This window comes from Dendrobates tinctorius, unplaced genomic scaffold (genome assembly GCF_039654945.1).
Source record: "Dendrobates tinctorius isolate UK_male_01 unplaced genomic scaffold, ASM3965494v1 ptg000003l, whole genome shotgun sequence".
Lineage (NCBI taxonomy): Eukaryota > Metazoa > Chordata > Amphibia > Anura > Dendrobatidae > Dendrobates > Dendrobates tinctorius.
The window spans coordinates 75,491,722-75,635,900 of NW_027361671.1; the positions used below are offsets into that span (position 1 = coordinate 75,491,722).

The 144,179-nt window shown below is 43.1% G+C and overlaps 1 protein-coding gene across 3 annotated transcripts; it reads left to right on the forward strand.

Moving 5' to 3' along the window:
- Positions 1-54,974: 54,974 nt before the first annotated feature.
- GRAMD2B (GRAM domain containing 2B) lies at positions 54,975-116,570 on the forward strand. Of its 3 annotated transcripts, none has more exons than XM_073557233.1 (14): positions 54,975-55,198; positions 94,641-94,757; positions 96,718-96,799; positions 97,235-97,304; positions 98,321-98,424; positions 98,523-98,618; positions 98,890-98,961; positions 102,960-103,037; positions 106,478-106,589; positions 107,949-108,050; positions 108,140-108,218; positions 109,328-109,432; positions 111,446-111,536; positions 114,632-116,570. In XM_073557233.1, exons 1-14 carry the CDS (start codon positions 55,119-55,121, stop codon positions 114,671-114,673), a joined length of 1,230 nt encoding a protein of 409 aa, XP_073413334.1. In that variant the 5' UTR covers positions 54,975-55,118; the 3' UTR covers positions 114,674-116,570. The 3 variants fall into 3 exon arrangements, with proteins under 3 accessions (XP_073413334.1, XP_073413335.1, XP_073413336.1); XM_073557235.1 differs by lacking the exon at positions 54,975-55,198 and adding an exon at positions 94,977-95,057; XM_073557234.1 differs by lacking the exon at positions 109,328-109,432.
- The last annotated feature ends 27,609 nt before the right edge of the window (positions 116,571-144,179 follow it).

Here is a 144,179-nt window from a genome sequence, read left to right on the forward strand (position 1 = left end):
GTCGCCGAGCATGGACAGCCCGCTTCAAATCATCCCACAGATGTTCAATGATAGTCAGGTCTGGGGACTGGGATAGCCATTCCAGAACATTGTAATTGTTCCTCTGCATGAATGCCTGAGTAGATTTGGAGCGGTGTTTTGGATCATTGTCTTGCTGAAATATCCATCCCCTGCGTAACTTCAACTTCGTCACTGATACTTGCACATTATTGTCAAGAATCTGCTGATACTGATTTGAATCCATGCGACCCTCAACTTTAACAAGATTCCCGGTGCCGGCATTGGCCACACAGCCCCAAAGCATGATGGAACCTCCACCAAATTTTACTGTGGGTAGCAAGTGTTTTTCTTGGAACGCTGTGTTTTTTAGCCTCCATGCATAACGCCTTTTTGTATGACCAAACAACTCAATCTTTGTTTCATCAGTCCACAGGACCTTCTTCCAAAATGTAACTGGCTTGTCCAAATGTGCTTTTGCATACCTCAGGCGACTCTGTTTGTGGCGTGCTTGCAGAAACGGCTTCTTTTGCATCACTCTCCCATACAGCTTCTCCTTGTGCAAAGTGCGCTGTATTGTTGACCGATGCACAGTGACACCATCTGCAGCAAGATGATGCTGCAGGTCTTTGGAGGTGGTCTGTGGATTGTCCTTGACTGTTCTCACCATTCTTCTTCTCTGCCTTTCTGATATTTTTCTTGGCCTGCCAATTATGGGCTTAACAAGAACTGTACCTGTGTTCTTCCATTTCCTTACTATGTTCCTCACAGTGGAAACTGACAGGTTAAATCTCTGAGACAACTTTTTGTATCCTTCCCCTGAAAAGCTATGTTGAATAATCTTTGCTTTCAGATCATTTGAGAGTTGTTTTGAGGAGCCCATGATGCCACTCTTCATAGGAGAATCAAATAGGAGAACTACTTGCAAGTGGCCACCTTAAATACCTTTTCTCATGATTTGATACACCTGGCTATGAAGTTCAAAGCTCAATGAGGTTACAAAACCAATTTAGTGCTTCAGGAAGTCAGTAAAAAGTAGTTAGGAGTGTTCAAATCAAGAAAATGATAAGGGTGCCCATACTTTTGCACCGGTCAAATTTTGTTTAAATGCAGATTGCACATTTTCTGTTAGTACAATAAACCTCATTTGAATCCAGAAATATAACTGAGTCCATCAGTTATTAGATATATGAAACTGAAATAGCTGTTGCAAAAACCAAAATTGTTATAAAGAAAAAAGATTAACATTAATAGGGGTGCCCAAACTTTAACATATGACTGTATATTATATAGAGTCATTACAGTTCCTTTTGGATAAATTATTTAGGCTTACTGTGCGCTGCTGAGATCAGGATAAAGTCACCACATGAGAAACTTTTTAACTCTTTATTCCCAACGCGTTTCGAAATGAAAAACCATTTCTTCCTCAGGGGATGACAAGTAGTGAATAGATACAGCCTTCTCTGGTTAAATACATAAAATGTTTGAATTTAGGCGCCAAAAACCACATGGGATGAGAGGACAGATGTCAGAGTTCAGGGGTTAATGGAGCGTAAAAACCTTTTACAATTGTTCATATTATTTACAATTATACTTTCTTGATTTTTATTACCAGATAATTAAAAAATATATGGAAAGAAAAAGAAGCTTTATTACATATACTGAAAAAAGGAAAGAAAAAAAAAAAAAAAAAAGGAGAAAAACTGGAACGAACCCATTGAAAAATTATATGTATATATCTCATGGTCCAGAGCCTATACCACTCGGATAGAGCGGAATTCGTTTGGTAAAGAAGGCTGCAAACGTCGGATGAGGGAAAAAGTGAAAGAATATTAAAACTGTGTATATAATAAAATATCATTAAAATTCCTTTTATTAAAAATGTAAATGTGTTTAAAATATGTATAAAAAATGTATAAAAATTATGTATAATAAAATTGCGTTGTATCGATAATTGTTTAAGAGAATTTCTTTCTATATTGGTTTAGGAATAAATTTCTAGTGAAAATGTCAAAATGATTGATGGGTACATGACAACAGAAGCGGACCTACAAAAAAGAACTCAAGAGTTACCACACGAGAACGAGTTCGTATCCTGAAGGGGAAACACACTTGAAACAATAAAAATTCCTTAAAAGAAAAAGGAGAATAATTAAAATTCGATTAATAATTTAGTAAATTATTAGATTAATTTATTAATCGAATTTTAATTATTCTCCTTTTTCTTTTAAGGAATTTTTATTGTTTCAAGTGTGTTTCCCCTTCAGGATACGAACTCGTTCTCGTGTGGTAACTCTTGAGTTCTTTTTTGTAGGTCCGCTTCTGTTGTCATGTACCCATCAATCATTTTGACATTTTCACTAGAAATTTATTCCTAAACCAATATAGAAAGAAATTCTCTTAAACAATTATCGATCCAACGCAATTTTATTATACATAATTTTTATACATTTTTTATACATATTTTGAACACATTTACATTTTTAATAAAAGGAATTTTAATGATATTTTATTATATACACAGTTTTAATATTCTTTCACTTTTTCCCTCATCTGACGTTTGCAGCCTTCTTTTCCAAACGAATTCCGCTCTATCCGAGTGGTATAGGCTCTGGACCATGAGATATATACATATAATTTTTCAATGGGTTCGTTCCAGTTTTTCTCCTTTTTTTTTTTTTTCTTTCCTTTTTTCAGTATATGTAATAAAGCTTCTTTTTCTTTCCATATATTTTTTAATTATCTGGTAATAAAAATCAAGAAAGTATAATTGTAAATAATATGAACAATTGTAAAAGGTTTTTACGCTCCATTAACCCCTGAACTCTGACATCTGTCCTCTCATCCCATGTGGTTTTTGGCACCTAAATTCAAACATTTTATGTATTTAACCAGAGAAGGCTGTATCTATTCACTACTTGTCATCCCCTGAGGAAGAAATGGTTTTTCATTTCGAAACGCGTTGGGAATAAAGAGTTAAAAAGTTTCTCATGTGGTGACTTTATCCTGATCTCAGCAGCGCACAGTAAGCCTAAATAATTTATCCAAAAGGAACTATATTGACGGTCACGGTTGTGAACCTCGGGCGTGCAGCAGGCTGACATTGATTTACATGCTTTTATTCATTCTGGGAAAGGTGAGTAGATTCCATCTGAATTTATTTCATCTTTTACTCAGATAAGACCCTATTGCGCTTTTTCTTTCCTTAGTTTTATAGAGTCATTACAAACACAGTGATCTATTTCAAGTGTTTATTTCTGTTAATGTTGATGATTATGGCTTACAGCAAATGAAAAAGTCATTATCTCAGTAAATTAGAACACTTTATAACATCAGCTTGAAAAATGATTTTAAAATCCAAAATGTTGGCCTACTGATATGTATGTTCAGTAAATACACTCAATACTTGGTCGGGGTTCCTTTTGCATCAATTATTGCATCAATTCGGCGTGGCATGGAGGTGATCAGCCTGTGGCACTGCTGAGGTGTTATGGAAGCCCAGGTTGCTTTGATAGCGGCCTTCAGCTTGTCTAAATTGTTGGGTCTGGTGTCTCATCTTCCTCTTGACAATACCCCATAGATTCCCTATGGGGTTAAGGTCAGGCGAGTTTGCTGGTTAATTAAGCACAGTGATACTGTTGTTTTTTAAACGAGTATTGGTTTAGGCAGTGTGGACAGGTGCCAAGTCCTGCTGGAGACTGAAACTTCAATCTCCAAAAAGTTTGCTGGCAGAGGGAAGCTTGAAGTGCTCTAAAATTTCCTGGTAGACGACTGCGCTGACTTTGGTCTTGATAAAACACAGTGGACCTACACCAACAGATGACATAGCTTCCCAAACCATTACTGATTGTGGAAAACACACTAGACCTCAAGCAGCTTGGTTTGTGTGTCTCTCCACTCTTCCTCCATACCCTGGGACCTTTATTTCCAAATGAAGTGCAAAATTTACCTTGATCTGAAAACAACACCTTGGACCACTGGGCAACAGTCCAGTTCTTTTTCTCCTTGGCCCAGGAAAGATGCTTCTGGCATTGTCTATTGGTCATAGGTGGCTTGATACAAGCAATGTGACACTTGTAGCCCATGTCCTGGATACAGTCTGTGTGTGGTGGCTCTTGAAGCAATGACTTCAGCAGCAGTCCCCCACTTGTGAATCTCCCCCAAATTTTTGAATAGCCTTTTCTTAACAATCTTTTCAAGGCTGCGGTTATCCCGGTTGCTTGTGCACCTTTTTCTACCACACTTTTTCCTTCCCTCAACTTGCTATTAATATGCTTGGATACAGCATTCTGTGAACAGCCAGCTTCTTTAGCAATTACCTTTTGTGGCGTGTGCCAATGTCTGTTTTCTGGACATCTGTCAAGTCAGCAATCTTCCTCTTGATTGTGGACAAGAATTAAAAACAAGGGGGAGGGGTAAACGCGAAAATGAAATGCACATGTGGGTAGTATACAATTGTAATAAGAGTATGAAGATAGAAGAGAATATCCTCTATTGACACCATTTGTGTATTTATGGATCTATTGTGAACATACATGCAAAAGAAGAAGGAAGAACCAAAGATACAACTCCAAATATGTAATTAAAATTATACAGCTTTATTAGTCAAATACATTAAAAATATATGGGGTGGGGGGAGAAAGGAACTGGTAGTAAAATGGACGCAATTCCAAGACAACACCTACAGACAAATGTATAATTGAGGACATATACTTAATAAATAATTGCTATAAATAATAAACATAAGTGTAAAAATATAAATCCAAATAAAGGAAGAAATTTGTTAAAGTGCAGGTGTGCTATGGTTTACATTAATATAATGGTTATACACTGTTTATTAACCATTGGGATGTATCACTGCATGCAGGTGGTTATATAAGCAGCATAAGTGCTTGAAAAAAGTGCATGTGCCTGTCACAGAGTGACTGGCCCAGTGTGACACGACCCACCAATCGGTTGGTCACTAAACGGCAAAACAAAAACACACCAGGAAACACTAGGGAAAACTTTAATAACGGTGGGCCCTGCGATAGAGAACTGGGGAATGGACACCTCCTGCACTCACCTGAGGCTGTGCCCTGCTCTTACTACCATCCCTATATGGGTTTTTTCAACCTGTCGCCGAGCAGGATACCTAAACCCTCACTTACCCTGCTCCTATCCCTAAGTAGGGAATTGGCAAGTGAGGACACTGGTCCCACCGTTGCACTAAGACAACACAAGGTAAGGTAAGACAAACACCACAGGGAATAGGAAACACAAAAACAACACTTAGTTTTCTCTGCTGCAATGCACCTCACATCAGAGTAAGGGACCAAATCACAGCATTCAGCTGAAGCACCACTGCACCAGCCACCTCCAGTCTTCAGCACAGTTGGTAGGAGTGGTCACCACAGGTATCAGCAAACCCAGCAGCAAGTATACACCAAGTATAACAAGGTGGCACGGGGTGGTAGTCATGGGCGAGTCCACTAAGGCACAGTCAGTGAGCACCCCGGCCCCTTGCATATGAATAGACAGAAAAACATATATGTGACATGCACAAGTGTGAACAAGTCGGTAAGACAATGCCCACACCACCCAATGGCTGAACCACAACAAGAGAGCACAAAATGACAAATTTGAAAAAATACTTTGCAGTAAAAAACATATAAAAGTAATCAGCAAGTGCTGTATAACAAATACAGGGTATTTAGTCGACACATTTTTTGCAAAAACTACATACCAAGCTGCTTCACCACTTCACGGTAACCCTTCACGAAGCAGTCCCTATCTAATGTATTTGAATTTGTTGTCTTAGTGCAAAAATACCCTGTATTTGTGAGGCTGGTTTCACATTAGCGCTTTTTAAGCGCACGCACGGCCGGGGGTAGCTCCGCCCCCGAGCCGGCTCTCTGCCCGGCGTGCCCGCCCCTTGCTTGTAGCGCCGCCTCCTAGCGGACAGCGGCGCCTGCGATCGGCGCACCCTATCTTTAGCATAGGGTGCGCAGATCGTGCGCAGACCGTGCGCTAGTTGTGCTTTGACCTGCGCTGCACACTCTTGACGGTGCGCCGTGCGCGCCAAAATCGAACTTTTTGGATTTTGGCGCGCACGGCGCACCATCAAAAGTGCGCAGCGCAGGTCAAAGCGCAACTAGCGCATGGCCTGCGCACGATCTGCGCACCCTATGCTAAAGATAGGGTGCGCCGATCGCAGGCACCGCTGTCCGCTAGGAGGCGGCGCTACAAGCAAGGGGCGGGCACGCCGGGCAGAGAGCCGGCTCGGGGGCGGAGCTACCCCCGGCCGTGCGTGCGCTTAAAAAGCGCTAATGTGAAACCAGCCTTATACAGCACTTGCTGATTACTTTTATATGTTTTTTACTGCAAAATATTTTTTCAAATTTGTCATTTTGTGCTCTCTTGTTGTGGTACATGAATAGACAGTTCTAGTCCCAGCCCTGAATCACAGTGGGTTACCTCAGATATACAGCTGCTCTCCATGCTGGAACAGATGCACCAAACGTCACACTCTTTAGGGCCCAACAGTGGCAACTTGCTTAATAAAGGTGAGGTAGAGAAGGAAGATAACAATTCCAGAAGTGTCCCTATTCACAGCAAATGTTGCAGCAGTAAAGCCAATGGCTCTCAGCTGGCTTCCAGGAGTCAAGAGTCTCTTGTGGTGCATACACACAGTCCTTGTGCCTGTTGCCTGACAGGCCACTGACAGCTCTGGTCCTTCCAGGGGGTATGGTATGCTCCCAACAGAGAGCCTGCAGACAGGAACTTTCTGTCCCTTTGAAGGCTGCTGGGCCAGCCTCCTGGAGTAACCCCTTACTATCCCAAAGCTACAGACATATATATCATACAATAGCAAAACATTGGGACAAGACATACTCAGCACAGCATAACCATAACACATTACATTAATACATATAGTGATCATTGCAAGACAATACACATTTATGCATAACCCACAGTCGGGGCACAGCATGAGGGACCACATACAGGAAAGGAGAGAGGGAGCAACCAAGGGTCCCAGCCACCTCCTTACACAAAAACTTTGGATTGCTTCAAATTGTGTCCTTTTCATGGCCATATGGAATAGAGGTGTGCTGTATAGTACATCAGTACTTCAGTGTTGCCAAAGCTCTGTCTTTTTTCACTATGCCTATATGAAGCACAATGCCCCAAAAGGTCATAATTTCTGCTGCATTTATATCCATCTGGCATATGATGATGATGGATTTTGGCTGAAAAATTGATGGGCATGCAAATTTGTCTGGGCTACAGTAAGATTTATTATAGCCTCACTGAAGAAGACTGTGAAAAAGTCAATTCCAATTAGGCCTGCAGCATCAAATTGGATTCCTCAGCTGCCCCTGAAATCAGGAATAAGAGGCTGATAATTTTCGCGTGGTGGAGTCCATAAGGGATTAATTGCTGAAGGGGATGCCTCAGTCTTAGGACACCTTGCTGGGGGTCCCTCCTTATCTAGAAGAAGAAAAATGGAGGAATGTGCATTATTCCTCAATGCCTGAATCCGTGTTAGAGGCAAGGACAGCGTATGCCGCCTCTGGTCAATAGCGTCTTCTTGACGGGCCATTTTTAATTTATTCTTCTAACTAGTGGAGATGTGTGTGTAAAGGGTGCTTTTACACGTGTATTGTGTGGGGCGTATATAAAGGATACTATTTATTATTAAATTTACTACAATAAGAAAAGAGAAAATAAAGAAGAGAGAAAAAGTAGAGAAGAAAGGATTAGGAAAAATTTAAAGAAACAGAAGAAAAAATTTAGAAGAAAAATGAAAAGAAAAATCAGTAGAATTAAAATAAATTTTGTATGAAACAATTACAGTGATGTTCACTACACTAATGTGCTAGATATGAAGTTACTCAGCGCTAACCATTCTTTTTTTTGCACAAAAGAAAAACCGATGTCAGTAACACTGCGACGTACACTCCCCTAATAGGCTAGCTAAGAAGTTACTTGGCGTTAGCAATTGTTTTTTGTGCAAAAGAAAAACAGATGTCACTAACACTGCGGCGTAAACTCCCCCAATGTACTCGCTAAAAAGTTACTCAGCACTAACCTTTACTGTGCAAAAGTAAAACGGACGTCACTAACACTGCAACATTCGCGAACCCAATGCGCTACCTTTCTACCTATAAAGTTACTCAGTACTAACTACTATTATTTTTTTTCTACAAGAAAATCAGACTCCTCTAACACTGCAACCTCCCCTATTTTACTGAAAACAAAAAAAAAAGAAAAACTCCCTTGGCATAGACTCTGATCGGCAGCAATACCGATCAGAGCACAGCAACAGCAGGAAGTGCACACAAGCGTTGCAAAAAAAAATTGTGCCAAAAATTGAGCAGGAATGCTCAGCGCAAAAGGCAATTGGAGTGTGGAAGCAGGACGCACACACGTAAAAGACACCCAAAACCAGTGCAACAAAAACACAATCTGGGAGTGGGGAGACAGGGGTTGGGGAATGGAAGGGGAGTGGAGCTGGAACAGAGATTTAGGAATAAATAAACTGCTGCTGCTATGATCACAGATTGTTCAGTAGCACAGCAGCCAGCACACAGACAGTACAGCAAAGGAGATGCAAGAGGATCACCGAAGACAAGGAGGATCACAGCAGGATCGCACTGGCTACCAATGATTTTTCTTTCTCTTAGGTACACAGAAGATCTTCACAAACACTCTGCATGCCAGATCTCAGGAAAGATAGCGTGCAGAGTGGAGATTGTGATTGTTAATCAACCCTTTTGGTGCCAATTGTTCAGCGACTATTGTCCAGTCAATCAGTGCCAAATGGGTTAACAAACAGCGATGATGTTGCGATCACCCCATCCATTTTGACTGCTGTGATTGGTGCAGTTTCGGACAGCACCAACTAGAGCATGTAATATTGTTTTTTCTTTTTTTTAAAAAACTTTATTGTTAAAATGCGATAATTGGCTGATGATAATTGATCGTCCAATCACAGCAATCAACGACGTGGGGGAGGGCAGTATGGCTCTCCCGGGGCAATGTGCAAGGATAGGCTGCTTAAATCAGTCAGCGTCAATTCTGCTTGGTGTACGGAAATTGTGGATGTCAAAAAAAGGTTAAATAATGGCAGCTGTGTACAATTAGTGATGCATAAAGCAATGCCTAACACAGAGACATCAGTGAAAATAATAAAAAAAAAAAAAAGTTATGGCTGCTGAAAACTGAAGAGTCAAAAAAAAAAAATGGCCAGTTATCAAGGCAATTTTAAGCCTGGTGAAAACTACACAACCACCCTTTCTTTCTCTGTATTTTGCGTGCGAGACAGCAAGACAGTCGGAAATGTGGAACATTTAATAGTTTTGATCCAGTTATTCTCCTGTGGAGGAGGAAGTGGTTGCATTAACACGCAGCAGATGAGGCTTTCCTTTGATCTTGACAATGGAGATCCCTTTCTATACTTGGACGGATGGGAAATCACACATAGTAAATGGTTAGCTCTGGATCACTGGGTAACTTCTGTACAGTCAGTTTGTCCATGCCTGATAATACTGCAGTTCAATTACAGCTACTATATACGTTGGTCAGAAATTGCATAAGATGTAAAGTGGTATTTACAACGTTAATGCTGTCCAGAAGCAAAAACTGAATTGAATTCCAGCAAAATAAACTGATGACTAAAACAAGATAATTATTCAAATAATAACTATGAATAGATTAACCAAAAGGCTACAAAGCAAATTCTGAATACACATGCAAATGAATAGGTAAATATCATTTACACGTTAAATGCCTACATCCCAACGCCTACACAGCAACAAGAAAATATCATCTTTCAGGGTATGTTTACTTAAGTTTTGTTTGAGCAATTTCTTTGGGCAGCACAATTTTGCAAGTTAAAGTAGAGACATAGCTGTAATGGGGCTAATATGCAGATTTCATCTATATCTTTGGTGAAGAAATTCTCTTTATGGTTCTATTTTAACTCCTTTACCCCCCAAGCCTGTTGTCACCTTCATGTTCATGACCAGGCCAAATTTTACAGTACTGACCATTGTGCCTTTATGTGGTAACTATTCTGGGTCACTTCAACGGATACCACTGATTCTGAGATTGTTTTCAAAGACACATTGTACTTCATTATAGTGGGAACATTTGTTTGATATAACTTGTGTTTATTTGTGACACTATCGGAAATTTGGCGAAAAGTTTGCAATTTTCAAACTTTTAATTTCTAAGCTCTTTAATGAGTTATATCACATTAGTTAATAAACATTTACCACATGTCTACTTTACATCTGCATCATTTTTTAAACATTTTTTTTTTTGTTAGGAAATTAGAAGAGTTCAACATTGACCAATAATTTCTAACTTTTCCAACAAGATTTACACAACTATTTTTTTAGTGGTCACATTATATTTGAAGTGACTTTGGGGGGTCTATGCGACAGAAAATACCCAAAAGTGACACCATTCTAAAAACTGCACCCCTCAAAGTCCTCAAAACCACATTCAAGAATTAATTCAATGCAGAAAGAAAAAATTAACATTTTACTTTTTTCAGAAAAAAATTGGGGCTAAAACATCATTTTTGTGAGAAAAATTAGAGTTTTTATTTATGTTGTTTTAGCCCATAATGTTTTATTTGCACAAGGGTAACAAGAGAAAATGGACCCCAAAATTTGTTGTGCAATTTCTCCTGAGTATACGATATCCAGATGTAGAGGAAAACTGCTGTTTGGGCATATGGCAGAGCGCAGAAGGGAAGAAGCGCCATTTCACTTTTTGAACGCAAATTGGCTGGAATTATTAGCGAACACCAAGTCACATTTGAAGAGCCACAGATATGCCTAAACAGTGGAAACCCCCAAAAAATGACCACATTTTGGAAACTAAACCCCTAAAGGAATGTATATAGAGGTGTGGTGAGAGCTGCATAGACACTTATAGCATAGAGCCGTAAAAATAAAAAATCTAATTTTTCTCACAAAAATGATGTTTTAGCCCCAATTTTTTTTATTTCCACAAAGGTAATTGGAGAAACTGGATACCAGTTGTTGTTGTGCAATTTCTCCTGAATATTCCATATGTGGTGGAAAACTACTGTTTGGACACACAGCAGGAATCAGAAAGGAAGGAGTGATGTTTTGGAACACAGATTTTGACGGAATAGCCTCCAGGTGTCATGTAGCATCCAGAGAGCCCCTGCTCTGCCTAAACAGTGGAAACCACCCCCATAAGTGACCCCATTTTACAAATTACACCTCTCAATGCATTCATCTAGGAGTGCAGTGATCATATTAACATCAGTGTTACAGAGTTTTATATCATTGGGCAATGAAGACAAAATTACATTTTTACTATAAAATGTTGTTTTGGGACCAGATTTTACATTTTCAAAATGGAAATGGGTAAAAAGGACACCAAAATGTGTCCCACAATTTCTGCTAAACGTGGCGTGGAAATACCTCATATGTGTCTGTACACTACTGCTTAACCCACGGCGAGACTTGGTAGGGACAATGCGTTATTAGCCTCCTGGAGCACAGATTTTCCTAGAATAGTTTGTGGACTCTATATACAGAGCCCCTAAGAGCTAGAAGAGCAGAACAACACACTTAAAAACCCCATTTTGGAAATTATACCGCTTTGGGAATTTATCTACAGGTGTATTGGTGATTTGACTCAATGGGTGCCATTGTAGTGCCCAGTACGTTGTAGTGCCGAGTACATTATGCATAGCTCAAACATTTTGGATCACATTTATCCTGAGCTCTATGCTCAGCACTTACTTTGGGGTTTCCATCTTAATCTCCTATGAAAATTGTCTCTTCCGAGAGAAAGAGTACTTGAACTCTAGTGCCATCTATTGGAAGTAGCAATCCTACAAGTCAATATTGACCCTTTAATCAGCCTTGCAATATGACTTAGAATAAAAGCCAAATCAGAATCTCAATGTGCAGACAGTGTTTCGGAGTATTGCCCCTCATCAATGCAAAGTATGATATCTGATCTGGCTAAGTGAGAGGCTAAGATTGAGATCTAAGGAGAAAACATACCCCTAAGATCCCAAGGGTCGATATTGACTTGAAGGATTGTTACTTCCAATACGTGGCACTAGAGTTCAAGTCCTTTTCCTCTCTGAAGATACAATTTACATATTTAATTTCACAGAAGAGCATTCAAGGTGTTTAAGTATCCTCATACTGGCATGCCAGACTAGGCATATCAATCTCCACAAGGAGAAAATTTACATCTAAATCTCCAAATGACGTGATTCATTTGAAACCCCTGAGGGATCCATTCACTACAATGAGGTAGCAGAGATACTCTGGACTCTGTCTGGCCTCTGTTCAGCAGTGTCCTTTTTTTTAGACCTGCACAAAACTGTAGTCGATTACGCTTTATGCATGCCTAAATAGGCGTACACGGCATTTTTGGGCACATAACATGTCTTCATTGCTTTCTATTCTAGAGTTGAGCGAAACGGGTCAGCCAATTTCAGAATCCGCCGACTTTTACTAAAGCCGGGTTTTGCCGATCGAAACCCGACCATAGCGTGAGGTCGGCCATGAGGTTGCCGACTTGAGCGCCAAAGTCGCGTTTCAAATAATGCTTCCAGCGCCTTTTCTCTGCCAATCATCAAGGACGCACAGTGTGGGCAACGCGATTACGTCGGCAGCGGCCCCCACCATGTTAGAGTAGGGCATGCAAGTGATTGGCTGGCTTTGTGTGGCGTCACAGTGCCTATAAAAGGCCGTGAACGCTGACCGCCATCTTACTTCTGCCGATCTTAGAATAGGGAGAGGTGCTGCTGCTGAATAGGGAGAGCGTTAGGCAGGGAAGAAGAAAAAAAATAGCTTCTGCTGCTAGCGCTTTTCACTGTACAGTTAGTGTGCAGTGAAAGGGGAGGATTTTTGTTGTATGCAGCAGCGCTGGTGGTGATTAGGCTGCCTTTTAAGGCTACATGATCGCTGCATTGGTGTGTGCACACTGTTGTTCAAACTGCTTTTTTCAAAGCACTCCAACTTTTATTATTTTGTTCTGCTCAGTGACCGAGCGTTCATTTTTTCACACACCATATAGCTGTGTACTCTCCTCATACCGGCTGGTATCACGGATAAATACAAGCTGTGTGTGACTCTGGAAAAACAAACCGAGGAGATTTTCCATTTTTCCAGACCTACACCGTATAGAGCTGTCCGCCTTTCAAACAGTGAAGCTATCTGTGTGTGACTCTGGAAAAACAAACCGAGATTTTCCATTTTTCCAGACCTACAGCGTATAGAGCTGTCCGCTTTTCAAACAGTATCGTATATCTGCTGTTTGATTACAGTCAAATCGATACAGAGACAGCGTGTGTCACTCCGTATAAAAATAGACGGAGATTTATAATTTTCCATACAGACACCATATAGAGCTGTCCGATTCTCAAACGGTATTGTATATCTGCCGTTCGCATTACGGTCACATCTATACAGAGTCAGCATGTGTGTGTGTGACCCTCCGTAAATACATATACGGACATTTCCATTTCTCCATACACCATATTGAGCTGTCCAATTCGCAAACAGTATTGTATATCTGCTGTTCGCATTACAGTCACATCTATACAGAGTCAGCGTGTGTGTGTGTGACACTCTGTAAATACATATACGGAGATTGTTAGTTTCACTAAAAATGTATACAGCTGTACACTTCTGATACAGTACCATATATCTGCTTGTTGGATTACGGTCAAATACATACTGTTAGAGGGTATGTGACTAACAAAATATGTACGGAGATTTATTTTTTTTAATACACCTTACACAGCTGTACGCTTCTCATACAGTACCATCTCTCTTCTGGTATTTTTGGTACATTTTCCCAAACATGAGGAAGTATGGTGGAAGAGGCCGTGGACGTGGGCAGGAGGGCGCAGCTGGTACTGATGGTGGTGGTGCATTGGCTGGTTCTGGCAAAAGCACAATAGCAGCTAAGGCAGGAGGTGTTGAGCCTGCGTCATCGTCTGGCACAAGAAGGCCTTTAAGGTTCCCTTTTCTGGGAGTAGGTAAACTGCTTTTAAAGCCGGAGTATCAGGAACAGGTTTTGACTTACATTGCCGAAACAGCCACCAGCTCTATTGCCTCATCTTCTGAAGTTACAAAAACTGCAAGCACAGAGTCGTCAGTGCAGGCCTCTGGTCAGGAACAACACCTTTCATTGTGTCCTTCACCCACACCAAAAGAGAAGGATGCTGCAGCACACACTTCAGCTTACTCCATGCAGCTCTTTTCACATACCATTCCTGGGTTATCAAGTCAAATCCTGAATTCCTCAGTCCAAGATGAATCTGACATGGAGTGCACTGATGCACAGCCACTGCTAGATGAATCTGCAGGTACATTCTCCCACAGCACTACATTGCCCTCGCAGTCTACTGAGCCTGAAGCAGACCCTGATGAAACTCAGGTGCCCCTTCCCACATACTATACCACCTTACACGGTGACACAGAGGAAGGTACAGAGGAAGGTGCAGATGACATTGAAGACGAGGTCATGGATGACCCAGTTGTTGACCCAGATTGGCATCCATTAGGGGAAGAGGGTGCTGGTGACAATAGTTCAGAACAGGAGAAGGATCCGCAGCAGGCATCGTCATCGCAGCAGCGGTTATCCAGCAGGCCCGTAGCTGTCAAAAAACTTGGCAAGAAAACTAAAAGAGTTGCAGGACAGCTTGGCCAGACGGTCAAATTAGCGCAGCGTGCAAGCCCGGAAAATTTGCACCATAGTAGGCAGAGTGCAGCATGGCACTTTTTTGAACAAAATCCTACTGATGACGCAAAGGTTATCTGTAAGACGTGACGAAGGACCTTTAGCAGAGGGAAAAAATCTAAGAAATTTGAATACCAGTTGCATGCTTAGACATTTAACCAACATGCACTTGCAAGCGTGGACGGACTACAAAAGCTCAGGTAGCACATGTGCACCTGCTCCGACTGAAGTTAGCCAGCAACGCTCCATCGCTTCCCCCACTGTATGGCCACCGCTAAGCACACCACCGTCAAGAAATGTTGAGGTGTCGTCGCTAGGCCAAACCAGTCAGGCAATCACAATATTTTCACGAGGAAACACTGAATCGAGGCCATCAACACCCTCACCATCACCAACCCCTTCTCAGTCCGTCATGTCCAATGCTAGTTCCCCCATATGCAGCTCTCAAGTCCAGCTCACCCTACCAGACACTCTGAGTAGGACAAGAAAGTACTCATCCTCTCATCCGCGTACACTGGCTTTGAATGCCTACATTGCCAAACTGATCTCATTAGAGATGATGCCCTTTCGTTTGGTAGAAAGTGAAGCTTTCCGAGAGCTCATGGCCTACGCTGTCCCACGCTATGACCTACCCAGTCGGCACTTCTTTTCTTGAAAAGCCATCCCTGCCCTCCACCGGTATGTGAAAGACCGCATTGTCCATGCACTAAAAAAATCAGTGAGTGGAAAGGTGCACCTCACTACAGATGCATGGACCAGTAGCCATGGCCAGGGCTGTTATGTGTCCATCACTGCGCACTGGGTTAATGTGGTGGATGCAGGCTCCACAGGGGAAAGCGGCGGTGGAACAGTGCTGCCTAGCCCACGGTATAGGAAACAGTTGGCTGTAGGCGTTGAAACCTCCTCCTCCTCCAGAAGCGAAAGCTCGTCAACAGAGCGCAGTCGCATGAGCACTCCATGCACATCTATCAGTGTTGCACACGAGGTGTCCCACTATCGAACAGCTAGTGGTAGCGGCAGTAGGCTGTTTTAAAAATGATGTCTTTGGGTGACAGTAGACACACTGCGGAGGTACTGGCTGACTAAATGCATCGGCAAACTGAGTCATGGCTGGGCAGTCTACATCTTGAGCTAGGCAAGGTAGTCAGTGATAATGGGCGGAATTTTGTGGCAGCCATAGCCCTTTCAAAACTCGCACACATACCTTGCCTGGCTCACACCTTGAACCTGGTGGTGCAGTGCTTCTGAAATAATTATCCTGAGTTAACAGTCCTGCTCCATTAGGTGCGAAGACTGTGCTCTCACATCCACCGCTCAAACGTCCACTCCAGTCGTATGCAGAAGCTTCAGCGATCACTCAACCTACCCAAGCATCGCCTGATCATAGACATTGCTACAAGATGGAACTCCACCATGCACATGGTTGAGAGGTTGTGCGAACAGAGGCAGGCTGTAATGTATTTGTGGGAGGATACACGGGCAGGCAGTTTGAGGGCAGACATGGAATTATTGGGTGTGCAGTGGTCAAAGCTGAAAAACCTCTGTAAAGTCCTTCAGTGTTTTGAGGAATGCACACGGCTGGTAAGCGCAGACGACGCCATCATAAGCATGAGCATATCACTTATGCGTCTGCTCATGCAAACTTTGACGCACATCAAGGATCTGGCGTCTGCAGCTGAGGAGCAACAGGAGGAGGAGGAGGGAAGCCTTGATGACAGTCAGCCATTGTCTGGTCAGGGAACTGGCTTGGACGAGGTGGAGGAAGAAGAGGAAGACGAGGAGCATGAGGGGGATGATTATTTTGGGGAGTAGGATGCTTCTCAGGGGGCAAGAGAACACGTGGGCGTGTGAAGGTCAGGTACAGGGTTTGTGCGTGACTGGAGGGATGTGGATTTGCCAGAAAGTGCTCCTCCACCCACCATTGGCAGTGCAGCATTGACACCTGGAACATTGGCCCACATGTGTGACTATGCCTTGCGAATCTTAAAAAGGGACCCCCGCATTGCCAAAATGATGAGGGATGACGACTACTGGTTGGCCAGCATCCTCGATCCATGCTATAAAGGAAAATTACACAACATCATGCTACAGGAGAACCTAGAGCTAATATTGGCTAACAAACAAGCAACTCTGGTAAACAGGTTGTTTGAGGCATTCCAAGCACACAGCAGCAGAGCTGGTTCTCCCTCGAGCCGTACTGGGCAAAATGGAAGAGGTGTTCGTGGTGCACACAGCCGAACTGGCGTTGGAGACAGGGGTTTCATGACCATGTTGTGGTCTGATTTCTCAAGTCCCGCACACATGACAGCTAATACAGAATCGATTGCAAGTGACAGGAGACAGCAGTTGTCAAATATGGTTACAAACTACTTCGCCTCCCATATAGAGGTTCTCCCTCACAGGTCATTCCCCTTTGATTATTGAGCCTCAAACTGGACACATGTCCTGAATTGGCACAATATGCCTTACAGGAGCTCGCTTGCCCTGCTGGTAGTGTGCTATCTGAAAGAGTCTTCAGTGCTGCTGGATCAATCCTGACAGAAAAAAGGACCCGTCTGTCGACCCAAAATGTTGAGGCTCTAACCTTCATTAAAATGAACCATGCATGGGTTTCAAAAGATTTTCATAGAATCATAGAATCATAGAATCGTAGAGTTGGAAGGGACCTCCTGGGCCATCTGGTCCAACCCCCTGCTCAAAGCAGGATTCGCTAAATCATCCCAGTCAGATGTCTGTCCAGCCTCTGTTTGAAGACTTCCATTGAAGGAGAACTCACCACTTCTCGTGGCAGCCTGTTCCACTCATTGATCACTCTAACTGTCAAAAAGTTTTTTCTAATATCTAATCTGTGTCTCCTCCCATTCAGTTTCATCCCATTGCTTCTAGTCTTTCCTTGTGCAAATGAGAATAAAGTTGATCCTTCTACAATGTGACAGCCCTTTAGATATTTGTAGACAGCTATTAAGTCTCCTCTCAGTCTTCTCTTTTGCAAACTAAACATTCCCAAATCCTGCAACCTTTCCTCATAAGACAGGGTTTGCAGACCGGTCACCATTCTGGTCGCTCTTTTCTGAACTTGCTCCAGTTTGTTGATGTCTTTTTTAAAATGTGGTGCCCAAAACTGGACACAATATTCCAGATGAGGTCTGACCAAAGAGGAGTAGAGGGAAATAATGACTTCACGTGATCTAGACTGTATGCTTCTGTTAATACATCCTAGAATTGCATTTGCCTTTTTTGCTGCTGCATCACACTGTTGACTCATATTCAGTCTGTGATCTATTAGTATACCCAAGTCTTTTTCACATGTGCTGTCACTTAGCCCTATTCCTCCCATTCTATATATGCTTTTTCCATTTTTATTGCCCAGATGTAGTACTTTGCATTTCTCCCTGTTAAAAACCATTCTGTTAGTTGCTGCCCACTTCTCCAGTTTATTTAAATCTTTTTGAATCCTCTCTCTCTCTTCTCTAGTATTAGCTATCCCTCCTAGCTTTGTGTCATCAGCAAATTTAATCAGTTTACCCTCAATTCCTTCATCTAAATCGTTGATAAAGATGTTGAACAATACAGGGCCCAGGACAGAGCCCTGTGGTACCCCACTTGAGACATTCTTCCAACTGGATGTGCAGCCATTTACGACCACTCTTTGGGTCCGATCACTAAGCCAGTTATGAATCCACCTAACAGTTGCCTTGTCCATTCCATACTTAATCATTTTTTCAATAAGGATTGTATGAGAGACTTTGTCAAATGCTTTGCTGAAGTCAAGATATACTATATCTACAGCATTTACTTGATCCAACCAATCAGTGATACCGTCATAGAAGGAAATTAAGTTAGTCTGACATGACTTATTGGTTACAAACCCATGCTGACTCTGTTTAATCACTTCATTCTTATCCAGGTATTGACATACATGTTGTTTAATAATTTGTTCAAAGATCTTTCCTGGTATAGAAGTCAGACTCACCGGCCTATAGTTACCTGGGTCCACCTTCTTCCCCTTTTTGAAGATAGGAACAACATTTGCTCTTCTCCAGTCTTCTGGCACTTCTCCTGTTCTCCAAGAATTTTCAAAGATTATAGAGAGGGGTTCAAAAATTTCTTCTGCTATCTCCTTCAGTACTCTGGGGTGTAATTCATCTGGACCTGGAGACTTGAATTCATTTAGGCTAGCTAAGTGTTTCCTCACTATCTTTCTGTTTATAGATATCCTGGATTCTTCTATTCCCTTAATAGGACAGTGAATAACAGTTGATGTTACATTTCCTTTCTGAGAGAAAACAGATGCAAAATAGGAATTTAAAAGTTCAGCCTTCTCAACATCCTGTCTTACCATTTCATCATTTTCATCCTGTAAAAATCCTATAGCATCTTTGACTTTTCTTTTACTTTTGACATATCCCCAAAATCCTTTATTATTGCTTTTGACATCTCTTGCAAGCCTCAATTCATTTTCAGCTTTAGATAATCTGATTTGTGCCCTGCAGGTTCTGCAGACAGCATTATATTCTTCTTTAGATATGCCTCCCTCTTTCCATTTTATAAACATTTTTTTCTTCCTTTTTAGCATGTGCTTAAGTTCTGTGTTCATCCATCCTGGTTTCCTTAACTGCTTCCTATTCTTCCCTCTTTTCGGAATTGTTAACAACTGTGCTTTGAGAATTTCATTTTTCAAGATTTCCCATCCTTCCTGGACATTTTTGTCTTTAAGGATATCCAGCCATTGGATCCCTCCAATTCTCTTTCTGAATCCCTTAAAATCTGCCTTTCTGAAATCTAACCTTGACGTCTGAGTCTTCACAGGTCTTCCGCCTCTAGTTATCCAAAATTCTAAAATAGCATGGTCGCTACCTCCTAGGGTCCCAGCCACTTTTACCTCCTCAACCATTTCCTCCCTGTTTATAAGGATTAGATCCAAGGTAGCAGTTCCCCTTGTTTTCTCCCTTACCTTTTGGAAGATAAAGTTGTCAGCAAGAGAGGATAAGAATTTCCTTGACCTGTTAGTTTTGCCTGAGAGAGATTCCCAACAAATGTCTGGATAGTTGAAATCTCCCATGACAACTATGTCATATTTTTTGGAGAACTTGGCCATTTGATGCATAAAGAGTTCATCCATAGCTTCAGCTTGCACAGGCGGCCTGTAGTAAATGCCTACAATGGTGTCCTTTCCATTGTTCTGTCCTTGTATTCTTACCCAAACAGTTTCCACAGAACTCCCAGTCTCTGAAGCTTCAATCTCTGTGCAGATATACGCGTTTCTAACATACAATGCGACACCCCCTCCTCGTTTATCAAGTCTGTTTCTTGCAAATAAGTTGTATCCTTCTAGTCTTGTATTCCAATCATGTGTATTGTCCCACCAAGTTTCAGTGATTCCAATGACATCATATTTCTTTTCCTGTGTTAGTAGTTCCAATTCTCCTTGTTTGTTGCCCATGCTTTGTGCATTAGTATAGAAACATTTTAGTTTGTGATTGGTTTCTCTTTCTCCAATATTTTTATTAATTAGATTCTTTCGTCTTTGTTCTTCCTTTCCACTTCTAATAGCAGAGTTCTCAATAGCATTTGTCAGGTGTATGGCTTTTTCTGGTCTTTTGCTTCCCTTCCCATGTTGTTCTAGTTTAAAGCTCTCCTTACAAGTGTAGCAAGGCGACTTCCAAATACATGCTTACCAGTCTTCGTAAGGTGCACCCCATCTCTAGCAAGTAGTCCATCGTATAAGTAGTTCACTCCGTGATCCAGAAATCCAAATCGTTGCTGACGGCACCATCGACGTAGCCAGTTGTTCACCTGCAGAATCTTATTCCACCTCCTTGTTCCATGGCCATCCACTGGGAGGATGGAAGAGAAGACCACCTGCGCTCCCAGTTCTTTCACTTTCTTGCCTAAGTCTTCAAAGTCTCTGCAGATGGTTTCCAGGTCGTTTCTTGCAGTGTCATTTGTCCCCACATGTAGTAGCAGGAATGGGTAGTCATCTGTAGGTCTGAAGAGTCCTGATATCCTGTCAGACACATCTTTAATTTTTGCACCTGGAAGACAGCACATTTCTCTTGAAGTTATATCCGGTCTGCAGATTTGCGCCACCTTCCCCTGATAGCACATAGGTTGGCAGAAAAAAGGCTCGCTTTTGTCCTCCTCTTCCTCTGACTTCTCTAATTCCTCCATTTGCAGCAGCTGAAAGTCCAGCCTACACATCAACATATGCCATTTTTTAAACCACCCGAAATGGGCTGCCCCCCCCCAGGCCCAGGGTCAACACCTGCCGCACCCGGGCAAGTGCTGTTGCCCTGAACAGGTGTATGGCCCCACTCTTGGGTGATGGGACAATAAAGTGTCTCTGACGATGAGGGGGCCCACTCGCCGTCAGACACACTGGCGTACTATGAGGGGCCCTGTGACAGTACTGGCGCCCACGAGTGGGTCCCCTCTGCTTGCTCAGGGACACAGCACTTGCAATACTTACCTCTCCATGCTCCACCGCTGTGTAGTCTGGCCAGATAAATGCGTCACAGGGACGGCCACTATAAATTTGGTGTACTGATCGATGATGGTTAAGATGTAGCTACAGTGGGGAAAAAAAGTATTTAGTCAGTCAGCAATAGTGCAAGTTCCACCACTTAAAAAGATGAGAGGCGTCTGTAATTTACATCATAGGTAGACCTCAACTATGGGAGACAAACTGAGAAAAAAAAATCCAGAAAATCACATTGTCTGTTTTTTTTTCATTTTATTTGCATATTATGGTGGAAAATAAGTATTTGGTCAGAAATAAAATTTCATCTCAATACTTTGTGATATATCCTTTGTTGGCAATGACAGAGGTCAAACGTTTTCTGTAAGTCTTCACAAGGTTGCCACACACTGTTGTTGGTATGTTGGCCCATTCCTCCATGCAGATCTCCTCTAGAGCAGTGATGTTTTTGGCTTTTCGCTTGGCAACACGGACTTTCAACTCCCTCCAAATGTTTTCTATAGGGTTGAGATCTGGAGACTGGCTAGGCCACTCCAGGACCTTGAAATGCTTCTTACGAAGCCACTCCTTCGTTGCCCTGGTGGTGTGCTTTGGATCATTGTCATGTTGAAAGACCCAGCCACGTTTCATCTTCAATGCCCTTGCTGATGGAAGGAGGTTTGCACTCAAAATCTCACGATACATGGCCCCATTCATTCTTTCATGTACCCGGATCAGTCGTCCTGGCCCCTTTGCAGAAAAACAGCCCCAAAGCATGATGTTTCCACCACCATGCTTTACAGTAGGTATAGTGTTTGATGGATGCAACTCAGTATTCTTTTTCCTCCAAACACGACAAGTTGTGTTTCTACCAAACAGTTCCAGTTTGGTTTCATCAGACCATAGGACATTCTCCCAAAACTCCTCTGGATCATCCAAATGCTCTCTAGCAAACTTCAGATGGGTCCGGACATGTACAGGCTTAAGCAGTGGGACACGTCTGGCACTGCAGGATCTGAGTCCATGGTGGCGTAGTGTGTTACTTATGGTAGGCCTTGTTACATTGGTCCCAGCTCTCTGCAGTTCACTCACTAGGTCCCCCCGCGTGGTTCTGGGATTTTTGCTCACCATTCTTGTGATCATTCTGACCCCACGGGGTGGGATTTTGCGTGGAGCACCAGATCGAGGGAGATTATCAGTGGTCTTGTATGTCTTCCATTTTCTAATTATTGCTCCCACAGTTGATTTCTTCACTCCAAGCTGGTTGGCTATTGCAGATTCAGTCTTCCCAGCCTGGTGCAGGGCTACAATTTTGTTTCTGGTGTCCTTTGACAGCTCTTTGGTCTTCACCATAGTGGAGTTTGGAGTCAGACTGTTTGAGGGTGTGCACAGGTGTCTTTTTATACTGATAACAAGTTTAAACAGGTGCCATTACTACAGGTAATGAGTGGAGGAAAGATGAGACTCTTAAAGAAGAAGTTACAGGTCTGTGAGAGCCAGAAATCTTGATTGCTTGTTTCTGACCAAATACTTATTTTCCACCATAATATGCAAATAAAATGAAAAAAAAACAGACAATGTGATTTTCTGGATTTTTTTTTTCTCAGTTTGTCTCCCATAGTTGAGGTCTACCTATGATGTAAATTACAGACGCCTCTCATCTTTTTAAGTGGTGGAACTTGCACTATTGCTGACTGACTAAATACTTTTTTTCCCCACTGTATGTCCTGTGCTGCTGGCCTCTACCTTCAGATTACCAATGGCTACCATTTATAATGGACATCAACTCCCAATCGGATGCAGTGGTGCTTTATGAGCACCTTTCACATTTTTCATAGTCACAGATGTGTGACATTCCTGCCACCATTTTTCAATGTCTCCTCTCATGGCAATCTCATATAATCCCCTACGGCCTGTGGCTTGTGTGTTTTGTACTCCAAAGTGACCAGACAGATCATGATAGGCAGTGAGGAGCATGTCTACATCTCTCCCTGTGATCACAATTTGATGGAGACGAGTTACTGTCATGGGATCGACGCTACTGCAATATAGCAACCCTTTGTTCACTAATTTGCGTTTTAGCTGAATCCACAGTTAACGTTATTGAGGGTCAGCATCGCCTCTGCGAATTCTCCCGGGAGGTTTTCCCATGATTAATAATTCAAAAACATCTAAAATCACTCGACTTTACGTCTGTACTTTTATCCATCTACCTTCCTTTAGCGGAGAAACATTGCCGAAACAGCCTCCAGCTCGATTGCCTCCTCTTCTGAAGTTACATAAACTGCAAGCACAGAGTCGTCAGTGCAGGCTTCTGGTCAGGAACCACCCCTTTCCTTGTCTCCTTCACTCCCACTAAAAGTGAAGGATGCGGCAGCCCACACTTCAGATTACTCCATGGAGCTCTTTTCACAGGCCATGCCTGTGCTATCAAGTGAAATTCTGAATTCCCCAGTCCAACATGAATCGGAGATGGAGTGCACTGATGCACAGCCACTTCTAGATGATTCCGCTAGTACATTCATCCACAGCACTACATTCCTCTCGCACTCTATAGAGCCAGAATGTGACACTGATGAAACTCAGGTGCCCCTTCCCGCATACTATTCCACCTTACACAGTGACACAGAGGAAGGTGCAGATGAAAGTGACGGTTCCCTGAGCAGGTGGGGGGGTCCTACTCGTGGGCGACGGCAGTGGCACAGGGCCCCTCATAGTACGCAAAAGTGACTCTGCCGCTGGGAGGGCCCACTCGCCGTCAGACATACCGTCGTACTATGAGGGGCCCTGTGCCAGAGCCGTCGCCCAAGTGTGGGCCCCCCATGCTTGCTCAGGGCCACAGCACTTGCAATACTTATCTCTCCCTGCTCCACCACCGTGAACGTCATCCGCCTTTCCTGACAGTGATATTCAGGTTACAGACCGCGATGACATCACGTCTGTATGCCCTCTACCGAAACAGTACAAGTGCAGAGAGCTTTAAAATGGCAATGCTGAGGAGTCCAGAGTAGAGCAGTGCCCAGCGAGGAGAGGTATTTAACTTTTTTAAGATGTTGGGAGCATTTTTGGGGAGCAATATACACATCATACACTGGAGCATCATCCATTTGGGCCCATAACACACTGGAGCATCGTCCATGGGGACCAACATATGCTGGAGCATTCCAAATGGGGGACATCAGACACTGGAGCAGCATTTACGGGGCCCATTATACACTGGAGGATTAGAAATGGGGTCCATTATATATGGAGCATTATTTGGGCCCATAACACACTGGAGCATCATCCATGGGGACCAACATATACTGGAGCATTCCAAATGGGGGACATCAGACACTGGAGCAGCATTTATGGGGCCCATTATACACTGGAGCATTAGAAATGGGGCCCATTATATATGGAGCATTATTTGGGCCCATAAGACAGTGGAGCATCATCCAAGGGCACCACCATATACTGTAGCATTATGTGGAGCTCATCATATACTGTATGGAACATTATATGGGACCAATTATTCTGTATGGAGAAATATATGGGGCTCACTGTCCGTTTTTGGCGCTATTGTAGAATTTAAAATAGATAATATCAGTCATGTCATGTAAGCAGTGAAGTATTTTTTATTGTACCTATATACCTATATTTCTGTGGGGTATCGGAGCATTATGAATTGTGGTATGTGTTAAAAGGGTGCACTGACACTCTTTGGCCCAGAGCACACGAAAACCTGGCGCCAGCCCTACCCCCCCCACAACTTTAGCCAAATAACCCCGTTTTCAATGCGTAACTATTATTATAAAGTAAATTAAGGTTGCCAAGCTTAAGTAATAAGAATTGATGTCGTTGGCATTGAAATGGGCACTGTAGGTGTGTTTACTGTCCTCCACTCCCTGCCGACTTTGCTTCCCCATTGACTTGCATTGAGTTTTGTGTTTCAGTCGGACCCCGACTTTTCCCTATTGTCAGCCGATTTAGTTCGACCCGACTTTTTAGAAAGTCAGGTTTCATGAAACCCGACTCGACCCGAAAAAAGGCAAAGTCGCTCATGTCTATTCTATTCCATTCTGTGTTGGGAGGCAGAATGAACAAAACCCAGCAATTCAGGATTTGTTTTTTAGTTTTTTTTTATACAATTCCACGTGTGGTAAAATTGATAATACAGCTTTTTTCTTTGGGTAAATACAATTACAGCAATACCACATTTATATTGTTTTTTATGTTTTGGCACCTTTACATAATGAAAACTATTTTATAGGAAGAATAATTATTTTTTCATTCCTTTATTCTGAGAGCTACAATTTTATTAATTTTCCACTCATGGAGATGTATGGTGGCTTGTATTTTGCAGGACAAGATGTGATTTTCAGAGAAACCATTTTTATTTTCACTTGTCTTTTTGATTGAATTTTATTCCACTTTTTGTTCGGTAGTATGATGAAAAAGTATGTTTTTTCTACATGACAACTTTTCTGACAACTCAGCTGCAGAGTTTACAACAAAGTCACATTTGACTTCTCACATTTCCAGCACTGTTCCCATCTATTCCCAACCTGGACAAACGCATCTCGTTGTCAACCCGTTGCTGAGCCATTGCTACCATATATTTCCCTATAACTACACCTGCTGTGTGGTACAAAAACAGGGTTCCACTTAAGGCCAAGTCACACATACAGATGCACCAGCGATCCTGGCAACGATACAACCTTGTCAGGATCGCTGGTGCATCGCTACATGATCGCTGTTGAGCTGCCAAACAGGCAGCTTCACCAGCGATCAGCACCAGCGAGGGCGCTGGTCTCTAAGGTAAATATTGGGTTACTAAGCGGCGCTCGTCACTTAGTTACCCGATGTGTACCTTAGAAACCTGAGTGCTCTCGCCGGGAGCTGCTCTCTATATGGTAAAATTGCCCCCTAGAAGATATTAGTGCCCTGTACAAGTGTCCTAGAAAACAGTGTCCACATTTAGCCCCTAGAATGTAACAATGCCGCATGTAGACCTTAGATGGTCACAGTACTCGGAGTATCCCTATAACAATCATGCTTAAGTCCCCACTTAACATTTAATAATGTCCTGAGTCCCCCATGTACAATTCCCCCATACACAATATCACGGACCCACAGCTCCCCTATACGCCGTGTAATGGTCCCACAGCTTTCCGATATGCAGTATAATGGGCTCACTGCTTCCCTATACACAGTATAATGGGCCCACAGCTCCCTTACATGCAGTATGATGGTCCCTCAGCTCTCCTACATGCAGTAGGATGGGCTCACCGCTCCCCTATTTGTACTATGATGGGCCCTTAGCACAGCTTCCCTACATGCAGTTTGATGGGTTCACAGCTCCCCTATACCTAGTATAATGCCCTCACTGCTCCCCCAAACAGAGGATAATACTTATCACAGTAGTCCTCATACTGTATAATGGCCCCGAAACTGTATAATAGACCTCACACTATATGATGGCCTACTCTGTAGTCCCTACACTTTATGATGGCCCTCACAGTAGTCCCCACTGTAAGGGCCCCCACATTAGCTCCCATACTGTATGTTAGCCTTAAACAATAGTCCCCCAATATATGATGGCACACACATACTGTACATACAGTATAATGGCCCCCACATTAGTCTCTACACTATATGATTGCCTGAAAATAAGCCCCCATACTGTATGATGGCGTCCACATTAGCTCCGGTGCTGTATAATGGCCCCCACACATTGAGTGCCCCCACAGTAGCCCTTAAAATGTATGAGAGTGCCCCACACTGTATGATGCCCGCACTGTCACACCAAAAGTTTTAAGTAAAATAAAAACATCATATACTTGCCTAATCCTGACAAGCCCACCAGGCAGACCAAAGCGTTGATGTTCCTGCACTACCGCTCTAAGCCACAACAGGATGATAAAATGGCCAAGGCGACGTAGCTGATAGCGGTAATACATGGAGATCGTGTCTCCCTGCTCTATCACTGATCGTAACCTTAGCATTCTGTGCATACTGATACAGTTCAGGATAGCTTATCTCTGAGTGAGCCCTTCTGAGTGCAGGACCTGGGGCTACCGTATCCTCTGCCCCCCCCGGTAGCTATGCAACTGCTCTTTAGATCTAATATGTAGGCACCACAATCCTTTTGTAATATGATATACAACGTAATTGCAATATAGGCAACCAGGTGGTATCTCCACTATAGTCAACAGTAACCCATAACATACTAAAAGGGATAGATCATCTTGGACAATTTAACACCATAGTAGATGGCATCATTCCTTAACCCTTTCATGACGGAGCCCTTTTTCGTTTTTGCGTTTCTATTTTTACTCCCCTTCTTCTCAGAGACAGAACTTTTCTATTTTTTCATCAATATGGCCATGTGAGGGCTTTTTTTTTGCGGGACGAGTTGTACTTTTGAAAGACACTATTGGTTTTACTATCTTGTGTACTCAAAAACGGGGAAAAAATTCCAAGTGTGGTGAAGTTGCAAAAAAAGTGAAATCCCACACTTTGTTTTTTTTGTTTTGCTTTTTTACTAGGTTACTAAATGTTAAACTGACCAGCCATTATAGTTCTCCAGGTTATTACATGTTCATAGACACCAAACATTTCTAAGCTCATTTTTATCTAAGTGGTGAAAAAAATTCCAAACTTTGTTTAAAAAACACGCCATTTTCCAATACCCGTAGCGTTTCCATTTTTTGTGAGCTTGGGTTGGATGAGGGATTACTTTTTGCACGCCGAGCTGACGTTTTTAAAGATACCATTTTGGTGCGGATATGATCTTTTGATCGCCCGTTATTGCATTTTAATGCAATGTCGCGGCGACCAAAAGAACATAATTCTGGCGTTTTGACTTTTTTCTCGCTACGCCGTTTAGCGATCGGGTTAATCCTTTTTTTATTGATGAATCAGGTGATTCTGAACGTGGCGATACCTAATATGTGTATGTATTTTTTTTGTTTTATTTTGAATGAGGCGAAAGGGGGGTGATTTGAACTTTTATATATTTTTTATTTTCTTATATTTTTAAAACTTTTTTTTTACTTTTGGCATGCTTCAATAGTTTCCATGGAAGACTAGAAGCTGCCATAACCCAATTGGCTCTGCTACATACAGGGAATGATCAGATCACCTGTACATAGTAAAATTGCTGACTTGCTATAACCGCCGACCACCAGGCGGCGCTCACAGCAATCCGGCAGTGACAACCATAGAGGTCTCTGGTCGTCTTGCCAACCCACCGATAACCCGTCATTACGCGACGGGGGTCACCGGTAGGCGGATTTCCGGCCTGATGGCAAAAAGTGTGCATTAAATGCCGCTGTCAGAGTTCTTTTGTGAAGTACTTTTGTGAATACCTGTTGCTGCCATATGTGCCTGTGTGCGGCGCTATCACTGCTCGCTCAGTCCGCATCATGCAACCCCAGCTGCATCCACTGCTGATATCCCCTGATGTCACGTCAACTTTCAGATTTCCTGGATTCACCCAGTCGTGACCCAGTCGCGAGTGACTGGGCTGTGGGTGGTGTTTCATCGCATGTCACAGCCCTGTATCCAGCACGCGCTTTCCCTTTTTCCTCTGCTATCATTGGCAGCAAGCGTGTGCTGGATACTGGGCTGTGATATGCGATGAAATGCCACCCACAGCCTAGTCAGAAGATATTTACAAAAAACCTTAGTTAAAAGATATAAATCGATGGGTGCATTATACAATGTAGTGGACAACCTCTTTAATTTTGCTAGGAGTGTGTGTAAAAGGACCAATTTTCATCCTTCTTTCACACATTGAAATCAGCAGGTTGGGATGACCTTAGTCAAATATGTATAGGCAACATTAGCAACACAACATGCATGCTTTTTTCAATGCCCTCTTGCAGCAAGAACTGGAAATGTTGAAATTCAACATGCATGATTCTTCTTTCCCCAATTTCCCCGATAAACATTAGTATAGATAGACAAATAGTCCTGAAATCAGTGAATTCAGATGACAATTACCTATTATGTATTGACACGTTACTTTGTCCATGTTCTAATAATCATTTCCTATTAAAGACAACTCTATTTTTGCATAATATAGAGTGCAATAACAGCTTCCAATCTAGCCTTTTTCTATGCTAAATATATTCCTCACATGTGGCTCCCAGCACATATAGTAATACACTAACTCAGCATATTATGCAAATTTTAGCTATTAAAACTTTTCAAAATGTAACGTGTGCATTGGATATTGGGAAAGCAAAGATTTGTAAAACAATTAAATGTATATGGTTTTTCCATTCTTTATTTTCAGCAGATCATGCTTCTGCTTACTTTTGTTAAATGACAGCGATCCTCTAACAAACAAGGCATACGGAGAGGGGTAGTTCAAGAACAGCAGGAAGCGTAGAGTACATTCATACAGTGCAATATAGTTAAATATTGCATCCATTACCATAAACCCAGCTATAAAATCAAATTAAACTGTAACAGAACATTTACAGTATGAACCTTTAGACAACCTTAGCTTATGTGCTGTTGCCACGAACTCCAGAGTTCAAACAGTGTCCCAGATCACGAGCATGATGGAATAGGCTTGTGTCATAAGACATGTAACATATGTTAAGCCCACACACGAACCAGTGTGTAAATATATCATAATAATCTCCTTTGCTAAACAGATGAGCCACGCATGTACATGGTCTAGTTATTTTTAACAAAAAAAAATATAGGGTCTATCATTGGTGTGGTTGATTAGGTTGTGCTTTTAGCTCCATTATAGGTATACAGGTATTTTTATTTTACTCATTTATATAGCGCCATTAATTTCACAACACTGGGGCTCACAATCTAGATTTCCTATCAGTATGTCTTTGGCATGTGGGAGGAAACCGGAGAACCTGGAGGAAACGCACGCAAACACTGGGAGAACGTGCAAACTTCTTGCAGATGTTATCCTTGGTGGGATTTGAACCCAGGACCCCAGCGCTGCAAGGCTTCAGTTGCTAACCACTGAGCCACCATGCCACCCTTTTCTAGAAGTTTTACCAGAACCCGCTGATGGCAAATTAAAGAAACTGAAATAGAGATAAAAAGATTTTTAGAAAACAAATAGTTCTACATGGATATCTTCTAATGATGCTGTTGCTTAATCTTAGAAAGATGGTGGAAAGATTAAAGGTAGTCAATAAGTCCCTTCTGTTTCCATTTTCATCTATTATGGAACTATCCAAATTCCACATTAGTTAAGTTTGCGAAAACAACATTATTATTATTATTTATTGTTATAGCGCCATTTATTCCATGGCGCTTTACATGTAAGGAGGGGTATACATAATAAAAACAAGTACAATAATGTTAAACAAGTCATAACTGGTACCGGAGGAGAGAGGACCCTGCCCGCGAAGGCTCACAATCTACAAGGGATGGGTGAGAATACAGTAGGCGAGGGTAGAGCTGGTCATCCAGCGGTTTGGTCGATCAGTGGTTACTGCAGGTTATAGGCTTGTCTGAAGAGGTGGGTCTTCAGGCTCTTTTTGAAGGTTTCGATGGTAGGTGAAAGTCTAATATGTTGTGGTAGAGAGTTCCAGAGTAGGGGTGATGCGCAAGAGAAATCTTGTATGTGATTGTGGGAAGAGGAGATAAGAGGGGAGTAGAGAAGGAGATCTTGTGAGGATCGGAGGTTGCGTGCAGGAAAGTACCGGAAGACGAGGTCACAGATGTATGGAGGAGACAGGTTGTGGATGGCTTTGTATGTCATGGTTAGGGTTTTGTACTGGAGTCTCTGGGCAATGGGGAGCCAGTGAAGGGATTGACAGAGGGGAGAAGCTGGGGAATAGCGGGGGGACAGGTGGATTAGTCGGGCAGCAGAGTTTAGAATAGATTGGAGGGGTGCGAGAGTGTTCGAGGGGAGGCCACAGAGCAGGAGGTTGCAGTAGTCAAAGCGAGAGATGATGAGGGCATGGACTAGGGTTTTTGCAGATTTTTGGTTGAGGAATGAAAGGATTCGTGAAATATTTTTGAGTTGAAGTCGGCAGGAAGTGGAAAGGGCTTGGATATGTGGTTTGAAGGAGAGATCAGCGTCAAGGATTACCCCGAGGCAGCGAGCTTGTGGGACTGGGGAGAGTGGGCAGCCATTTACTGTAATGGATAGGTTCGTTGGGGGGGTCACGTGAGATGGGGAAAGATGATGAATTCTGTTTTGTCCATGTTAAGTTTCAGAAATCTAGTGGAGAAGAAGGATGAAATAGTGGACAGACATTGAGGGATTCTGGTTAGTAGGGAGGTGATATCTGGTCCAGAGATGTAGATCTGTGTGTCATCAGCATAGAGATGATACTGAAAGCCATGAGATTCTATGAGCTGTCCCAGGCTAAAGGTGTAAATGGAGAAGAGCAGGGGTCCTAGGACTGAACCTTGTGGGACTCCGACAGATAGGGGACGAGTTGAGGAGGTGGTGTGTGAGTGGGAGATGCTGAATGTCCGGTCTGTTAGGTATGATGAGATCCAGGATAGCGCCAAGTCTGTGATGCCAAGGGATGAGAGGGTCTGTAATAATAGGGAATGGTCCACTGTGTCAAAGGCAGCCGATAGGTCCAGGAGGAGGAGGAGGACAGAGTAGTGTCGCTTGCTCTTGGCGGTTAAGAGGTCATTGGTGACCTTAGTAAGGGCAGCTTCAGTGGAGTGGTGTGACTGGAAGCCAGATTGTAAGCGGTCGAAGAGGGAGCAAGAAGAGAGATGGGAGGACAGTTCAAGGTAGACGTGTTGTTCCAGTAGCTTGGAGGCATAGGGGAGAAGTGATATAGGGCGATAGCTAGATACAGAGGATGGGTCAAGAGAGGGCTTTTTGAGCATAGGTGTGATGGAGGCATGTTTAAAGCTTGAGGGGAAAACACCAGTTGTTAGTGATAGGTTGAAGAGATGGGTTAGGGTTGGGATGAAGACTGTGGTGAGGTTTGGGATGAAGCGGGAAGGGATCAGGTCAAGTGCACAGGTGGTGAGATGTGATCTTGAGAGTAGAGTGGAGAGTCAATCTTCTTTAATGGTGGAGAAGTTGGTTTTGGAGGTGGAGGGCTGGGAAGTTGGGAGGAGGGGCTCCGGGGGTTGTTGACCAAAAAACTGTCTCTGATGTTATCAATCTTCTGCTTGAAAAATGAGGCAAAGTCTTCAGCTGAGATGAGTGGGGAGGGAGGAGGTGCTGGGGGACGGAGGAGAGAATTGAAGGTGTTAAATGACTGTTTAGGGTTGTGAGACAGGGAGGATATGAGAGATGAGAAGTAGGTTTGTTTAGCTGTGGCGAGTGTGGTTTTGAAAGTAGTGAGGGACTGTTTGAATGCGATGAAGTGCTCGTTGGAGTGGGATCTTTTCCATCTGCGCTCAGCAGCCCTGGAAGCTCACCTCCGTTCTTTGGTCAGGCTGGTGTGCCAGGGCTGTCTGTTGATTTTGCGAGCTTTGGTATGTGTAAGTGGGGCAGCAGATTCCAAAGCTACAGCTATTGTGGTGTTATATAGAGCAGCAGCGTCATCCGCATTGTGTAAGGAACTTATATCTGTGAGAGGGAGGAGGGATTAAGAGAATGAGTGTAGGTCAAGGTGTTTAAGATTTCTGCGAGGGTGTGAATCATTTTAAGGATGCCTTAGATTTTTCTTTTTGGAGCACTTTACATGAAACTTATTCACTCACTTCGGTCATTACCAAATGGGCATTATAATGAAGTGAGGCCGCCTGCTCTCACATACTAGGACCATTATTATAGAATGCCAGATAGCCTATAAAGACAGTCAGTTGACTATTGTATGAAAGGGGTCGTTCAGTTAAAAAAAAAAAAGTTATAACCTACCTCAGGATAGGTGAGAACTTGCTGATCAGTAGGTGTTGACTGCAGGGACATGCACTAGTTGGCAGAATGAGGAATATTTATCCCCGATGGGGAACTTTAATCTCTTCACAATCACAGACGTATCCATACGTCCTGGTTGGTAAACACTTCCCAAATTTTACGTATGGATACTAATTGGAAATTTTGCACACATAGAAGCTGTACACACACAAACGCTGCTGGGTGTTCAACAAATCTGACACACGGCTCTCACTGCCAGGAGCGACGCCCACACTGCTCCTGGCAGTTTAACCCTCTAAGCGTTACGATTGCTACTCATAGAAGGTGGAGAGAGAGGGGGCGATTGTTGACATGGTGACCAGATGTCATCATAATATCCTGGTGACCAGGGCTAGCAAGCTAATTAGACCATGCACAGTTTTTGCGGAAAAAAAAAGTTTCTTTTAGTGTGTGACATCAGCTAAATATCAAAAACTGATATGAATGTGCTATCGCTGTAATCGTACCGACCCAAAGAATAAAGTTGTCTAATCATTTATATTACATGAGGAATGGTGTAAAAAATAAATAAAACCAATTCTTGACTGCTGTTGATTTGTTTAGTCTGCCTCCCAAAGATCGCAGTAAGGCTCAGCGCACAGTATTCTTGCGCCCTGCGCTGAATGCTTGCTCCGGGGTTTACACCTGTGTCCTTTTCCCTCCTGCAGCTTGCTGTGAGTTGGTTTGACCTAGAAGCAGGAAGTGTCTGTTCAGGAAGTGTAGAGACAGACTCATGCCTGGTTGAGAGAGACAGGACAATAAGTGTGCCCTGACACTGAGAGACTGGCAAATGAACTAATGGCTTCAAGGGAGAAGTTAGTGCCCAGTTCCCACAGGAACGATCATTAGGACAGCGTCAGAAGGAACGAGTCGCATTGCACAGCCAAAGTGGTTCTCCACATGTAACCTGAGAGAGAAAACAACGCTGTGGTACCAGTAATACCTCATATTTGAAAGTGGGAACGAGACTTGCCCGGACCCATACCAAGATGGATCAGTTAACCTGAAGGAAGAGCTCAACACAACAAACTCGGCACATCGGGACCAAGTAGAAGCTATCAGACTTTCTCGTAAGTGCTACAGAACTATAAGTATGACACTGGTACTTAACTGTGTTAGGGTTTAGAGCAGGGGTTTTTTAGCTAGGGCAATATAGCAGCGCGGTCCGATAAGCCAGGTAAGAGATTAAAAGATAAAAGAGAGTAGTTTGTAGAAATTGTTTATACTGTTTGTATTGAACTTTGCATTGCCATAGCTGGAGCACAGCTTATGTGACACCCTCCAGCTATCTCTCCTTGTATCTATTATTGCTATTATTATTGCAAGAACCGTTAGTTTTATTTTCCAGCATATACAACCCCTGGCAAAAATTATGGAATCACCGGCCTTGGAGGTTGTTCATTCAGTTGTTTAATTTTGTAGAAAAAAAGCAGATCACAGACAAGGCACAAAACTAAAGTCAATTCAAATGGCAACTTTCTGGCTTTAAGAAACACTAAAAGAAATCAAAAACAAAAAATGTGGTAGTCAGTAATGGTTACTTTTTTAAACCAAGCATAGGGAAAAAATTATGAAATCACTCAATTCTGAGGTGTCAACATGCTCACTGCACCCCTAGATAAATTCATTGAGAGATACAGTTTGTAAATTGACATCACTTTCTGCTGTTCTGGTACCTCAAGGGCTCCCCCAATGTGACATGGCACCCTCAAACCATTCCAGCAAAATCTGAACTTCAAAATGATGCTTCTTTCCTCCTGAGCTTTGCACTGTGCCTCAAAGGTAATTTTAGATCAAATATGGAGTATCGATGTACTCAGAGGAAATTGGCCTACAAATTTTATGGTGCAAATTATCCTTTAACCCTTGTGAAAATGAAAAAAAATCTGTGGCTAAAAGAACAATTTTGTGGGAAAACTTTGATCTTTATTTTCACGTTATAAACTTCTGTGAAGCACCTGGTAGTTCAAGATGCTCACCACGCAGCTATATACATTCCGTGAGGGGTCTAGTTTCCAAAACACGGTAACTTATGGAGGGGTTTCCACTTCTTAAGCACATCAGAGACTTTCTAAACGTGACATGGCACCCACTCTTAATTCAAGCCATTTTTGTGTTCAAATAGTCATACAGTGCTCCTTCCCTTCTGAGCCCTGTAAAGCACTCAGCATTGGCATACACAGGAGAAATTGCACAACACATTTTGGGGTCCATTTTCTCCTGTTATCCTACTGAATATAAAAAATTTGGGGCTAAAGTAAAATTTTTGTGGAAAAAAGTTCATTTTTTACTTCCATATTGAATTCATTCTTGTGAAGCACTTGAAGGGTTAGTTAAAATGTTAAATGTGGCTTTGAGGATTGCATTTTTGTAGAGTGATGCCACTTTTAGGTACTTTCTATCATATAGGCGCCAAAAGTCACTTCAAACGTGGTCCCTAACAAAATGGTTTTGCAAATTTTGATGGAAAAATGAGAAACTGCTGATCAACTTTTAGTCCTTCTAACAAAAAAAAAATGTTTAAAAAATTATGCTGATGTAAAAGTAGACATGTGGGAAATGTTATTTATTATCTATTTGTGTGACATAACTCTCATGTAAAGACATAAAAATTAAAAGTTTGAAAATTGCTAAATTTTCAAAATTTGTCAAATTACCATTTTTTTCCATAAATAAACGCAAGTCATATCGAAAGAATTTTACCACCATCATAAAGTACAATATGTCACAAAAATCAGTCTCAGAATCAGTGGGATCCGTCGATGTAAAGACATAAAAATTAAAAGTTTGAAAATTGCTAAATTTTCAAAATTTGTCAAATTACCATTTTTTTCCACAAATAAACGCAAGTCATATCGAAAGAATTTTACCACCATCATAAAGTACAATATGTCACAAAAAACAGTCTCAGAATCAGTGGGATCCGTCGAAGTGTTCCAGAGTTATAACCTCATAAAGTGACAGTGTTAAGAATTGTAAAATTTGGCATGGTTATTAAGGTCAAAATTGGCTTGGTCATTAAGGGGTTAATGCTCATCTTTTGGCTCTACTCAAACATATTCACCAAGTCATATATCTATTGCTTTAAGAAATTATGATAGGAAATTGATGGGCACATTAAAGGGAATCTGTCACCTATTTTTTCGACTATAAGATGTGGCCACCGCCATCAGGTGCTTATCTACAGCATTCTGTAATGCTGTAGATAAGCCCCCCATGTAACCTAAAAGAGAAGAAAAACGAGTTACATTATACTCATCCAGGGGCAGTCCGGGTTCGGTCTAGGTCCGATAGGTGTTGCGGTCCGGTCCGGCACCTCCCATCTTCTAATAATAATAACAATAATCTTTATTTTTATATAGTGCTAACATACACATCATCATCACTGTCCCCGATGGGGCTCACAATCTAAATTCCCAATTAGTATGTCTTTAGAATGTGGGAGGAAACCGGAGTGCCAGGAGGAAACCCACGCAAACACGGGGAGAACATACAAACTCCTTGCAGATGTTGTACTTGGTGGGATTCGAACCCAGGACCCCAGCGCTGCAAGGCTGCAGCGCTAACCACAGAGCCACCGTGCCGCCCCTAGGTTCGGTCCGGGTTCAGTGGGTGTCGCAGTCCGGTCTGGCACCTCCCATCTTCTAGAGATGACATCCTCTTCTTTGCTTCCCAACGCGGCTCTGGCACAGGCGCACTGCTCTGCCCTCAGAGTCCTGCATTGCGCAGGCGCCGGACCTCTCTGACCTTTCCCGGCACCTGCGCACTGCAGTACTCTGCCCTGCCCTCAACAAGGCAGAAGAGTGCTCCTGCGCCGGAGCCACGACGGGAAGCAAAGAAGAGGACGTCATCTCTAGAAGATGGGAGGTGCCAGACCGGACTGCGACACCCACTGAACCCGGACCGAACCTGGACCGCTCCTGGATGAGTATAATATAACTCGTTTTTCTTCTTTCAGGTTATATCGGGGGCTTATCTACAGCATTACAGAATGCTGTAGATAAGCCCCTGATAGCGGTGGCCGCATCTTATATGTGAAAAAATAGGTGACAGATTCTCTTTAAAAGTAGAGCCTTACCTTATGAATATATCCATTTACTTCTTAAATTATAGGCTCATGAAATGTTCCGCCCTGGGAGAGGTAAAGAACAATTGTGTACTGCATTTGCTTCTTTTTTCCAGAAGTAGAATAAAGTTATTGGAAAAAAATGAGAATTGGAATTTTCTGCAATAAATTAAAGTAAAAAGTGAAGGGCTTTCCCTGGTTAAACATACTTGGCTGCCATGTTGATGTTGTTGCTGATAGTCACATAATAAATGAATAATAGTTATATGTTCTTAATGTTTATATTACAGTAAAATTTATTTTACAGCACATTATTTTGTTACAGGAATTACTGTTGATATTCCATTAGATCAATATTTTCCAAACTCTGACCTCACAGCCCCCTAACAGATCATGTTTTCAGGATCTCCTTAGTATTGCACAGGCGAGATGAGAGAACCTGCGGCAGTTTCTGATGCCTTGATAATAATTCCGTCACCTGTGTAATACTAAGGAAATCCTGAAAACAAAACTTGTGGGTGCCAGGAGGACTGGAGTTTGGGAAACACTGCATTAGATGTATATGGTTTATTTCTATGACCACTTTTGAACAACAGTAAGTACTTGTCACATTTGTCCTGTAGGGGGAATTAAATGATCTTTTAAGTTGTATATCATGCTTTAACTACTACTCTGTCATATTAGGGTATGTGCACACGATCAGTAAACGCTGCGGGTTGGAATCTGCGTACATCTGTAGCGTCCAACCCACAACGTCCAGCTGTTACAGCATAGTGGATGGGATATCAAGAAATTTCATGCCCACTATGTGTCTAGGGATGCCCGCAGCTCGCCCGTGGAGATGGACATGCGGCACGTCTCTCCAGACTGCAGCATGTCTTTATCTTGCGGAGAGGAAAGTAGTAACCCTATGTCTGGGCTGCACTGGAGCAGAAGCGATCCTCTATGATCTCCCTGTATTGTACATTCAGACATCATTGGTGCACTATACTTGAGCCAGAGATGCCAATTCGGTGGAAGTGTAACCTATACACAGATCTACTTTTGTCTAGTATGGCCAGGAGCAGAAATCCTGAAATTACTCCCTCCCCTCATTGCTTCACCACTGAAGTGCTGTCCCGACAAACGAAAGAGACAACCTGGCCACTATAGCCAACTTGTATATGATCTCAAGTTCTAGTGTGTGCGCAACATTAAGCATGATACCCTCCTGTGATATGCTCATCAAGCAGTACATAAGTATGAGTTGGCGCTGTACTCGTGGTTTCTGAATTTGATGTTGGCGCCACAACTCTGAGGTGCAGGAGCACAACCCCAAATTGCTACTCGCTGCCGGGCTTACACAAACTAACCAAAGAAGCAACACATCATCTAAGTATAACTACTTGTATGTAAACAGTTTTGTGTATAGTTTGCTATATAGCAAAGCTGTAAATGATTGATTTCAAGTACATTGTAAACATGTACTCTACATTGGGATGGACAAGTATAAAATATGATAAAAGGAAGTGAAAAGGTTTGTGGTTGTGAACTTATCTGTATGCAATAAGTGACTGCTTTTTGCAGAAATCTCTATCAATTTGAGTTTTTTTTAATTTTTGCAAACTGGAAGTCCAATAGAAGTGAACAACAAAGTTATCGAGGGACAGCGTTATAAGCAATTACAGTTCTCAAAAAGGTGTAGATTACATATGTTATACATCAGACTATGACACCTAATTTTCTGAGATGGAAATAACTCTTTAAGCAGAGAAATGAGCCACTGCCAAAAAAGTATTCCTATCTCCACTGAAATACATCTGTAGATCTATGGGGATTTCAAGGAATGTGGTTGTCTCTTTGGCATAAGCAGTTTGTAACCTCAGCTTTTATTCTATTTCCAGACAATTAATCAATGTAGTTCTATCAGCAGTATTCTTGATGGATACGTTTTCTAGGACTTCAAGCAAAGGTGCCGCAACATAAAGCAATTGTACTATAAAAAAAAAAATCTTTGATAACAATATTCAGGACTATGGGTACCGTTACACTTAGCGATGCACCAGCGATCCCGACAACGATATGGATCGCTGGTGCATCACTAAGTGGTCGCTAGTGAGCTGCCAAACAAGCAGATCTCACCAGCGACATAGCAGCAATCGGGGGTCCCTACTTACCTGTCAGAAGAGGTGATCCTGATGTCCTCCCGCCCGCGTCCACGCGTCGCTCGTCGGCGCCACAGGAAGCCCAGCAGGAAGCGCCCGACAAGAAATGGTCCAGGACGTTCTCGCGCGATCAGCAATAATCAGCGGGGGAGCCGGTCGGAGGTAAGTATCACACATAGCAATATCGCTAGCAATATCGCTGCTACGTCACAAAACCAGTGATGTTACAGCGATATTGCTAGCGATATCGTTATGTGTAATGGACCCTTATTAGACTAAGTGGCAGAAAAAATATGGTCTCATTAGTTAACAGCACCTAAGGTTCCATAACTTTTCATAGCATAAATAGTGCATGCACTGGTATTGTTATTATCAATATGAAAGAGACCCTTCATTGTAAGTCAATCTGGTCCATCAGTCAACATTTGGATCTGTCATATAATGACATCAGTTTGAACACAGCATAAAAAGAGTGTATCATTCATAGTAAGTGGTCCCCAATATGAAGGAAGCGCTACTCCATCCCTTCTCTGTTCGCTGAAGGCGGCTATTATAGATTGTATTATGGATGAGCTAAATAAAAGTCTGATATCACTGGACATCCAATACCTAAAAGAAGAAAGGCGTTGAGGTCATCATGTGGACAGCTAACTTATTTTTGACACATGTATTTTCTTTCTGTTGAAAGAAAAGGATTGTCTCTTGAACATGTAGATTTTTCTTATTCATGGGACATTTGTTAAATACAGTTTGGTTAAAGTTAGGGCAGGGCTCATTAGAGTCAGCCACCGTTGAGCGGAGGAGCCATTTGTCGTATACTTAAGGTGGCAACCTCCACAGCTTAGGTAGGGATTATTTTCAGGGAAAGAATCGGGTACTAATTTTGATAAACTTGGGCCTGTTGTCATATGCTCCCAATGTATGTGGCCCATCCAATGGTTTTTAGATTATCCTCATTATATGTATCATCTATTTAGGATAATAATTAGTTTAGCACTTAGAGAATAATGGGTGTTAGTATTTGCAGGTATTTTTTTTTTAATATTTAACCCCTTCGCGCCGGAGCCCATTTTTGTTTTTGCGTTTCTATTTTTCGTTCCCCTTGTTCCCAAAGCCACAATTTCTTTATTATTCCTTCAATATGGCCATGTGAGGGCTTTTTTTGCAGGAAAAGTTGCACTTTTGAATGAAACCAAAAAAGTGCAATTCCACAACTTTAGATTTTTTTTTTAGCCATATTCACCTAATGCTAAAACTGACCTGCCATTATGATTCGCCAGGTCATTTCGAGTTCACAGACACCAAACACGTTCTTTTATATTTAAAGTGGTGAAAAAAAATCCAAAGTTTGTTAAAAAAAATATAAAATTTGAGCCATTTTCTGATACCCGTTTCGTCTCTATTTTTCTTGATCTCAGGTTGGGTGAGGGCTTATTTTTTGCATGCCTAGATGACGTTTTTATTGATACCATTTTGGTGCAGATACGATCTTTTGATCGCCCATTATTGCATTTTAATGCAATGTAGCGGCGACAAAAAAAACATAATTCTGGCTTTTTGACTTTTTTTTCTTGCTACGCCATTTAGCGATCAGGTTAATCCTTTTTTTATAGATAGATCGGGCAATTCTGAATGCGGCAATACCAAATATGTGTATGTTTGATTTTTTTGTATTGATTTATTTCAGGGCGAAAGAGGGTGATTTAAACTTTTATTTTTTTTACAATATTTTGAAAAACTTTTTTTTTTACTTTTGGCATGCTTCAATAGTCTCCATGGGAGACTTGGAGCTGCCATAACCTACTCGGCTCTGCTACATACAGGTGATGATCAGATCACCTGTATGTAGCAGAATGCCTAACTTGCTATGAGCAAGCCAGCAGTGACAACCATAGAGGTCTCCAGGAGACCTCTAGTTGTCATGCAAACCCATCGGTGACCCGGGATCATGAGACGGGGGTCACCGATGGGCAGATTTCCGGCCCGATGGCTGGAAGTGCACGTTAAATGCCGCTGTCAGAGTTTGACAGCGGCATTTAACGGGTTAATAGCCGCTGGTGGATCGCAATTCCACCCGCGGCTGTTTAAGGCACATGTCAGCTGTTCAAAACAGCTAACATGTGCCAGGAAAGGTGTGGGCTCACTGCCAGAGCCCTCATCAAAAGGAGAGAAGCAACATGCACAGTACTAGTATAGCGCATGTTGCAAAGGGGTTAAATAATAAAAGTTGTTTTTAGGGAAATTTATGGAAGTAAATATATTAAGAAGATAAACATTTTCATGGGAGTGTGCATTTAAATGTGCCTAGAGCTTGTGAGAAAGAAGTTACAGACATTTACATTAGATGCAGTATGAAATTCTACATAGGAACGAGCTTATGGTCGTGAGCACTGGTCAAGGCCATCAAAGTTTTTTCTTCTAGGCACTATACACTGTTTTACAGATGTAGGTGTCATTATCACTTTATAGCATAATTTGAATATTTACTTTACGCTGATAGCTGTCACATGCCTGTGGTTATCACTCAAGTTATCTGTCAACCGAAGTGCTAAGCTTGTGTATGTCATTGTTCTTCCCTTTTTGCTCACTTCTGACAATGGAATCTCTTTTGAAGCTAGTTGGGAAATCGGGTCATCTGCAAGAGTTAAAAGACTGTGAAGGATAAGATAGTTAATGACCAAACTCAGAAGCAAGACATACTTTCTCTGATATACATCATGCAAAATATGAATCAATTGATGTATTACAAAGCTTCATATTTCCTGCAATATATCCTACTTGTAAAAGTAACATCTGTAGTTCCCCGTTGTCTGCATGCTTTCCGCAAATGATCAGTAATAGTCTTTAAAAATAGATAAATTTCTAGTGTAAAAGAGTAAGCAGATAAATGGTGGGTGGCAATTTACTTACAGTGGACCGACCACACACATTACTGGGGCCATCCCCAATGATTTGGACGTTCAGGTAATGTGTATAGAACCTCTCGACTGTGCCCCAATGCCAGATTTTGATGGAAAGAATTGGTTAAGTTTCACCCAAGGAGTACATTGCTGCAAGATTCTTTGTTCTCAAGTGGGCCAAGTCACTTCGAAGCGTCTGTAATTGTCTTGTAGAGACATACTCTTCTTTTTAAGAAGACTTGAACCCTTTAGCATAGGAAATTGAAAAACATCCGAAATACAGATCAGCATACGCATGTATTAGAAATTAAATTGCACCACTATATTAGTACTATCTTTTTAACTGTTCAGTATTACTGATAGTTCAATTTCCAGCCAGAAAGCCAGTCTAAGGGTGGTTTCACATTAGCGCTTTTTAAGCGCACGCACGGCCGGGGGTAGCTCCGCCCCCGAGCCGGCTCTCTGCCCAGCATGCCCGCCCCTTGCTTGTAGCGCCGCCTCCTAGCGCACAGCGCCACCTGCGATCGGCGCACCCTATCTTTAGCATAGGGTGCGCAGATCGTGCGCAGGCCGTGCGCTAGTTGCGCTTTGACCTGCGCTGCGCACTTTTGACGGTGCGCCGTGCGCGCCAAAATCAAACGCAAGGGGCGGGCACGCCGGGCAAAGAGCCGGCTCGGGGACGGAGCTACCCCCGGCCGTGCGTGCGCTTAAAAAGCGCTAATGTGAAACCACCCTAAGACAGACACTTTATAAAACACGCAATACGAAAGAAATACTGATAGAGGTGGAGACACCAAGCGCAATTGAGTCTTATGTGGTGGAGAATCTGGTCTAGGAGAGAGGTATAGGAATTTCTCACATTTTGGGTTTGTTTAATCCACAACTGAGGAATCAAGGTATGACAGCTGAAACCCTCAGGTCGGGAGATCGCGCCGTATAGAACAATTGGTCGGAGGATAGGACTAGTAGTCTACAGTGTCCTAGATTAAAGAATTGCGGAGGACGTAGTAAGGGTTTAGATCATGCGGTTTATTCTCAACACGTTTCGAAGTTGAGCCAACGTCTTCATCAGGAAAACTACATCCCTTACTATGTCTCAGGAATTCTTGAAACTAGCACAGTAGTGCAAACTAATTGTCATGGTCCGTATGGAAGTTCTTGTCTAGTGCTTCAGGGGTTAATGCTGTTGGCCTCTCTCTGGCTGTGGGAGGGCTTTAAATAGCCTCTTTTGGGCTCTGTCCGTTGTCAGTGATACTTTTGACCTCGGCTGAGTTCCTGATCCCCGTGTATCTGAGGTACTGTCTGCCTGTGTGTGATTGCTTGTGTATGACCTGGTCTGTTCCTGTTTCTGAGTTTGCTACCCGAATCTGTACTCTCGGTTTTGACTGCCGCATGTCCCTGACCTTCTGCTTTGTGGTTCCCATCTGATACCACGCTGCTATCTCCGGCTTTCTGACCCTGGATTGTAATTGACCACTTCTCTGTCTGTGACCACGTTTCTGTTTCCGTCTGTACTGTATCATCTCCTTGTTGACCCTCATCTGTCTGGCAGCCCCTGGGCTTCTCTAGCCCGAGCCCTGGTGTCCGGGGCTTGTCTCTGCCCCCTGACACTCCCCATGCGGTCATGTGCTTCAGGTCCTCTTTACCTGCAGCACGCTTCTCCACCGCGGCCGTCCCGTTCCTCTGGAATCTCTGGGCACCATCCGCTCAACTCAGGACACGCGCACTGACTCGGTAAGCAAGGGCAGTGCGGTGTCCTTTACAGTAGTACACCTACTCTGCTACCAAATTAAATACTGATGACGTACTGAAGTAATGTAGATCACATATAGGTGCATAGGTATTTTAATCACTTTCCATAGATTTCAATCGAAGTACATTTTTAGATATCTGTGTCAATAAATACATAGAATATTTGCTCTGTATTTGGGTACATTCACACAAGCTTATAAATAAAAAAAAGGTGATTTTTCATCCATATGCAAGCTCTATAATATCGGTATTAATACACCAGTAGTCAATAAAATTTACATTTGCAGCCTTTGACTTGGCAATGAAATTGATTTGATGAGGATTCCGTATTACAGAAGTGGCAAGTCACTTTTTTTCTTCCCACGGTGAGGTTGTCAGAACTTGTTAACATCACAATTGGGACCCTGACATACACGTTAGGGAGAGATATTTCTGTTTCAAAGCACATACGGTAATTTATCTCACTGTTGCACTTGGTTTATGTGATCACCTATTGTACCACTTTTTCTTCGTATACAGTATGTATCAACTCTGCATCTGGCCAAACTAGCCGGCTTCACTTCACTCGTCATCACACCACTTGACAACAATTCAAAATGGCTCTTTAGAAACTTTTCACTCCCTCCTGAGCCCTAAAGCACGAGTCTCTATCACCAACCTCAGTGTTGACGATCTGGCCACCTATCTCCAAGGGAGAAAAAAAAAATAAACCATATCAGTCAGGACATTATCATATAATCCCCACACAACTTGGATTCCCTTCCCTCCCTCACATCAGTTTCCCTTTCCACCTTTGAACTTGTCACAGAACTAAAATATTTCATCTTTCTCTTCCTTCCATTATCTTTCCCTCCTCATTCAAACATTTCCCCTTTACTAAAAAAAAAACAAAAAAAAAAAAAACACCACACTGGGGTGGTGCTTTGAACAAACAAGAAATGTTTATGTTCATCAAGGTAAGCCTGCTCCTTTATTCCTTTCAATCATTTGCATATAAAGCTCCTTAATGTTTAGACTACATAGAGTAGGTAGATGTTTTCGCATTGGTGTTAGTCTTGATTGTCTGCATATGAAAGACCTCCCCATATTATATATGAATAATCAAAATGTTTAAAAACAACAAACACACAACTCCCTGGTTGTATTAATCTATTCTTATTTTACACTATGCGCGAGGGAAAATGCTACTATTTACATCTGTTGTGCAAGTAAAGTTCGCTAGGCCGCTAGGTGTCGCTGGTATACTGCAGTGCCATACTAGTGAATGGGGTCTCAATGCGAACCCGAGGGTAGTGCAACCAAGCAAGTCACAACAAGTACAACAGCGTCAGATTTATTGCAACTTGCTTATACCTTCAGGTTCATAAGACCCTATTCATTTGCAATGCACTTTGATGACGCAGTGCCACCTAGCAAAAATGGTTGTACAACTGGTGTCAGTGCCAAGTCACAAGGTAGCTCTAACTCACTGGCAGCACTATGCAAACGCTAATTGGTGCTCATTTAATAGCCTGTTTAAAGGGAACCTGTCAGCAGTTTTGGCCGATATATGATGCGGCCACTGCCTTTCAGGGCTTATCTACAGCATCCTATAATGCTGGGGCTAGGCCCCTGATCCGACCAGAGAAATAAGAAAAATAAGTTTTATTATACTCACCCGGGGGGGGCGGTCTGGTTCGATGGGTGTCGCAGGTTCTCAGCTCGTGACTTGAGGTTGCGCCTGCAAGGGTTAATCTAACTCCTATCACTCAGTCCAGAATTCAACCGCAGTCCTATGCTGCAGTAGGAGCATAAATCACACCCCAACACAGACCACGCACCCAGCTTCATACACGCTGCTACCACTCACCGAACATATGGGCGATGAGTCCCGGAAGTACTACTGCTAGTGTCTGCCAATCAGCATGATCACACACTCTAAGGCTATGGATTATTTTAGAACATACAAGGTTCAAACTTATTAAAGTTTTAGGCTATGTGCACATGTGCGGAATTGCTGCGGAAATTTCCGCTGCAATTCCACAACTCCCTGCCATGGGAAATACACGAGAAATCGATCTGTAGCATCGCTTGGAAAACTGATTGACAGGTTGGTCACACTTGTGAAACATAGTGCTTTACAAGTGTGACCAACTTTTTACTATTGAGGCTGCCTATGTAGCATCAGTAGTAAAAATATATAATGTTAAAAATAAAAAAATCATGATATTCTCACCTTCCGGTGTCCCCCGCAGCATCCCCAGGCCTCAGCGATGCTCCCGGCAAGTCCCGTTCCCAGCGATGCCTTGCGACAATGACCCCAGATGCCGTAGCATCTCGCGAGACCGCTACGGCATCTGGGGTCATCTGGGGAACGGGACTTGCCGGGAGCATCGCTGAGGCTGGGGATGCTGCGGGGGACACCGGAAGGTGAGAATATCACGATTTTTTATTTTAATTCTATTTTTTACAGGGATATGGTACCCAGGGCTTGGATGACAGTCTCATCTCCTCCAGACCGTGGGTACCATCCGCGCATTTTCCACTTACTTCGCGCATGGTGGGCATAACCACATGCGGAAAGTAAGTGGAACAATGCATTCCTATGTGTGCGGAATTCTCGCGATTCCACAAAAGAATGAGCATGCTGCGTACTTTTCTGTGATGCGATTCCGCCGCGGAAAAATAGGCAGCATTAGCACAGCTTGTGCGGAATGTCATTGAATACAATGGGTTGCTTATTTTATGCGTTTTTGCAGAGAAAAAATGCGGCAAAAGTGCATAAAATTCACGGGAATTCCGAACGTGTGCACATAGCCTTAATCTTTAGTAGAAACGGTACAGTGCTTACAATAAAAGAATATAAAAATATGAAAACAACAAGTGATATACAATTATCAAAACGGTTATAAAAAATAAAAGGAGAAACTTACAGAAATATCTAAACTTTGCAGTCTGGTATTCTGTTCCCTGAGGAATATGAAATGGATCACATCAGCTAGGCTGTCCCTCAACTGTGAACAACTTTCTTTGTGTAAGGCCTAATTTAGAGATTTAACCTGCAGATCAGATTTCTAGACCCTTGCTGATTTTGAAAATATGCCCACTGACAGACGTGAACAGTCTATAATTTTAAGGGTAGATTAATTTTAACATTGAGAGATAGATGTTAGGCGTCAGGTTTCTGCGTCTGCTCTGCAGGAAACCAGAGCCTCACATTCTGTGGTCTCCTGCTGTTTATCTACTGCAGAGAAGATTACTTTGCAGCAGACCGCTCCAGAGACTAAGTTCCTCTGTATTCCTACTGGGCATGCTCACGAGACGTTCTCCCATTGGAGATCGGGAGTCATGTGCCCAGGTCCTGCTCCAGATCTCATTGGTCCATCTCGGAGATCTGAAAGGTCCCGCACGGCTATAAAAAGCGCGCATGACCGCTCGGCCATGCGCTAGTATAGACTTTTCAAGCTAAATGTGTGAATGGTGACGGATGTATGACTCTGGTGACTGACTTATTTGAAACCCCTTTCCTCTGATATTACGCATGTGGATACGGAATTAGTGCAGCAGTCAGTGCCAGTCAGTGGCAAGCCTTAGGCCACTGTGCACACCACACCTCTACTCTAGCATCCGACATTGCGCCTGCTTCCTAGCATTGTCGACTAGCGGCTGTGTCCTACGCCACGCTGCAGTTGCAGCCCTCCTTGGCGTCCACAGTAGCGACGCTGCACACATGGCAGGTCTAGTCGGATGCAGCTCCTCTGACTTGGGTCCTGCTACTGTGACCAGATACCGTGTGTGCATTTCCCTGTGGTCTGTGACACTAACAGGCTCAGCGTTTTTGTATGTTTATGTTGCGGCGCCTCTGTGTGTGAACAGAGCCCGCTTTGCGCACTTCAGGTGAAGTTGAACCCGTGCGCATTATACTGCCATATTGCTTGTCTGTCATTTCCTAGCAGCGGTGTAACACCTACTGCACGGTGGACCCTGAGCAGCGAACGCACTTTATTATTTATTTTTATTTAGTGCGTTCCGCCGTTCCTAACAGATAGAATATTAAAAATATAATACAGAAAATCACATTGTATAAATAATATAAATGTATTTGCATTTTGCAATAAGAAATAAGTATTTTATCCCTCTGGCAAACAAGACTTAATATTTGGTGGCAAAACCATTGTTAGCAAGCACAGCAGACTTTTTTTGTAGTTGATGATGAGGTTTGCGCACATGTCAGGAGCAATTTTGGTCCACTCTCCTTTGCAAATCATCTCTAAATCGTTTACATTTTGGGATTAAGGTCTGGAGACTTCCTAGTCCACTCCGTAGCCTTAAAGTGCTTCTTTTTGAGCCACTCCTTTGTTGCCTTGGCTGTATATTTTGGGTCATTGTCTTGCTGGAAGACCCAGCTATGACCCATTTTTAATGTCCTGGAGGAGGGAAGGAGGTAAGGAGGTTGTCACTCAGGATTTTACGGTACATGAATCCATCCATTCTCCCATTGATGCGGTGAAGCAGTCCTGTACCCTTTGCAGAGAAACACCCCCAAAACATGTTTTCACCGCCATGCTTGACAGTAGGGATGGTGTTCTTTGGGTCATACGCAGCATTTCTCTTCCTCCAAACACGGCGAGTTGCGTTAATGCCAAAGACCTCAATTTTTGTCTCATCTGACCACAGCACCTTCTCCTAATTACACACAGAATCATCTAGGTGTTCATTGGCAAACTTCTGATGGGCCTGCACATGTGCTTTCTTGAGCAGGGGGACCATACGGGCAGTGCAAGATTTTAAACCTTTACAGCGCAATGTGTTACCAACGGTTTTCTTGGTAACTGTGGTCCCATCTGCCTTGAGATCATTAGCAAGTTCCTCACATTTAGGCTGATCTCTCACCTTCCTCATGATCATGGATACCCCACGAGGTGAGATTTTGCATGGCGCCCCAGATCTTTTGTCGATTGACAGTCATTTTGTATTTCTTCCATTTTCTTACTATTGCACCAACTGTTGTCTCCTTCTCACCCAGCGTCCCCATTCAGGTCCCCATATTGTAGATATGTCTCCATCCAGGTTCTTATATTGTAGTTATGTCTCCATATTGTAGTTATGGCCCCACTCACGTCTCCATATTTAGATGTGTCCCGATTTAGGTCCTCATATTGTAGATATTTCCCCATATTCATGTCCCCACTTCCAGGTCCCCATATTTTAGTTATGTCCCCATCCTGATTCTCATATTGTAGTCATGTCACTATATCCAGGTCCCCATGTTTAGACATGTCCCATCCAGGTCCTCATATTGTAGTTATGTCCCCATATTGTAGTTATGGCCCCATTCAGGTCCCCATATTGTAGATGTGTCCCCATCCAGGTCCCCATATTGCAGTTATGGCCCCAATCAGGTCCCCATAGTTTAGATATGCCCCCATCCAGGTCTCAATATTTAGATCTGTCCCTATCCAGGTCCTCATATTTTAGATATGTCCCCATCCAGTCCCCATATTGTAGATATGTCCCCATCCATATCCTCATATTGTAGTTATGTCCCCATCCAGGTCTCCATATTGTCGATATGTCCCAATCCCCCACTGTGCCGTTCTTCATATACACATACTCTTTTATAATGTTGTGATGAAGTATTATAATATGGAATAGATTTTTATGCTGTATTTATAGATCACTATCTGTACCACAAAGTATGCACTTGTTAGGCACAATTTACATTATTTCGGTGTAATATACACTTTAACATATATAACTGCATTATATGCCACTATTTGCACTCTTTGTTCCCTTCATCCGGTCGTATTGCAGGAATTTAGGCTCCAGTGCGCATGTCTGCGGTCTGTGCCCTTGGTGCATTGATTAGGCGCGGTTTGTGAGACGCTTGCGTGCCAGTGACGTCACTGCGACGTTCTCTGACACGTGGTGCCATATTGGTCGCCGGAAGCAATGCAACTTCCGAGGCATGGGACCAGACACATGCGCCAATCAAGTGGGGCACCTGCGGACAGGGTATTTAACCATAGCCCCTCACACAACACATCACCGCACCTTGAAAAAGAGGCAAAACGGGCGTCGGTGACGGCGCTGCAGTGTCCTGACGGAGTTTAAAATGGGTAAGCACTATTGCATGGGATAAATAGGGGTATGTTTTCAGGATGCGTACCTGTTTATGATCTCCCTTCACTGTTGAGTCCCTATTTTATGGCCCATTATTAACAAAAGCACTAAGCTTTCTATACATAGTTATTTCTTTTTCAGGACTAAAGCAGCCTATATTACCTGATCCTGTAACTATACATGTAATAAATTTGATATCTATTTTCAATATTGGACTTGTACTCCATTTTTTCATGTTGAATATGCTATTTAGGAGTGTCCATTTTCGCCCCTCTTTCAGTCATTACTACAGGGTGTTTGACTCCATTGGGGTTAAAACTTTTGTGTTCCAAGTGGTTTTGTTTTATATACCAATCAGAGGCCAGCAGCTGACATCTACATGCTGGTGCATGACAGTGATATCATACGCCGCCACGCTGCCGATAGGCCAGCGGCAGGCATAGGTATTGCTGTGTAGAGTCTCTGCGCTGCAATACATTTCAATTGAATGGGTGTCTAAGGATGCACAGCTGAAATAAAACTCTGCTGTTGGAGGCTCCTGGACTGGATAGGATTCGCCAAGGGGTCTACAATGCCTGCGGACCACATGAAGCAACCTCAGGGGCCGGATGTGGCCAGCGGAGCATGTTTGAGACCCCTGGTGTAGAGCCACCCCATGACATACCAGCAGGGGGAGAGGCACAGGCATGGATGTGACACTAGCAAAGCAAGATCTGATTATGGACAGGTATCCAAGACAACACCCACTTGTCATGATAACATCACAAAAGAGTCATGGCGACACTGGAAGAGGTTTTGCAATTTGCCAACACCTTGGTAAATTTTCCATGGATACAAACTGAGGCACACTTGTGCAAGGTTGGGATTTTCCCACAGCAGTCAGTCTTAAGAAATGCAATAAAATGTATGTTAGCTATCAGGCTAGGTTACTGATTTGTGGCCTTTTTTGTAATTCTATTTGTTACAACCTCACTTTGATAGCCAAAATAACCGCCTCATTTTTCTTCACAAAAAAAAAAAAAAACTATTTTCTCAGCAGGGTACTTAAATAGTCTGATCGCTCATATGATACACTGTTCAGTATGGCAATGTAATTATATCTGTTTCTGTAAAGGTACTGTCACTTAGCGATGCACCAGCGATCCCAACAACGATATGACCTGGTCAGGATCGCTGGTGCATCGCTAGTGAGCTGCCAAACAGGCAGATCTCACCAGTGACATCGCTGGGGATGGGGGTCGCTACTTACCTGTCACACTAGGCGATATCGCTAGCAATATCGCTGCTGCGTCACAAAACCGGTGACGTTATAGCGATATTGCTAGCGATCTCGCTTAGTGTGACGGGCCTTAAGATTCACAGCCAGCCTATTAGGGGTCTAAAATACTTCCATACGTGGTGGGCCATTGCAAGCAATAGTAAATTATAGTTCATGGGGGTGGGGTTGAGAGAGATATCTGTCTTGCTTCATAAAAACTTCAATTATTATTGTGGTATCTCAAAAAGTAAATTAAGAGGATTGTACTTATGGCACACTGGGAAGAAGTGGAGCTAAAAAGATGGAAACCTCTGACCAATTTCTTCCTCTCCTTTATCTTTTTTTTTTATTTGCGAGACAGTGAAAATTTACAAACCTATCAAAATAAAGATAGTTTACATTGTTTTAACCAATTAACCCTATTAAATATAGCTTATTTCGGCCTTCAGGAAGCATCTAATCTTTTCACCTCCGCACGCCAGAAGCCATTTTATTTCTGCAGCTGTGTGACAGTTTCATTATGTATTTTAGCTGTTAAAAAATTAGATTCTCACCCGGTCAAATTTTTTTTTCCAGGTTATAACAATTAAAATAATGTATATTACGGCTAAGATCCCACAAGGAGTATTAGTGCATTTTTTACATGGCAGATTTTCTGCACCTATTAAGTAATGGAGGTACAAAAAATGGATGGATCCTGCGATCTCTGTATTAAGTAATGGAGTGTCATCAGTGACCTTAGTTTCAGTGGCTGTGCTATTCCCTGCGCACTGTGCACAATGACAGTGCTCTCTCTGTTGCCAGCTCAGATCTTCAGTAACAAGCCAGCAACATAGTACATTGTCAGAATACACGGTGTGCTGAGACCAGCGCCGTCTCCGCAAGTGACGTCACTTGCAGAGGCATTGCTGGTCTCTGCACGCTGGGTATTCTGACACCACGCTGTCATTGTGCACAGTGCACATTAAGCAAAGAATAGCACAACCCCTGAAACAAAGGTCACTGATAATGCTTTGTTTCAGGGAGGGAACGGGGGCTGCACCAGTGACCACAGTCTCTTCCCCTGATGATGCTGTGTTTGAATATTCTATTATGCATAAAAAAGGAAATGAAAAAAAAAAAAAAATAGAAAAGCAGTTAGTAGTATAGTGGGATTTGTGACATGCTTCCAGCTGGCGCATGGTAAATCCCGCTGTCAGTGATTGTCAGTGGGATTTTACAGGTGAACAGCTGTGTGCGCTAAAGAAAGCCGATAACCGGTAGGTAAAGCTGGCAAATGCTCACTACAGTACTTTGCTCTACCCTTGGCAAGGCACACAGAAATGCTCCTGCACATGAGCGCAATGGGGGGCATAGGACGCATCAGCCACATGAAGCAGGAAAAGAAGATGGTGATCATAAAAGGAGAGGAGGCACCGGATGAAGACTAGTAACTAGAGATGAGCAACTTTGCCTTTTTTAGGGTCGAGTCGGGTTTCATGAAACCAGACTTTCTTAAAAGTGGAGTCGAACGAAATCGGCCGACTACAGGGAAAAGTCGTGAAACACGAAACCCAATGCAAGTCATTGGGGAGAAAAGTCGGCAGTGAGTGGAGGACTGTAAACACACCTGGCATGAATTTTAACCCCAGAGGCGGCAACATCTCTCTCTCTCTTCTCCCTCTCCCACTCCAGCTACGCTTCTCTCATTGGCTGAAAAAAGTCACGTGCAAGCATTCGGCAAAACCTGACTTTGACGCTGGGGTCGCCGACTGCATGGCTAACTTCACACTGTGGTCGGGTTTCGTTTCATGAAACCCGACTTTGGCGAAATTCGGCGACTTTTGAATCTGACCGACCTGTTTCGCTCAACTCTACCAGTGACCCCTAACCGACCAGACCAGCTGCGCGTATAATGAAAGGTCTTTTTTTGTGTCTTGCATAGGGAACAGCATTTTAGTATGCAAGAGAGGGCTTACAAGTAGAGTTGAGCGACTTTGGTCGGATCGGGTTTCATGAAACAAAATTTGAGTCGGATGAAACTGGTCCGACTAGGGCAGTAAAAGTCGGAGTTTTGTCCGAAACCCGACCCCAATGCAAGTCAATGGGAAATAAAAGTCGGCATTGAGTGGATGAATGTCATCCGCTCAATGCCGACTTATTTCCCATTGACTTGCATTGGGGTCGGGTTTCGGACAAAACTCCGACATTTTTTTGCCCTAGTCGGACCAGTTTCATCTGAAACAAATTTTGTTTCATGAAACCCGATCCGACCAAAGTTGCTCAACTCTACTTACAGGTGTTTGCTGAACTTTACAATGGGAAAAGCCTGATAACAGGTTCCTATTAACTTAAATCTACATGATATACACCTGGTCTAGCATTGAATTAATGACTTTTGGTTGATTCCACACCAAAAAAACCCACGCACCAAAACCACCTTTTAGGCTCATACTCACATGCGAGAAACTCAGACAAGTTTCGCACGTCAATATCCGGCACTCGGGAGCGGAGCGTTCAGCTACATGTGTTTCTACGCAGCTGAGTGCTTCACTCCCGAGTGCCAGCGGCAGTGCCGGGTATTGACGTGAGACTCTTCTGAGTTTCTCGTATGCGAGTATGAGCCCTATGTGTGACCCCTTCCTCACAATGAAGACTCACCCCCTAAATCACAGTAAATTGTGATTGTATTGTATTAACAGGCAAAATATAAAATAGTGATATCATTTACAATATTGCAGTATAATAAAGACACATAGCACCAAAGCAGCTAAGGGCATGTGCACACAACGACTTTTTCAGGCAGGCAAACTCGCCAAATTTTTAGAGAAGAAGCAGCTTCAGGCATCACCAGCTATTATTATTTTTGGTAATTTCCGGAGTGCTTTTTCAACTACCTGCACCTTTTTTTTTTTGAATGGCATTTCCCAGACTATTTTTACGCCATTCAACAAGGAAGAAACAGCGAAGTGTTTTTTCAAGTCAAATAACACTGGCAGAACCCTCAGCCGTCCGGGATCTTTTCACTTCTCGCATTGATAGTAAAGTACAGAGCAGAAGGACGGTCTCAAGTCTTTTACCAGCTTGGCATCACTGGAATCCTGAAGACGGCCAAAAGCCTGAACATGTGAACAGCAGGTCATTTTTACATAGAAATTAGTGATGAGCGGAGATGCTTGGATCGTTATCAGGGCACGCTCAGGTGCAAACAGAGGGACCGACAGCCGCAACACCAGGGATTCCCCAACGAACAGGCCGCCAGATGTTGGGCCGGCGAAGAGCCGCGGGACTCAGATCATTCGAGCACGCGGAAGACACTCGGTTAGCACCTGAGCATGCTGAGATAACACCTTATCCGACCATGTTCGCTCCTCACTAATAGAAGTAGGGCCATCTATACGTTTGAGCATTTTGGGCGCTTTCCTTGCGGGTTTTGGAGCAGACCAACCTAAACATGCGCCCTAAATGGTCCCCACCACTTCCCCAGGCGGCTCTGAGCCCTGTAACCCATCCTCAGGGTCACAGGTAAAACTAGGATCTGCTCCTGAAACCTTACATGGCTCCATTGTGTTCCCCTCAGCTTCCTGGTGAATAATTCACCCCGGTGCCCGCACACGTGGCTGTGGCCGCTGGACCGCGCTTTGCCTCCTATACAGCGGCTGTTTGTTTGTTTTGGTAAATTAAAATCAGCTGCTTTACATAGGAAGAAGCCAATGTCGGCAGCTGACAATTATTAGCTGCCGCGGAGACCGGTCCGACCAGTTCACCTCAGCGGCCGGCCGGGTGTTACTGCTGGATGTGGGGCTGTGTGTGCGCCGAAGCCCCGGATCTGTGCAGCTCAGCGAGGGGGAAACCGAGGAGGAGCGGCCCGCCGGGGAAATGGTGGTCGTGACCGAGCCCTTGTGTGAGCCAGAAGAGGCCAAGAAGCAGAAGAACGAGCCCAAGGTGCCGTCATTGCTGTAAGTGCAGTACTCGGTATGACTTGTGCCCAGGACTGGCGCTCTGTGCGGTGCAGGCTGCGACTTGTGCCCAGGACTGGCGCTCTGTGCGGCGCAGGCTGCGACTTGTGCCCAGGTCTGGCGCTCTGTGCGGCGCAGGCTGCGACTTGTGCCCAGGTCTGGCGCTCTGTGCGGCGCAGGCTGCGACTTGTGCCCAGGACTGGCGCTCTGTGCGGCGCAGGCTGCGACTTGTGCCCAGGTCTGGCGCTCTGTGCGGCGCAGGCTGCGACTTGTGCCCAGGTCTGGCGCTCTGTGCGGCGCAGGCTGCGACTTGTGCCCAGGACTGGCGCTCTGTGCGGCGCAGGCTGCGACTTGTGCCCAGGACTGGCGCTCTGTGCGGCGCAGGCTGCGACTTGTGCCCAGGACTGGCGCTCTGTGCGGCGCAGGCTGCGACTTGTGCCCAGGTCTGGCGCTCTGTGCGGCGCAGGCTGCGACTTGTGCCCAGGTCTGGCGCTCTGTGCGGCGCAGGCTGCGACTTGTGCCCAGGTCTGGCGCTCTGTGCGGCGCACGCTGCGACTTGTGCCCAGGACTGGCGCTCTGTGCGGCGCACGCTGCGACTTGTGCCCAGGACTGGCGCTCTGTGCGGCGCAGGCTGCGACTTGTGCCCAGGTCTGGCGCTCTGTGCGGCGCAGGCTGCGACTTGTGCCCAGGTCTGGCGCTCTGTGCGGCGCAGGCTGCGACTTGTGCCCAGGTCTGGCGCTCTGTGCGGCGCAGGCTGCGACTTGTGCCCAGGTCTGGCGCTCTGTGCGGCGCAGGCTGCGACTTGTGCCCAGGTCTGGCGCTCTGTGCGGCGCAGGCTGCGACTTGTGCCCAGGTCTGGCGCTCTGTGCGGCGCAGGCTGCGACTTGTGCCCAGGTCTGGCGCTCTGTGCGGCGCAGGCTGCGACTTGTGCCCAGGACGGGCGCTCTGTGCGGCGCAGGCTGCGACTTGTGCCCAGGACGGGCGCTCTGTGCGGCGCAGGCTGCGACTTGTGCCCAGGACGGGCGCTCTGTGCGGCGCAGGCTGCGACTTGTGCCCAGGACGGGCGCTCTGTGCGGCGCAGGCTGCGACTTGTGCCCAGGACGGGCGCTCTGTGCGGCGCAGGCTGCGACTTGTGCCCAGGACGGGCGCTCTGTGCGGCGCAGGCTGCGACTTGTTCCCACACTGCCCAGGACTGGCACTATGTCAGTGATGGAGGTGTCACTTTCAGCTCCGGCAGCTTCTTCTCTTCTGACTTTGTAATGTGCATTTATAATTTGTTTTATTTTGTTTGTGGGGGGTAAGTTATTTTATTACTCTGATCTTCTTGTAGGCAGTCATCCAGGTAACTGACCTGACTGCCCAATCTGGCAAGTGATATCGCCTGGTCCATAGTCTTCAGGGATACACCCAGGAATATGGACCCATAGGGTCCCTGTGATACTTGCTGGGTAGCAGCGGAGGTTACCACCTCTATGACTAACTTTTGCATTTACCACAATTTCTTATTTTTATGGATTGACAGTCTGACCTTCCAGGGGAAATCTTCCAGAAGAGCCAGCTAATTTCCTGGGTGACACGACCCGGACTTTTCCCTGTATCTTCTCTTTCCTCCAATCTCTGGGGGATTTCTGAGGATGAACCCAGAGAAGCCTGTGTATGAGGGCTGTGAGTGGGTAGTGTGGAATCCAGTCTGGAGCTGTATACATTTATTTTTTATTGCTGATCCCTGTTTTTGGGAGTGGGATATAAGAGGGCCTGGAGTCTCTTGGGGTCCCGTGAGAATATTGAATTATGGGTCTTTGAGTGTGCGTGGATAGTCTGTATTTTAGGGTGGCTTGAAGGGGGTCATATGCACTCAGTGATTTAAATATTGTGGAGATACATATATTTAATTCATCCTGAGCTACTTGCAGCCTCAGTTGGACACTAGCTCCATTATTTCAGCCAGTCAGAAAAATATATGCCATCAAAAGCTGACCGCGACCATATAGCATCGGTAGTAAGCTCAAGACGCTGGCCTCCGACTGTTTCTCGCCTGCCTCTCCAGTATATGTATCGGTGAAAAAAAAACCTGACACCACAACACGTACCCAATTTAATCTATAGGCCTGTTCACGTGTTTTTCATGGACCGTGTAAAACGCAGACATGTCAGGTTTTTTTTTTCCCGGTAGCACAGGTGACAAGGGCCAATACAAGTCTATGGGTTCTTGAAAAACACGCACAGCACACAGGCGTTGCAAAGTATTGGAGACACTTTCTAACTTATTTCTTTAGCCATCCATGAAAAATACTGATGACACACTGACAGTAAAAACGGACTTGTGCACATACAAGTGGATGGACCTGTCGCTCAAGTGGCGTAGGGTGGGGAGAAGCCGCTGGAGATCTGCCTCTTGGTGTTGGCACTCGGGGGAGCATGGTTCACGGACAGCTAATCCAAATATGTTTACTGTGAAACACTTCAGTGTTTTTCAGAGCAGAACATAGACTGCTGTAATAGCGCTGTCCATTCCCTGCTGCCCATGGTTGGGGCCACAAATCTACGATCAGGTTCACTGTAGAACTTGAAGTATCGGATGAGGTCCTGACGCGTAGTTGGTGGGAATGATTTTGGATGCTAGATGTTAAGTGTTGTGTGCGTATTCAGGGTCACACCGGTGGATTAGAACGTCTAGTTAGGAATTGAGGTCAGGGTGTTGAGATTTGTCGTTACTGTCTACAGATATTTGATGACTTGCTGAGCTGATATCTTCCATTTAACGTGTAGATAATATTGTGTCACTGGGCGCTTTACATACTTTAAAGGTGACTGTTTTGTAGGTGTAATATTAGTCTGTACGCTTCTGTGCTCGCAATGGTATTTAAAGCAAACATAAAGGCAAAATGATGTTCTGATATGGCAAAGAGATGTGTTAAGCCCCTCATACACATCAGACTAATCATGGACAAACCGACAGACAGGTTCAGACGACGTTCTCATGTGTATGGCGCCCCAGGCAAGTGATTGTCGTGGGAGATAAGGATCTGGCATATTTGACTTCTGACTGGTGATCCTTTTTGTTCCCACGGAGATAATCCGCCTAGCGGTCCTACATTCTGTAGGAATACCGTACAAACGACTGCTCCTTTTGTATGGGACAGATTGCTGCTGGCTGAAGGATCGGCCACAGCATCGTTTGGCCGTCTAAAGCTGCTGTATGTTCATATCGCATGTTACCCTTAGGTCAGTGGCTCTGTTGGGGCTTATCTCTGAAGCTCTGGAAAACTGTATTCAGGCGTAAGTGCTGATGGGGGCACTTGACTTTAATGATGCCAACAGAGTTGCTATGTCCCCTTTCGGATGTTATTTGTGGTCGTATCTGCCTGTTTAAGGCGGGAACCAGGAGCCAGTCGACCATAAGTTGATGGATTTATAATACAGATGTGTGCATAAGGATGCAGTAATTGATTTCCAATGTTCTCTCATATGAATATCTATTGGTAAATTATTGAATTTATAAATTAGAACTGATAGAAAAATTATCGTAAAGGGAATGTCCTCATTTAATTACCTGCTTAAATCAAGATTGCTATATAATTTATTTAATTACATTTTTCCATATCATGTTCTGTATTAAAAGCTGAAATTGTAATCTTGCAATTTTCCCACTTGTTACTGAGACTTTTCTAGATTCATACTTCCTGGCCTCTGAGGAAGAGATTTCAGCAGACTCCTTATCAGCAGAGGCAGGATTATAAGGACACGTAACACTTCTATTCACAGCTGATAATTCAGAATTTAGGAATTGCAGTGATGTCACAGGTGAACCTGCCCTTCACAATGACCTAATCGCATGCTTATTAAATGTTTCAGTAGGAAAGATGGCTGTCTTTCGTATGGACACATCTATAATGAGCCTGTGAATAGGAGGCAGTGTCAATGGTTACATTATCTGTTGTGATTGGTGATTCTGCTTATTAGTCACTAGCTGAAAAGCCCGGCGCTGCCTGGGCATAGTAACTAACTACGGTTAGTTAAAACAAATTATAGTGTGTGTGTGTGTGTGTGTGTGTGTGTGTGTGTATAGCCCCGCCCATGCCACATTCACTGTAATATCCCACATCATCCCATCAGCCGGAGTTACCGGACTACTACCCCTAATATCCCACATCGTCCCGTCAGCCGGAGTTACCGGCTACTACCCCTAATATCCCACATCGTCCCATCAGCCAGAGCCACTGGACTACAACCTCGAATATCCCACATCATCCTGTCACAGGTACCGGACTACTACCCCTAATATCCCACATCATCCTGTCACAGCTACCGGACTACTACCCCTAATATCCTACATCATCCCGTCAAAGCCACCGGACTACTACCCCTAATATCCCACATCATCCCGTCAAAGCCACCGGACTACTACCCCTAATATCCCACATCATCCCATCAGCCATAGCCACCGGACAACTTCCCCTAATATCCCACATCATCCCGTCACAGTCGCCGGACTACCATCCCTAATATCCCACATCATCCCGTCACAGCCGCTGGACTACTACCCCTGATGTCCCACATCATCCTGTCAGCCTGGGGTCAGAACCAGAGTGCTGAGTGGAATAGCCCTAACTTTCATACCAGGGATCTCTTTAATAGAAGCCTGGGATGCGAATCAGAGTGCTGAGGGATTTACCCTAACTTCCATACCGGAGATCCCTTTAAGAGAGGCCTGGGGTCTGTACTAAAGTGCAGAGTGGATTTGCCCTCACTTCCATATCGGGAATCCCTTTAAGAGGGGCTTGGGGTCAGAATCAGAGCGCTGAGTGGATTTGCCCTGACTTCCATACCAATGACCCTGTTAATAGAACCCTGGGGTGAGAATCAGAGCACTGAGGGATTTGCCCTAACTTCCATACCAGGGATCCCTTTAAGAGAGGCCTGGGGTCAGTACCAAAACGCTGGATGGATTTGCCCTAACTTCCATACCAATGATCCCTTTAAGAGGGAAGATGTGCCTATTGGATGGAGGATGTGTGATGTGTATATGGGCATGGGAGGGGGGGATTCATTTCTGTCGTGCTCTTTGCTCCTTTCTGCGGGGCAGACAATGGCTGGGAGCTTATGTTCCCAGGGATGCTAGATTTCTCTCACCATGTCAGTGTCTGCTGAGGGGTTTTCTGGAGTGGGAAAACTGTTGCTCATAGCAACCAGTCACATGTGACATCTCAGCATATTTTAAACAGCTGTGGTGAAATGAAAGCACCAATCACTAAGCATCTATGTGGAGTGAGCTTGGCTGACACACACACACACATGCTGTTGCTCATAGCAACCAATCACGTCGCAGCTATTTTTTAAACAGCTCTGGTGAAATGAAAGATGCTCCGTGATTGGCCTACTGAAATCGCTTTCTGAGAGGACAAAGTATGAATCTAGAATATGCCTCGTGGCCTGTGTGGAAACTGCAAGCTTAATAATTTAGTTTTTAATACAAATCCTAATAAAAATAAAAAGTACAAACCTGGGTTAAGTAGTGCGTTTTTTTTCGTATGACTGATTCCTTGCACAGTTGCGTTAGTGTTTACCTTAACCCCCCCATTGATGGGTGTATCTGTCGTCGAGTGTCAGAGTTTGGAGTGGACTCAAGCAGATCTTGCCCCACACAGGGCAGATGACAGCTATATTATACAGCTGACATCTGCTGCTGACATACGCTATCGACCTTCCCGCCGATGGCTGCTATTAACTTATTACATTTCAAACTCTGATAGCTGCAATTTAGTTCCCTGATCTGTCCCGGACGTCAGTTTGGGCGGCCATTGTCTTCCTTACAATAGCAGGGAAATGATGGGTTGCGATGACAGCCGGGGCCGAGCTGAACATCCCCCTGCCTGCCTTGTGGTGTACTCTGATATCCAGCCTCTGGCTGACAGTGACTTTTACAACAATGCTCTGTGGTATTGCTGCGCAGAGTAGAAGCGATCAATTTCCTATAACTAAAATCTATGTAGACAGCTAAACCATAAGGGCCTGTGCACACATTGCAGATTTGTCACAAAGAATGAAGGGTTTCCTAATGCCAGCAAAGTGAATGAGAATCTTGGTCTCATGCACATGTTGCTTATTTTTAACATGCAGTTTTACATCTGCAGACTGTGATTTTTTTTTTTCAGCTATTTTTTTGCTGCAGTTTTTACCCATTAATGAGTTGGGGGAAAAATCGTCACCAAACGCATGCAAAAACACGGCTGGTCTACATAGCAGAAATTTCAGCCCCCAAATCCTTAATTTCTGCTCATTCCCTAACTGTTTCATAAAACGGAACCATAAATTCATAGATCCAATTATTTGAATGATCCAACATCATATTGAAAATGTCTCAACTGTGCATCCTCACACCTCCTACCAGGGGTCTCGAGCTCTGCCTGGTAAATGAGCCTCCTACAAAAAAAAAAAAAAAATTACCGTCAATGGGCCACTTTACTTGCAGGACAAGATGGTTTCAGTGATTGAATTTTTTTCTCTGACGCTTTAGCATTTTTTTTAAATAACGTTTATTTGTCAGTATAATGAAAAAGCTACACATTACACCATTTTTTGTTTAAATGTTATAGGTTTGATTCCAGAGACTGCGACACCAAATATGTCTTTTTATTTTTTCTAATTTTGTTTTTATGCAATACTGCGTTTAGTCACACAATATTATTCCACACTTCATTTTGAATTTTTTAAATGTTTACAATTTTTTGTTCCCTTAGTTCCCATGTGGGACTCTTACTTGCCTGATTGATGATCTAATATCCTGATAATGATCTTGATATCTTTCTGGATTGCAGGAAATTAGATCTGACAGTTTTACACTGATTCTTTGCCAGTTGGGATATGTTCACACATGGTGTCTTTTGTAGCAAAAAAGCAGGTTTTGCTTAATTTTTTTTCTTGCACTTTTCTTGTGTGCATTTTTGCTGCTTTTTTTTGTCATGCTACATTTGTCTCCTGTGCATGCTGATAAAGTTTAGGCTACTTTCACGTTAGCGTCTTTTAGCGCAGTGCTTCGTGCGCAATAGAAACGCAAGCAAAAAAACACATCATGCGTTTGCGTTTTTTAGGTGTATGCATTTTAACCACTTTCTAGTCATGTTAACTCTTAAAACGCATGCGTTTTTGACGCAGGCGTGCGCAGGCGTTTTTTGACGCCATTGGACGGACCTAAAAATGCAACAGGTTGCATCTGGCACACCTTAAAAAAAACCATGCGCACGAAAACGCATACGATCGTGTGCAAACACAAGACCATGCACCCCCCCATGTTAAACATGGGTGCGCATGACGCATGCGCACGATGCGCTGTGCAAAAAAACGCTAATGTGAAACCAGCCTTGGTGACAAAAAAGTGATATACTACTTCATAAGGTTTTGACAAAAAAAAAGCAGCATAACTGGATACTTATGTTTTTTCACTATCCATTACTCTCAATGGATGAAAATCGCAGAACATGAAATGCTTGATTCTGCAAAAACCAAGCAACGCACAAAATACTGACTACAAAAAAACAAGCTGTGTGCATGAAATTTCTGAAAGCTCATAGACTTTGCTGGTAATGTAAAACGCAGCTGGAAATTTGCATAAAAAAGCCACTCGTGAGCATACTCCTAGACCCAAGTTATTGCAGAGCTTTATAGGACACCATAACTGGTTGACCTCTGAAGGCCATTGCTTTGCCTTGGGATGCCATGATGACTTGGGGGTGCTGATGAGGTTTAAGAAGGGAGCCACCTACTTAAAATAAGTCTAGATAAGATCTGCTTGTGAGCCAACTTGCATGTGGTTTGCGGCAAGTCACTTGTACGATACATATCGGGGAAGAGGTTAAAAAAAAAAAAAAAAAAAATCATCCCCTTCATATTTACTTACCACCAGCAATCCAGTAGCATGGCAAAGAGTTGCCTCCACTATGACGCACTGAAGTCTGACCATCTGTGCTTTGGCATGAAATCATTAAAGTGCAGGGGTGCGCTCCTTGATATGTTGTATTGTGGACGTCTATGGAGCTTTGGTGTCCTACAGGCTGCAGATAACATTCTCAGGGCCACCCATATATTACTAGGGAAAATACTAGCAAATGTGTACTTTATTTTCTTCTCAGGAAAAAAATAAAAAATCTGGTATAGTAGTTCAGATGGTCGTTCGTGCTCTGCTGCAAATAAGGCGTTATTCACACATCTGTGTTGGGGTGGCAATTTTGCATCAGATTTTGAGCATCAAAACCAGGAATGGAGCCTATAGAGTGAAACATTCATATCTGTCAAAGATAGTTTCTAATGTCTAAGAACCAATCCTCACTTTGGCTGACATTTACTGATAAACTGAACATTACTATATTCGAGCAAAAAGATTTTTCAGGACTATGGTCAAGCGGCCAAGTCTGTAATCCATGGCCACCAGACCCTGCGAACCTTCTCCTACCTTCAGGCGTCCTGATTGGTAGGCCTGGCACAACATAACGACCTTACGGTCTGACCTATGTGTGACATGATGTGGTGTTAAAACTACTTGTGTGAATGTGCCATAATACACAGCCAAAAGGAGCCATCACATGAGCTTCAGGGCAAACTTTACATATGTTCCCGGTGCCGTGAGTACAGCGACACCATGCATTCGTCATCTGGACTAAGAGAGGGAACTATCCTTTAAACTGGAATAGCGAATAAGTGCGCATACTTCTGCTGATAACATCAGGACAGCTAGAAAACATACAGTATCAAGGGAGAACAAAGTATAAACAGATCATTGCGATGGGATTTTTTTCCATTTTATTTTTTTTCTAGGGAAATGAAGGGGTGTTTGAGAAGGGAAACTTAAACTTGTAAAAGGTTTCAGTTACGTAAAAATTAACATACATTTTTTTGCTAACTGACACAGTTGGCCATGAATGTGATCATATCTGGTAATGAAATGCCTGTGATTACTGCTGTATTTCACATCCCTCCAGAAAATAGAGAGAAACAAAATGATTCAGAGGACCATTGTCCAGTGGCCATGTGGGTAGTCCGTGCCTGTTGAACCACAGCCCCGTGAACTGCTAGTGAAAAGATCCCTGGCTCTTCTGATTTTTGCACTCCTAACCTAGCACCAGACCTACTAGTCAGGAGAGTTGCTGATTGCCAACAGATAGGAAGATGGCGCTGGTCTGGCAGTCACAGGCTACAGATGTGACTGCTGGAACCGAGTCCTGTAAATTATTTTGTTCATCTCTACCAGAAACCTTTCCATAGCATTTACTAAAAATGATGTGCACAATGTCCTGGCTACCTGCAGCTACAAAAGTAAGCTTATGTTTTACTGTTAACTAAAAAAAAAAAAAAAAAAAGACATTATGCAGTAAGCTGTCAACATTGGGCACCCATCACTGGTCATTGATTACACTTATTTGGGCTACCTTCCGTAGGTAGAAACCAGTATCTAATATATGAAGCTCAATGTGGGTGTGTATGTCTGGGATTGGCATCCGCACCGTCGCAGCTACAGCCACAAAACTTGGCACAGTCACACGTCTGGACCCCGAGAGCATCCTAGGCTATGTTGTGAGCGAAACTTTAACCCCGCGTGTTCCAATTCACCAAACAATTTTGCCCCTATCTACATAGGGAAAAAGTGAAAGGAAAAGTGTTGGAGGCAATTTGACAGCTGTCAGGTGTGAACAAGGGGGACTTAAAGAATAAGAGCGATGGTGCCAAAGAGTATATACCATACAGTTGCTAAGGTGGGGCCCTGACATGAGATACTCACTACACACGGGGATATGAACACACACAAAATGCGCCACACCCTACCATGTGCTTCCACACATATACCACCCTCAACACGCATTTCACCACACATACACCAACCTCGCCACATAAAAGTCGAAACACAAAAGTCACCACTCAAAACTCACCATGCTGTCCCAGAGCTGTTTAAAAGATGAAAAATGAGCTGTGATTGGTTACGATCAGCAACAGTTTTCTTTGTAGACAGTTGTGGTAACTGAAGCCTACTATTCTTATCATTTCTATGGTGTTATCAGTCCTTCTGGAAATAACACAATTTATTACCATCCCGACACAGACCACCCTCTGACACAGACTGCAGGGGAGCCCAGTATCACACAGGATAGGATTAGATACATGGCTCAGCAGACAGTATCACTCAGAATAGGATTAGATACACGGCTCAGCTGTCAGTATCACACAGGATAGGATTAGATGCACGGTTTTTACGTGCAATATAATCATTATTTGTTATAACTAACCACAGTTGGTTACTATGCCCAGGCAACGCCGGGCTCTTCAGCTAGTAATAAATAAAGATACAACACACTGTGATTGTTGGAAGAAAAATGGCCGTGAGTTTTATTTTGGGTTATTCAATTTAGTGAAATCAATCCAAAACTCAATAAATATCCATAAATAAACCATTATACCATAACCAAGACCAATCCGCCCATGAAATGGGCGATTTTCCCACAAATTAAAACATCACGACAATAAAGGAAATAAGAAAAGGGGAAGGGTGGGAGGGGGATCTTTTCCTGTCAGGAACAGCTACTGAGGAGAAACCGTTAAAAACAGGGCTTTTATAAAAAATAAACAGCCCGCCAATAGGAGGCCGTTAAAAAAGCGCCAAAATACCTGGCCCCAGCTGGTTCAAACCGGTTCTCTCAGGGCCAGCAAAGCCCAGATGACCTCCAGGTGACCTTAATACAATGTAAAACATAGCGGCCTGTGTAGCTATGCGACCCCCCCCATATTCCCTTATTGTATGCGGGGGCGGCTGTCATTCTGGAGATTCTTATATCTAGTCAGCACTATTATGCTTTGTCAATGTCTCGCACGAAGACTTCTTTCACACGTCTGCCGTTTAAAGGGAATCTGTTACCCCCTGGATGATTTTTATCCATTACTATGGGCATACAGGTACTTGGTTAAGTCAGTCTCACCTGTATGTCTCATAGCTGTGGTGTGGACATTGAAAAATCAATTTCTCAATCTTTTATGTTAATGATTTCTTCCAGGATCAGAGGGCGTGCGTTGCCTGGTAGAAATCGTAACCTCCTCACTTCATTATACCATCACCCCCCCATCAGCGCCATTCTGACCTGGTTGGCGCTGAAATCCCGTGCATACGCTGTGCAATCACGCTGTTGTGCAATCACGCTGTTATGTAAATACTGTCCGACCCTTGTATGGGCAGTGTCTGAATTGATCTTCTGCGCAGTTGATCATACAGGGGTGGACAGTATTCACATAACTTCGCTATTGCACATGCACAGGATTACAGAGCTGACCAGGTCAATATGACGCTGATGTGTGGAGGGGGAAGGGTGATGGTATAATGAAGTGAGGAGGCAGTGATTTCTTCCAGGCACCGCACGCCCCCGGAGCCTGGAAGAAATCATTAACATAAAAGATTATAAATCAATTTCTCAATGTCTACACCAGCTATGAGGCATACTGGTGAGACTGATTTAACCAGTTATCTGTATGCCCTTCGTAATAGATCAAAATCGTCCAGGGGGGTGACAGATTCCTTTTAAGGACTGGCTGCGGCCATACTTGCATCATAGGCATATACTCTGACAGTGTGAAACGGGCCTTACACTTCCCGGCCTTAGGTGGTGCAGTCTATGGAAATTGTGGCATTTAAGCAATTTGAGGTAGGGGCACATAAGCCCTCTTGTAAACCATGTAAAAGTAGAAATACTCTTCTTTTTAAACATTCATTGTTTAAAAAAAAAAAAAAAAAAGGGATAAGTAAACGTTTGAACCATTAAAATAATGCATTATTCCTGCATGGTCTACATCTATGTATGACTGGTTTCACATTTGCTTCTGTGTGCACAGAGTTTGATCCGCATGTGTCATACGTACATATCTTTAACATGGTGTATGCAGGGACATACGTCTGCAGGCGTTTGCATGCTTTTGCATACGCATGCATCGTTTCACGGTGCGCGGCGAACACAACATGCTGCATTTTTTTTTTTGAGGCGTCAAAAATCCGTCAAATATGCGCAAGCATGTGCATGCGGATGAGTGCGTAAAAAAAACACATTATTGTCTATGGGAATGCATGCGTACGCAAGGACATGCGTTCGATACGAATGCATTATTCAAAATACATATAGAAATCGCCCTGAGACGCCCATTTTTGTCTGGTGTCATATCAAACGCATGCGCGTAAACAACGCAAATGCATGCACATGCAGCATCTTTTCCTGTCATGCGTAAGATGATGCACATAAACGCTGCGTAAACATGCATTTTGCATGCGGATGATGCGCTGCGGGCTCAAACGCTATGTGAACCTAGCCTAAATATTACAAAAAACACCTAACTGTTACTTTTTGTTAACTTTATAGCTGGATTGTGATGATATGAATAATGTAATTGAAGCAATGGCTGCTATTTCTGTCTCCAGCTTCTTTACCTGTAGGACATTCCATTTGTGTATATTCCTGATGTCGTTAAGGACAGCATGTACATGCTGATGTAAATAACATCCTGCACTTTACTGACACGCTGAAATTGCATTGTCATGCTGAGCCAAGAATGCACACCGAAGGAATGAGAAATACTTGCAAGTCTCCTGCTTCTGAGTTTATTTAAAAAAAATATATATAAAAAAAAGTTTCCAGCCTTAGAGCTTGTCTTGTCTTTTTAAGAAGTAAAATTGCAAAATGCTTGTAAAAACAAGCAACTATGGAGGGATTTTAACGGTTTACTGCTCATTGCCTAGGTTATCAGCTACAACTTTCAGAGTTGGTTGGATTCCTACTCAAGAACCTCAGCCCTTACAATCTCTTGCAAGCGCTGCTCTGAAACATGACCGATTTGGCCAGCTTGAGTGCCCCTGTGCTCCTTCAATCCTTGAAGCATCAGAAAACGCACCTTTCAAGCCAGCTGCAAAATATTGCTGCTAGTTCAAACTTGTCAATCGGGAGTAAACCGCTCCACAGCAAGTAGGAAGCCAGGACCCAGAGTAGCGGTGTGCTCCTGTTTAAACTACTTGAGACAACCCTTTTTAAAGCCCCGATAATCATTAGTCACATTCTAACGAAGTAATTAGAAGCGCAATAGGGTTTTATCTAATTTAAAATCCGTTCAATGAATAAAGGTTATATTCACCTGATTAAGTTGTAATCACACATTAGAAAAGCATGTGATCCCAGCTGCCGACGGTCCACGGATCCAGAGACTACTTTAGATGGTGGAGAAGGAAAATATGTATAGAATTGGCGCTGCTGGTGAATGAAGGCAATTCAGATTCACATTAAAAGATTCTGCAGTTTTTATTTTGTCTACGCGTTTCGAAGTACCATACTACTTCCTTACGACATAATCCTTTCACCAGCTGTGTGAATTCTCCACGTTTTTTTCCTTCTACACAATAATTATTAAAGAAGGTTACACACTGAGCCAAGCAAAAAAAACAATGTATTGGTAGGTGTTCAACAGTGACCGAAATCTAAATATTTAACAGAGCTTTGCTATAGGGTAAATGGCAGACCATTCGGAAATATTCAATGTGAAAACGGAAGAAAACACCAAACCATATGGTCAAATAGGAGTACAGACTAATAAGTGATACAAATGTATTAATAAATTTGGTATCGTGTCACTTATGGGTCTGTACTCCTATTCATTTGACCATATGGTTCGGTGTTTTCTTCTGTTTTCACAATAATTCTTAGTCAACTGATCCTGTTTTGTCAGGAGTAGAGATGAGCAAATTTGTTCGGATACGGTCCCAATACGATCGGATTCGAATTTTGTCTTTGCAATATATGTCGAATACAGCCGAACCTCATTAGTCAATGGGAGTAGAAGTTACCAAATATGTTTGGAACCGATCATACGTATATGCGGCACGAATAGTGTTCGAATATGGCCCAAATTTGTCAGATTCTGGGACAAAATCCAAACAAATTCCCTCATCTCTAGTCAGGAGTAGCCCTACTATCTAAAATGTTATGGGTCCTTCTGTTTCAAAAACAGAAGATGTTGGAAGAAGAGTTAAGGGCCCGTCACACTAAGCGAGATCACTTAAGCGTCACTGATTTTGTGACGCAGCAGCGATATTGCTATGTGTAATACTTACCTCCGACCGACTCCCCCGCTGGTTATGTTATCGCTGATCGCGTGAGAACGTCCTGGGCCGTTTCTCGTCGGCGACTTCCTGCTGGCGCCGACGGCGGGAAGACCTCTTCATCGCCGCGTCTGACAGGTAAGTGACGACGGCCGACTGCTGCTATGTCGCTGGTGAGATCTGCCTGTTTGGCAGCTCACTAGTGACCACTTAGCGATGCACCAGCGATCCTGACCGGGTCGTATCGTTGTCAGAATCGCTGGTGCATCGCTAAGTGTGACGGTACCCTTAGTTTTGTTCCTCTCCTGATAAGCTTCTGCTAGATTCCCTTTTCTCTCTCGGTAGGAGACACTCAGCTGAGCCGCAGGCTAACAACTTGGTGTATGTACTTGTCAAGAAATGGTACTTCTCATCTTCTGCACCCACTTACTTGAGTGAGCTTGGGGCTCTTTAAAATCTTGTGAATCAAAAATGTCTAAACCCAAAATTGCATGTATAATCACAGTCAGTTTTTTTGGAACGTATTAAGAGCAGTTTAATTCTCAGTTGCAAAAAATGTATTCTTTGATGCCGGGAATATATTTTTATTTTTTTAAAGTTTTTTTGAGAAGTACAAGCAAGCCAAAAATTGATATAAGCGCAACTAGTAGTAGTTTAGTAGTAGCTTTGGTTCCACTGTTGCATAATTATCTTTGCTCAATAAAAAAAAGGTGCTTGCAAACATTTCCTGTGGTGTTAGTAATTCAAGATGAGGTCCCATTTTATACTATCAACGTAATCGTGCGTAAACCTGCCCAGATATGTAATCTCATTATCTATTTACCAATAGACAATGCTGAGGAATCGATCTTACAGGTTCCTCTGGTAATAAATCATAGAGATATGACTGTGGAATACTATTACCTATCCCACAGCGTCCTACCAGGCTTAATGCCCGTAATTTGCTAATCTCTATTGTGAAACCTTACAATTTGGCAAATTTCCTTAGCTAGTTGTCTCCTTCGCAAACTGCCATGCATTCCATCATCAAATACTTTCACAATTCATCATGTGCTACAATAAAATGATGTGATCATGTGTGCATATACACTGTGTCTAACTTGTCTTGCAGTAATAAAAACTGACTCCAAACCACAGCGACATGGGCTTAAATTTGGGTATTGTGGTGTATTTGTGCATTTTTAATATGAAGGAATTGAACAGAAATGCGTGACTTTCATATTTGCTATCTTCAGTTCTCAGCGTAAATGAGTACACCCACTTTAAAATGTCAGATTTTGATCGTTCTCACTCAACACGAGCATAAGTTATCAATTTTAACAAGTGAATTTCCTACAACATTTTTCGTTTTAATTTGTAACATGAAAAACACTTTCAGTTTTACGCACATTAGTTGATGCAAATACAAATAGAATCCACATAAAAAACAACTATAGCATTCTGCATGAGCTCCATGATTTTTAAGGGCCGCTGTTATGATTGAGTCACCGAGGAGTAAAAGACAAATCACAAGCTCAGCCCAGAAAATCAGAGAGGTTGGAAACTAGCGGATTGCAGACCCCTAATCCTATCACACAATTAGCAGTAGCCGTGGAGTGTTCCTACGGAGATCCTAGACACCACCTCGTCACAGCCGGAGATCTAAATAAGCCTAAAGAGAGAAAAGGGAAAAACTGACTGCCCCAGAGCAGACCCCAAAGCAATAGGCAGCCCCCAACATATCATGACGGTGAAACGGGATGAAAACACTAACAGATAGAAAGATAGCTTGGGCCCCATCGTTTGCTCAACCTAACTAAAAAGGACAGTACAGAAAAGCTGCTGTCTGCAATCCGAGAAAACCCTGCTAAAAATATTACCAACACAACTGATAAGCAAAAAGGACCCTGAAGTCACTAGACTTCAAACCCTATATCAGCAATCAGAATACTCTGAAAGCAGAGCAAAAGAGAACACCGATCAAGGAATAAGAATCCAGCACATCCCCGGCCGGGGATGGCTGAACTCAAAAAAACAAGGTAAACAAAATCAAAACTAATAAGTTCAATAGCAGAGCAAAAACTTATCTTTGGGAAGCAGGAATCAGACTGGTCTCCAAGAATCCAGAAGAGAAATCACCATCCACTCAGAAGAGCGTCGGCTGCCTTATATCCAATCTGAAGTTCCTGTTACCCAGTCACAATCCACCTGATCAGGTGTTTGGTTTCTTTCATCCAAATCAGCCTCACTACCTTCCTTCACCAGAAGAGGGAGATCCTCGGACACAAAAGGTGAATGTACAGATGAGCTCACAACAGGCCGCACCTAGTATTGTAAGGCATGAAATGAACAAGATCTATCTTTTTTCCATTTTTCAAGAACGACCTCTTTTAGAGCCTGGATGCTGGATGGAGAGTGATGCTCAGCTAGTCTCATCAGAATTTCCCATGTGTTTAACCCCTGAATGACCAGGGGTTTCAATTTTTGAATTTTTTTTTTTTATGTCAATATGGCCATGTGAGGGCTTGTTTTTTGCAGGACAAGTTGTACTTTTGTAGCATGTAAACCCGAAAGGGCAGGGTCTTCTCCCCTCTATATCAGTCTGTAATTGTTAGTTTGTTTACTGTAAGTGATATCTGTAATTTGTATGTAACCCCTTCTCATGTACAGCACCATGGAATCAATGGTGCTATAGAAATAATACTTTTGAGTGATACAGTTGGTTTTAACATGTCATGTACTGCAAAACTGGGGGAAAAAACTTCCAAGTGTGGCGCAATTCCAGTGTTTTTTTTTTTTTTTTTTACCATGTACAGTAAATGCTAAAACTGTCCTGCCATTATGATTCTCCAGGTCATTATGAGTTCAGACACCAAACATGTATAGGTTATTTCTCCAGTCACCTTCCACGACCGCTACATCGGAGGATGTCTTCCCTGCCCTAATAGGGGACTGGAACACAGAGGTTAAATACCCCTCCCCTTCCTGCAACCACCAGTGTTTTCCTGTCCCCTATGGGGCATGAAGAGGTCTATGATGGTGCTGCCATGGCCGGCGATTGGGAGCACCCCACGTCCAGTACCAGCTGGGATACCTGTCGGGGGGGCCTTGCTCTCCTCCGGTGGCTGCTCCCGTCTCCGCCTGCATGGTGGGACTCGGGACTCTCCCGCCTCCTTCGGGGGTAAAGCGAGGCGGTGATGTGCGCGCCGGGGTCATCGAGAGAGCTCTCCGGCTTCCTCCTCCGTGCTGCCGGTTCCTGGGGGCTCACGCTGGCCGGGGGTGACGTTCCTCCACTTCGGGCGTTACTGGGCATTCCACTGGGGCGTGCGTCGCTTAGGGGTGCGCGTCACTTCTGGTCTGTCCCTATGCGTTCCACGGTGGAGTGCGGGGGGGCGCGTTACTCCTGGGATCGGCGGTCACATTCTGGGGCGTCCTCATGTGGTTCCCCCCCATTGGGCCAAAGGGAGGAGGAGGTGCACAAACAACGCTAGACCCTTAATCTTTCAAGGTCTGGGTGAGGAGATCACCAGATAAGACACCTGTCTGACACTGACTGTAGACGGCATGGACGGTGACAAGCCCTCTCTGCGTCGGCGGAGCCCAGCGTACCCCCTCCTACTGTAAGTAGCAGGCGTCAGCCCTGGCTATCCAGCATTTATTTACTAAAATGGCATACCATACCTCTCTAATATGGGGAGAAAAGGTCTCTGACACTATGAGGAGCTGCCAAACTCCCTCAACATACGGGGAAAGCTCTGTCCATCCTGTACGGAGAGGTCCTTCGCACTGAGCAGCCATCTCTCCTGGATAGCATCAAATCCCTCATAATACAGGAGGTTCACTCCTCCATGGCTCCCTTCTCCCAGACCGCCTCCCTCTAGGAGGAGGAGGAGGAAAGCTCCGATAGAATCTGACTCAGGCGAAATTCAGTCCTCGGATTCAGAGAATGCTCGGGAGATTGAGGGTTCCTCTTCCACGTCCACCCCTAAAACCAGGGAACAAAAAAGAACACTTGGTTCTGAGAATATGGGTGAGCTAATCAGTATGGTTAAGAGCACCATAGGGGTGGAGGAGGAAGAAGTTAAATACACAGTACAGGACGAGAGGTTGGGCTGAAGCCCAAAGAAGGTGTCCTGTACATGAGAACGTACAGAATCTGATCCTCCATAAAAGGAGGCCTCCCTTAAAAAAAAAAAAAAAAAAAAAAAAAAAAAAAAAAGCCTATCCCTTTGAGGGCTCCTCTCAGCTCAAAGATCCAATGAATCGAGAAAAATTTATATATATTTTTGAGAGCTTATCAAGGAAGTCCTGGGACACCTCTACAAATCTGCTAGAAGCTAATATAGCTTTCACATGCCCTGTCTCTATGATTACGCACAGACTCGGGGCACCTCAGGGGAAAAGATTCCTGACGACCTACCCCTACTGCAGAAAGCGTCGAGGTTCTTAGCCGATGCTTCCACTGGCGGTCGGTAAACAACTTGAGACCAGGCCGGGACCAGGGCGGAAGACCAGCCTGTAATTCGAAGGTCTCGGGTAATTCTTTAATGCATCGGCTCTTCTAGGCTGAGCGTGACTGCACTGGCCAGGTCCAGGTAGCCGCAAAGCGGCCGTCCTTTCTAACTCCTCTAGAGGAGTGCCCTGGTTAAGTCGCCTCCCTTAGGATTTTATCGCCAAATGATGCGCCTTCCCCTTCCAGAGCCACTATGTGTTCAAGCCTGTCCTGGATAACATCCTGGACAAAGCATCGGAAAAAAGGATCTCTTCCGGAACATAGATTTTTCGTCCCTCCCATGACCAAACCTCTGTCAACAGCTATTCTAAGCTGAATTTGCATGCCCTCGTCAGATCACAGCCGCTAAGCAGCTTGAGGCTGGGCCAGTACCGGCATGATTGACTGGCTTGGAATCCCTGGTCCTGTTGACATGCTCAGTCAGCAAGAGTATAGGGTGGCAAGGGTAGGAACATCCTTGTCCCTAGCCATCAACAGACCCCAGATAAACAATGATGCCCGGTTGGGGGTCGTCGCTCGCTCTTTTTTTCACCCGCTGGCAGTCCATCTCCACAAATCAGTGGGTCCACCGTACCATACGAGATGGACTAAAAATTGGGTTCGAGGGTCCTTCCCCGTAATGCTTAGGGGTAACCTCCCTACAGCCTCCACACCTTCAGGGCTCCTTACCAAGCGATCCGCTCCGGTAGAACGCGCGGGTTCCAAAGCGGGAGAAGGACACGGCCATTACGCACGTCCCTTCCTGGTGGCGAAGCCATCAGAGAAAAACCGAATCATCATAAACCTGAAGCCATTAAACGAATTGGTCCGGTACAGGCAATTCAAAATGGAGTCAATCAGGGGCAGTCCCGCTTATCGGACAGAACTGGGTAATGGCAACGGTAGATCTGAAGGGTGCACATTACCATGTACCAATCTATCCGACCATGTATCTCTCCAAGATCATGGCGGAAGCAGTGATTTTCATCCGGCGCCAGGTGGTAGGCGTTATCCCATATCTGGACGACTTCCTCCTCTCTATACCATCTCATGTCAGAAGATGGACGTAGGAAAGAGCCCAGGGATATTAAGATCCCTGGGTTGGATACCGAACCTGGTCTATCCCTCCACGAGAAGGAAGCTTCTGGGAGTTCTCTCGGACTCAAGGGGAAAGACATCCTTCCTACCTAAAGTTTGTCAGGTCGACCTTGTCCGCAAAAGAACCTGGTTCAGGACCAGCGGGCACCGACCCTCAGTCAATGTATGCTCTAGGATCTCTGACCACATGCACCCAGGCAGTTTCTTGGGCTCAGGCCCACACCCAAATTCTACAAAGCCACGTGCTTTTACATTTCAGGATCCGCCTGGCCTACGCGACGACAAATTCCATTGTCCTGAAGGATTCCCCTCCCTGGTCAGGTTAAACTGGCCCTGAGGTGGTGGTTGAACTACCGAAATCTTCAGAAGGGGATTCAGCTTCCCCTGAAAAGTTTGAAAACACTCCGCTCAGATGCCAGCCAACGAGGCTGGGGCGCAGTAGTAGAGATCCTATTTTCAGGGGCGATGGCTGCCGAGCATCAGCACCAGTTCCTCAAATCTGAGAGAACTGAAAGTGGTAGGAAAAGCGCTAAAAGACGTCATCATCGCTAATCCAAAATCGCCACGTCTGCTTCTACTTAGGCCACTGTGGTCATGTTGTCCATCTCCAGCCAAGAGGGTACGAAGTACTGTATGCCGGCCTGAAGGCAATAGCAGCAAGGATCTTCTCCTGGTCAGTACATCTGAAAGGATCAGACAACACCCAGGCAGATTTACTCAGTCGAGAAGACTTTCATCCAGAGGGGTGGGGCCTGGACCAGACTGTATTCATGTCCCTAGCCTCAAGATGGGGCGGAGGTGGACCTAGTCGCCAACAGACAAAATGCGAAGACAGGGGTATTTGTCTCCCTCAACCACATGGACGGAGACCAAGGAATAGATGCCCTTCACCCAATGGTGGGATTCCAACCTTGCATATACCTGCCCACCCATACCGATGCGGGCAAAAAACATCTCAGGAAATCCTGACGGACCGAGTTCCCACAATACTATTCACCCCTCTGTGGCCCGGAAGAAGTTGGTACAGTGTCCTAATTGCCATGGCCCAGGAAGGCCCTGGCTTCTACCCCAAATAGGGCAACCTCCTTCACCAAGGTCCTCTGCTACACCCGGACGTAGGCAAATGGAACCTGGCAGCATGGTTATTGAGACCGAATTCCTAAGAGCCACATGGCTCTCGGATAGAGTAATCCAAAACCTTCAGGAAAGCTGAAACCAATAACCAAGGCTATCTATGCCAAGGTCTGGGAAAAGGTATGTAATATCGAAAATATATATCACTATATAATAAAAGTTTTCAACAAAAACATACTAAATAACATTTGTGCAGTCTATGAATTTGTTCTAAGAAATAGAATTGCCTCCATCAGATCCTCCTTCATAGATGACCTCAAATCTGACCTAATAATTTTAAGGCTAGAGAACATCCTCTCTACACTAACTTGGGTTAGAGGTAAAGCTGTAATCACATGGGCAACATCTCTAACAATTTCCGGGTATAAAGGAATTGCCTCATGCACAGTCAGTTTTGATAAACGGTTGAATTTTTTTATTTCTTTGAGAGCAAGTGAAACATTTTGCTGAAATATGGTTAATCTTCTTGCTATAGGAGACTGAGTGAAATCTTTTTTTTCTTGCGGCAATGCTTTGCCTGCTCCACGTCATCCAAATACTTGTCAAAGTCAAACTCCTCATCTGATGAGGATGATGATATGGCAGCAGTAGCACTGTCAGGACCCAAGTCCTCTTGCACCTGGCAGTCGTCCTGTAGGCCACTCATCCTAGCTGCTACCTCAGGCAGAGCTTCTTTTCCTTTAGTAAGCTGTTGATCATCAAGCAGTATACAATGACTTGGGTCCACATAAACAGCTGCCAGAAAAATTTTATTTTCCAATAGCTGTGCTCTCTCCGTTTCATTGAAGCAGAAATGCCATCTGCGATTTAAACCTCCTCATTGGGACAGGCAAAATAGCATGTTCTTCCACTCCCATATGAAAATGCCAGGAGTTAAATCCTCAGCTTGTAATTTTTTAGTCACAGTAAATCGGCGATTACGCAATTCCTTCAATTCAGCCATCTGTGTCCATTGACCTTCATTTAGGGTTACCTGAGGGTTCGCCATATCTATAAGAAACTGTTTTAGTTCAAGCAATCGGTCAATTATTAAGTGCTGCCCCACCGAGTTGCTTGATCGACAATTGCCCCTTTCCCAGCATGTCTCTTCAAGATGGAATCCATTTTAGGGGTTCTGGCGGCAATAACCAATTTCCTCACTTTTCCAATCAGATTTCCAGCATGTCCCTCTTGCAGACTATCTGTTATTGCCAGCTGCAGCGTGTGCACAACACAGCGCATGTGATGAATAGGAAAGTTTTTTTTTAAGCAGCTTCAACAAGATCATCTATTTCTACAGTATAATTTTGCTGTTCTTCTGTTGTAATATCTGTTTGTTCCTCAGTTATATGAACAGCACTGTGGCCTTCCATCTCAAACATACTGAATCCTAAATTTTCTTCTAGCTGTTGTTCATTACTCTCATTCATCAGTGTAATTGTACTTATGATGTTTGAAGCATTGTCCGTTACAATAGCAAGAACCTGTTCTTTTTTTGAGTTCGTAATCTTGCAGGACTTTTTCCACTAAGGCCTGGAGAAACTGGCTGCTGTGATGAGCTTTAGTATCTTTTACGGCCAGTGTCTTGGTAACAATTTCTTTGTCACAAACATATCAAACATTTGGTGGCAAAATAGTTACTCTGTGACGTGTGCAGGCATCCATTTTTAGAAACGTGAAGCGTCTTTTGAGAGTCTTTTTAAGATCTTCCTTTTAGAGAGAGCACATAATCACCTACAATATTAGCATTAGTTACCTTCCTGTGACAGAGATGAGCAATAGTACTTTCACTTTCTCACTTTCTCCAGCTGGGGGCCCAGGAATCAGATCCTGTGCAGGGCAGGCACCCCTCCTCCTCCTCTCTCTGGTGGAAGACAGCAGAAGACAGGACAGAGGAGGGAAGATTGCCCTCTGGAGCCGGTGCAGGACGGGAGCACTGCAGCATACAAGTGAGTTTTGATAGGTGCGTGCCCCTGCTTCTAGGGGGGGCAGCCCCCCCACCTGCCTCTCGCTGGCTACGGCCATGATTCACACATAGCGTTTTCGCGGATCCATTTTTTTGCAGTAAAATGCAGTGACTCTGGGCATCCCAGCAAAGTCAGTGGGTCTCAAGATATGACATTCAGACACATCGTTTTGTGAGGATCCGTTTTTGGGCTGAATGAGCATGTCAGTTTGTGCAGCGTTTTTCTAATCTGCTTTTGCTATTGAAAACATTATCTATGAGCTCAAAAACCTTTCAGATGATGTGGCTTTTTAAAAAACTGATCTGCTTTTGCAGCTGAATAACGTATCCTCAAAAAAACGCAGCAAAAACACTGAGTGAATGTAGCCTTAGATCAGGGATAAACAGCCATTTATAGGACATTTCATAACTTTCCCAAACTCCTATGAAAAAATATTCAGCACGTTCTGCATTAAACTACTTTACCCAATTTTTTTTTTTTTTTATTTATTTTAGGAGTCGGGCCATTTTATACCAGCTCCGACTCCACAGCCCTGCCTGCCAGTGTTCATCTGTGTACCAGCCTGCTCCTGCCTATCTGTATTCCAGCCATACTCGCCAGCATCTGTGGTTCCTGTGCTGCAGGCACGACAGTATCAGCTATGCTCTACCGGGCCGTTCCGGCCTCCTGTCTTTAGGGGGAGGAAGGGGGGGTATTGGCTGCCATGAGTCCAAGGTCCGTCCTGGTGTAGCACAGGAGCCAAGCTTAGCCCCACCATCAGGGGCTCTAGGAAAGTCAGGCCTCTCCATACTCTGCTCGGACCATGGCACAGTGGTTGCTCAACTCCTGTTACACATGACACCTTTTTAGGCATTACTGTAATCAAGTGACTGTTGTGTAACTGACCTAATGGTATGTACTGTACAGCAATGAATCATGCAGGCATGTACCTTCATTACGAACATAACGTGGCTGCTTCTAATGTACTGGAATGAAATGATGGCACATACTGTCTTAGCACAAGAGGTACAGCTACTTGGCAGCATAGTTGATCATAAGTTTTGGTGGTCTATTAGAAGCACGCTGGATGCTGATTCGAGGCATGCTGCCACTCATGACTGTGTCCTGTACAGGGAATATGAAGGATGTTCTTTGCCTCTAATTTTGCTGGATAGATTTCAGATTTTGCTCCAGAGTGAAACATTGTGCGCTGTATTCGAGGCATTTGCAAAACCCTTCTGAGTACTAATCTTATAATTTTAAAGAAATAAAATCTTTTTATCACTGGAAACCTCTTTACAATCTAGTAGTTGCATTACTGTCAAGTGACTTCAAATGTATCTAATAGAATTCCATTCAAAGAAATCAGCAACAGCAGGCATTTTCTCCAATATTCTTGATAAGGCACATGTTTGTAAAAATATCCTTTTAAAGAAGTTATCTGGGCACAGGTATTTGATGATCTATAGACAGGACAGGTCATCAACACAAGATCAGTGGGGATCTGACACCCAGTGTACCCACCTGTCTCTTGCTCTGTCGGCAGATAAATGTAAACACTTGGATTGCCACTTTGCTCTGCAGCTCTGTAAAGTGTTGCGGTCACTGTCAGCAGCTTCAGTACAGCTTCTATTCTTTTTCATACATTGCTGCAGTGGCCAGTACATTTTGAATGTAGGTGCTGAGCACAGCTACAATTAGTGTTTACCTTCAGCCTCTGCCAGAGCAAAAAAAAAAAAAAAATCAGCTGATTAGTGGGGGTTGTGGACTGGTGTTGGGCCCCATCAGTCTGCCATTCATGACCAATGCTTGGACAACCATTTTGGAGTTTTCTCAAGATGATGCGCCGAGAGTGCATATAATCTCCTGGCTTCCTGTGGTGGTGTTGTGGACTGTACGCTTTTGAGGATTGACAGTTCAAACCAGAGGCAGGGTTGTGAGCACTCTTCCCAGCGTCTAGCAGAAGCACAGGGAACACTGAAGTTGGTTGGATCGAGTGATCTGGGCAGCTTCAGAGTAATTTCAGTAAGCTTTATCTAAAAAGCTTACTCTGCTCACATACGTTCACTACCTAGGGGGCCAGTGACTTGGGCAACAAGTTGTACACTGCAATATTAATCCCCTCGTTCTTGAACACGGAGAGGCTTTTTTTAATAAAAAGCAAATTGGAAATATTCTCGTTTTTGCAAGCACTTTGCAATTTTACCTATGTGTGATTTTGAGCCAACCCCCTTCAAACAATCACTGAGTACTGTAGTAGCCTCTATTTCATTGTGGGTGATAAACTGCCTTGGATGATGTGCTGATGTCTTAATATCCCATCAGAAAGTTTGTGAACTCACTCGCCCCACATCTGTACAAACCGGAAAAAGGATCCTAAATTAGCATTATCATTTCATTTTAAAGTAACCTCCTGTGATAGTTGTCTTCTTTTTTTTTTTTTTTTTTTTTTTTTTTTTTTTTTTTTTTAAACTATTTCCAAGAAAATTTATGTACAAAGCCAAAGGGGATATTATCACCATACCAAGTTTAGTGCAGTAGAACTACAGGAATAGCTATCAAAACCAGGGGAAGAGTCTTGAGGAGATCATTTGCATATTCCCAGTGCCTTCTGGGATAAGTGAAGAGTCTCCGCGAGCTCAACGATCACTGGGTTTTGGCCGTTGCAGCTGAAAAGAGGAAATCGGAAAACCAGGGGAAGAGTCTTGAGGAGATCATTTGCATATTCCCAGTGCCTTCTGGGATAAGTGAAGAGTCTCCGCGAGCTCAACGATCACTGGGTTTTGGCCGTTGCAGCTGAAAAGAGGAAATCGGCGTGCGAAATATGGCTCATCTTTCATCGTTTTTAAGAAATCTCAAGATGGAAGAGGCCAGGAGCCATTTGGTGAGCTGCATTTCTTGCTACATGTTCACAGATTTACCAGTGGAAAAGCCAAACTTCACATGCCACAAATGCAAGCTTGTGTCCCTGTTGGAGGAAAAGTTGCAAAATCTCGAAGAGAGGTTAGCTACATTGAAGATCATTAAGGAAGGTGAAGAGTTCTTGGACAGAGCAGAATTATCTCTTCATGTTACAGAAAGAGAAGAAATTCGAAGTGCACCTGAAGAAACAGAGGAATGGAGACATGTGACCCAGAGAAGCAGGAGGCAGTCAGCACCCATACTGCTCAGAAACCAGTACCAGGCTCTCACGCAGGAAAACGATGAAGAAATACATCAGGATAAGACTCTGCCAACAAACAGCAACCTTGTACGCCCTCAGAGTCCTCCTGGATGGAGAAAGAAAAATGTTGTGAAGAAGAAACGGAGAGTGGTGGTCATGGGGGATTCCCTGCTGAGAGGAACAGAGGCCGCTATCTGCAGACCGGATATAACTACAGAGAAATGTGCTGTCTTCCAGGTGCAAAAATTAAAGATGTGTCTGACAGGATATCAGGACTCTTCAGACCTACAGATGACTACCCATTCCTGCTACTACATGTGGGGACAAATGACATCGCAAGAAACGACCTGGAAACCATCTGCAGAGACTTTGAAGACTTAGGCAAGAAAGTGAAAGAACTGGGAGCGCAGGTGGTCTTCTCTTCCATCCTCCCAGTGGATGGTGATGGAACAAGGAGGTGGAATAAGATTCTGCAGGTGAACAACTGGCTACGTCGATGGTGCCGTCAGCAACGATTTGGATTTCTGGATCACGGAGTGAACTACTTATACGATGGACTACTTGCTAGAGATGGGGTGCACCTTACGAAGACTGGAAAGCATGTATTTGGAAGTCGCCTTGCTACACTTGTAAGGAGAGCTTTAAACTAGAACAACATGGGAAGGGAAGCAAAAGACCAGAAAAAGCCATACACCTTACAAATGCTATTGAGAACTCTGCTATTAGAAGTGGAAAGGAAGAACAAAGACGAAAGAATCTAATTAATAAAAATATTGGAGAAAGAGAAACCAATCACAAACTAAAATGTTTCTATACTAATGCACAAAGCATGGGCAACAAACAAGGAGAATTGGAACTACTAACACAGGAAAAGAAATATGATGACATTGGAATCACTGAAACTTGGTGGGACAATACACATGATTGGAATACGAGACTAGAAGGATACAACTTATTTGCAAGAAACACTTGATAAACGAGGAGGGGGTGTCGCATTGTATGTTCGAAACGCGTATATCTGCACAGAGATTGAAGCTTCAGAGACTGGGAGTTCTGTGGAAACTGTTTGGGTAAGAATACAAGGACAGAACAATGGAAAGGACACCATTGTAGGCATTTACTACAGGCCGCCTGTGCAAGCCGAAGATATAGATGAACTCTTTATGCATCAGATGGCCAAGTTCTCCAAAAAATATGACATGGTTGTCATGGGAGATTTCAACTATCCAGACATTTGTTGGGAATCTCTCTCAGGCAAAACTAACAGGTCAAGGAAATTCTTATCCCCTGTTGCTGACAACTTTATCTTCCAAAAGGTAAGGGAGAAAACAAGGGGAACTGCTACCTTGGATCTAATCCTTATAAACAGGGAGGAAATGGTTGAGGAGGTAAAAGTGGCTGGGACCCTAGGAGGTAGCGACCATGCTATTTTAGAATTTTGGATAACTAGAGGTGGAAGACCTGTGAAGACTCAGACGTCAAGGTTAGATTTCAGAAAGGCAGATTTTAAGGGATTCAGAAAGAGAATTGGAGGGATCCAATGGCTGGATATCCTTAAAGACAAAAATGTCCAGGAAGGATGGGAAATCTTGAAAAATGAAATTCTCAATGCACAGTTGTTAACAATTCCGAAAAGAGGGAAGAATAGGAAGCATTTAAGGAAACCAGGATGGATGAACACAGAACTTAAGCACATGCTAAAAAGGAAGAAAAAAATGTTTATAAAATGGAAAGAGGGAGGCATATCTAAAGAAGAATATAATGCTGTCTGCAGAACCTGCAGGGCACAAATCAGATTATCTAAAGCTGAAAATGAACTGAGGCTTGCAAGAGATGTCAAAAGCAATAATAAAGGATTTTGGGGATATGTCAAAAGTAAAAGAAAAGTCAAAGATGCTATAGTATTTTTACAGGATGAAAATGATGAAATGGTAAGACAGGATGTTGAGAAGGCTGAACTTTTAAATTCCTATTTTGCATCTGTTTTCTCTCAGAAAGGAAATGCAACATCAACTGTTCTTCACTGTCCTATTAAGGGAATAGAAGAATCCAGGATATCTATAAACAGAAAGATAGTGAGGAAACACTTAGCTAACCTAAATGAATTCAAGTCTCCAGGTCCAGATGAATTACACCCCAGAGTACTGAAGGAGATAGCAGAAGAAATTTTTGAACCCCTCTCCATAATCTTTGAAAATTCTTGGAGAACAGGAGAAGTGCCAGAAGACTGGAGAAGAGCAAATGTTGTTCCTATCTTCAAAAAGGGGAAGAAGGTGGACCCAGGCAACTATAGGCCGGTGAGTCTGACTTCTATACCAGGAAAGATCTTTGAACAAATTATTAAACAACATGTATGTCAATACCTGGATAAGAATGAAGTGATCAAACAGAGTCAGCATGGGTTTGTAACTAATAAGTCATGTCAGACTAACTTAATTTCCTTCTATGACGGTATCACTGATTGGGTGGATCAAGGAAATGCTGTAGATATAGTATATCTTGACTTCAGCAAAGCATTTGACAAAGTCTCTCATACAATCCTTATTGAAAAAATGACTAAGTATGGAATGGACAAGGCAACTGTTAGGTGGATTCATAACTGGCTTAGTGATCGGACCCAAAGAGTGGTCGTAAATGGCTGCACATCCAGTTGGAAGAATGTCTCAAGTGGGGTACCACAGGGCTCTGTCCTGGGCCCTGTATTGTTCAACATCTTTATCAACGATTTAGATGAAGGATTTGAGGGTAAACTGATTAAATTTGCTGATGACACAAAGCTAGGAGGGATAGCTAATACTAGAGAGGAGAGAGAGAGGATTCAAAAAGATTTAAATAAACTGGAGAAGTGGGCAGCAACTAACAGAATGGTTTTTAACAGGGAGAAATGCAAAGTACTACATCTGGGCAATAAAAATGAAAAAAGCATAGAATGGGAGGAATAGGGCTAAGTGACAGCACATGTGAAAAAGACTTGGGTATACTAATAGATCACAGACTGAATATGAGTCAACAGTGTGATGCAGCAGCAAAAAAGGCAAATGCAATTCTAGGATGTATTAACAGAAGCATACAGTCTAGATCACGTGAAGTCATTATTTCCCTCTACTCCTCTTTGGTCAGACCTCATCTGGATTATTGTGTCCAGTTTTGGGCACCACATTTTAAAAAAGACATCAACAAACTGGAGCAAGTTCAGAAAAGAGCGACCAGAATGGTGACCGGTCTGCAAACCCTGTCTTATGAGGAAAGGTTGCAGGATTTGGGAATGTTTAGTTTGCAAAAGAGAAGACTGAGAGGAGACTTAATAGCTGTCTACAAATATCTAATGGGCTGTCACATTGTAGAAGGATCAACTTTATTCTCATTTGCACAAGGAAAGACTAGAAGCAATGGGATGAAACTGAATGGGAGGAGACACAGATTAGATATTAGAAAAAACTTTTTGACAGAGTGATCAATGAGTGGAACAGGCTGCCACGAGAAGTGGTGAGTTCTCCTTCAATGGAAGTCTTCAAACAGAGGCTGGACAGACATCTGACTGGGATGATTTAGCGAATCCTGCTTTGAGCAGGGGGTTGGACCAGATGGCCCAGGAGGTCCCTTCCAACTCTATGATTCTATCACAAGTGCTACTATATGCTGCATTACAACTGCATGAAAATGGCCTTCACCTGTAGGCAAAGTAACAATATTGCACCTTGTCAGATGACACGTCAATGACTTGTGTGATTTATTCCTTCCAGAGTAAAAGCCTATATACAAACGTCTACACACCACGATGAGCACCTGACTCTGCCATCTTGTGACTTAACATTCTTCTGATTTCACTGCAGTGTCCATTATGTTCACGTAAACCAATGGCATCCTTGTGTGCATTGTCCGATTGTAGTTCTATTTTTTTTTTCTTTTCCGCTCTATAGAAAAGTTAATCTTTTATATAATTTTATGGGCTACAAGATGTAAAATTTTAACGTTTAAGAGTTTTCTGACTTCCTGCTTTTGGGTAAAGATTAGTGGAAAATTTCATTGTCAAAGTATTTGTCGCTTTCAAAAGGGACGAGCAGATCTGATTGTAAAACCAGTTTACCATAAAAGACAGAATGTGTTACCTGTAGTGAGCATTATCGTAGATTCATATTTATTCTACTTGTATAGTGTCATTAATTCTTCAGCACTTTACAGATCTCATCACTGGCCAGTTGGGGTTCCCTAATCAGTATGTATCTTATTTTTTGGACTATAAGATGCACCTAGGTTTTAGAGGAGGAAAATAGAAAAAAATTGAAACAAAAAAAAATTTGGTTATGAGGGAGGGGGGGAGCTGCTGCTGACCCTGCTATAGAGGTAATATATGTATGTATATGTTGCCATCAATGTATACATGGCTCCCCATCCAGGTTTATATGGCCCACCATCCGCATCCTAGTATACGTGGCACACCATATCACGCTGCACACATTTGAAAAAAAAAATTGCCTTCCCCCTCCACTCCCTCGCAGCTGCGTTCTGTTCTGGTGCTGGCACCTGTTCTGATGTCACTGCCATGTGGCCTCACACGCTGAGGTCAGCTGCCAGAATACTCACTGCGCTCCACGCCTGTGATTGTGGGTGTGGGGAGCAGTGAATATTCATTTTCTTTAATGGCGAGCATACGGCTCGCTGCAGCAGCTTGGCAATCGCGTGGTCCCGCTATTATAGAATGCATATTCACTGCTCTCCACTCCCATGGGCGTGTGGAGCAGTGAATATTCATTTTCTTTAACAGCCCAGCTGACAGTGATAGCTGCAGCAGGCAGCTCCTGCTTCCTGTGACCTGCCCCTCCTCTCCCATCCACAGGGGATATATTTATTAATATTATAAAAAAAAAAGTACATCTTGTAGTCCGAAAAATACGGTATTTGGCATGTGAGAGGAAACCTACCAAGCCCAGGGTCAACATAGACTCCTTACAAATATTTGTCCTTAATACAATTTGAACCCAGGGCTACAAAGCACCAGTGCTATCCACCGAGCCACTTTAATACAGCCAGATTTTACTGCCATGTAAAGAATGGTATAAAGTCTGAGTTCTTGTATAAGAAATATGTTGATTTTATCTTTAGAAAGTCACAATGTCTGGGGATAATTTGTGTATCCTCCAGTAACTTTCTGTGTGCAGCACATGTGGTTGTTACTTGGCACATAACTTTGGGATTATTCACGTTAGACTTTTACACAAGAACTGAGGCGTTTTTCATGACTATTCTATAGACTGGCACGGATAGTAGGATATCATTATTAAATTTGCATTTCCTCCTAAAATAGAAGATTGCTAAAAACGCTCAAATGGATAGGAAGCCTTATTCAATGTATAAGATGACATTTTTTTTCTTAAAGGGGTTGTCACACAAAGTACATTTCAATCAATTGTTCTTGGATTTTAGAAGTTACACAACTTGATGTGTTTTTATTAAAAAACTAGGAGGGCCAATGCTTTCGCATCGGAAAGGCGGTAGTGTCTCAATGGGGGCAGGCTTTGCAGTATTGAGAATCTCTTTTCCCCCCCATGTGCTCACCCACCTATCCACTCTTTCCCCATGGGCTGACTTCTCCCGTCTGTGCTCTTTGACCTGTCTACCCCATGTGCTATCCCCCTTGTCTGCTGTCGCGCTCCTTCCTGTGCTGTGTTCTTCCCTCATATGCTGTCCCGTTTGAGCTGTCTCCCCCCTTGGTTTGTCTCTCACGCCTATGTCTGACCGTGTACAGAACATACCACTGCTCCTGGGCAGGGGAGGAAGCAAAAGTTAATACTGACATTACAGCAGGAGATTGCAGGGGATACATTTTGTGAGGTAAATATTGTTTAAAAAGTCAGTGAAATATTTTACCTCGCAAAATGAATCCCCTGTTGTAATGTCAGTATTGTCTTTTGCTTCCTTTCCTGCCCAGGAGATGTGGTATGCTTCTTACACAGTCAGAGACACAATTTTTAAAATGAAATTTCATTTGTGGGAAAACCCCTTTAATGTGACCGGCTTCCTCTGCCTGTAGACACGCCGCGTATCTGCCGCCGGGATCAGCTGAATGATTCACTGTGCCTGCGCAGAATTTGCGCAGTGCGACGGTGTTCCACTCGTGGTACAGCTTAAGAGGCTGCATGTGTGTGTGGTGCGACTGTCTTCCACTGGTGGTATCGCGCAATAGGTTGGTACCAGCAGCAGTTTCCATATTGAGACACCATCACTTGGGTGTCCGACCGCCATATTGGTGTCCCAATATGGCGGTCGGTGAACTTCCTCTGCTTGGAATTCTGGGATACGCTGACATCTGGACAGAACAGGAAATGAAAACATTACAAGGCAATTATATAAATACAAGTGTTGTAGGGAGGGATGAAAGATTAAGTACAGACAACATGGCTGTTTCTTAGTTGCTGCTTTCTGTAAGGTAAGACATTTCCTTGCCGGTTATCACATAAGCAAGTGTTTCTGCCACATCTCCACTCCACTGAGCTCATTTATAATAATAATCATTATTTTTATATAGCACTAACATATTCCGCAGCGCTTTACAGTTTGCACACATTTTCATCACTGTCAGAACATACCACAATCTAAATTCCCTATCAGTATGTCTTTGGAGTGTGGGAGGAAACCCACGCAAACACGGGGAGAACATACAAACTCCTTGCAGATTTTGTCCTTGGTGGGATTCGAACCCAGGACCCCGGCGCTGCAGCGCTAACCACTGAGCCACCGTGATGCCCTCATTATATATCATGTGGGCGGTAGGACCTCCAGGGCCCACTGAGCTCTTGTCACTTACTTGATTTTTTATGAGCTCAGAGGAATGGCTGTAGCAGAAACACTCACCTATGTGATAAAACCGGTAAGGTAGTGTCTTACTTCACATCTTTTGCCCCCGCCCCCCAGCGCCGATAAGCTTTGTTATGATCAGACCATGTTCCTGTACGGTCAGACGCGGCCATTACACAGGACACAGCAGAGGCACACTTGTAAGATTATCTTGGCACAGGAACATTTTTATTTAAACACATCCAATTGTGGAACTTATTATTATAAGATCTATTGATTAAAATGTACTTTGTTTGAGGGACAACCCTTAACCCCTTTCCGACATCAGACGTAATATTCTACCCCTGTGCCCAGGGCCTGTTTGACCAGGGACGGAATATTATGTCATCGCGATCGGCACATGCCTGAGAATGGTACTAATAAAAACATCAACTTGCCCCACAAAAAACAAGCCATCACATGACTGTGGGACAAAATATGGAATAATTATAGTTCTCAACATGTGGTGTTGCAAAAACAGTTTTTTTTTGCAATAAAAGGTGTCTTTTATTGTGTGATAGCAGCCAAACCTAAAAACCAGATATAAATCTGGTATCGCTGTAATCGCACTGACCCGAAGAATAAAATAGCCTAATCTTATACCGCACGAGTAATGGCATAAAAGATAAATCCAATTCTTCACCTACTGTTCACTTTTTCATTCTAGCTCCCAATGATCACAGTAAGGCTCGGCGCGCATTTATCTTGTGCTCTGCGTTGAGCGCTTACATCGTGGTTTCAATGTAAATCTGACATGTGTGATTCAGACAGAACCTCAGGCGGAAGATTCCCTATAATGAGGCAGATGGAGGCACTGTGGACACAGTTTGGCCTGTGATCCAGTGGTGTCCGTCTTTTTAGGCATGCATAAAAGTGCCATAGGCCACAATTTTGTGCACTTCTGAAAAGGACACCGCTGAACAGAGACCTGGCAGATTCCAGAGTAACTCTGCTGCCTCATTATAGTGAATGGATCCCTCGGCGGTGTCATCTGAATCTCGTCACTCAGAGATTAGATGGAAAACCCCAATGTATGTGCTCAGCTTAGAGCACTAGATAAATGTGATCCCAAACGTTATGTAAAATGTTCCCAATAAAAACTTCAACTCAATCCACAAAAAAAGAAAGTCCTCACTCTCGTTCTGCTAACGGAAATATAGGGGGCTTCCATGTTACTGATGGCACAAAAGCTCTGGAAAAGTGAAGTGGCTCCTCACCCGCCAAAAGAAATTCAGCAAATTCTGTGCTCTCAAATCTAAATGCCCCCTCCCTTCTGAGCCCCACAATGTACCTAAACCACATATAGCATCCACATTTGGCATTTCTGAAATTATGAGAGCCCACCTAACCTACGGGTGCATGCCTCCAGAAGCACAGGCTGCGCATAATGTACTAGTGACTGCAATGTTCTGATCACTACAATGGCAGTTTGCAATTTTCACTTGGCAACATTCATTGCTGCTTGTTTCTGGAAAATACCCATGGAGTCAAAATCGTCACTACACCTGTAGATAAATTCCCCAAGGGCTATAGTTTCCAAAATGGGGTCACTTGAGGGGGAATTCTGCTCTTCTAGCAATTAGGGGCCGTGTATATGGAGTCCGTGAACTGTTCTAGGAAAATCTGCGCTCCAGGAGGCAAATGGGGCTCCATTCCTCCCAAGTCTCTCCGTATGGCTAAGTAGTACTGTACAGCCACATATGGGGTATTGCCATGTTCAGTTAGAAATTGTGGGACAAAATTTGGTGCTGTTTTTGCCCACTTCTTGGATGAAAATGTAAAATCTGGAGCTAAAAGCAAATTTTGATGGTAAAAATGTAGTTTTTTTTTTTTTGTTTTTTCACTGCTCAGTGGTATAAAATTCTGTGACACACCCATGGCGTAAATATGATCACTGCACCCCTAGATGAATTCACTGAGGTGTAGTTTGTAAAATGGGGTCACTTATGGGGGTTCTGCTCTTCTGGCACCTCATGGACTCTCCGAGTGGGTCATAGTGCCTGCAAACCATAACAGTGAAATCTGGCACTCCTTGCCTTCTGAGCTTTGCACTGCGCCTGGAAAATACAGTATTTCTTGATTACATGTAGGGTATTGGTGCACTCAGGGGGAAAAATGGAATCTCAGTTTTGTTAAAAAAAAAAAAAAAATCCTTTTAGCCCTTAGAAAAATTAAAACCTTGGGGCTAAAACAACATTTTTGGGAGGAAATGTGACTTTATTATTTTCACGGATCAACATTATAAACTTCTGTGAAGCGCTTGGAGGTTCAAGATGCTTACCATGCATCTAAATCCATTCAATGAGGGGTCTTTTTTCCAAAATGGTGTCACTTGTGGGGGTTTTTCACTGTTTAGGCACATCAGAGGCTCTCCAAATGCAACATGGCGTTCTCCAATTGTGGCAGCAAATTTTACATTCAAAAACTCAAATGGCGCTCCTTCCGAGCTCTGCCGTGCACACAAATAGTGGTTTTTCGCCCTCATATGGGGTATCTGCATGCTCAGGAGAAATTGCACAAGTTTTGGGGTCCTTTTTTTTTTTTTTTTTTTTTTTCCTGTTACCCTTGTAAAAAAAAATTTGCATCTGAAGTGCCTGGAAATCTTTTTGTGGAAAAAAAGTTAAATGTTCATTTTTCGCTTTTTTTTTTTATTATTTTTTTTTTTTCCCCCCACATTCCAAAATTTCCTGTGAAGCAACTGAAGGGTTAATAAACTTCTTGAATGTGATTTTTGAGTACCTTCAGGGGTGCAGTTTTTAGAAGATACCCAAAAGTGACACCATTCTATCATATAGGCCCCTCAAAGTGACTTCAAATGTGATGTGGTCCCTAAAGAAAAAAACTAAATGGTGTTTTTAAAAATGAGAAATCGCTGGTCAACTTTTCACCCTTATAACTTCCTAACAAAATAATTTTGGTTCCAAAATTGTGCTGCTGTAAAGTAAACATGTGGGAAATGTTACTTAAGTATTTTGTGTGTCATATCTGATTTAAGAGCATGAAAATTCAAAGTTAGAAAAATTGTGAAAATTTTCACCAATTTTCCGTTTTGTTCACAAATAAACGCAAGTCATATCAAATAAATTTTTTGCCACTTTCATGAACTACAATGTCATGAGAATGTCTTAGAATCACTAGGATCCATTGAAGCATTCCGAAGGGACAGTGGTCAGAATTGTAAAAATTGGCCTGGTCATTAACGTGCAAACCATCCTTGAGGTAAAAGGGTTAATTTTTCACTTGTGTTTTTTTTTGTTTGTTTTTTTTTCTCTCCTGCAGCATACAAATCACTTCATGACTGCAATAAGACTAGATTTGAAATGACATGGTACTTTACTAACCTCTCACTATATCATTGTGGTCATCCCATCCCAATGGCCACTTTTCTTGAATAGCCTATTGATATGACATCAATGTATGTTATAAGATCACCTACTTTCTGAGTTCTGTGGGGGTGTTTATTTTGTTTTTAAATTCTGCAGCAACAACTGTGATGAAAAACGTTGATTCTTACCTAGTACCTGACAATGAGCAATTTTGGAAATTACTTGGTAAACATATTCCCAACAAAATGTGGGTGTATATATGGAGGTGGGGATATTGTGCCCATACTGTACCCCTATATGCCTGATTTCATACAGAGGGTTTGATTTGGTTAATGAGAAAATCTACTAGCCGTAGCACTTGTGAGAAACTCGCATGAGTCTCGCACGTCAATACCCGGCACTCGAAATGTATTTCTATGCAGCTGAGCGCTCCGATCTGAGTGCCGGGTATTGACGTGCGAGACTGTCCGAGTTTCTTGCAAGTCTGACCCCGGCCATATAGAAATAATTTGTGTTCCGAAGTGGTTTATCATGTAGAAATTTGTTCAAGCTCAGTATTGTTTGATAAGCTTTCAAGGGAGCTTGACAGATGATACATGCTGCCCGCTCCACAGGTGGCATAGATTGGGGCACAGGCTGTATGATTTTAGCCATGTATGTTTGAAATCCCGCGGTCAGAGAAAAATATACTTTAAAAGCTGCTGAGAATCAAGCCGCACGGGAGACAAGTCAGAAGCGCAGGTTACCGGTGGCTTCTTCCTGCCCGCTCCCTTTGAGTGACACGTCTGTGTGTGTGTATCGAGAGACCAGTCAGTCACTGGCAGCAGACAGGGAGTAGCCGTTGGGGATAGCACTTTTTGACTAGTCTCCTGTGCGGCTTTGTCCCTGGCGGCTTTAAAGTACGGCATGTCTTTTTAGTGAAATGCTGCAGCGTTTCAGAGACAAACATGCATGGCTGAGATCATACCTCCGATGTGATAAGAAGCCTCTTCCATGACTGTATGATTTCAGCCATGTATCAGCCACCAGTCCTTTTGTAATATTGAACCAGCATGAAGGAAATCGTCCACCTCCATGTTTTGTTTTGTTTTTTTTATGAACTATGCGGGTTGCATACAGTAATGACATGACCTCCTTTCATTCTGTCATACAGTCAGAGTAAAATAGATTTTCCTTTATGGTGGCATTAATTAGGAAAGTCTTTATTACCTTTGATTTCCATCTTCACCACAAGCCGCATAAAGGATTTGGAGGTTCAGCAAATAAAGGCAAAGTCCTCACCCCCTATAATTGAAGGCACAATATTTTCCTGCTCACTACAAAAGTATTTCTATAACCTGATGCAATTGTGTGGGGGGAGATTTTACAGGACAGGACTTCAGGGATAGACTTTTTTTTTTTTTTTTTTTTTTTTATATATATACTCAGATATAAAACAAACATGATGGGAACTTCTTTTGTGTTCAGGAAACCCAAATCTCTTATGAGTAGTAGTGGTCCTGAAGGTGGTCATTTTGACCTGCAATCTAAAGGCCCTGTCTCACATAGTGAGATCGCTGATGTGTCACCGATTTTGTGACGCAACAGCGATCTCGGTACATGTGACACATAGCGGCGAGCGGCCCCCCTGATGAATATCGCTGATCGTGCAGGAATGTCCTGGGCCATTTTTTCGTCGTTGGCGTCCCGCTGGCCAGCATGCATCGCTGTGTTTGATCGCTGGTGCGTCGTTGAAGAGATCTGCCTGTTTGGAAGCTTACTAGCGATCATTTAGCAATGCACCAGCGATCCCTACCAGGTCGTATCATTGTCGGGATCGCTGGTGCGTCGCTAAGTGAAACGGGACCATTAGTCTTTTATTGCCCTAAATAATTTTATTTAATGGTAGTAAGTGTAAACCTGGGCATTCACTGTTACACAATGTGCAGTCGTACCCTCTGCAATGGCGTCATCAATCCTGTCTTTTTAACACTTTGCACAATAGCACAGGATTTCCTGAATTTAATAGTAGTTGACTTTTATTATAATATATATGTGTGTGTATATTGCGTGCCGTGATTATCATATGGAGGGGCATCATTATTTTATAATGATGTATATACGGTACTTCAGACCATTTTGTATCCTCATGTGATGTCCCAATTACTAGGTTACACTCGGCAGACTATTTTCTCTGTAGGCCGTGTAAGATGCACCAGTGTCCTGGTTTTATTGTAATTCTGTCCTGGACACTCTCTTCTAGCAGAGCCTCTGTCGTGCTGCCCTATGCGGTGTACATGCTGCCCTACACTGATGCCAGATGCATTTTTGTCAGGTGATTGGTGAACACGTGAGCTTGTTAGAAGGAGAGAAAAAATGTGTAATGAGTCATTTGGTTTAGGACTTCCTCTTATGTCACGTCTCATGGATATAGCAGGCAGACTTCAGTGTGTAGGTAGAAGCACTTCCTAGTGGACAGGTGTGCAGAAGGTAAGCGCTGCTGCTCGTTCCTCAAGTCATTTGTTCAGGTGTATAGAGTGTGCGCTCGATCTACACCTTCTAAGGTGTCTTTTGGATGAATAGAGAAATGGTATAGCTATGATCAAGGGACTAAAGTACATCTGTGTCCCTTTGAGCATTGTTTTATGCATTGTATCCATCTCCTATCTTTGTATTACAAATGTCCATTCATTGCTACATAATAACTTCATTTGGATACATTGAATATTTCAGCTAGAAAAGTTTTTTTGCATTTACTTTCAAAGAGTTTTAATTTATTTTCAAAATTGAGTTTCTCATGTCATTTGGTGATTTTGCAGTAAATTGATCATCCATAGGTGAAATTAAGAACCCCTGAAACGCCATAGATTGTTCTGTGGATCCTATCAGCTGTCAGCACTTAGAAGTCCAGTTCTCCATGCTGCTAATGTAGACCCATCTTGGTAACTTCAGTGGTCCTGTTTTGTGTTGTAATTGGCTTTTGTCGTATTGGCACTTGAGTATACTGTCCTTTATAAAATCTGGCTAATATACCATATGTATTCCTGTGCATTAGAATGAGGAATTTTTGTATATACGAGAATGAAGGATCTTGTCTGCAGGTCAAATTGTGTCCAGATATGTAGTTGCGCAGTTTGGGGGCAATTGGGAAAGAATTTTGCATCCTATCCTGCTACTCCTTTTATGCCAGCATTGCCCATTTTGATGTCTTGCGAAGAGGTTTCACAAGGTGTATCCTTGTTTTATCTTGACCATGTGAGGCGCTATCTTTAAGCAGGGTGGTTTTCTGTATTTTAGATATTTTGTATACATTTTACATGTGTTCTGTATTTCATTTTATTTAGTATAGTAAGTCTTCTAATGTGTTTTTTTTTTTTTTTTTTTTTTCTTCACCTCTTTAAGCTCTGAAACAGAGAATGGGTCCGATGACAATAAGGTGGCTAAACCATATGCGAGTCCACAAATCATGATAAGTGAGGCTGACGTCATTGAAAATCGGCAAAAATTACCTCTATCAAGGTAAATTCCTCTTCCCTAATATTCTGAAGGAATCTTTCACGGTGTAGAGAAAATGTACACTTGTGTTGTGACTGATGTTAGTTCATGGAATCTAAAACAGTCCTTCACTTTTTTTTTCTTCCAAATTTTAATTCAATCGTAATTTCGATGCAGAATTGCTTTTATTTTTGTGCGCTAAGTGTTGGCTCTATTCAATTGCCATTTTTCCATTTACTGTAGATAACAGCTGCATAAGTAGATGGACATTTTGCCTTTTGGATCTGCAGATATGTACAGTTGTCTTATGAGCTTTCTTCTGAAGTAAGCATAATGGCCCGCATTTACAGTCACATATTGCTCCAGCACCCTGAAGGTTGTATAATCGTTTTACACAACATAATGCATTTTTCATGATTTTAGTTGATCTATGAAATAGACTGTTGACCGTTTATAGAGCAACTCAAATAGAGAAGTGGATCAAAGAATATCACTATGGCTGCATTCTCTCTGGGGATTTGCCACTCGCCATATGGAAGTCCAATTTCTACATATGTCCACAAGTAGAGAAAACGTTGAGAAGCTTCCAAGTACCTAATATGGCTACTTTTTTAAATTTAGTGCAAAGGCAGAAATGGGTTTAGAAATGGCCAATTTACTTTACTCCTCGCCCTTTTCATTTTTTTTGTTCCTTCTTATGCACTTAAAGGAAAATAAAAATCAGCTTTTTATGTACCAGTGAGTGTCACAACTATGTCTTTACTTAGACTATCACTGTGTTTAAAGGAAACCTACATAGAAAAACCCTGCTGATAATCTGAGAGCAGCATGATATTGGGGCTAAGAGCTTTATTCCAGCCTTGTCACATAATTATAATACTTTGATTTTATCAAAACCATACACAACCTATTATCAGGAGATTATCACTGCAAGACTAGATGTCTCGTGCCTCTTAGTCAACTGCTCTGTTGCCCCACCTCCACCAATGAATAAGGCTTTCTGCCAATGTACGGAGTATAAAGAAAGCTTCCAATCGGTGGTGCGGGGTTTTATACACGACTCAGCATTGTGCACCGCTAGATATGCAGCAGAAGAAAAGTGAGCGGATCAAAATGACAACATGCAGACCAGCAAGGGTCTCTGCTCATAGATCATTACATTGCAAAACCCAGATGACAGATTCCATTGTCTGCTGAACACCATGGGGTTTACGTTGGTGATCATAATACCTTATTTCCAGAGGTACCTTGTATAACGAGAGTAGTGGCGATTTTTAACTCTTGTAATTGAATTTTTATATACGGGTTTGTTTTTTGTTTGGCTTCTCTGCCTAAAACAAATGTAATAAACTAGAGGCTGTAACTAAAAACCAGTAAATCCTGCCTTGCAGCACACACGGCATGAAGGTTTTGTTACATTTATTTCAAAAGGTGAAGTCTACAAAATCATGCCAAGTTCAGGTTCCTGCTTCCTTGCCCCCTTCCCACCCAGAAAGCCAGCTGCACGTTTCTGCTCCGAGAAGGATGTTACTCTGAGCCTGTTCCGGCTTGGATTCTTTCAGCACAGATCATCCATCCTGAAGTTTAACTGAAGAACCACACATCTAAAATTAATGGTCCTAAACTTTAGAAGAAGTCTACTTACGTTTAGGTCCATCAGTAGTGATGGTTAAACTGATTTATATATGATGTGTGTGTGTGTATATAGGTATAATTATAAATATGGATAGATGTGCGTGACTGTAGGCAGATATATCAGAATGGAGTATGTCCGTGCATCAGATTGGGTCACCATTTAATACAACTCTTCATGGTGCATGCAGCTCTGACATTTAACGATTGCTTGGACCTATTGAATCCAAACAAATAGTTTAGAATTTGTTAGTGGTTAAGAAAATCAGATGTACTTTGAGGCAAGTGCTTAAATTTCAGTCATGATATTTATTGCCAACTTTTTTTTATTTTAATTTTTTTTCTCTTAAAGGTCAAAGACAGATGATTCCTCCTTATCCCTTGACCTGAAGAATGACATGATGAAGCTTGAAAGAAAAAAATCTACAAGTCAGGTAAGCGCTCTCTGCATTTGTCAGCCTTCATAAAAGGTCTTTAATATGAACAGGTTTTAGAAGTTCTTTTTCACATATTGTGTACAGCTGTATCTAAAAGCGTGGTGTACAATACATCAACCCTCTCCCCTTATTGTAAGACATCAGTCCCAAAAGATTGCATGCTTTACTCTGTACGTAATGGAGAAGGAAGGAATTCTGTGCATGCATGTTTCATACGCGTGATATTACTATACAAACTGGAGACGAGAGAAAGTGTGTGGATTGTATAATATATTAGAACAGTAATGACTGCGATACAATAAGTATATTGTGTTAATTTGGGTCTTACAAGATGGGCCTTTTTATAAAATGTGTCCGTTTGGTGTAATTATCATGTTTTTGTTTAAAATATGGAGTACATTTTATTCACTTTATTTTTATTTTTCTCTTTAGCTTTCAAAGGCAAATGCACAATTTCATAAACTGTTCAAGGATGTACCGAAGGATGAGATGTTAAAAGAAAGTAAGTATGAAGCTAACATAAGAATTGCATTGTTTTGTAGTATCTTTAAAGAAAATTATAAAAAGCCTGGAGCTGGACATGCACGTGCAGTACCTGTTGGCTGACAAGTCACTCCCATATTCCCTGTGCACATGAATTGCTGACTTGGCAGAGCCATCATGTGTTCATAGTAAAAAGCGAGGAGAAGGCCTCTGCCAGACAGCTGCTAGAAAGCAGAAGGGTGGGGTGTGTAAAATCAAACTGCTCAGCCTGCGTCTTCCCCCAAAGTCTGTCTGTCGTGGAGGAATCAGGAGACCCCCCCCCCCCCCCATACAGAGTAGATTGCAGGATCCACAATTCTCTGAAAAAAAAAAAAAAGTGACAAAAACATTTGCAGACAACTCTTTTTGATTTACTTAAAAGTTTATGGCAAGTGTGACTTGTAGCCAGTGGCAGAAAATCAAACCCGTCTGAAACCACATACAACTGTGTTGCTGCACCTTATGGATTGCAGCACACCACCATAGGAAATCCTTAGATCCACTATTGCAAAGTGTCTCAGATTTGCAAAGTGTCTCAGATTTCAGTGTTGCACAACACATGGCGTCGTGTAGCCGTAGCCTTATTGTGCATGAAGCCTATAGAGTCGAGTCTTTAGCCGTAGCCTTATTGTGCATGAGGCCTATAGAGTTGAGTCTTTAGCCGTAGCCTTATTGTGCATGAAGCCTATAGAGACGAGTCTTTAACCTTTCTAGATTTAGAGATGTTATTGCAGAACAGGCGAATGAATTGCCAATGATCATTATATGGCACTTGAGTGTTTTTATGCAAGGTTTGGTTGTGAGTAACCAGTTTCTATGTCTGGCTATATAAGCTACGATCAGATGCACGTCAAATTTATTGTAACAAGAAAATAGACGTACAATTAGCTGAAGAAGTTAGCATAAGCTGTTAAAATTTTAGTTGTCATTCTTAGCTAAAAGCAATTATTGCCCACTTTTACTTTTTTTCTTTTTTTTCTTTCTCGCTTTTTCTAGGTTTTACCTGTGCGTTACAGAAAGAAATATTGTATCAAGGAAAGTTATACATTTCAGAGAATTGGATTTGTTTTCATTCAAAGGTTTTTGGGAAGGACACAAAGGTAAAGAGCCCATGTACACCTTCTTTAAACTTTATATGACAAATGGAGCTGTATTTGAGTACCTGATTAAGAGAATGTTTTGTTTTTGTTTTCTTCAGATTGGCATTCCAACTTTAGCTGTAACAGTGATCAAGAAAACAAAAACGGCTCTACTTGTGCCAAATGCCTTGGTTATTGCTACAGTAACCGATAGGGTAAGTCATTTACAATTTTCTTTTCCAAGAAAGCAAATCCACAGTTTGTTCTAGTAGTTGTGTTGTAAAGGAGAATAGGGGGGTGAATACGCTCACCAAATCTTATGCACACATTGCTGATTGAAAATTCCCACTCAGTTTATGCTTTCGTAGATTTCACCCTTTGCAAATGCGTACCTGCCTGGCTTAATGCGATCTGTATAGATACAATGTTGTACTTTCACTTGCTAAAGTGACGAGTTCACCTTCTCGCTATTTTTTTATTTTGCAGTTCATATTTGTGTCTCTAATGTCACGTGATTCTACCTACAAATTAATCAAATCTCTGTGCAGCCATTTAGATGTAAGTATATGAATCAATTGTGTTAACTGATATCGCTCAGTCAGACAGGCTTTGGATGGGACAAGGATATGATCTTGGAAGAGACCTTAATATGTATAAATTTCAGGTTTGATTTACCATATTTTTTTGGATTATAAGATGCATCCCCCCCCCCCCCCCCCAAATTTAGGGGGAAAAATGGAGGTTCTTCTTATAATGCGACTATACCTTACCTGCCGCGGTGGAGAGTTGCTGCAAGCTAAGATGAGGGGGTGTTCGGATGTGAGACGCTGCGAGTGTTTAGTGGTGCGGCGGCTCCGCCGGCATTTTGTGAAAGCCCAGGGATCCAGCACCACCGAACACATGCGTTGTCGTACATCCGAACACCCCTTTCCCCCAGTCTGGAGTCCACAGCATCACCCCCTCCTGCCTCCCCCAGAAGCGATCCTGGGACCCTGCTTCACCGCAACCACCACCCCCTGGTAAGGAATAAGACGCAAGGATTGAAAGAAGCACCACCATTTTGTTAACGTTTTTTTCCTATCTTTCTCCTCAAAATTTGGGGTGTCTTTATAAACCGCAAAACATGGTTTTTATTTTTTTGCTTGAGTATCAACCGTTGTTAGAGGCTCGGAATGTTTTGTATGATTATATACAGTTGCATTTACCGGCTCTTGACATTTTTTTGATCTGTTCATCATAATTGTCCTTCTAAGGAGTCAATGAATATAATTTGGCCATAAAGTTTCACGATTGTGTCAGGAGGAAATAATCCATTTTGCCGTAGGTGCTGTGACTTAATATATGTACCCCCTTCCAAGATCTTGTAGTTTAGGTCTCAGTTTTGGTCCTTAACATTTATGATGTAATTCCAGTATTAGTAATTTTGTAACCCATGTCTGTAAAATGCATCGTTCAAAGCACTACGCCAGCTTTTTTTTTTTTTTTATTGCTGGAGAGTTGCTTCTATTCTAAGGTCCCTGACCCTAGTCCGTTGCTCGCCTGTTGTCAGCTTCTGTCACTGCTGCTCCGGTCGGCAGGGCTGTGGAGTCGGTAAGCCAAACCTGCGACTCCCGACTCCTCAATTTCCCTTACACCGACTCCGACTCCCACATATATTGCTTATATTTAAGTGAAAAATTTATTGTAGTACAATGTAAACATCAGACATTTAATCATTTCTATGATCCAATAGTCAAGATATTTAGATAGAACATAATATCTATTTATTGGAATACAACTTTAGAACACAAACTGTAATAAATTGTAAATATGTAATACACTGTATAATATCGATTTACATACATACGGTACAGAGCAATGTTTGGGCACACCTTCTCATTCAAAGAGTTTTCTTTATTTTCATGACTATTAAAATTGTAGATTCACTCTGAAGGCATCAAAACAATGAATTAACACATGTGGAATTATATAATTAACAAAAAAGTGTGAAACAACTGAAAATATGTCTTATATTCTAGGTTCTTCAAAGTAGCCACCTTTTGCTTTGATTACTGCTTTGCACACTCTTGGCATTCTCTTGATGAGCTTCAAGAGGTAGTCACTGGAAATGGTTTTCACTTCACAGGTGTGCCCTATCAGGTTTAATAAGTGGGATTTCTTGCCTTATATAAAGCCTAGATCCTCAGGCTACATTCACACTATGGGCGCAGCCAGGATCAAACCTAGGAGCAGGGGGGCCGAACCTCATACTGTTCTGCAGAATTTCATACTGCACACCTCAGCTGCTGCAGAACCTCATACTGCACACCCCTACACTTGAAAATAAAGCCAGCACCTTAAGAAGATGTGGTGGTGAATGCAGTCTATTTATTCCAACTATCAATTGATGTTGATGTGTTATTGAAGATGAGCAATGCCTGTCCTGGGCGTCCTTTTGGGCAGCTATGAGGTGTACCTGACTGGTGCTAAAAAAAGGAAAAACGCTGTGTGTGAATGTAGCCTTAGATCAGGAATAGAACAGTCATTTATAGGACATTTCATAACGTTCCCAAATTCCTATGAAAAAAATATTCAGCATATTCTGCATTGAGCTACTCTACCCAATTTATTATATATTTTATGAGTCGGTCCATTTTATACCGACTCCGACTCCACCAAAATGAGCACCGACTCAGACTCCACAGCCCTGCCGGTCGGTCACCATCAGTTTGACACTTGGGATCGCTCTAATGGTTGGAGCGAGCTGGAGGTCACAACTTAATACAAGTCTGAGAGCCTAGTTCTGGTTCTCATAGACTTGCATATTGCGAGCTTGTGATGTAGCTTCTTACTTCCCGACAATCCCAAGCCGAGTTCACAAGATGGTGCCACGGCACTGGAGCGGCCCCAAAAAAGGTGAAGATGGTGGTGGGCAAGTATAAGACAGGAGACGGGAAACTTGTATTAGCGCCACTCATGGGCTGGAAAAGAAAACCCTACTGGAGTGGTGCTTTAAAGAAATTTTTTTTTTTTTTTTTTAAAGACCATCAAATTTGGCCAAAGGCGGTCAAACTGATTAAAACAGAAAAGGCCCTATATCACCCGCTGGTCTTCTTTTTTTTTTTTTTTTTTTACCTTCATGGCTACTGGAATTAAAATCCAGTATAAAGAAGTTTCTGCTGAAAGCAATTGCTGGCCTGAACGGTGTGCATCACAAGACTGCGGAGGCCAGTGATCATGTATAGGGGTAGCACATCATGACTGCAGCCAAGTTAAAAAAGACTGGCAAAATTGCTGGAGTAGGACTATAAAATGGGTGATTTTTAATCTCTGGAAAACATTTTTTTTTAAGATTTAACTGTCAGCTGATGTAAAAAAAAAAAGGTTTAAATTTCAAGGCAGAAAACAAATACAGATCTAGTGCTGCTCTTGGTCGACATGTGGATACAATTGCACTGAATCTTGGCAATGCAATGTAAGCAAAATAACTGTGCCGTTCTGTAATACTTCACTGTAATGTCAGTCCACAATCCAGACTGGCTCAAAGAATGGATACATTTGTGTCCACTTCTCTCCTGAGAACAAGTCTGTATGAATTTTTGGACCGTGGTGGCAAACAGATATTGGACACATTTTGTATAACTTCATTATAAATTTATTGAATGTTAACTACACTTCTTTTTTTCCTGAATCAACAGTAATGAAGAAATGCTGTTCCAACCATATTTGAGTGTCTAACTGAATGTTTGGCTGCAGGGCAAAAAAAAATGTTCTCCCTTTGCCACTTGGTTCAAGCCAACAGGGCGGCACAGTGGCAGTGAGCACTCACTATACAGTGAGCGTGTTGTAATTGTGCTCACCGCTCGTTGACTGGCAATGTTCCACATCATGTGTGCGGAGCAAGATGTCACGGAAATGGTCAGTACCGGTGATGACAGCTTGACGAGTAGGCGGTGCGGATTGCTCATTGCTTTTGTGCCACCCATTTGACCTGAGCCTGAAGTTGGCGAATTAAACTCCTTATCCCCTTAACTTGTCCATGGATAGGACTAGTATAGGCGTAATATGACCTGTAGGCTATGGTCAGGAGCTAAAGTATAGTAGAAGAATCAGATGTGCATGACTGCAGGCTCAATACATGTATTGCACAATTACACTGGTAATGTGAGTGTTAACATCTCTTCTAAGGATTTTATAGATTGCACCACTCTGTTAAAAAAAATAAATAAATAAGGGATAACCTAAAATAAAAAGTTTAACAGTGACAAATGATGACATTAATGTCATAATTTTCAGTTAAAATGACATGACCTATTGAGACTGATGGCAGAAATGGATTCACATGGAATTGAACCTCCGGTGTGTAAGGCAGAGCAGAATTGTACGTACTTACATAATTACACTCAGGGCGTAGAAGCTCAGAAAATCTTGTGTTTTGCAGCTGCCAGGCCTGAGGCTAGTGACATTTCACCACAACGTTATGCACTACGCTGTTTGCCCTGAAATGTTTTATTTGCCTTTTTTGTGTGTTGTCGAAGGATTCACAGGTAATTAATTTTAGTAATTTTTTTTCATAGAATGTTAGCACCGGAAACAGTCCAAATCCTTCTTCAGAACGAGGTTACAGAGGAGAGCGTCCGACATCATTTCCTCTTGTAAGTTATCGACACTATAAAATACTGCCACTAAAAATGTACATATGGATCCTAGCGATGACTGTGCAGGGAGGAAGTGGGGCGAGCATATTATCGGCGCGCATGCCGGAGGTCAGTGACTCACCGGTGCATGCGCAGAAGATGCCTGAATGCAACGCCCATAGAAGGAAGGATGAGGTATGTATTTTCTGAGGGGGCATCTGATTCTGGGGCCATAACTGATGTACATGGGAGGGGGGTAGTATTGAGGGCAGGGGACAGGGATTTCTTCCAGACACTGCGCGCCCCGGACTCTGGAAAAATCATAAAGACAATATAACATTTTCAGAATCAAGACCATTTAATATGAGGCATACAGGTAGGACTAGTGTAACATTTCTGTTACCTGTATGCCCATATTAGTAGGTCATGTACTTCCCTGCTGGTGATAGATTCCCTTTAAAATGGTATTTGTGGGCATTACTCAGTTTCTATAATGCCAATAGAAGGGAATTAAAAAGGCCACATGCACAAATGCCTCTTCAGTCCTTGTCTGTGAGGACTACTTATAAAAAATAGGTTCTCTGGTGTCTGCATTTGACAGTGGCGACATGTCCTGTGGATATTAAGTTGAGAATATCCCATTTTAATGTCATACAAAATGCATGTAACCAATTTAGCCATGTCTAAAGTTAATGAGAACCTATCACCAGGTTTTTGACTCCTAATTAGTTATGAGCGAGTAGACTCGTTGCTCTGGTTTTTCAGAGCATGCTCTGGTGTCCTCAGAGTATCCTGGGGTTCTCGGAGATTTAGTTTTCGTTGTCTTATCTGCATGATTCACAGCTGCTGGACAGCCTGAATACATGTGGGAATTCCCTAACAAACAGGCATTCCACACATGTATTCAGCCTGTCCAGCAGTCGCAAATCATGCAGATAAGACGACGAAAACTAAATCTCCGAGCACACCAAAATACTCAGGTCACCCGAGCATGCTCGGAAAAACCCGAGCAACGAGTATACTCGCTCATCACTACTCCTAATCTGAGTGCAGAATGATATAGAGACTGACCCTTATTCCAGTAGTCACATACTAGACTGCTTGCTGTAGTTTTGATAAAATCACTGCTTTATCAACTGGAGATTATCACTAGAGAACTAGTAAACCTGCTGCCTGTAGTCCTACATATTCATGAGCTCTGTATAACCTTGCCCTCACCACTGAATGTCAGCTTTCTGCCTATGCACAGCGTACACAGAAATTTGCCAATCAGTGGTGTCGGCGGGGATATACAGAGCTCCGCATTCGGAGAACTGGTAATTGTTAGCAGACTTGATTAAAAGAAAGAATAGCACCACGAATTCAGTAAGTGATACATTGCTGAAATCAGGATCTCCCTTCCTACATCTTGCTGCTGTCAGATGGGGTAGTAAAAACCTAGTGACCGGATTCCATTTAAAGACTACCTTACACTGTATTTATGTATGTGTGTGTATATATATATATATATATATATATATATATATATATATATATATATATATATATATATATATATATATATATATATATATATATATATATATATAATTATAATTATTTTTATTTAATTTTATTTATTTTTTTTGCATGGTAAACTGCTCAGATCATGATTAAGAACTGGATGGAACAGATTTGTTTGTCTCAACCTTGATATAACGATATTTGGCTTATTTTATATATATTGGCTAAATTTTAAATGCTAATTTCAATTATTGCCAATGGGACATGAAAAACAGTACACACTCCCCAGAAATGAATCTTTGATACATGATGGTGCCCAGTCAAACGGCATCATGCAGGAAAAAAAAATTCTGCCAGAGAGCTTGGAACTAGCTTTTCTCCGTGTGATGTGGTTGGGCTGTCCACCCAGGTCCTACCGATCACACTGCTGACCTGGGTAGTGAATACAAGAGATGGGAGAGGAGATCAGAACGGTCATTACGCATCACACAGATCTCACTGCAACGTTATGATCTGGCCAGAATAGCATGTAAAAAAACAAAGTTGAAGTTCCGGTTTGACCTCTTCCCGACATTCACCATAGACTTGGTGTGTTGAGAAGTTCTTCTCCACAAATTACTGTACATGTATTGCACAGTGATTACACCAGGCTAAGTAATGGGTCATCCATAAGTAGGACCTAACGCACCCTCCTGTCAGTGTAAGACTGACAGATCTAATACCCTGCAACGCATAAGCATTGCAGAGTATTTAACCAGCAATGGAATCAGAAAAATGATAATTGATGCCTCATACTTGGACAAAGTGTAAAAAAAAAAAAAAAAAAAAAATCTGAATTGTCAAAATGAGAAGTACGAAGTGTTTCACAAGTAAAAAAAAAAAAAAACCCTTTCTGTAAAAATGAAATTGGACACAAAAAATTAGATTTGTTATCAATATTCAAATCTCTAAAACGATAAAACGATTTAACCGTTAAGTGAACATCGTAATATAAATGGACAAATACAACAAATGTGTTTCCATCATATTGGCACACAAAACAGGATAGTGATCAAAATATCTTGTGTAAAATATAGCAAAACTATATAAATGTTGTATCATTCATCGTTCTGACCTGAATGTTTTCTTGCCACACGAGGAATGGCATCAAAAAAAGACAAAAGTGATATATAAATTACTGATTTGGGCTTTGAGCCCCACTGCATGCCCAAACCACAGTTAATGTCAAAATATATGGCATTACTGCAGAGGAGATCTTGAGAAAAGGAGTTTTTTATCCGGGGAGATATTCATTATGTAAACTAGGGGGGGCCGGTCAGTGACCTGTCAGCAGTCCGCATTATGAATAGATAATCAGAGCACCACCTGAAGACCCCCACAGGCTGCCCCAGAGCACGAGCTTTTCATTACCTAAAAACTGAAAATAAATATTAAAGAACAACTACAAGACGGATTTCATCAAAGCACTTTAGGATGCCGTAACCCACCATGGCCCCCTCACTGTAAAGGCACGAGATCTCACATGTTGTAGTGAGATCTTGCGCTTTGAACAAAACCAGCACTGCTGCATCTTTTACGAAGCGGTGAACTATTGGTGAAATCATTAAAGCAGTTACAGATTGGTAACCGAACTAAACCAGCAGGACTCCTATCACTTACTAGATGCAAGACCTCCAGCTTTCACAATGAGGTGGGCAGTGTTGGGTTGTGGGAATTTGTTCTGTATTCCAGAATTACAAAACCTGAAAGTTTGCAAGAAAGTTGGAACTGTTTGTGATGACTGATGTGAGGGACACTTATCTGCATTTTTTTTTAATATCAGTCTGATTCTATTAAATTAGTAAAAAGGCAGCCACAGATGGAACATTACATTGCTGTAATTGTAAAAAGTATCAATGTGTCACAACACCGCTCATGAAAGGGTACGTTTTTATCCTTTTTGTGTATATTTTTAGGACTTCAGTGTAGATTTTTCAGAAATTGATGGCTTGGTGCAACATCGCAGAAAGGATATTGAAGAATACAGCAGCACTGGTTCTCAAACCCCAGAGTCTGAAAATTCTCAAGGTTAGTGTATTTTGAAAGTAATTTTACTCTTGAGTTACTCAATATTTAGGCAGTAATTGTAGTTACTAGTTAATAAAAGCAGCCAGCGATGGTGTCTTTTTTTAATTAAAAAAAAAAATTGCATGCTCTAAAAGATTTAAAGGAGTTTGGACCAATGGAAGTGCAGAATATTATATAGAGGCTTGCTCTTCTGATAACCAAATCGACCCAAATACTTTTTTGTTTGGCTACTGGGAAATAAAGTGCTATCAAGCCAGTCTGCCGTGGTCAGATGATAAGAGTACACTTGTGAAGGCAGTGAATGGCATCCCTGGTGAATGGATGGCTAGAATAAATCTGCCTCTGCCAGCAGTGATTGACATGCTGCTATATATCCTTCTAATGTTGTCCGCCAAAAGGTGCCATATCCTTCGGTTTGGACATATTAACGGTCATGTATTCAATCCTGGACAGCTTAGATAAACCTAAACATTTAATACTTAGTCTGACATTAGTGACGTTTTATAGAGTTTAGCTATGTATGTTGTGTGTAGAGTGTCCTGGCTATTCCTTATTAACTAAAGTACTTTGTCCATGATGAACAAGTCTGGAAAGGGAAAGCATTATTTAAAAAAATTAAAATGCAAAGTAATTAGAGCTTTTTCTTAAATAGTGGGTCCGTAATAACGGCTGATTGTAAATAGCAGAACTACAGTAGTTTCCATGGCTCACATAAAGTTGGTCGAGCATGCACACCATTGTCTCAAACTGTTTGTGCCTACCAATGCTGTAATGCATAAGTGGCATTAAACGCAAAACCATCACACTACTGATTATGATTTTTTTTTTTTTTTGCTTTCCCATAGTCTTCTCAAGAAAAAGGTGGGGGTGGGGGGTCCCTTACTGGGAAGTACTCTTCAAACCAGTAAGATCATACAAAAAGGGTTTTACACACCGGTCTTGATTAGGGGGCTTGCTTGAGTCACAGGCCAAATTTATTAAGAGGCACATGAGTTTTAATGAATCTGGCTGATCTGTCTTGTGGCATGTGTCGCACCACTAATCTTACACCAAATGGTAGTTGGAGTAAGACTTGAGGCAAAAGTAAATGCTTCTTCTTGTCATAAATTTGATCAGCAGGAGTTACCACTTCCTAGTTCTGACCACTTTGAAAGAGCTGGACAAAAAAAGGCATGAGAACACAATAAGTTGCCACATATTCTCGCATCCTCGCATTTTGACTTTTTACACCATAATTCAGGCATAAAAGCCTTGATGAATCAGGCCCTAAGTGTTGACCTATTGCTTTGATTCTGTTTTGCCTCTGGTTTATACTACAGATGTTTTATGTTTTATGACTTTCTTTTCCACTTCTTCTAGAATTCCAAGAACTGGAGAAGAATATAATTTCAACACCTCATTCTTCTAGGAGTCTGGATAAACCATTGAATGTCTCTGATAAAGTGACTGAAGAAAGTGTTGGTAATTTTTATTTTTTTCTCTTCCAGGATCTAATCATATTGTAAAAATACGAGAAAAAGTAATTTTTTTTTTTTTTTTTGTTATTTCAGTTTACTCTAGTTTGTTTCGAAGAGTGAAATTTCAGCAAGTTGCGTCACTGAATGGTTTGCTTTTCTTCTATGCAATTCTGTAAGTGTGTAATTTCACAAATTGAAAATTTTATGGAACATAATTTACTAAGGATAGCCAGTGGGACCAGAACGTTATTCAGTAAGTCATGTCGGAAACGTTCTTATGAAAAAGGGTTCTCTGCGCATCTAATATGAGTGAGCAATGTTTAGGATAAGTCATGAACATCAGATTGTTGGCGACCTGACCTCAAACCGGTCAACTTATCTCAGTGACTGGCAGATGTAAACATTTTAATGGAGCGAAAACAGCACAGTTCTGTACAATGTCTCATGGACGCTGCCAGGTTATATAGAACATCTCCTATTTAAATGGAGTGTCCTGCTTCAGATTTTTATTTCATGGACGTGTATATAACACAAGGTTTTTACTCCACTTTCATGGGTCCAGTGATACCTCTGCACTATTGCCGTGTTTGATCAGTTGAAGAGGTGCCATCTCTTACAGCACTTATTACAGCCAGTCTCTTGGCTGATCGACTCCTACCATATGCTTTGGAAAAGCTGGTGTGGCCCTCACTGATCTGATAATGACAGCCTATTATATACCCAGACTACCCCATGTAATTATTGGGAGTAGGAGTTATGCGTTTGCTATATTCCAGATATAACTCTGCATCTCAGCTATTGAACATAATGGGTATAAGTTGTTCCACATAACTATGTGCTCTGCACAATAAAAGTCAAAATTCTGACCTAAAGTAAATAGAAATGCTTTAGCAAAACCTGTAAATTGCCCAGTTTAATGGCTGAACAATGACAATTGTTGCCTGAGGTGGACAGATGGCTATTAAATTTAAAGGGATAATTATCTTCTACATTTTAAATAACTGCTTTGAATGCTGCATCAACTTGGATCTCGTACAAATATAAGCTTATAAGGGCCATTTGCATACATTATGAAGCTTGTACCTGGGATGTTTCATAGCTGACCTCCCATGTAGGTGTATCAAGTCTAAACTAAAATGCCGGACGCATCTCATGAATAATAGTGGTGGCGCTTTTTCTCTGGAGAGGGGGTAATTTGACTCTTATCCTATAACCTGTTTTGCTACACTTGTGTTTAGTATGAATGTATTGTTGCTCAAGTTCATGTCTTTCTGTTTGCAGAGTGTGCCTCTTGATTTTCTCAACCTTGTATATGCAATCAAGAATTCTATATCTCGAGGAACGCCTCTCTTATTTGAGTTCTGCACGAGACACTACTTTGAAAGAGTAAGAATGTTCTTGTGTAACTACAAAAATTGATAGGCCCTGGAAGCCTTCATGTTGACAAGTATTATCATTTTTATTTATTTTTTTATTGCACTTTGGTCCTGGGCTTTAATCCCACATAACTTTTTAATTGTACGCTGCAGGGTTGAAGCTCCTGTAATATAGAAGGAGCAGGTCCTGTCAGTGGCTGTCAGCTACAGCTGCTACTGAGTTATGCGGAGAGCAGAAGCATCAGATTTGTGTATAATAAATATATACACACACACATACACACCCTTTTATATAGATTTAAGAATATAATCAAATTTGATATCTAACAAAACCTGTGCCTAGATGGCCCCACAATCATACTTTCATTCAACGGGTAATATAGTGTAAAATGTGAACCATAAAAAAATTGCTACTCATTAAGGCTTTTTTCAGGCCTGGTGTCTAAGGGGTTAAACCTGCTTCAGGTTATAAAATATACATGTACGATGCATCGGCACACTGCAAATAATGAATACATGAACGCTAACATTTCTGTAAGCGTTAAGAACGGAAGGTACTTCTCTAGTGGGGGTTTTTTTTGTGTGTTTTTTTTTTTGTTCAAAGAGCAAAATCCATCCAACCTTGTCATGATGTACATAAATATGGATGGTCCCTATTACTAAAGTCCTACCCCTTTATGTGCCTAACCAGGCCTCATCTGAATGGTGAGTGAAAAGGAAACAAGACATAGCTTGAAATTAAAACCTTGTGTGGGAAAGAGGAGTTTTCTTTTTTGGGTTATAAAATAGACATCAGATTTTTTTTTTTTTTTTTTTTTTTTTTTTTTATAACCTTTAAAAATTTGGATAATATTTAGTATTGCTATTTTTGTTGTATACCGTTTTTAAGAACCTGTTTACTATTGTTTGGACTAAAATCTTAAAGTAATTGTATAGCAAGTCAGATTCCTTTTTAAACCAAGAAATTGGTAAAATGCATTTAATATTGCTTGAATTTGCTGAATAAGTGAATCCATATGACTGATATTTGAGAATTTCTCAGTGCAGTTCTACATATATTTCCTAACAGACTCCAAAATTTGATTTGATGTTTAAAGTTGAACCACAAATGCAAGCTTTCACCTATTAATGGTATGGAGGATAACGTGATTACAATGTTCACATAACATGGAGCCCCTACTGATCATGAGAACAGGGTTTTTGGATTGCGCGTTTGAATAGGTGGCTATTTCCACCGGCGTACTACCGCTTCATTGTCTCTGGCACTCCAAGCCCTGTCCTTGATCTCTTCAGGGATAAGAGTGGGACTCCCAGCAATGAGCAAATAGCCCATATGCTATGAACCAGGTAATGGCTTTTATGGTGAAACCCCTTTTATGCTTTAGATGCAAGCACAAACGAGCTTAAATGAGCATTCCTACTGTGCATGGTCAGCAGCAGTTTTTGGGACTTCCATAGGGGGGGCTGAAGAGATGGGTATACCATAAATGTCCAAGATGGGAATATTCAGAGTGTCTGGTTTGCCATCACATGTATAATAGCAATTACCTGTGTGAGTTCCCACATATGTTTAAAATTTATACTGAGACCTCTAAAGGAGTTGCACATAATATTGTAAGGACACATGTTAGTCTATAGGTGCAACATTGGGGAAGTTTCACACGTCTGTGAAGCACACTGCGCTTTGGATGTCATTCCTGGCCCGACCGCTGGGTCTCCTGATCAGAACTGCCTTTTTATATGTGGCTGTAAGTCAGTTGGCTCAGGACAAGAGAGCCAGCGGCCTGATATTACTATTGGAGCACAGTGTATGTGTCATGGATGTGTGCGACCATTTTATGCGGCGTGTTTGCAACACAAATTTGTAATAACGTGTGCTTATGCATACAGCAATAACACTCGTGTCACATTTCTTGCCTGTTTGGCATGTAGGTGTTGCATACTAAATTGCATGACTTCTTTGAGTTGTGCTTTTTATTGTATAGATTTTTTTTTTCTCATGATTTTTTATTTTTTTCCTTAGATGGTCATTACAGCAAGGTGTGGGAAGTTGGCAAATAAATGCCCATGCAATCTGTGAGGAATTAACAGCAAATCTAGCAAAATTAGATCAGGTAATTTCTTATATTCCCAAATATTTTTTTTTTGTGCTTAGAGGACCTGTCAACGCTCATGACATGTGTTTCAGTAAGCGATTGGAGTTCTCGGAGGAAAAGCAGTCTGTTCATAGAACTTTGCGTATTGCCATTCATCTTGACAAGAGGAATAATAAATTGTCAAGTGACCATCACTACTTAATTACCCTGAGAAATAACTGAGGAACAACTTTGTTCTAGAAAATGCTCACAAATTAGCTTGCGTTTGCTTAAAAAGTCTTGTCCAAAGAGTTGAGTCACTTTTACACAGATATTTTGTCATTTTTCTTGTCTATTATTATGTAACTATAATAAGTGCAGTGAATAAGGAATCTTGTGGTTGACCTACAAATTGTTTGCAGTTTGGCTACTTCTGATTTTTATAATGTGCCATTATCCCCCTGTGGTACAGCATGTCTTGGTGTTGCTTGTGTCTATACAGCAAAGGTAGCATTAGCACTTCTGTGCTGTGCCTGCGACTCCAAGCCTGACCGCAATTCACCGAACAGCCTTATTTATGCCTGTGGCTTCAGGACAGGAGATTCACAAAAATGGTTACCTTTCTCAGAAAATGGTGGTACACTTCTCTTAACCATGAAATTATATAAAAAGAAACACTTGTTTGATATTGCCATAATCTTTCTGTTCTGCAAAATCATATTCAAAGTCCTTTTTACAGCACAATGAATGCTGTAAAAAAATAAAAAAAAAAAAAAAAATTGGGAAATTAATTTTTTTACCCCGTTCGGATTTGTTTTCCTGTTCAATATGATAAAATAAATAGTGTCATTCATAACTACAACTCTTCTCGCAAAAAAATAAACAAGCTTTTCTACAGCTCTGGCGACAGAAAAAATAAATTGGAACAAGCAAAGGAAAAGTGTGTAAAAAAAAAAAAAAAAAAAAAAAAAAAAAAAAAAAACTTGATTCTTGGTCTGTAGATATTTTTATGCTTTCATGTTTGCTAGATGTTTCCCCCACCACCAGCTTTGCAAATATACAAATAGCTGTATTTATAAGATAAAAATACTTTGATTAACTTTTCAGGATAGGCTATAATGTGTCTACATGAGGAACAACACTATTTCTGGATATTACACAAATTCTATCCTAGATTTTCCCACTGTGTAGCCACGATCTCTCATTGTGGCAGACTCTGAGCTAGCCGGTGGAGATTAGCTGTAATGTCTCCCTTCTAGAACAGCACTAGAAGGGATTACTTCCCTCCTTTACCTAGAGCAGAGACTGCAGCAGCAGAGGTATGGGGGAAAGTATACAGTAGTTGTTTGGTTTTCCACTCTGGCATAAGCTAATAGACTTGCTAAGACACTGAAGCACCTTGTGTTTGAGCTGGTCTGACTTTTCTACTTCCCTCCCTTCAGATTGTAATATGCTGTGTAACCTTTCACATCACTGCGCTCGCTGGTAGTCCCTCTTTTCTTCAGCATAACAAACATGAATATACACTCACTGGCCACTTTATTAGGTACACCTGTCCAACTGTGTGTTAAGACTTAATTTCTAATCAGCCAATCACATGGCGGCAACTCAGTGCATTTAGGCATGTAGACATGGTCAAGACAATCTCCTGCAGTTCAAACCGAGCATCAGTATGGGGAAGAAAGGTGATTTGAGTGCCTTTGAACGTGGCATGATTGTTGGTGCCAGAAGGGCTGGTCTGAGTATTTCAGAAACTGCTGATCTACTGGGATTTTCACGCACAACCATCTCTAGGGTTTACAGAGAATGGTCCGAAAAAGAAAAAAAAATCCAGTGAGCGGCAGTTCTGTGGCCGAAAATGCCTTGTTGATGCCAGAGGTCAGAGGAGAATGGGCATACTGGTTCGAGCTGATAGAAAGGCAACAGTGACTCAAATTGCCACCCGTTACAACCAAGGTAGGCAGAAGAGCATCTCTGAACGCACAGTGCGTCGAACTTTGAGGCAGATGGGCTACAGCAGCAGAAGACCACACTGGGTACCACTCCTCTCAGCTAAGAACAGGAAACTGAGGCTACAATTTGCACAAGCTCATCGAAATTGGACAGTAGAAGATTGGAAAAACGTTGCCTGGTCTGATGAGTCTCGATTTCTGCGGCGACATTCGGATGGTAGGGTCAGAATTTGGCGTAAACAACATGAAAGCATGGATCCATCCAGCCTTGTATCAACGGTTCAGGCTGCTGGTGGTGGTGTCATGGTGTGGGGAATTTTTTCTTGGCACTCTTTGGGCCCCTTGGTACCAATTGAGCATCGTTGCAACGCCACAGCCTACCTGAGTATTGTTGCTGACCATGTCCATCCCTTTATGACCACAATGTACCCAACATCTGATGGCTACTTTCAGCAGGATAATGCGCCATGTCATAAAGCTCGAATCATCTCAGATTGGTTTCTTGAACATGACAATGAGTTCACTGTACTCAAATGGCCTCCTCAGTCACCAGATCTCAATCCAATAGAGCATCTTTGGGATGTGGTGGAACGGGAGATTCGCATCAGGGATGTGCAGCCGACAAATCTGCGCCAACTGTGTGATGCCATCATGTCAATATGGTCCAAAATCTCTAAGGAATGCTTCCAGCACCTTGTTGAATCTCTGCCACGAAGAATTGAGGCAGTTCTGAAGGCAAAAGGGGGTCCAACCCGTTACTAGCATGGTGTACCTAATAAAGTGGCCAGTGAGTGTGTGTGTATATATATATATATATATATATATATATATATATATATATATATATATATATATATATATATATATATATAATTTTATCCACCATACAGTACGAGATGTGAATATCTTTAGTGCATTGTTTTTTTATTTTTACCATGAGAGGTGTCAAAAATGTTACCGAGCAGCCTAAATATACACTCCCAGCGAATCCTGTGATCCAGGCCCTTTTGTAAGGACCATAAAGATTAATAATAAAATGAAAAGGCCATGTGGTGGAGTTTCTAAAATACGGCTAGGAAAATGTATACACAAAAAGAGGATGTCTGAATTTGGTAGATCTTTGAAAATGAGTGTTTTACATCTCTAAGGCCCTAATGTGTTACATTCTCATCTTTATTACAGATTCAAAGAAATCTGCAGAAGCTCCTGGAAAACGAGAATTAAAATGTGAATTCCCTAATGGATATTTATCTGCCTCTTGGATCAATCTCTGCTGGACAGAGTTTTGCAAAATCGCTTAAATGAACTTTATAGAAGCCACATCGCATCTCAGGAATGTGAACTTGTTTGTTCCTTTTTTTTTCTACCTATAGCAGAAGAGTTCTTTCCTAATTACATTTATTGCTTCTGGTTTTGAGAATGAAGACTTGCTACATTTCACTGTGAATGAACTGAATGCACAACTTTCAATAATGGTCAAAGAAGCACTCCTACTCACCTCTTGTTCAATTTGGAAAATACTTTGTTGGCTGGAACCATAACCGGCCTTCCATTCTGTATGGTTGCCACTTCAACTAAATTCCATACTGTTAAGATTGAGCATGCAAATTCACTTTACAATCTTATTTACATGTGATCAAATCTGTGCTGGCTCTGCAGCTTGCGTTCTGTCATTTCTCTGCAGCCACTAGTTGAAAACCTTTTAATTGCTTAAAAAAAGTTACATTATAGAAAATATGGCATAAATTATGTGCTGTCCAGGGCTGAAAAATAGGAGTCGGCATTTTTCTTATTGAACTGCCCTAGTGATGTGTTTCACACAATGTTTGAGCAGGTGATTCACACCATAATGTAAAGGAAAAAAAAATAAATTTTCAGAACTATGATCCAGCAGCCGCCTCTACTGTCCATCATGCATGCGTCACGCTGCAACGATGACGTCACACCGGGCCTATTAATCAGAAGATTTGCCTGGGATACCGGCAGGTTAGAGAATCTGGATCTCAAGGCTGTAGACCAGTGTGGTCGTTGGACCTGGGTCCGGCAAGTCTTCCTGCAGGACTGTAATATGTAGCATTTCTTCTAGATATGCCCTTTTGTGAGCCTAATGGTTTTTATCATTTCTGCAAAAAAAAAAGTACAAATACTTTGATCACTGTAGTTATCACTTATTGTCCCATATATTCCGTTTTATACTATTTTATAGCCTGTTAACTAGGATTGACACGGTTTTCCTTAAGGCATTGTATATGTCTTGTACTATTTTGCACATAAATCTGGATGTCTTTCGTAACAGAGAAACAGTTCTTATTTATTCTATTTCTGCATATATTCCATATGGTGCTTTTTTGTCACCAGTCAGTAAATGTGTACATACCGTATAACGATGCTTAATATTTGTTTTGTAAAATAGTCATTGATTTCTATCCTTAGCTTATTTACGTGGTATTGTCTAGAATTCGGCAAAGGGCAAAGCTGGGCCACCAAGCAGTGTGCATTGATCTACGCCATGCGAATAGGTCATTACTAGGGCTGATTGAGTATACTCGTTGCTCGGGTGTTCTCCGAGTATTTTGAAGTGCTCTGAGATGTAGTGTGTCGCCGCAGCTGCATGATTTGCGGCTGCTAGACAGGCTGAATATATGAGGGGATTCTCTAACAAACCGGCATTCCTCACATATATTCAGCCTGTCCAGCAGTTGCAAATCATTCAGCTGAGACGATGAAAACTAAATCTCCGAGCACGCCAAAATACTAGGAGGACACCTGAGCATGCTCGACGAAACCTGAGCAACAAGTATACTCACTCATCACTAGATTACAAAGTAATACATTACAATGTGAACTTCAATGTTTTGCTGTGGGTTTCAGTTATGGATTGATTTTGCTCATTTATAGGTTTCAACGGATTTCTTACATTTATTTTTGTGAAGACTTTGCCATCTACAACACTTTGTTCTTAAAAAGCGGGTGGAGCATATTCTTGTTGCTCTAGTTGTGCTGCCCCCAAACTGTTAATGTGTTTTGATGTATCTATGTGAACTGTATTTTTTAACCATTTCTGTGAAATGTTTGTGATATGGCTAAAATGTTAAATAAATCTAACTTATACATTCATAAATGGAGATGTTCGAGGTTGCTTTATACTGTGCATGCAATATTTATATAGTTAAAAGGTTACCTTTTTACTATAAGGAAAAGGAGACTGGATAGTTATTAATGCCGCATGTCCTCTTTGTATAGCAAACCTTTTTGGATTGGGACATTGCTTTTCTGATGCAGAGCCCCAAATCCTCTGCCTGGAGAGTCCAAAGGTTTTTTTGTTTGTTTTTTTTTTTGTTTTTGAGGTGCGGCCAAAATGAGTCTCAAGGTAGAGTATAAAAGAGCCACTAATGGCCTGATAAATTCCCTGCTTCTCCAGCATCGCTGCTGTGATTCACTCCACTGGATCTGGTTTACTTATGACCGTAACATACAGTCCACACAAGTGTCCTTATGGAAAGCAGCAGGAAACTGATCTATTCTATAATAAATAATATACTGCCATTAAGCATAGTCTGCTAAAAAAAAAAAAAAAATCCTGCTAAAGCGTGAATATAAAAATTTCAAGAAGTGAGTCAGTAGAAATAAATTTCTATTTTAACATGTACATTTCTTTTCTACACCGTGCAAATCCTCTTCAGGCGCTCTGAACTTTATGAAGCATTCTTGTGCCCGCACTTCCTGCTAGACCATACAACCTTACTAGTTTAAAAGCATTTTACGGATTAATAAGCATACTCCGAGTAGGGCACATGAGTTTATGGTCTGTATGATGTACATTTATTGCCACTGAAACCTTTTCAAATGCAGCAGGCTTGTGTGTTTTTTTTTTTTTCCTTTTTTTTTCTTTAGAAGGAGCGACTGTCTAGCTGTATATGCACCACACCTTTGTCAAAACCATAGCATAAAAAAATGAAACAAAACTGGTTTCTAAGCAAAGCAAGCTACCTTTAAACAGGACATTCTTCTAATGTCTACACCCAGAACTAAGAGACAAGTCACACAAGTTTGCAATGGTTTCATTTTTATATTTGGGTAGAGTGTAACATTTTTTCTTCAACCCTTGCATGTACTTTCAATTTAGTCTGATCATGCCAGTGTCTACATCAGTGATATTTTATGATTGCTTTTTAATACAAAGACCTCTTACACAAGCTGAATTTCTAGAACCAATTGCAGAGAACTGCTCACTTTTTTTTTTCAAATTTGAAAAAATTTGAGTTATGTTACATTACCTGTTCTCTAAGCATTTTTTTGTAACTGGATTGGTTACGTAGGTTGAAAACATTCCACAATCTGGCTTCTCTAAGTGTAAAGAACCCTTTCCTATTTTGCTGACGGCATCGCCTTTCTTACACCCGTAATGAGTGCCCCCTAGTCCTTAGTATGGTCCTTAAGGTACTGTCACACTTAGCGATGCACCAGCGATCCCGACCAGCAATATGACGCGGTCAGGATCGCTGGTACATCGCTAAGTGGTTGCTAGTGAGCTGCCACACAGGCAGATCTCACCAGCGACATCGCTGGGGTCGGAGGTCGCTACTTACCTGTCAGACGAGGCGATCCTGATGTCCTCCCGCCCGCGTAGCTCGGCGCCACAGGAAGCTGACTAAGAGAAACGGTCCAGGCCGTTCTCGCGCGATCAGCGATAACTAGCGGGGGAGCCGGTCAGAGGTAAGCATCAGACATAGCGATATCGCTAGCAATATCGCTGTTACGTCACAAAACCAGTGACATTACAGCGATATTGCTAGCGATATCGCTTAGTGTGATGGGGCCTTTAGACGGAATGTCATGTACAAGTCCTCTGTACTGACCACACATGTATATATTTATACATGTAAATGAGATCTCTGAGGCGTGCTTTTTTTTTTTTTTTTTTTTTCTAAGCTAAAGAAGCCCAACTTTTCCACCCTCTCCATCATATGACAGGCCTTCCATCCCTTGTAATAATCTAGTGGCTCACCTTTGATCTGACTCTAATTTCTGAATGTCCTTTTTTAAATGTGAGCCCAAAACTGGATCCCATATACTAGATGTGGCCTCACCGGTGATTTATAAAGGGGTAACAATACATTGGGATCATGGGATTTTCTCTCTTTCTGCATCCTAAAATCTTGTTTGCTGCTGTGGCTTGACATTGGGTACTGCTGCTCAGTTTAATTGTAACAAGAATACCCAAGTCTTCCTCCTTCTGTAGTCCCGAGTATGGTGACATTTAATGTACACTGCTCAAAAAAATAAAGAACACTTAAGCAGAATATAACTCGAAGTAAATCGAACTTCTGTGAAATCAGACTGTCCACTTAGGAAGCAACACTGACAATAAATTTCACATGCTGTTGTGCAAATGGAACAGACAACAGAAATTATTGGCAATTATCAAGACACACAATATAGGAGTGGTTCTGCAGGTGGGGACCACAGACCACATCTCAGTACCAATGCTTTCTGGCTGATGTTTTGGTCACTTTTGAATCTTGGTTGTGCTTTCACACTCGTTGCATGAGACTGACTCTACAGCCCACGCAAGTGGCTCAGATAGTGCAGCTCATCCAGGATGGCACATTTTGGCATGCTTCAATAGTCTGCCATAACCCGATCAACTCTGCTACATAGAGGCGATGATCAGTTTTTTCCTCTATGTAGTAGAATTACTTGCTATGAGCGCCGACCACTGGGCGGCGCTCACAGAAAACCGGCACTGACAACCATAAAGGTCTCCAGGATACTACCAGTTGTCATGCCAACACACCAGTGACCCACAATAACATGATGCAGGTCACGGCTGGGTGGATTTCCGGCGCGATTGCCAGAAGCACTTGTTAAATGTTGCTGTCGGCGTTCCACCTGCGGCTATTCCGGGCACATGTCAGCTGCTCAAAACCGCTGCCATGTGCTGGGAAAGATGTGGACTCACCGCCAGAGCCCACATCAAAAGGAGGGAGTCTGACATCGGCGTACTATTACGCCCGATGTCAGAAAGGGGTTAAACCTCATTCTCCAAGTGTTTTCCTATTCAAACATTTTATCCAGAACGTTTTGCAAAATTGTTCAGTCAAGATCAGATGTTAGTATCCTACATGGTTTGGTGTCGTCAGCAAAGACTGACACTTTACTGTTAATCCAATCCCATTAATAAAGAGGTTAAAAAGAATTGGTCCTAGCACAGATCCCTGCGGTCCCAACTGCTCCCAGTACAGATCCCTGCTGACAAAATCCCATTTAGAGAACTTACCATTTGACTACTTTGTTTCCTGTCATTTAGCCAATTCCTTACACATCTGCATATAGTTTCCCCCAGTCTATACCTCTGTAGCTTCAGTATAAGGCTGTTACATGGTACAGTATCACATGCCTTTGCAAAGTCCAGATAAATCGCATCAGCTGCATTCTCAACATCCAGATTTGCACTTACCACCTCATAGAATCCCAACATGTTAGATGTATGAAGATGGACCAGGCTGATAGTCCCGGAACCAACGCAATAAAGGTACCATCGCCCCAATTGGTGCCGGGTGGAAAGCTTTCTGACATGGACAAACCTGTGCACTCAACTGTAGGTGGCAGGTCAGGGATAAAAGGGACGGTGCGTGGGAGACTTGGTGGGAAGACAGAGTGCGCGGCAGGAGAAGATTGATTCACTCTCCATGGAGCGACGCGATAGTCCAGGCCAACACTGAAGATCCCCAGCCTATGTGCACACTGACTGTGAGTAATGTGTATCTGTGTGCCTGCTCACCCCTGTCGCTGAGAATCCGTCCCGCTGACTGATGCGAGCGTGTGGCCTAATTCTGACCAGGTGAATCATACAGAGCCAGGTAACTTCACTCCCGCCTCCGCCACTGAAATGAGTCACATTCCAGCAGTACCACAGATTACTCCACATCACGTACGCCGCACCGGGAATGCAGGACCTCGCCTAGAAGAGCCATGATACGCCGCTTCCATCAGGAGATACAGCCTCAACTTTCTTCAGGATCAGGCCAGAGACTTCACTCATCACTTGCGGTACCACAGTGGGATTTCAAGCTTCCACAGCCCAGAAACCATCAGACTGATGTTTACCTGTTTCATAAACATTTTTTCTTACCCTGATACAATACTCAGTTTTACTCCCTTCATAACTTGTTCTCTCCCTGTGTGGCGTATCCCCTGTAATAAACCCTTTAACTTTTGCTCTGCCTCCTACTCATCACTGCATCCCACGTACCTGCTATCTCACATAGACACGACTTATTCTTCATGAATCCATGCTGGCTGTCAGTTATGATATTCTCTGCAACAGTACACTTTAAGTTTTCATAAAATTCACACCTGATCAAAAACCATGTAAACATAACTATTTTTGAAGTATAGATTTGTGCATATTTAAATTTTTGTAAATTTAGACATGGCTAACCATACTGTGTCAGATAAACTGGGTCCTATGTATCTCAAAAGCATACCCTGAATAATATGGTGCAGCATACTATTTACATCAATAGTTTGATCCCCAAAAAAATCAATATGTACCTTATGTACTCGAGTTTAAGCTGAGTTTTGTCCCAGAAGATGGAGCAGCTGGTCACAGGAGGCAGGAGCCAGCGGCTGCACTAAAGCCTGTGCCCGCTGCTAAAGAGAAATGAATATTCACTGCACTGGCAGAGAATATTAATTCCTCTGTAATAGCATGCACAGTGTCAGCTGCAGCCGCTGGCTTCCAGCAGCAGTCGGTTGGTCAAGTGTGCCTGCTACTTAAGAGAAATGAATATTCACACCTCTCCACTCCCAAATGAATATTCACTTCCTTAACTAGCGGGGACACATTACCGCACGGCGGCTGCGGCTGACAGTGTGTGGTCTACTTAATAGCAATGCATACTCAATGCCCTCCATGCACATATTCCCGCATAAAGCAGCTACTGGCACCGGAACAAGATGCTGCGAGGGAGCACAGGAAGGTAAGTAGGATGTTTTGTGGGGTTTTTGTATGCTTTTTTGATGGGGGCCATGCATACAAGGATATTTATGAGGGGGCTGTGCATACCAGGATAGGAATGAGGAGACAATGCTTACCAGCGTTATACTCAAATCAATAAGTTTTACCAGTTTTTCGTGTCAAAATTAGGTGCTTCGGCTTAATCTCGAGTACATACGGAAATTCAAATGTCACATTTCATGATTCTCCATTTTCAAAACATCATGTATACCATGCGTCACTTTTTTATGCAAAAAGTTTTTGCCTTACAAATCACCATATAATGTGTATTCAAAATACAGCCCCCATTGTATTCCATAGACTCTTACTAACGTTGTGCCCATGATTTTCATAAGGTGATTTTTCACAAGTTACAAGGGTGACCTAATTTTATTAAAGTGCCACACCGGCATTTGTTTTGTCTTTTTTTTCACCGCTGGAGTGGGATTTTAAACGTATGTCCCCATCCCTGGTCATATACTTGCCCTCCGACGTCTCCACTGTCTTTTGGCGCTGGTCCGTTCTCATGGCACAATCTTGTGAGAGCAGCTTCTGACTGGCCGTAACTCAGAAGGTGCATCACAAGTTCTCAATGCTAAACTCTCAGAGGCAGAACAAGGCTCTCATAGACTTACATTGATTAGTTACCTCTGGCTCGCTTCATGAAACTGGAGGAACCAGCAGGACACAGATCGGAGCGGCAATTAAAACGCTGGAAGATGAGAATCAGACTTGGATTTTAAGCATCATTCTAGCAGTGAAATAAAAAAAAGCTGGAGTGGTGCTTTATTTTACTATAGTTATAGGGGTTTTCTCACAAAAGTTCATTTTAATCAATACATCTTGGAATAATAACTTCCACAATACCCCTATTTTAAAGTAATTAAAAAAAAAACTTATACCAGAACAGGAAGGCCCAGTGGAAGTTAAGATTACTTGACCTCTGGAAAGGAACACGTTTAAAAAAAAAAAAAATAATAACTTAACTTTTTTACAAAAAATTGAATTCAGATCCAAACTTTTTTTTATTTTGACAAGGGTAACAGGAAAAAATGGACCCCAAAATTTGTTGTGCAATTTGTCCTGAGCATTCCAATACCCCATATGAGAGCACCATTTGACTTTTTGAATGCAAAATTTGCTGGAATAATTGACGGAAGCCATTTCGCGTTTGGAGAGCCCCTGATGTGCCTAAACAATGAAAATCCCCCACAAGTGACACCATTTTTTAAGTAGACCCCTCAGGGAACTGACCTAGATGTGTGGTGAGCACATTGAACCCTCAGGTGTTTCACAGAAGTTTATAACGTTGAGCCGTAAAAATAAAAAAAAAAATTCCCATCGAATATGTTTTTATCACAAAATAATGCATTTTCATAAGGGTAGCAGGAGAAATTGCACCATACAATTTGTAGTGAAATTTCTCCTGAGTACGCCAATACCCCATATGAGGAAGAAAACTACTGTTTGGGGCATGACAGGGCTCAGAAGGGAAGGAGAGTCATTTGACTTTTTGAATGTAAAATATCCTAGAATCATCTGATATAATATCCCGTTTGGAGAGCCCCTGGTGTGCCTAAACAGTGGAAACCCCCCACAAGTGACCCCATTTTGGAAACTAGACCCTGTAAGGAATGTACTTAGATGCGTGGTGAGCACTTTGAACCCCCAGGTACTTCACAGAAGTTTATAACATTGAGCCGTGAAAATAAGGGTAACAGGAGAAATTGCACCATACAGTTTGTCGTGCAATATCTCCTGAGTATGCCGTTACCCCATATGTAGGGGAATACTACTTTTGAGGCATAGTGCAAAACTTGGAGTTCAGATTTTGCTGGAATGATTTGATGGTGCCATGTCACATTGGCAGAGCCCCTGAAGTGCCAGAAAAACAGAAACTCCCTCTATATGTGAACTCGTTTTACAAACTACACTCCTCAATTAATTCACCTAGGGGTGCATTGATCTTATTAACATCACATGTGCATCACAGAATTTTTCAGGCACAGTGCAAAGCTCAGAAGACAAGGAGTGCCAAATTTTATTGTTATGGTTTGCAGGTGCCATGACCCACTGGGAGAGCCCAGGAGGTGCCAGAACAGCAGAACTCCCCAGAAGTGACCCAATTTTACAAACTACACCTCTCAATGAATTCATCTGTGGGTACAGTGATCATATTGACACCATGGGTGTGACACAGAATTTTATACCATTGGGCAGTGAAGAAAAAATAACTACATTTTTACCACTAAAATTTTGTTTTAGCCCAAGATTTTACATTTTCCCACAAGAAGTGGGTAAAAATGGCACCAAAATTTGTTCCACACTTTCTACTGAACGTGGCAATACCCCATATGTGGCTGTACAGAACTACTTAGCCATGCGGAGAGACTCGGGAAGAACGGAGCGCTATTTGCCTCCTGGAGCGCAGATTTTCGTAGAACAGTTTGCGTACTCCATATACGGCGCCACTAATTGCTAGAAGAGCAGAATCCCTCCTCAAGTGACCCCATTTTGGAAACTATACCCCTTTGGGAATTTAGCTACAGCTGTAGTGACGATTTTGACTCCATAGGTATTTTCCAGAAACAAGCAGCAATGAATGTTGCAGAGTGAAAATTGCAAACTGCCGTTGTAGTGACCAGTACGCTGCAGTGTACGTTATGCTCATGTTACTGGAGGCATGCACCCATAAGTTAAGTGGGCTCTCATCTCTTCAGAAATGCCAAATGTTGATGCAATATATGGTTTAGGTACACTGTGGGGCTCAGAAGGTAGGGGGCATTTGGATTTGAGAGCAGAGAAATTGCTGAATTTCTTTTGACGGGTGAGGAGCCATTTTGTTTTTCCAGAGCCTTTTTACTACCAGTAACGTGGAAGCCACCTATATTTCCATTAACAGATGACAGACCTGAGTGGGGACTTGCTTTTTTTGTAGATTGAAAAGAAGTTTTTTTTGGGAACATTTTACAAAACGTTTTGGATCATAGCATTCCACACGGACCACTTACTTTGGGGTTTCCACCTAAATCTCTGAGTGACGCGATTCAGATGAAACCCTAGAGGGATCCATTCACTATAGTGAGGCAGCAGAGTTAATCTGGACTCCGTCTGGCCTCTGTCCAGCTTTGTCCTTCTTTTCAGAAGTGCATAAAACTGTGTTTGATGTCACTTTTATGCAATCCTAAAAAGACGGACACCGTCGCATCACAGGTCAGACACGGTGTCCACAGTGCCTCCATCTGCCTCATTATAGGGAATCTTTTGCCAGAGGTTCATGTATTTCAGAGATGTACAAGCAAACTCCAATGCAAGCGCTCAGCGCAGAGCACAGGATAAATGTGCGCTGAGCCTTACTGCGATCTTTGTGAGGCAGAATGAAAAAATCAGCAGCAGGTAAAGAAATGGTTTTATTTATTTACCTGCTGCTGATTTATTTTTTACGCCGTTCCTCGTGCAGTATACAGTAAGTGATTAGGCGACTTTATTCTTTGAGAGCTATAATTTTTCCAGATTTTGGTCCACAGAGTAATGTGAGGTCTTGTTTCTTGCAGGACAAGTTGATGTTTTTATTGGAACCATTTTCAGGCACATAACATTTCTGATCACTTTCTATTCCAGTTTTTAGGAGGCAGAATGAACAAAAACCAGCAATTCAGGATTTTTTTTTTTTTGGAGGGGGGTTTATGCCATTTCGTGTGTGGTAAAATTGATAAGGCAGTTTTATCCTTCGGGTCAGTACGATAACAGTGATACCTCATTTATATCGTTTTTTATGTTTTAGTGATTTTACACAATAAAAACTATTTTATAGACAAAATAATTATTTTTGCATCGCTTTATTCTGCGAGCTATAACTTTTTTATTTTTTTGCTGTTGACGCTGTATGGCGGCTTTATGTGGGACAAGATGATATTTATTTCTGTCTTTTTTATCGCGTTTTATTTCATCTTTTGTTTGGCGGTATGATGATAAAACATTGTTTTTTGTCTCGTTTTTTATTTATTTTTTATGGCGTTCACTAAAGGGGTTTACTAATGGGACAGTTTTATAGGTCGGGTCGTTGCTGACGCAGCGATACAAAATGTGGGTACTTTTATTGTTTATGTTTTTTCATTCAAATATTTATTTAGAGATATAGTATCTTTTGATTTTTTATTAGTTTTGATTTTTTACTTAGTCCCACTATGGGACTATATATTTTTTGCAGGCTGATTGCTTCTACAGCATGGAGATGCAGCAGCATCCCTATGCTGTAGAAACTGTCAACTCTGTACTGACAGGGAAAGTTGCTGATCATGCACTGTGCATGATCAGCAAGTTTCCTAGCTCTGGTGACCCTGATGTCGTCATGATGACATCGGGTCACCATGGCAACGATCGGACCCCGTGTCATGCCACGGTGTTTCCGATCCAAAGGCAGAGGGGCTATCAGTCCTCTGCCTGCTCCCGGAATGCTGCAATCTCACTTGATCGCAGCATTTCTTGGGTTAAAATGCTGGGAGCGATGTGTGACCGCTCCTGGTACTTAGTTTCCGGGTTTCAGCTGTCAGAATCAGTGAGACACGTGCGGGTGATCGCGCAGACGCAATAATCCATCCCTGGTCAGATAGACCCAGATCACATGGACAGATTATTACGTCCGATGTCAGAAAGGAGTTAAACAAGGACTCAAAATGTTCTCCCTTTTGCCATTTAGCAGAAGGGATGAGGATTTGCTGCCTTGAAATGCAGTTCCCACTGTTAACTTTTTTTTTTTTGCAACTAGTGTAATTAACAGACGTCTTCTTTTTTAAGAGTCTGGGTGACCCTATGGGCAAAAACCTACATTTCAAAATAAACAAACCCTGGGGGGATGGACGCCTCCAGCATTTGAGTATAGTGGCCACTTTCCAGATTTTATTTTTTATTTTTTGGAGAACTTTTAAGATTATTTTAGAGTTAAGACCCCTAAGGACCAGAAATTGAATTTCCTTTGCACCTTAGTGAAAGAGACTAATTTTCTGGGGACACATCTGATGCTGTTAGATTGTCATATGTCATAGGACAGTTTCCTTGTCAAATTCAAAGTTCTAAACTTCAACTTTACCATTATTTGACAGTAATAGATGTTTTTGGTGCACCACTAGAAAAGACCTTGGATACAAAGAAGGGATTCCTAAAGATATTTGCCCTGTGGTAAAAGTAATTTTTCAGGGCAAAGAAAAACAAATTTTGTGAAGTCAATTCCCCAGTAAATAAAAAAAAAGTTTTTCAGTTCCCATCCAGATTATAAAATGAGCTGCAATGACAACAGTCCAGTGGGTGGGGGAAAGCAGACCCTTCTGATAAATCTAAGAGATTTCTATAATATAGAGGATTTTGGAGGACATCCAGATAGGGTTTAGGTAGATTGCAATTTTTTCTTCTCCAGACAAGATTTCTACAGACTACACATCCCAAACACCAAGTGTAAGTTTAGTTCTAAAGTCAAGTTTGTTAATGTTAGAAGGGAATACGTTTCCCTAGGCACTAAGGAAAAGGTAAAGAATGTTGTTTTTTTAACTCCTTTATTTCTAGTTGTAGAAGACCTTTGCCTTGACTAGTAATCTACTGTTCCAAAATAATGCCATTTTCTATGGGGAACTCATCATCATGTCCGTAGCTAAATATCCTACTTAATGGTTTTTAAGTGCCTCTCTTGAGCTAGAAGGTTCTATGACACTATATAATTTGTGTACTTCCATGAGCTTCAAACTTTCTTCTCTTCAGCCTCCATCTTGAATTTCAGAGTTCATTCTGCTTCTTTTTCCTCAATGCTCTATCAATCTTATGATGCATCAAGTAAAACATTATATGACTAGCCAGAGCCAGTATCCTCTACCCCTCATTCCCTTTTTATGGAAATCAGTTGATTGCGTTACATGTGAAAGGGAATAGGTCACCAGTTTTTTTCAGATTCTTGTCCCCTATTATGAAAGTAAGGTAGAGTCGGTGGGCCGGACTGGGGGGTGGTCCCTCTCTTACCGCGCAAAGACGTAACAGAGACACGATGGAGGCAATTGTCGGGTACAACTGGTCCAAGTTTATTCTCTTGCCGTCCGCCTGACGGCCTACGAAATACACCGCACTTCAATTCACTTCACTTCTCGGCCCTCCTTTTCCAGGGCCGCTTCACTTACACCGTACTTTACACCAGGGATGTACATATACGCACTGTCCCACTCTTCACTCTTCGACGCTCTTGTCAGATCCGTCACTGTGGCCGCCTTAGGCCCGTAAACCAACAGTACTTTTACTGATCAGTCATCTTCCTTAATGCGGTGTGCTTTACCTCGGTGCCTCGTCCATACTGCAGTACTTTTCTGTCAGGACCACCCCTCTGACTTTCTCTCTCCTCAGTCCCCCTGGTTTGGTTTTCCTCACAGTGCACAAACTGTCGTAGACCTCCTGTCACTTGAGCTCCCCCTGGGGACTGGAACTTTCTGGAACCCTCCCTCAAATTTATACCTTTCCTGGTTCCCTGTAACTTCACCCCCCATGACCAACAGTTTCCTAAGCCCTAAGCTGATGTCAAGTCCTTTGCTCACACTCCTCCCTGCCCTCTAATGGTCAACCCAGGTACTGCACGTCCACTACACTTTCCTAGCTGTTTCCAACTGACAACTATCTAAACTGTGCAAACCTTTCCTTCTCTATACTGACAGGTCCGTCCGTTCGTCAGGTCACCTTCCCTACACTAACATGATGTAGAAAGAGTAACCCTTATTCCAGTGATGCCCCTTACTGGGTTGCTTGCTGTAGTATTGATAAAATCGCTGTTTTAGTAGCAGGAGAGTAACATTTAGCAAAATCCTGATGAGAGGTTCGCTCTAAGTAAACTACAGACACTGTCAGGTTGGCGCCGTTATACCGATTGAAATAATACCAGGGTTGGAGAAATCCTTTGTGTAACAAATGAAAAAGCACAAAAAACAGCACCAATCTGCTGACTGCAGTCTGAATCAGTCCTTATTATAAAGCATAACACATGATAGTGAGCTGGGTGGTGTATGAAAAATGTGTTGAAGACCACGTGCATTTTGCGTTTTCGTTTATCGCTCCCCATCTTTCCAGAGACATAACTTTTTTTATTTTTCCATCAATATGGCCAGGTGAGGGCTTATTTTTTGCGGGACAAGTTGTACTTTTCATGGTTTTACCATGTTGTGTAACAGAAAACGGGAAAAAAATTCAGTGCGGTGAAATTGCAAAAAAAAGTGCAATCCCACACTTGTTTTTTGCTTGGCTTTTTTTGCTAGATTCACTAATGCTAAAACTGGCCTGCCATTATGATTCTCCAGGTCATTACGAGTTCATAGACACTAAACATGTCTCAGTTCTTTTTTATCTAAGTGGCGGAAAAAAAATCCAAACTTTGATAAAAAAAATTGCACCATTTTTCATGATTTTGGGTTGGGTGAGGGCTCATTTTTTGTGTGCCGAGCTGATGATGGTACCATTTTGGTGCAGATACGATCTTTTGATCACCCATTATTGCATTTTAATGCAATGTTGTGGCGACCAAAAAAATGTAATTCGGGCGTTTTGATTTTTTTTCTCGCTAAGCCTTTTAGCGATCAGGTTTAGGCCTCTTTCACACATCAGGTTTTCGGCGTCAGGCGCGATCCGGCGCTTTTGACAGAAACCGGATCCGGCGAAATGCAATGCCGGATCCGGTTTCCCCCCCATTGACTTGCATTTGCGCCGGATCGCGCCGGATGGCCATGCGTTTCATCCGGTTTTCGCCGGATCCGGCAATGTGTCGCGATCCAGCGTCTGGAAAAAACGGCTACTGTAACGTTTTTTGTCTCCGGCAAAAAAGCCGGACACGCCGTATCCGGCGTGTCCAGCTTTTTCACACAATGAAAGCCTATGAGCGCCGCAATGCGCCGGATCCGGCAAAAGCCGGATCCGGCGGCCGGATCCGGTTTTTTGGTCTGAGCATGCTCAGTAGCTCTGCCCACAAGACATATATAAAAGCAAGACAGTGGGACCCACAGCCACACCCAACATGCCACCCAAGAAAGCAACCAAGCGAAGCAGGAGAAGGCAGGAGACCACTGCAGCACCATCAGCACCACCACCACCCCAAATGGAGCAGCAAATAGAACATGCTGAGGAGGGGAGGCCAGCAGCAGATGAGAGACGGTAATTATCAAATCACCCATTCCTCCAAACTAGGGCTATTGAATATCAAGATATTCATTGGCCCTTTGTTTCTCTTTATTCAACAGCCGCCCAATAGATGCAGCAGCAGCAGCAGCAATGGCAGCAGCTGGAACACCACCCACAGGCATGGAGTGTGGCCACCAGGAAGACAGCACATCATCTTCTGGGAGCCCTCCCTCGCATCGTCAGCGTTTGACGGTAAGTTTTTATTTCCAAAATCCATCTTCTCTGTAATATATGTCTATTCATTGCCTTTTATTTCAAAACAGGAATCACAAGATGAAGAGGAGCTCCCAGAAGAAGAAGGAAGGGGTGGACAGACACCTGGAGTGGGCTCACAATTGGTAAGTTTTTTGCATCAAACGCAGAAACACATCATACTACACACAACACATAGAAAACAATGTTCTGCAGACCACACACAGCAAACAAATGCCTACATCCAAAGACATAACATTTTTTGTTTTCTTCTCTAGTCTTCCCAATCTGGTGCTCGGCCAAGAGGTCATCGCAGTGCCTCCCAGGGTCGTCGGCGACAGCAACGCGGCGGTCACCAGCGTGTAAGTATAAATATTTTTGCTTTGTTTTTTTGCACTTTTTATTTCATTTCTTATGTGGAGGCTAATTATGTTATTTTTGTCTTTTTCTTTAACAGCCTTCACAGCGTGCTCCCGACTCTGACGGTGAGGATGGAGGACTCGATGTGGACCACCTCATCGATCTCGTCAGAGAAAGGGAGCCGCTCTGAAATATGGCTGACCGCCGCCACGCTGACCTTATCGTTACCCGACGACTCTGGGAGGAAATCTGTTCGCTCCTTGTGGGCCGCTGGGAGGACCTCGATGTTCGGGCCCAGATTACAGAGCGTAAGTATATACAGTACCGGTTGCTTGATGTAAACCAGTGTTTCCCGAACTCCAGTCCTCGTGGTCCCCACGGATCATGTGTTCAGGATTTCTATTTACTATGGAAATCCTGAAAACATGACCCCTAGGGACCATGAGGACTGGAGTTTGGGAAACACTGATGTTGTATACTAACCACTCCTTTCTCGTTTCAGGGAACAGAATTGTGAATCGGTGGCGGTCTGTGAGGGATCGTTTCAAGAAGGAGTTCAATAAAGAGATGCGGGCCCCGAGTGGATCTGGAGGACGCAGGAGCAAGTACAAGTACGCAGAAGCCCTGTCGTTCCTCCGGGAAACAATGGTCACCAGAAGGTAAATATTACACACCACATGTGAAAAAAAATGTTAGATGTAAATTTTTTTTTCAGCCAGGGCCATACCATGTCAGTATTTTAATTGTTTTTTTTTCTCTTTATTCCACAGCACGGTGAGCAGCACTCGGGAGCCTGCACGATTGGACCCTTCTGAGGCGATCCCTGAGGAGACCGGCACCGAGGGACACTTCGACCGCCCCGGTACATCTGCACCTTCCCAGCCTTCCCACACATTCGACCCATCTGTCCCATCCACCAGCACAGGAGCATCGTGGCCGCCTACATTACATGAAGCTGCTGGTGAGGAGATCGCTTTCCCTTTACCCCACCCTTCTGCCCCTGCCACCTCTAGTACACCTGCGGGTACTGGGCGGCAGCGGCAGAGGGGTCAGGAAAAGACTTATGCGCCAGAGTTCTTGCATCTGAATGCATCTTTCCAGAACTGTCTAAAAGTCTTGTCAGAGCAAATCTCCGCAGGCTATCAGCAGATCAACTCCAGCATTCTGGAGGTGAAGACACTTCTGCAAACCATGCATTCAGAAGCAAGATCTTCGCCAAACCACACCTTTTTCAGGTCTGTTGTGGAGCGCATGGAAATGCTCTCTCCTGCCCAGCAGATGCATGTAATGCATTCATGCCACGCTGCTCTCCAGCAAGTTACCTCCCAACCTCCTCCTCCCACCACAGTAGTTCCTCCACCTGCACCCCCTCCAGCCACTTTCCATCCTCCCCCTCCTATTACATCTACACCCCCTCCAGCCACTTTCCATCCTCCCCCTCCTATTACATCTACACCCCCTCCAGCGACTTTCCATCCTCCCCCTCCTATTACATACCATCCACCTCCAGCCACTTTCCATCCTCCCCCTCCTATTACATACCATCCACCTCCCCAGCACCATCCACCTCCCCAGCACCATCCACCTCCCCAGCACCATCCACCTCCCCAGCACCATCCACCTCCCCAGCACCAGCAACCTCCCCAGTACCAGCAACCTCCACAGTACCTGCAAACTCCCCAGTACCAGCAACCTGCCCCGTACCAGACATCTCCCCACTTCCAGCAACCTGCCCCGTACCAGACATCTCCCCACTTCCAGCAACCTGCCCCGTACCAGACATCTCCCCACTTCCAGCAACCTGCCCCGTACCAAACTCCTTCCCCATACAACTTGCCATCAACATCATCTGCTCCTACAGTCCCTGCCCAACCCTCCACTCCACCACCCACCACCTCTTCTGCTTCCCACATGTCCACCCATTCTGTAGTTTTTTCCACACCTTCACCTCTAACTGTTCCTTCCCCACCACGATCCCAGTCCTCTCTCCACACTCCCAGTGTCGAAGTGTCCTGCAGCCCCTACAGCAGTATTTCCACCACACACTACACAGATTTATAATGTGTGTATTTAAATAAAAATGACCAGTTTTATGGTTTCAGTTTTATAGTTTCAAAGTTTTATTAAACAAGTTTATTAAAATTTTAAAAAAGTTTACTAAAAAAAACATTTTTCAATAAAAGATAAATTATTTTACACTGGTTGTCTGTCATTTCTTTCTGCTGCGAAAAAGGTTAAATACAGGGTATTTAAAAGGTGAAATGGTATTCAAAACTAGGTATATAACTGTGGGTAAATTTTAGCTTTTTGCCACAGTTGTGTTCCTGGTTGTGTTTGAAGCAAAGTATTTCAAATAAAAAGTTGTGTTTATTGTTGGTGATTTCCTAACAATGTACACAACTTTTGTTAAAAGGTGAAATACTTTGCATAAAACACAACCAGGTACACACCTGTGGCCTAAAGCTAAAAATAGAGACCATGACAAGATAGCCAACTTTGGTTGGCAAAGGTATATACTGTTGGTACAGAAGGTACACAAGTTTGGTTGGGCACAAATCTTTCACACTCTGTCATCCTGCCAGTGTACTCTGCCTTGAGGTGACATAAAGTATAGTGCAAAATTGTCCCTCATTACTGAAACCGTCACAGAACTTCTAGTGGTAATGTCATGGTAATCTTGCAAGGTGGTTTCTTCAGAGGTTTCCTCAATGGAAATGGGTTCCTTGCAGATAACAAAATTGTGGAGTACCACGCACGCTTTGATCACCTCGTCCACAGTTTCTGTCTTGAGGTTGATCGCAGTCAATAGGACCCGCCATTTGGCTGTCAGAATACCAAAGGTACATTCAACCATTCTTCTTGCTCTTGTGAGGCGGTAATTAAAAATGCGTTTTGGTCTTGTCAATCCTCTGCTAGAGTACGGTTTCAAAAGGTGTTCTGACAGCTGGAAGGCTTCATCCCCTACACAGACAAATGGCATAGGTGGACCAGATGTTTGCGGCAGCGGTCTAGGTGGTGGGAACTGGAAGGTGTTTCCATACAGTTTACGCCCCATGGCAGACAGTTTGAAAACTTGAGAGTCATTGGAGCGGCCATAGGCCCCATTATCAACCGCAATAAATTTGTATTCCGCGTCAGCGATGGCCATGAGGACAATTGAAAAATATTTCTTGTAATTGAAATATTCCGATCCCGATCCAGCTGGCTTTACAATGCGGATATGTTTCCCGTCCACAGCGCCCAAGCAGTTTGGAAACTGACATATCTGTTGAAACTTGTCAGCAATTTCAATCCACCTCTCTGTTGTGGGCTCTGGTAAAAACTCTTCAGCTAAGGAGTCCCACAGTGCACGGCATGTGTACTTCACAATTCCAGATATGGTGGAAATCCCAAGTCTGTACTGGAAATGCAGTGACGAAAGGGATTCTCCAGTTGCAAGAAATCTGTGGGGAATTAAAAAACAATAAATTAGTTTTAAATCACAGCATTACATACCAAAACTGACCTATAACACTTGGAGATACAAACTACCACCAACAAGATTGCAGTGAAAGTGTGCTCTGATGCGAGCATATCCAATAAATGTGGCTTACCTTAAAGTCACCATCAGACGCTCTGCGGGTGAAACAGAGAAGCGGCAATAGGTGTCCGCTTTTCTTATGAGGTGTGCAATGCACTCCACCAAGTAATCAAAATTCTCCATTTTCATCCTAACATATCCAAAAAATTTATCCGGGTTTCGTCGAAGGTCCATGCATAGTGTAGAATAGACCCCACGCGTCATTCTCTTGGCTGTGATGGGGTGGATCCACAAACGTCGTCTACGATGCCTGATGCGCTGCTGTCTCGCTCTCTCCTTCTCCAGAACAATCACCCTCAAACGATTTGCCTCCGCTGTAAAATCCGCCAAATTCTTCAAAATATTTCCAATGACAACATCCATCTTCGCCAGTATCTTGCTCTTCTCTCCAACCTGCACTTTCTCCTCTACAACCTGTCAAAGAAGGGCTGTAGGAACATGCTATATATAGTTTTCCAGTAGCCAATCCCGTTCGGAAGGCCACAAGGGTCAATTTTAAAAACCGGATCCGGCGTAATCTGTCGAAAAACGGATAGAAAAACGGATGAACCGGATGAGACGGATCCGGTTTTGTCTGTCAAGAAAAAGACGGATCCGGCAGAAAACCGGATCCGTCACATCCGGTTTTACGAAACATTTGCCGGATCCGGCGTTCCGGCACGACGCCGGATCGCGCCTGACGCCGAAAACCTGATGTGTGAAAGTAGCCTAATCCTTTTTTTATTGATAGATCAGGCAATTTTGAACCCGGCGATACCAAATATGTGTAGGTTTTGAATTTTTTATTTTATTGTTTTATTTTCATTGGGGCGAAAGGGGGGTGATTTATTTGTTTATATTTTTAAACACTTTTTTTTTTACTTTTGGCATGCTTCAATAGCCTCCCTGGGAGGCTAGAAGCATCCACTACTTGATCGGCTCTGCTATATAGAGGTGATTCACAGATCACCTCTATGTAGCTGAATCACAGCATTGCCTTGAGCTCCGACCACAGGGTGGCGCTCATAGCAATATGTCATCAACAACCATGGAGGTCTCCAGGATCTCTATGAAGGGATGTGACGGGGGTCAGCAATGCGTTTGACAGCGGCATTTAACTAGTTAATAGGCGTGGGCGGATGGCAGTTCCGCTCGCACCTATTGCGGGCACCTTTGAACGTTACCTGACTACGCTTTTTTGTCTCTTCCTTCTGTTTATGATGTGAGAGTATAGCAGGTACATAGGATGCAGTGACGAGCAAACGGCAGAGCAAGTGTTAACAGTTATTTTATATATATTTATATATAGAAGCAACAGCAATTTCTCCACACAGGGAATAAAGCGATTCAGTATATACAGTGGCACAACAAATGCAATTGGAACAGTATGCAGCAATAACGCGGTTGCGGTATGATGGCAGCTGCAAACACAGTGTGAACAGATTAATAAACGGGGAGTAACTTATCAGTCTCTGGTGTCCGGTGAAGGAAGGGTCAGAAGGCCCCACGTTGGCAATGCAGGCACCGCGTCCAGTTGAGGAAGAGGAGCTGGAGGTACCGGAGGTACTGTCCTTTAGTAGTGTCCTGGTATCTGGGGACTTGGTGTGGTTCACTTGGCGTCAGTTCCAAGGTCAGATAAATAACTTGATGTAGACTTCCCATAGCCCCCCACTGCTGGCAGTAGCTGTGATGTCAGTACCCTCTGATGTATAGTTGGTCTTTCCCAAACCTGTTATATCCCTCCCTGATAAATTTCCGGGAGAGAAAGGCCAGTTTAGGGTATTCAGGGAAAGCTGTAAGTTATTTTTAACCCTACGCCCCCCGGTCGTCAGGGGAAGAGTTCCAGCATGTGGGAATTATTATTATTATTAATATTTATTTATATAGCGCCACTGATTCCATGGTGCTGTACATGAGAAGGGGTTACATACAAATTACAGATATCACTTACAGTAAACAAACTAACAATCACAGACTGATATAGAGGGGAGAGAGGACCCTGCCGTTTCGGGCTTACATTCTACAGGATGGTGGGGAAGGAGACAGTAGGTTGGGGAGTTGCAGCAGCTCCAGTGATGGTGAGGTGGTGGCTCCAGTAGTGGTGAGGGGGCAGCGGGGATCATTGCAGGCTGTAAGCTTTCCTGAAGAGATGGGTTTTCAGGTTCCGTCTGAAGGAACCGAGTGTGGTTGATAGCCAGACGTGTTGGGGCAAAGAATTCCAGAGGATGGGGGCTAATTGGGAGAAGTCTTGGAGGTGGTTGGGTGAGGAGTAATCATGTCCCTACTGCGAGGGGGTCCACAGACCTGGGCATTTTCTTTATCCCCACAAACGCCAGAATGGTTCTCCGTTGATGCCTTTTTTGACAGTTTTTGACAGTTTAGGTCTGATATTTGACGAACCCGACAGAATCCAGGTCGCGGAGTCTAAGATCGTGAACCTGGCACGGGTGAGTCACACAGCTATGGACTACTGTACTGAGTTCTGGCAGTGTTCCGCAGAAGTTCTATGGAACAATGTTGCTTTCAGGTGCCATTTCCAAAGAGGCCTTTCCGAGACACTCAAAGATGCTCTGGTCCTCCATGATTTCACTTGTTCTCAGATGGAGGCCATGCGAATGGACCGTAGAATCCGTGAGATACATGGTGAACAGCAGGCCGCATGTACTACTCCCCCGGAGCAGGTCTATTTACCCGAGGTTAGAGTTGCTAGTCTTCGAGTTGGGGAGAGAAGACGGAGACAAGATCTTGGACTTTTACTATACTGTGGTCCCTCTAGACATTTTGTTAAAGATTGCAAAACTCGTCCTTAAGTTATCAAACCATCGGGAGTACGTCTGAATCTGGGTGATGGCCAAGGAAGTCACCCAGACTCCCAAGTGCATTTTTCTTCCTCTGATAAAGTACTGATAAATTTGTGATTTCCTTCCAGAACCAGGTGTTATTAACATTGGCATTCATTGATTGTGGGTCTGCTGCTAACTTTATTTATTCGTGACTGGTTCTGAAGTTAGGCTTTAGGGACAGTTAGATTGAAAAGACCCATTCAAGTCATCGCCCTTGACAAGACACAATGTGGTCGAGAGAGCAAAGGTGGATTTCACTCTCCAAGTGGGAGCTCTCCAATCTGAATCCATCTGCTGTTTTGTGTTGGATAATTTACCTGCTGGATTGATACTTGGGTTTCCATAGCTGCAGACTCACAATCCAGTTATTGATTGGTGTCAGAAGTAGATTGTGAAATGAAGCCCCAAGTGTTACAAAAAATGTCCAAATATGCTCTGGAGGGTCTTCCGGGGTACCTGAAGGACTTCAGAGATGTGTTCTCGGGAAAAGAGGCAGAGATACTACCTCCCCATCGTTCCTATTATTGTGCCATTGATCTTATTCTTAGTGCCAAGTTGCCTAAAGCTCACCTTTACAATTTGTCAGGGCCAGAACGAGCCGCCATGAAAGAATATGTTAACAAAAGCTTATGGAAGGGTCAAATCTGTCCTTCCTTCCCTATAGCTGCTGGATTTTTCTTTGTTAAAAAGAAATATGGGGTCTCCATCTTTGCCTTGATTTCAGAGAACTAAGCAAAATCACGTTTAAAAATACTTACCCACCTCCACTCATCCCCGACCTATACAATCAGCCTCTGGGGGCCAGGGTGTTTCCAAAACTTTATCTTAGAGGGGCTTACAATTTGATACACATCCTGAAGGGTGATGAGTGGAAAACGGCGTTTTTGATGCCTGAGGGTCTTTTTGAAAACCTTTTGGATTATCTAATGCACCTGCTGTTTCAAATTTTATGAATGATATTTTCTCTGATTGCATTGGATGATTTGCTGTGATTTACCTCGATGACATTTTAATGTTTGCTAAATTAGAGAAATGTGTTTTTTCTATGCCAGAAATCTCTTTCTTTGGGTTTATCTTGTCAAGAGAAGGGTTTAAGATGGACCCTGGGAAGGTGCAGGCCATAATTGATTGGGTTCAACCTCGTGATCTTAAGGCTTTGCAGTGTTTCCTGGGATTCACCAACTATTACAGAAAATTTATCAAGGAGTTTTCACAGATTGCTAAACCACTTACTGACCTTACATATAAGGGGCGAATCTCAAGGTTTGGTCACCGGGTGCCATCAGGGCATTTGAAAGATTAAAAGTGTTTTATGTCAGCACCCATTCTGATCCAGCCTGATCTTCAAGAACCGTTCATTGTAGTGGTAGATGCTTTCGAGATTGGAGTGGGGCAGTCTTATCACAGTCTTATCGCAGGAGCCCAAAACTCTGACTAACCTGCGTCCATGTGCTAAAAGGTTAACTCATAGAAAGGCCAGCTGGTCCTTGTTTTTCTCTTGATTTAATTTTTCTATTACATTTAGGCCTTGGTCTAAGAATGTGAAAGCTGATGCTTTATCTCGTAGTCTAGATTCCATTTCTCCTCCAGAACCCCCATCTTCCATTATTTCTCAGGGTATTGTAGTGTCTATGGTAACCTCGGAATTGGAAGAGCAGATTCGTAAAGTCCAGTCATTGGCTCCTTCCACTTCCCCGGAGTCCAAATTATTTGTGCCTGTGTACCTAAGATCAGTGGCGGATTATAATGAGGTCAATCTGGGCGATAGCCCAGGGCCCAGTGGTGTGGGGGGCCCACCAGCCCAAGGAAAATTGCCGCATTATAATCCGCCACCATAGCACGACCCCCCTATGTACCGACCCCTTCCTCCCCCTCCCAGACCCACCGGCCACCGCAGTGCCAGCCCCTCACTGATAAATCCCTGCTCTGTGCGCACAGGACCTGTGATGAGGTCGGCTTCAGTCGGAGGCCCCTGATCATGTGACACCTGACTCCTTCCCTCCTGTGACCTCATCACAGGTCCTGTGCACACAGCCCTCAATGTATTGTATGCGGACTCTGCAGTCTGCTGTTCTGGTTGTCATGGTGCTGGATGAGGGAATTATGTGTGGGGTCAGGAGGGGTTTACAGGTTGGATGTAGCTGCATCGCGAATGTACGAGGTGTACAGAGCGGAGCGTGTGCAAGGTGTACGGAGCAGAGCCGCGAATGTGCGAGGTGTACGGAGCAGAGCCGCGAATATGCAAGGTGTACGCGTGTATGGAGCGAAGCCGCGTGTGTACGAGGTGTATGGAGCGAAGCCGCATGTGTGTACGAGGTGTACGGCGCCAAGCCGCATATGTGTATGAGGTGTACGGAGCGGAGTCCTGTGTGTACAAAGTGCTTAGTCACTTGAAACGCGTAGAACGCAAGCCTTGTCACCTCATGCTGGCTTTTAACCTCACTTGTATGGATTAAGTGAATAAAGAATTGCACTTTCACTATATCGTGGAGCTGGACATATATCTTTATTACTGTGTACAAAGTGTACAGAGCTGAGCCGTGTGATTACGGAGAGGAGCCGTGTGTGTACAAGGTGTACGGAGCGGAGCTGCGCGTGTGCGAGGTGTACGGAGCGGAGCCGCAAATGTGCGAGGTGTACGGAGCGGAGCCGCAAATGTGCGAGGTGTACGGAGCGGAGTCACGCGTGTGCGAGGCTTATGGAGTGGAGCTGCGCTCGTGCGAGACGTACAGAGCAGAGCTGCACGCTTGCGAGGTGTACGGAGCGGAGCCGTGCGCGTGCGAAGTGTACGGAGCAGAGCCGCGTGGGTGTACGAGGTGTACGGAGCGAAGCTGCATGTGTGTACGGAGCGATGCCGCGTGTGTGTATGAGGTGTATGGAGCGAAGCCGCTTGTGTGTACAAAGCGAAGCCGCGTGTGTGTACGAGGTGTACGGAGCGAAGCCGCGTGTGTGTGCAAGGTGTACAGAGCAGAGCCGCGTGTGTACGAGGTGTACGGAGTGTAGCCGCGTGTGTACGAGGTGTACGGAATGGAGCCCTGTGTGTCCAGAGCTGAGCCATGTTTACGGAGCGGGGCCACGTGTGTACAAGGTGTACGGAGCGGATACGCGCATGCGAGGTATACGGAGCGGAGCCCTGTGTGTGTACGAGGTGTATGGAGCGAAGCTGCATGTGTGTACGAGGTGTATGAAGCAAAGCCGCACGTGTGTACGAGGTGTTCGGAGTGAAACCCTGTGTGTACAAAGTGTACAGAGCTGAGCCGTGTGTTTACGGAGCGGAGCCACGTGTATACGAGGTGTATGGAGCAAAGTCGCATGTGTACAAGGTTTACGGAGCAGAGCCATGTGTGTACAAGGTGTACAGAACGTGGCAGCGTGTGTATAAGGTGTACTGAGCAGAGTCGCATGTGTACGAGGTTTACGGAGTGGAACCATGTGTGTACTGAGTGGAGCCGTGTGTGTGCGAGGTGTACGGAGCAAAGCCGTGTGTACGAGGCATACAAAGCGGAGCCGTGTGTATATGAGGTGTGCGGAGCCATGCGTGTACAAGGTGTATGATGGGGAGCATTCATACCTCCCAACCGTTCCAGATTTTGAGAGTCTGCCCCACTGCCCCGACTGGGAGCTTACTTTTCCCACGGACACAGGAGTACATGGCGGAGCCCTGAGGAGCACTTGAAAACTCGCACGTGACATACCATCGGAAGTGACGTACTGGAAGCTGACCGGAGGAGATTGTGACGGAACAATGGAGGCACTTCAGGGAATGCTTCAGATCATCACCATGTCCTCCTCCGACAGCGCAGACAGCGGGATCGCCTTGGACTCGGAGATGTCGGCCATGTGAGTGGATCATGATATGTCCTGCACCAGGAGGCTCAGGTGGGCACTACAATGTGAGCCGGGCTGGTATAGTATCTTTATAGAATCTTTCTTTCCCCTCTTTCCTGGTCTTTCTTTCTCTCTCTGTTCTTTCTCTCTCCCTCTCTGTTCTTTCTTTCTTTCTCTCTCTCTGTTCTTTCTTTCCCCTCTTTCTTTCTCTCTGATCTTCTTTCCCCTTTCTTTCTCTCTCCCTCTCTGTTCTTTCTTTCTTTCCCCTCTTTCTTTTTTTCTCTCTGTTCTTTTTTCTGTCCCCTCTTGCTTTCTGTGTGCTTTCTTCCTTTCTCTCTCTGTTTCTCTTTTTTTCTTATTTCTTCTCTCTGTTCTTTTTCTCTCTCCTTTCTCTTTTTTCTCTCTGTTCTTTCTTTCTTTTCCTCAGTACCAGTCAGTGTGCCCACAGTACCAGCCACTGTGCCCTCAGTACCAGTCAGTGTGATCAGCAGTGCTAAATGGGTGTGGTTGGGGCGTGGACATGGGTGTGACTAGTTGTGAAATGTGTGTGGTCGGGCGGCCGGTAACCAATCATCATAGTGGAAGTCATCTGTTTCCATCAACTTTGTTATATGTGGGCAGTGGGCACCTCTAGTAAGGTGGGCACGAGATGACGGGTCTTGTCACCTCTCCCTCACACATAAGTTACTATGAGGCGTACTTTATTCCTGCCACATTTCTTTCTTGGCCTACTGAGAGAAATGTTTTGACCAGTTGAAAGTTATACAACCTGAGGATTGTGCATGTGTGCGCTGCCCGCATATATATTTACTTACTCTGACCCATATATAAACCCTGCCCCTCCGACCGCCATCCACTTTCCCATGCTCCTGTTCCAATCCTGGGGTCTTTTTTGGTCCTCCACATGTTGCACATCTGGGACATGGCTAACATTGTGAATTGTGTGCTTGTTCGTCACCAGATGCCGCGTTGTGTCCAGTGTGTGAGGAGTCGGTGACTTGTCTGTGGCGTTATCTCCTCTGCCGACATGTTGGGCACAGCCTGTGACGAGAAGCGTCTCTTCCTGTGTATCCGGCCACAGGCTGCACATCGGAGGCTGCTTCTTCTATCTGGGGAAGTTCATGAAGTAGAAGTCTCTGTGTGACTCATGTGAAGTAACTTGTCTGACAGATCATGGGTCCAGGTAAGCAGGTGATTGCAGACTATTAGCTGGTTTCGATGTTAGGTACAGGTGAGTCAGGACTAGATGTTGGGTGGAAGCCTTCCAGTATTTGTAAGGCCTCGTGCACACGCTGAGTATTTGGTGAGTTTTTACCTCAATATTTATAAGGCCTCATGCACATGCTGAGTATTTGGTGAGTTTTTCACTCAATATTTGTAAACCCTCATGGACACGCTGAGCATTTGGTGTTTTTTACCTCAGTATTTGTGAGGCCTCGGGCACACGTTGCGTATTTGCAGTTTTTTTACCTCAGTATTTAACCCCTTCTCGCCCCTTGATGCACCCTATGCGTCATGAAAACTAGTGACTTCCCGACCCCGTCACATGACCGGGGAGCCCACAGAGTCTAAACAGCCCAGGGCCCTGGCTACCCTTAATCCACCCCTGCCTAAGATTGCGGATATTACAGGAATTTCATGATCCCGTTTTAAGTGGTCATCTTGGGGTTACTGCCACAAGAAAAGCCATTCTAGACTTTTTGGTGGCCGTCCATGCATAATGATTTTATATCTGCTTGTGAAGTCTGCACACGCGCCAAAGTCAGTCAGAGCCAGCCGGCTGGGGAATTGGCTCCATTGCCTATTGCAGAAAAACCATGGACTCATCTGTCCATGAATTTCATTACTGATTTGCCTCTGTCTGATGGGAAAACTGCTATTTGAGTGGTAGTTGATCAACTCAGCAAATAAGCTCATTTTGTTCCTTTTTCAGGATTGCCTAATGCAGAGACACTCTCCAGGTTGTTTATTTCTCATATTGTAAGGCTACATGGGATCCCTCTGAACATTGTGTCTGATAGGGGAGTACATTTCTCTCTAAATTTTGGAGAGCTTTTTGCAGTACCTAGGGATTGACTTGCCGTTTTCATCTGCTTATCACCCTGAAACCAATGGTCAGACTGAGAGGACAAATTCAACTTTGCAACAAATTTTACGGTGCTCTGTGGCAGGGCAACAGGAGGACTGGTCATAGTTTTTACCTTTAGCTGAGTTTGCTTTTAGCAGTCGAGTAAATCAATCTACCGGAACCTCACTATTCTTCTGTAAATTATGTTTTTCATCCCAATTTTGGTAAATTTTCTAGGATCAGTTCTGAGTGCCCTGGGGTTGGAGGCTGTCGTGCAGAGACTTGGGGATGTCTGGAGGGAGGTTCAGAAAAATATTGAGACTTCTCAGATTTGCCAAAAACGAAAGGCCGATAGAAGATGTTGTGACGGACTCAGCTCCTGCTGAGCCCATTTTTTGAGTGGACCCTCTGGGTCATGGCACCCACCCACCGAGGGCGAGCTTACCTTGTGAGAATCCACCCCCTATACAGGGAGTGTCAGGGGCAAGACCAAGGGGGTGAGCCACCACGACTGCTGGAACCAGACGGCCGGCTCAGGGGGACACTAAGCGCAAGTGTCTGACTACAAAGACGAGCAGGAAGCAAGACAAGACAAGACGTAGGTGCAAGGTATCTTCATTAGAATAACTCAGGATCACATACAGTGTAAACAAGCAAAATGTGCAAGGTGCACGCGTGGGCACGCCAAGGTCCATAACATGGTACGTGCCAGGTGGCACGCCTAGGTACAGGTAAAGGCATGATGGCATCGGACTCCGGACAGCTGGCAACGATCGACATCATCAAGGCATCAGGCTGCGGACATCAGCTCCGGACGTCAGGCCGCAGTCATCCAGCTCATGATCTCTGGCAGCGATCAGCAGGTTCCGGGCATCCGGCAGGCAAACCAGGTTTCAGGCAAGGAGGCACGACAGGTATCCAGGCATGGTGCGTGTTACGGAACACGCCGAGGTCCGAGGCTAGGTGCGTGTGTAGGGGACATGCCAGGGTTCAAGACTAGGTGCGTGTGTAGGGGACACGCCAGGGTTCACAAAACAAGACAGGGTGCGTGTGTGGAGACACGCCAAGGCACAAGGTACAAGACAGAGTCCTGAGTGTGCAAAGGGCACACCAGGGTCAGGCGAGGCAGAGTCCTGCGCGTGCAGAGAGGCACGCCAGGGACAGGCGAGGCAGAGTCCTACGCGTGCAGAGAGGCACGCCAGGGACAGGCGAGGCAGAGTCCTGCGTGTGCAGAGAAGCACGCCAGGGTCATGGTTCAAGGACCAGGTTAGGACCTCTGCGTGCAAGAGGGCACGACAGGGTACATGGCCAAACCTGCACGTACTATTATAGAAGCACGGGGAGGTATGCCATGGGCAGGCGAGGCCTGCGCGTGCTATAGAGAGCACGTAGAGCACAGTGCAGAAACAGCGTGAGGTGCAAGGGAGCACGGCTGGGGCACTGGCTAGCTGATCGGGCTGCGGCACTGACAGACGGGCAAGAATCCAGCAAACCCGACTGAGGCATGGCAGGCGACACAGCTGTCACTGACCGACGAGCACAGCTGAGGCACAAGCAGGCGGGCACGGCTAGGGCGCGCACGGCTGAGGCACAAACAGGAGGCTAGGAAGGCCAGGCACATGCAAAGAGCATACGAAGAAACAGAGCAAGGGAAGACAAGACGAGAAACAAGGCAGGGCTTA

Coding starts and splice junctions, on each gene's coding strand:
- GRAMD2B (XM_073557233.1), top strand. CDS start 55,119: ATGGTGGTCGTGACCGAGCCCTTGTGTGAGCCAGAAGAGGCCAAGAAG. Junction 98,425..98,522: donor TTTTTGGGAAGGACACAAAG/GTAAAGAGCCCA, acceptor TGTTTTCTTCAG/ATTGGCATTCCAACTTTAGC. Junction 108,051..108,139: donor AGTGACTGAAGAAAGTGTTG/GTAATTTTTATT, acceptor TTGTTATTTCAG/TTTACTCTAGTTTGTTTCGA.